The 144,179-nt window shown below is 35.3% G+C and overlaps 1 protein-coding gene across 7 annotated transcripts; it reads right to left on the bottom strand.

The window, feature by feature from the left end:
• Window positions 1-42,916: 42,916 nt before the first annotated feature.
• SCN9A (sodium voltage-gated channel alpha subunit 9) lies at window positions 42,917-142,195 on the bottom strand (the record flags this gene model as incomplete). 7 transcript variants are annotated; one of them, XM_080689174.1, is made up of 26 exons in its annotated part: window positions 42,917-44,115; window positions 54,003-54,273; window positions 54,427-54,524; window positions 59,205-59,346; window positions 62,256-62,309; window positions 63,193-63,474; window positions 67,733-67,855; window positions 71,790-71,963; window positions 76,411-76,565; window positions 85,165-85,285; window positions 104,557-105,036; window positions 109,893-110,249; window positions 111,438-111,611; window positions 113,444-113,682; window positions 114,638-114,767; window positions 117,610-117,981; window positions 121,550-121,837; window positions 123,803-124,009; window positions 126,035-126,176; window positions 127,516-127,579; window positions 134,555-134,767; window positions 135,754-135,845; window positions 137,284-137,412; window positions 138,058-138,138; window positions 138,470-138,615; window positions 141,930-142,187. In XM_080689174.1, the coding sequence occupies 26 exons, from the start codon at window positions 142,185-142,187 to the stop codon at window positions 42,917-42,919; spliced, it is 5,991 nt and encodes a 1,996-aa protein (XP_080545300.1). The 7 variants fall into 7 exon arrangements, with proteins under 7 accessions (XP_080545300.1, XP_080545302.1, XP_080545299.1 ...); XM_080689176.1 differs by having other exon boundaries at window positions 117,643-117,981; XM_080689173.1 differs by lacking the exon at window positions 135,754-135,845 and adding an exon at window positions 135,543-135,634.
• Between the last annotated feature and the right edge of the window lie 1,984 nt (window positions 142,196-144,179).

Raw genomic sequence — 144,179 nt, 5'->3', positions numbered from 1 at the left:
GATGTGAGGCAGCAGACCGTGGTGGTGGTTGGGACCCGTTTGTTTTGTCAGTGCTGCTCACAGTGCCAGGCGTCGCCACCTCTCCCTAATGTATATGAAAACAACTCAGAGGAAGCAAGCAAGTGGAAAATAGAGTAACTTAAAGAAGATGCTGTCTTATTTATTTTAAACAAACTGAGTCTTCTATAATGATGCTGCACTGTGTTTTTCATTTATGCATCTTTGTCCCTGGGCAGTGCTGTCTGAGCCTCAAGTAAATGTTTGCTAAATGAATTAACCGAGGAATGAAAAGAAGTATTTGTAATGTATTTATGTACGGGAACTGTGTCTACTATGACCTTGAATAGTTCCTTTGAGGAGTCACCTTAAGTAGTGTTGAAGAATGATATATTAATATGTATGTATATATATATATGTATAATAATTGTCTAAGTAAATGAATGCTTCTGGGATAATTATTTGGAAACTTCTTATATTTTTTTTTTCTTTTTTTAGTATTCTACTAATCAGATCCACTTGGTACACGTTGGGCTGCTCATGAGAGATAACTCATTGTTCACCACTTTAATCAAATAGAGGTTTGGTTTGGTTTGGCTTGATTTGCCCCGTGATACTAATGTCGGAGATGAGATTTTACAGTCCATCTTGCAGACTCATAGTCCTTAAGGGCCTGTGTTTGTTTTTTTCTCAGCCATCCTTAGTCTATGACTTTCAGCCTCCTATTTGTTTGTTCTATTTGTAGCACTGGGAATTGAACTCAGGTCCTCACACACACCAGGCAAGAGCTCCTCCATGAAGCCATAACCCTGCTCCCAATTCTTGTATTTGATGCCTCATAGTCTCAAGATGGCTGCCTCATCTCCAGCATCCTGACTACCTTCTAGGCAGAAGGACAGGAATAGCAAAAGGCATAAGACATAAGGTATATGCCGGCTAAATTAGTTTTTTCTCCAAGAACTTTCCCAGAAGACCACCTAGAGACTTACGTCTTATGCCTTCTAATTAGGAAAAAGGTCAGCTTCCTCCTAAAGCAAATGAAGAATAATTGTATATTCAACTGAGCTTATTGTCACTCCCAGGTAAGCTGGGACCAAAGGGGTAGCTGCCCCTGTGCATTCTCCCTTACCATATAGTTTGGGTTACTTGTAAAATCCTAAAGCTTTCAGCATGATCAGATAGCCTACGTGATTTATATTCTAAAACCACGAAAAGCTTTTCATTTTACATCCAAGCTTTCTATGCAAACATTATTTTATACTTTTGCAATAGAATATCACTTGGGCAACAGATGGATTTATAAGTATACTGTAGTCAAAAAAATGCAAAGAGAAAAACTGTCGACAGATTTCAGAATGAAAAAGAGAAAACAGTTCCAGGCCCTGTGTCTCCTCATCTTCACCCCCAAAGTAAAGTTGTCTAAGGTCATTTCTTTCTGAAAAGAATATGACTATGGAAGAATAAGTGGATGTTGGATTAAAGCTCCAACCCTCAGAGTCTCTGAAATGATTAAAGTGCTGTCTAGCTAATTTAGGAAAAGAGGTCCTTATTAGTTCCTGTTTGCTCTGCCCATTTTCTTGATGAAATCAGCTAGACTGAGGAGCATGTGTCTTCTCTGGTCAGTGGGAGACTCTGTGCTCTCCCTATGGGTTGTGAGTGCCTCTTTAGATCAGAAGCTGCTCTTCACATTGAGACAAGAAATGACCCTGACATCTTTGAAAAGACCTGGAACAAAATAATTTCTCTATTCAAAAACTATACTCTATGCTTGTGTATGGTTTCTAGACAGGCTGGAATAAAGATTCTCTAAAGTTAGAGGAAAATATGGTGCTCTTCTTAGTTTCTATAAAATTCAATTTTTTCACTGGGCGTGGTGGCGCACGCTTGTAATCCCCGTGCTTGGGAGGCGGAGACAGGAGGTGGAGATCAGATCAGTAGATTTGAAGCCAGCCTTGCTGGCTTAAGAGACATTTGTCTACAAATTAAAAAATATAAAATAGGTCTGGGAGTGTAGCATGGAGAGAAGGGTTTCCAGGAACCCCAGTACCACCGAAAAAAAAATTCAAAATTTTCTTGGAAGTTCTTGGAGTTCTGTGTTATGAAGCTAAGTCAAAATAATCTTGAAATAACCTATTCAAAAACAATTGCAAGCTGGACATGATGACAAATGCTTGTAATCCTAGTGCTTGGGAGGTTGAGACAGGAGAACCTCAGGTTTGGAGCCAGCTTCAGCAATTTAACGAAGCTTTTTGTAACTTAATGAGAACTTGTTTAAAAATAAAAAATAAAATAGGGCTGGGGTGTAGCTTAGAGATAGAATACCTCTGGATTCAATTCCTAGGAATACACACACACCACACACACACACACACACGCGCGCACTCGCACGCACACACACACACACACGCACGCACTCGCACGCACACACACACACACACACACACACTCACACACAATAGCATATTACATTAGTCTCTACTTCACTAAAAAGCCATATGGAACATAATATTTATTTCACTCTCTTAAAGGAATAGAGAGGGGAAAATTCTTTGCAGAAAATCAGATTACGTTCAGCCTAACTGGAAACATCAAAATTAACAGATATTTAGTAGCTGGAAGGTATGAATTTTACAAATCACAAACTCTAGGGAGACAAAATTGTAACTTTCTTCATTTTTCTATAAATTAATTTAATATCTAACTTAATGTTCCATTTTTACCTTAAGGCAGAAAATTTAATTATTTTTGAGCTCACTCAATCACTTCAGTGCTTTTCAGTTATTTTAGGTTTAATACTTTAAATGTGAGATTTTAATTTTGGGCATTATATTAGAATAACACTAGCTTGAGCAACAAATATACCCCAATGTATGAGTGACTTAAAACAACAAAATTTTATTTCTTATTTATGCAGTTGAGGTGACCATCTGTGTATGAACATTCATCATGCAGGATGCTCTGTCTTGAGGTTCCTCTTGCCTATACATAGTTTGGTATTCAGAGCCAGCTGAAGGACGATAAAGATATGGAGAATTAAGCTTATCTCTTCAGCCCAAATGTGGCATGTGTGATTGGATATTTTAATAATGAGCTAGTCACATAGCCCCATTGAGATTCAATGGAGGTCTGGATGTGATGGTGCACACCGGTAGTCCCAGTACTTGGAAGGATGATGAGGCAGGAGGATTGCAGGTTGTATGCCGGCACAAGCTAACTTGGCAATACCTTGCTTCAGAATGAAATAAAATAGGACTGGGAGTGTCACTCGGAGGAAGAATGCCCCTGGGTTCAACCCCAGTACCTTCACATACATGATGCAATGAAGAGTGGGAGGTGTGATCCCTAGCTCCACAGCCACTTCTTAGATTTATATATAAATTTATAGTTTACATAATTTCTATAATTTTATATATGTATGTATACACATATATATGCCATGATATAGATTATGATACATGTGTGTATATATCATATTTTTGTAAATTATCATTTTTGAGATCAAATTAGAGAACTGAGAAGAGTTTGTGTTTTCGTAAGGTGGCCCTTCCTTTTGTTAATGGCTTCACTGATTAAGTTTTGCACCTTGATACTGGATCATCTTTATTTTTCTCTGTTCACAGAGACCAGAGAAACTTTAGATTTTCAAAATTTTAGCTAGTAGTAGCCAAGATTTTACACTTTACATTTTAGCTAAAATATTTGAAACTGCAGCAGTTGCAATGCTATGGAGATAAGCCTTTGAAGGGTAGTTCCTGAACCCACTCTGACTCTCACGTTCAGCTGATGTCTTGAGTCACACTTGTGTAGTTTAGGCAGGATATAAGAAGGGGCAAGAGGGAAGGTGCAGAGCCTGTATGAGAGAAGTCAGTTTCTCATAAATCCATAGCAGACATCTCCCTGTGTCTTAAATGGCCAAAATTATTATACAATGCAAGGAAGGAGGTTAGAAAAATATAGCTTGCACATTGGATTCACTGATGTTCCAAACAAAATTCACTCCTCTTACTAAAGAGGAAGGAGAGAAAGATAATATGATTGACAAGTAACAATGTCTACCTTGAATTTCAGGGGGTTCTGAGATAAAACCCAAGTAAGCTATGAGTGACACTCTGGAATAATGGAGAAATAGACTAGAAATCAATAGCAAACATAGACAAGTGGTCTGAGAAATGACCTTTCCTACCTGGAGTGGGTTTATGACTTGGGCCCTTGAGTGTGTAGGAAGTGATGTGGACGAAGCCACTCTCAGTCCTTAGTAGTAATGGGTGGAGGAATGCTTTTTTAGAGTGGTCTATTTCTTAAAGGTGTTATCAAGAGGTAATGGTACTTAAGTGATGCCACAACCCAGTCCATGTATTTAGCTAATTGTAAACAATACACAAAAAGAGCAAAGCAGATGTTTTGCCAGACAAACTAGCCTAATTCAACTAAGGTGTATGGTGGCCAACACCCATGAGGTCTTCTTTAGCTCTGATCACTATTAGGGTGTGGAGTATCTGTTGTTATTTTACACTGTATCTGTTATGTGGATTCAACTTGTGATAAGATGGAGGGAGGGAAAGAAAAAGAGGGGAGGGAGAGAGGAAGAGAGGAACAATTGTTGCTGGTAATGAGTTCTTAGACAATCCAGAAATTCCTTTAAAATGGCTGTGCAAATTAATGGTTAATGAATCAGGGTGTTTGAATTCTACTATTCCATATTTTTCAGCCTTGGAAGTGGGAATGTGGAGAAAAGTTGTTTGGATTTTGGATTCTGTTTTGAACTTGCTGAATTAAGTACAAAGAAGGCGATGTACTTAGACTAGGCAAGAGTACCTTACGAAAGAAGCTTTCGTTTTTTTCCTAGCTGCATCCTTTCCTTAAACACAAACATCTTAGAACTTTGCACCTTTGAAATAATACAGGAATTATACAGATTGAAGATAAAGCGAAGTTCATATTTTGTGCTTTTTGGCATTTTCCCTTTTTTTTTTAAATTGGTTTTCTAAGTGGGACCACAGAATGTGAGGCTCTGAGTCATTACCTGTTGCTTTTGATTACCCTAAGGCAGCACTAAACATCTGACACAGCTGGACTAGCTTCTTTTCTGGGTCCTCATATCATCTTTTCAGTCATTCTCCATATAATATTACTCAGAGACTCTGTTCTAGATCCATGAATAAATTTTTAACCAGATCAAGAAGAACAGAGTTTGCTTTCCCGCTGTTATTTTGGCAAATTTTTCAATCTTGCTTAGTTGCTTACAGATATGAGAAATCTTTTGGCTATTTCCTGCCTCTGTGAACATACACAGGCTGTTTTCTTTCTGAGAGGGAATTTATCTTTCCTCATCCCCAACCTTGGACTCACAATCCTACCCTCAGTCTTTTCCCAAGAGTGAAAGGATGCTGATGTTCTAAGAGTCATTGGTGATATGGAGGATGCTGAGGACCAGTTTTTTTGTTTGTTTGTTTTGTTTTTTATTCTTGGGTACTAGGGATTGAAACCAGGAGAATTCTACCTCTGATATACATATTCAGTCCTTTGAAACATGGTCTCATGAAATTGCTGAGGCTGGCCTTGAACATGTGATACAATCCTCTCCTTTCAGTTTCCCAACTACTGGGATTATAGGCATGTGCCACCATGCCTTACAGATCAGTACTTTTAAATAACCTTTTCTGATCCCTCTGTTCCCACAGGAGTGGAAATATTACTGCTTGTTGGGATCTTTCTGTGGTCTACAAAGCCTGATTTGCTAATATAATACTTGATTGACCATACCTGCTTACCTATCACTAATCTCAACCTAATTGGTTAACTTTGAAAATTAATACTGTGGATTATCACCTTTAAATTTCTACCACCTAAAGGAGAGACTGACTGGAGCATAGTATATACTCAATAACAATTTTTTGCAATAAAAAGGTGATTATTGATAAGGATAAAGACTACCCCCTTCTACTTTAAAGGCAAAATGTTACTAGACATGGTGGCACACTCCTGTAATCTCAGTATCTGGGGAGGTGGAAGCAGGAGAATCCTATGTATTAGGCTAGTTGGGGCAAATTAGAGATACCATATCTAAAAAAACAAAAAAAGAAAGAAAAAAAAAGACTGGGAATGTATTTCATTGGTATAGTACTTCTGGGTTCAAGGTTCAATCCCAATTACTACAAATACATGCAAGAATGAATTTGTTAAATAGGAAATATTAGTGATGGTATATCTGATGAAAAGATGCTTATCTTTGTAAGATTCCCAAAATTTCACTGAAAATATAATTTAAAATTTGTCTTTATACTTCATTTTTTCCAGAATAATTCAATTTTTAAAAATAAATGTCACCTGTACTTCAAAAATCTAGTTGCATCTAGCAACTCAAAGGAAGCTAAAGCTGGAGGACTGCAAGTTCAAAGCCAGCCATTGCAATTTACCCCAACTCTATCTCAAAATAAAACCAGGAAGGATTGGGGCCATATTTCAGTGGTAGAGCCCCAGTAGCACAGGGGGGAAATTCCAATTGCCAGTCATTGGCTTAATTAAAAAATTATAATCAGGTTATTATAGAAAATTTATTTTGTCTATCCTCTACATATTTTATTAAATATTTTGTATCAATTAACTATTACTCTATTTTTAGAAAATAGAGATTGGTAGTCTATTTTATTTTATTTTATTGGTGGTACTGGGGTTCCTGGAAGCCCTTCTACCTCCAGGCTACACTCCCAGACCCATTTTTATATTTTTATTTGGAAACAAGGTCTCTTAAGCCAGCGCGGCTGGCTTCAAACCTGCGCGATCCTCCTGTTTCTGCCTCCCAAGCGCGGGGATTACAAGCGTGCGCCACCACGCCTGGCAGTCTGTTTTATATATCCTCTAAATTATAGAAGTGATTTCTAGACTTTTACACATATGACAATAGTTTCCTCAAACTTTCACTTTGGGTTTATTACTTATTGTTATAATAGCTCTGAGATAGATTTTAAACATATTTCACCACCCTACCCCATATCATTTTTTCTACTGGTATTGGGGATTGAACACAGGGACATCTACCTCTGAGCTTCACTCTAGGTCCTTTTTATTTTTATTTTTTGAAACAAGGTTTCCTCACACTGCTGACGATCTCACTAAGATGCTGAGGTTGTTCTTGAACCTGTGATCCTCTTGTCTCAGTCTCCCAAGTACTGGGATTACAGGTGTGGAGGTCTGGGCTACCACTCCCGGCCCAAGAAGGAGAAAGAGTGTATGTGACTCTTCCAAGATCACACAGATAGGCTGCTGCCCCTTTTTCTTCTCTTTGCTTTGGCAACATCTTATGCCATTTGTAGGCAGAGTCCTTTGAACCTGGCTTTAGAAGTGCTGTATTTGAACAAGACACGGAGTTCCAACTCAGCAGAGCTCCCTCTGCTGACGGTCTGAGTAGAGGGAATTTTAAGGCAGTATTTTCTGAACTGGGTAATCTGGACCAAACCATGTCTGTATGTTCCTTTGGCCTGATTTCATTTCCTGCTCTGAACTTGTCATTTAAGGGAAGACCTAGAAAAGTTAGATAAATAAAAAATCATCATGACTAAAATGAACAATAAAATTAAGTTGTTTTCTGTAGCTATGACTGGACTGTGAAAAATTCTAAATGTATTAGACTTAGTAAAAATTTAAATGTTGTCTTCATTGTGACGTTATACGTGCTGAGATAGTCTCTTTTCGCACTTGAAGCTGATGAGAATGGTGGGTTAATGGCGGGCAAGTGCTGACCATAACTTACATGTGCACGGATATGCTTAATATTTTACAAAGCACGATACAACTAATTATCAGATTCTCTAGAACCCCAGCTTCTTTCCAGCGCACGTGAGGTATGTGGAGCAGTCACTGACCTACTTCCATGTCTCTGCTAAAATGCGGCCCAAGAGGCCTAACTGGTTGTAGAGTTCTGCATGCAACTTTTCTGCAACTCATGGCATTGCAGTCTTCTACTAAACAAGTGCAGGGCTACATGGATGTGAGGCAAAAAATGTGAACGAAGGATATCTAATTCTAACTCAGACTTGCCCACAGGATCTGTTGTCATGAAGGCTCTTACTTGTGATGTTGAAAGTGAAGCTTATAATTTCCGAGACGGGCTCAGACTGTGAACTGAGTGATGAAAAGATCTTTGGAAAAAGCCAAGCTCTGGTACTATTGTAAATAACAATTAATCTCCAGATGATATTTATTTTGAGGATGAAAATCTTAGAAGTGATTAGCTGACTAGCTGAACAGCTGCAGATATCTTCCGATTTGAAAGCAGTGCCCTCTTTAAAGAGGACAGACTTGGAACTCAATCGCAGACACGGTTTGCACCTATAAGAAACATCTCTGTCAGCAGGCTTAATCAGGTAGAAAAAATTTGCCTCTAATTTCAGTAGTTAGGCACATTATGAATCAACCATTCATAGGATTCAGAGGCTGAATGAAACCCCAATTTTGTTACTGCCCCACATAGTTAACGTGGTAAAAGAAGATAATATTTGACTTTAATGTTATTTTAAAAATTCTAGAACATCTTCAGACATATAATCTTTCTTTAGTAATATAAGGCAATTTTTAAATGTAGTATATTATGGTTTTTACATTTTAAGATTGAACTTTAATGAATTATTGGCTTTATTTGACAAGCAAATAACATTTTATATGTTTTTTCTGAGTGTTTAAAACATATAAATGCATTCATTTTAAACATAAACTTATTTTAGAGAACAAAGCATGGAAAATACTATATATAAGAAATATCACATATTGAGAATATTCTGTCTTTAATGCTGGCTCCTTAGCACTCAGAGGGGGAAAAAATTAAGAGGATACAGGAATAATAATGTCTCTCTTATAGGATTGTTTCAAACTTTAGTAAGAAAATATATGTCAGAAACTGGGCATATGAAGGGTAGTCAATAACATTTACTTCTATGTCTTTTGCTGCCCTTAGAGAAAGATGAGAATTTTGATGTCTAGTAAACCAGAGAAAGACTTTGTTTAGCCAAGTAGATCTTCAGATTCAAGTAAGTTATAAATATCTCATTGATTTTTTTCTTTAAATTTCTTCCTATATTTATGAATTAGATCCAGAAAAGGTGGAGGAAGGTGGCAGAAGTGCTCCTTATCACAAAAGAAGTTCACTTTCAGTATATGCTTTCCAATAGTCCATGGACTGGCTGAATTTTCAAAGATCTATACTTCCGTGGACTTTGCCATCTGCTGCGTATTAACCTTGCCTAATAGCATTTGTTAGAGGACTACCCATTCCTCCATCTTCTAGAAGGAAGAATAAAATTCAATTTTTTACAATATTGAAGGTCTGTAGAATACGTGATATGGACTATATTACAACTGTATGGTCAGCATTGAGGGCTGGAAATAGAAAATGCATTGGCGGTGAAGTAACAGCAGGACTGCTCCTTGATGGTCTGAGACATTTTGAGTGAAATGGAATTTGGGTAAAGAAGGAGAAATGGGGACATCATCGCAAAAAAAAATAGAGGAAAAAATATTCCAGAAAGCAGAAATAGGCCAGTTTATCCAGAGCTAAGGGTTTGTGCATTATGATGATTAATCACAGGAGCAGTTGCCAAGCATTCATCATCAAAACATTCTCTAGGAGAATTCATCAGCTTTTATTGCCTATTAATTTCTGTTGATGCATTTATTTAGCATCTTCAATGACAGAGAACACACTTGTTTATTTTTAAATGAAGGTGAAAAGATAAGGTTCATTAGATTAAAAAACTTCTGTATGATATAAAAAAAACTAAGTACTATCAGGGCCCCAAGCAAATTACTGGTGTTTAGTTTTTTATTTAGTAGGAGTTTGCAGTGTGTCCTTGAAATTTCTAAATATATAGCTTGACATTTTTACTTAGTAAATATTGATTGATAATGTTTTGTCATTTCATATTTATTATTTATCAAGAAATTATAAAACAAGGCAATGCGGTGTTGTGGCACATATTCTGAATTTGAAATGAAAGTAACTGTTATAGTCCACTTTTACCATCAAATATTCTTTTCTTGCATGACCTTGAATATGTTTCACATCTGTGAATGTGTGCAAGCATGCACAAAAGAAGTAAGACTGAATATAAGTGCATTTGAATCTTGTCAACATCTTAAAAGTATATATCAGGTTTTCAAAAGAAAACACAATTCTCTTTTATTTTTATCCTTTTAAAGAACCGCTTTCATTAAGGATAAGATTTTCACCACCCATGTCATTTTTTTTCTTCAGATAGCAAGAGAATTTTTCTAGGGCAGCAAACAGTTTTTAGCCTAGTTAAATCTTAACATCAAACCCAACCTCCTCAAAAAAAATTAATGAGTTAAAGGAAGACTTTGAAAGGTTGTCTTCTTCTCTCTGCTCCTGGTGAGGGCTTACAAGTCATCTTGCTTCTGGATAATTTAACATTGATCATAGCACAAAGCTTTTCAGTTAAAAAGTATGCCATAGATGCAATGACACTTGACCTAAGTGGCCTTTTATGAAAGGTCGTAATGCATGTGTGCCTCACCCCTGGAACTATCTAAAGGATGCCACCCTGAGGGAGAGTCCACTACCTTCTGGAGAAGTAGCACAGCTAAGGGATGTTTCTCCACTTAGGAGCACAATTGGAAAATCCCTCTGGTAGTGGTACCATCCCCTCTCAACTCCCTAGCAGGTAGAATGAGCACCAACTCTCTGAGCCAAAGTGTATTAGAGAGGTCATTCACAGGCAAAACTTAACACAGAACATGGTTTAAGCATTTCTGATGCTTCTCTGTCAAAAGAAGATAGGTTATCTCACAACTTCTACAAGAAAGCCTAGGGAGGTTTCTGTATATTCCTAGTTTCTTATAGATAAGATACTCTCTTAGACATTTTTCATAACTCTGAGTCCTATTTGGGCATGTAATTCTAGCTACACATAAATAAATAACATCAGTACTAATAGTACATACACTTTTTGTTGTGAGGTAATTTTCCCCAAATGCCTATTGTTATACATTTTTAATTCCCTCCGAAAAAAATCAAAACTTTACAAAGTGCCTAACTATAGAGTAAGTCCTTTTATTCTTTTTTTTTCACTTGACAAGAATGGAATGTATACAACCTATCATTAAACTGTGAGACTATAAGAGACCCTCTCTCTGTTCTCCAAACCAGATTTGAGTTTCCATTTTATAGTATAATTTTATTTTATATGTAACGGCCAGGCATGGTGGCATATGCCTGTAATTCCAGTACTTGTGAGACTTAGACAAAAGGATCCAAAGTTTGAGACTTAGTGAGACTTTCAGCAACCTAATGAGACACTGTTTTAAAATAAAAATTAAAAAAGGCTGTCAATATATTCAGAGGTAGAATGTCCCTGGGTTTAATCTCTAGTAAACCACCCACAGTTAATAGTATATTGTATAGGCCAAAATAAAATTATGATTATAAAACTACAATTCATAAGGAATTTTCATTACATAATCATTTGCAGTTTAGCTACTGTAGAGTGTCAAAATCACACACACACACACACACACACACACGCACACATGCACACACAAAAAATACAAGCACATCTGGACTGAAATTCTAGCTCTGCCAATTAGTAGTAGTGTAACTTTCAGAATTTTCTTAGGTTCTCTGAGACTTTGCTCTCATACATTAAATAGTAATGCAATCTGAAGATCACACAGTTGTTTAATAAAAATAAGATAGCTGGGCGTGGTGGCGCACGCTTGTAATCCCTGCACTTGGGAGGCTGAGTCAGGAGGATTGCACAGGTTTGAAGCCAGCCTCAGCTACCTAGTGAGGCTATCATCAACTTAATGAGACCCTGGGAATATAGCCCAGAGGTAGAAAGCCTCTGGGTTCCACCCCCAGTACCACCACCAACAATAAATAAATAAATAAATAAATAAATAAATAAATAAATAAGACAATGTGCTTGACACATCAAAGATGTTAAAAATACTGCTCTTCATCCATCTCTTCCTTAATTAAGTTGAAAGTATAGGATAGGAATTTAATAAATGCTTTATTGATAAGGGGGAACAACTCATGATTTTATTTTAGGGGTTCTATTTTTTCTCTATTTTTTTGGTGGTACTGGGGTTCTTGGAAACCCTTCTACCTCGAGCTACACTCCTAGACCTATTTTTATATTTTATTTATTTGTAAACACGGTCTCTTTAAGCCAGCACGGCTGGCTTCAAACCTGCGCGATCCTCCTGTCTCTGCCTTCCAAATGCGGGGATTACAAGCTTGTGCCACCACGCCTGGCTATTTTTCTCATTTTAAAAACTTTCTTAAACCATCTTCTTGTTGACTATGATTACCGCCTATGTGCTGATAATTCTCCAAGTTTTATTTCTAGTCCAAATCCTGTGCTCCAGACCCCTATTACCTCTATGCTGCCCAGTTACCTCCGCATATATGTTTCTGTTGAGTTAACATTAAACTCAAGAGTCTCAAACCTAAGTTTAGCATCTAAGCCATTGCATGCCTTCCTACCTTAAAAAAAAAATTATACCAAGTGATTGGATTCTCTTGTTTTGTTTACTATCATGGGTTCCCGATTGAGGTACTCAAATTCCATCACTTAATTTACCACTACTACTTCTTTCAGTTTCACCTGTAATTCTCCATTTTTACTGCCATTACTCTCTTCCAGACCCCTGCCATCTGTGGCCTGGGTTTTTTCAAACAATTTTCAAGTGGACTCTCTGCCTCTAGTCATACTTTTCTCCAGTTTGTTGCTTATATTACAGCCAGAAAAATAATTTTTCCATATAAATATATTATCAGTGTCTCTCCTCTGCCATAAGGAACTTTGTTTACACTGACTGGGGTGAACTCCCTAAACACTCAAGGATGGAGGCATTTGTTGTATTGTTGCAGCCAGCATCTTTCAACAATGTGTGTGTGTGTGTGTGTGTGTGTGTGTGTGTGTGTGTGTGTATCCCTCTTTGGGAATTTTCCAAAATTGAAAAAAATCTATGGGTCCATGGTGACATGATTTTGGAGGGCACCTTACATCTAATGCCTACATGATTCTGGAGGGCACCTTACATATAATGCCTGTTCCCAATGTGAATATAAAATTTCTGCCCCCTATCCCAATCGGGAACAACCCTAAAGGTCCATCTCAACTTCAAAGCTCCCACGAAACTGGCTGAAATTTTCACTGTGACCATATTATAGCTCTGTTTCTGCCTCTGAACATAAAGGAAGTTGAGCATTTGACACTCTGTGCTGCCCCAGAGGTATTGATCTTAATTTTATGCAGATAGAATACACTTTCTGCATAAAACTTCAACCCCAGAGTTTGGTTCCAGGGAATCCAACTTTTATTGTAAAACTCTGAACTGATTAGCATTTCAGTGCCATATTGTATCACTTCTTCCTTTTGCAGTCTTTCCTCCATCCAAACTGACCTAGTTTCTATTTTTCAAATGTACAGTGCTCTGTACTTGTTCCTTGGTGCTTGGCCTTTTGTCTGAGTATTCCCCTCATTCTTCTGGTTTCTGCTTAAGTGTTCCTCCTTTTAGATAGTAACAGGTTCTAGTAAGTACATCTCTCTTGTTCTCTCTGGCACTTCCTTTCTTACCGCACTCCAATTGCACCTGGTACTGAACATGTGTGTTCCATAGTGTTGACTGTCTGTGGGCTTCGTGAGGGAGGGAACTGTTCAGCACCATACCCAAGTGCGTTTCTCAGTATTTGTCTAATGCTAATCTCTCAAAAACCATTCAGTAGCAAGGCAGGTTGGTGCATGCTTGTAATCTCAGCATTTGGGAGGCTGATACAGGAGGATGCAAGTTTGCAGAGGCCCTTCGCAACTCAGCAAAACCCTATTTCAAAATAAAGAATAAAAAATAGGGTTGGGGGTGTAGCTTGGAGGTGGAATGGCCCTGGGTTCCATTCCCAGTACCACAAAAATCAACAAAACAACAACAACAACAACAAAAATGCACTAAAAGAAAGAATGAACAAATGCATGAATGAACTGATAAGATTTTTTTTTTGATTGGTTAGAAGTAACATATTCATAGAAGAGGACTTTATATGTTTATTTAAGAATGTATTTTGGATGATAACTTTAATTTTTATTAAATATACTCCTATGTATCTGTATGTATGTTAATTAGGCATTAAAACAAACCTCAGAATGCATAAACCCTCATAAGGATTTCTCTAAATGCCAATTCAATTTAGACTAAGAAATTATTACTAATTATATTATTTATATTTAAGAATTATTTTATGAAAACCTGACTCCAAAAATTATTAGAACTTAGAATTATACTGTCTTCCTGCTCTCCTTCTGCTGTGCCTAACAATATACTTCCTGAGAAAAGAAAGCTAAGAATCAATAAAATTTTGTTAACTTTACAAAGCAGTGGAGATAAATGAAATAGGCCAAAAAAATGTTTGAAGTATTAAGTCTCCAGCCATCTGGTACAAAATGGGAAAGAATGAGGAAATTTGACATAAATGCCAACCATTCTCCACATTGACTATTGTAGTTGGGTACCCTGGAAGCAGGGCAGGATCTTGTACTTCATATGAGTTAGTGTTTGAGGCAGCAGATATTCCCTGGGGAAGAGGAACAAAACTTCCTATGTATTTACTGATAAGGAGGTCTCACCTGTTAACCTAAGGCAATTTTTCAGTAAGCAGGAAGATGTGAGGTGGCCTACCTCTTTTTTTTTTTTTGCGGGTCTAGGGATGGAACCCAGGGATATTCAACCTCTGAGCTACACTCCCTGCCCTATTTTTATTCTTTATTTTGAAACAGGGTCTCACTGAGTTGCAGAGGGCCTAAGTAGCTGAGGCTGTCTGCGAACCACGATCCTCCGGTCTCAGCCTCCCGAATGCTGGGATTACAAGTGTGCGCCACCACACTGGGCTTGGCCTACCTCTACATTGATAGTCAGAGAGGATCTGCACACTGTCTTGATGTAAGAGATTTGGATGGGGACCAACATCTATTACACATTGTGTCCATGACTCTGTTTCTTGAGAGAACTATAGCTTAGCCATGCTAATTGCTGCCACCCTTATTTAGACTTTCTATTAATCAAGGTTCTCCAAAGAAACACTATCTATATATCATCCATCTACCTATCTAGCTCTCTGTCATATCTATCTATCTATCTATCTATCTATCTATCTATCTATCTAACTATCTAGTCTATCATCTATTGATTCATTAAGATGAATTAGCTCATGGAATTCTGAAGGGTGAGAAGTCCCACAGTATGCTACCTATAAGCTGGTGACCTAGGAAAGGTGGTGACATAATTCATTATCAGTCTGAAGGGCTGGAAATCAAAGCATAGTGTTGTTATACAGCCTGTCCAAAGACTTCTTGCGCTGCTGAATGATGTGCAGAGCCAAGTGATGAGCTGTGTTTCTCTGTGGGGCGGGTCAGCTCACAATGCACCACACAACTTTCTTTCCTTCCCAACTCTCTTCCTAATCCCTCCTCACTTGCTGTTCTGTGATTTTCTAAGACTTTTTTTGGTCAATCATCCCTAAGACTAGAGCTCAGTCTCTTAACTACTTCTTGATGAAATAACTATGAAATATTGTAATATCAATCACCTGTCAACATGTCCTAACTTTAGCTTAATACGTTTTTTGAGCTTTGTTGTTTTTAAGAAAACATTATTAAAAACAAGAGAAAACTAAAAAAAAGCTTAAATTCAAAGTAGCACAGTGATTTTCTTAGACTAGTTATGCTATTAGGTCTGCCTGCCTTCCTTCCTTTCATTTCTACTACTGAGTATTGAACCCATGTCCTCATCCTGTCCTTTTTAAATCTTATTGTGAGATAGGCACCAAATTGCTCAGACTAGCCTCAGACATGCATTTATCCTGCATCACTTTCCTTTTTTCTTTTTTCATAATGGGGAGGAGTACTAGAGATACTAAAGATTGAGCCCAGAGGCATTTTGCCTCTGAGCCACACCACCAGTCCTATTTTATTTTATTTTATTTTATTTTATTTTATTTTATTTTATTTTATTTTATTTTATTTTGAAACAGGGTATCATTAAGTTTCAGAGATTCTTGCTAAGTTGCTGAGGCTGGCTTCAAACTTCTGATCCTTCTGTCTCAGCTCCCCAAATACTGGGACCAACAGGAGTGCACCATCACACTTGACTCTCATTTCACTTCTTAATACATCTAAAAGGAAATCTAAAGCCCTTATCAAGTCCTACTGGGGTCATGTGATCTGGACCAGGCTCCTTTAGATCTCACTTATCACCACCCTTCATACCAGCCTTTTTTTCTTCACGTAGGGTGAACTTATCTTCATCTGAAAATATTCACCACACTATCTTTTGTCTGGACTGTGTTCACCCTACATCTTTCAATGACTTACTTTTTCTGGTCATTCCAGTCTTATGTTAGAAGAGTGAAACTCTTCCGCAAAGAGTTCGCTTAGCAAATGATGCCAGGTTAGCTCTCTCCTGCCTTGTTGTCCACCTTTGTCCCCACTTCCAGCACCCTGACTTCCTTTTGTCCTGGAGCTTACCACTAGCCAACAATATATATTAGTTTACTTGTTTAGCTTAAAAATATTGGCTGCGTCTTCTGCTCTCTTGCCTAGCATACACACACTAGAATGCAAGTCCCAGGCAGGCAGCCTCACTTGTGTTTGTTGTTCATCTGGAACAATGCCCAGTTTACACTAGACTCTGAACATAGACTCTTTGTAACTATGGAAAATTAGTTCTAGAACTTCTATGAACACCAAAATCTTCAGATACTCAAGCCCTTGCATAAAATGGCATTGGATTTGTATTTAACTTATATATATATATTTATTTACTTATTTTAGATCATCCTAGATTATTTATAATACTTAATAAAATGCTATATAAATAGTTGTAATATTTTTATAGCTTAAGGAATAATGACAAGAAAAAAAGTGCAGATGCAAATCTTTCCTTAGAATGCTTTTGTTCAGTAGTTGATTGATCTGATGGATGCAGAACTCATGAATATGGAGGGCCAACTGGATACTGTGCTTGTCTCTGTTGTTTATGGTGATGCTAATATTTTGAGAACTTTAAATTTAGAAATGTTATATTCAGAGTTGGATGTGGTAGCACAATCCATTAGTCCCAGTACTTGGGAGGCTAAGACATGTGGATTGCAGGTTCAAGGTAAGTACTTGGAACTTTGTGTGATCTTGTTTCAAAAAAAAAAAAAATAGGGCTGGTGGCATATCTCAGAAGTACAGTGGTTTGGGGTTCAATCCCCAGTAACCCCTCACAAACACACCAAAAATGTTATATTCTGAAATCTTAGGCAGTTTTAACTTGGATATAATGAAATGGAAGAAAAATAAGCTAGTGAAATATTTCTTCAAGAAAAGAACTCCATAGAAGAACTAACTAAATGTTTCAAGGTAGAAACCATTTTTAGTGTTTTGTTTTTGCCATTGAATTAATAGCAAAATTAAAGTTTAAAAAATAAATCAATATTTAAGTACTTATTTTGATCAGTTGGGTAAAGAGGAAGAACTAGCTGTTCACTGCTTGAACCTCTCATTGATATCCTTTTAAAAACCATGTTATAATCTTTCTAGAATTTCAAAATACATTAGTCTTCACTCTTTGTGACTAATATTTTCTATATTTAATAAAATTCTTCAAGTTGAGGTAATTCTAGTTTATTTTTCTTGGAGGCAAGTACTTGAAATTATTTGTTTGTAGAATAAGACTGGGTTTCCCTAAAATGACTCCATTAAGTTAATTGCTTCACTGTGATCTAAAAGATCTTTATTCCTCACTGTTGTTATCAGGTATTTGGCATCTTCAGATAGTAAATCAAGAGATACTGACAACTAAGGCTGAATGATGGTCTTTTCCTAGTCCTGGAATCTTTATATAAAACTGGGGCTCTCTAACTACCAGCTGGCAAAGAAATCAGAGAGACTGCTATCCCCAGGAAGTACTTTCTCAATGATAGTAATTTAAGTTAGTAATATTAGGAGCTTTGAAGGCTACTTGAGATTTCATTTAGTTCTAAACTTAATAGCTCCCTATCCTCTCAACATACAGATAAGCACATGTACACAACTACATACTATTTATATGCTTTTTCAAAGTATAAAGAAGCAGCTTTGTATATGTCAATTTCATTGCCCTGGATATTCACTATGAGACCTGGGCATTCGCCATAAGAACATTTTTTCTTAGAATAAAGGATTTATACTCTAAAATCATCCCCATAGAACTTTTATTATTTCACAACATAATTTTTCTGTGGTAGAAAGTGCTCAATTAAAAAATCAGCAAAATTACTAGTCTCTGCATTGATTCAATACCTGCAGATGGAGTTAAAAATTCTTTAATATGCCCTTCACACCAATATCACCACTTCCTGGTTATGTTTAAAATGGGCCGGAGTGCTTCAATGTCTGCCAACAGCAATATCTAGGTTAAATGTGATCCTGGGGCTTGTGAAGTGCTTCACTCAAGTTTTTGTCTGGAGTCTCCAATGCTGTCTTTACACTGGAGAAAAAATGTGTAAGATAAGGGATACTCTTTTGTGTGCACAGGATGAAGCCCTTAAATGTCATTACTCAGAAGGTGTTATGTTAAGATGGCTTACTTGTTCTTCATTTTTTATTTATTTTAGTGTAGTCTGACTGTACAGAACTTCACTTTGCAAAACTCAAAATCTTAAATTTTCTCTTATTCCATGGCTAGTTGGTAGAAAGAGAAGGGCAGATAAGGGTTCATTTTCTTACCTAAACTTTGGACCACCATAAAAATGAGCAATACTGCCAGGCATGGTAGAACACATCTTTAATCCCAGCACTTGAGAAGCTGAGGCAGAAAGATCATAGGTTCAAGGCCAGACTCAACAACTGAATGAGGCCCTCAACAACTTAGATCCTGTTTCAAAATAAAAGTAATAAAAATAAAGAAATAGAGATGAGGGTGTAACTCAGAGGTAGAATGCCCCTGAGTTCAAACCCCAGTATCACCAAAAAAAAAAAAAAACTACTTGATCTTATTATATAGTTCCTTTGATCCAAGAAGTAAAATAATTTTGTACATATTAAATCGTTCTTCAAAAAAGATTAAACATATTTCTTAGAAAACTGAGAATGGATCCTCCATATGATTCAGCGATGGCACTCATAAGTATCTTTCCAAAAGGATTAAAATAAAAATATTAGAGTAATACATGCATATCCATGTTTATAACAACACAGTTTACCATAGCCAAATTATGAAGCCACCCTAGGTGTCCATCAACAGATAAATGGCTTCCAAAATTATGGGATATATGCCAAATTAAATTCTATTCATCATCAAGAAGAATAAAAATATGAGACTATAATATCCCAATGAAGTATTAATAATAAATTATGTTCCAAATATCTAATAATGGATCCAAAGATTTCAATCAACTAGTTGAGTGACGCCTGTTCTCCAAAGTACCATTATTGCCTGAAGTGAGACTGATTTACTGGCTTCTCGTGTTTATAAAAAGTAATCAAGCAAGTACTTATTGTTGTTTGACTTGGTTCCACCTAAAACAAAACAAATAAAAAAAGTGATGATTATTCTTGTCTCTACTTCTTTATGTTCTAGTGATCTTTATTTATTTTTCTCTAGGTTTATTATATTCAGTAGTAAAGTTTAATATCTGGTCATTAGTTCTGAATATCATGTATAGTCAGAATTATTATTTTCAAATTTTTTAAATTTTTTATTTTTTATTTTTGGTGGTACTGGAGTTCTTGGAAACCCTTCTACCTCCGGGCTACACTCCCAGACCTACTTTATACTTTTTTAAAATTTGGAAACAGGGTCTCTTAAGCCAGCGAGGTTTACTTGGAACCTGCGCAATCCTCCTGTCTCCGCCTCCCAAGTGCAGGGATTACAAGCGTGCTCCACCACGCCTAGCCAGAATTATTTTTAAAATGTAAATATTGACTAAATCTCTTCCTCTAAATATATCTTCCCTCAACCTTTTCCCCCTAAACACAAAAAATGATGTAAACCTTCCTGCTCAGGATAGAGTAATTAGAATCTCTTTACAGATACATCTTTATCTATGTAATTCTTTAGGATAATAGAAGCAGCGGAAGGGAATGCAAACACAGGAAACACATTCTATAGATATATTTGTTATAATTTGATATAGAATGCCCCGTTGAAGAGCTCATAAATTGGTGTTTGGAGTTGATGTAATTGAGTTTCAAGGCTGTAATCCTAGCAATGGGTGGTGGCCTGGGCTAGTAGGGTGTGGCTGGAGAAGGTGGATCCCTGGGGGTGAGGTTCTGAGGATTATATATGGTTCCCCTCTCTTGCTTAATCTTGTTTCTGGCCTCCATGATGTGAGGAACATAATGTATTTACAGTCCCTCTCTCTGCCTCTCACTGCTATGCATCGAGATCCCCAGCCTCACATGGACTGAACTCCATACCATAAGAAAATAAATATTCTTCTAAGTTACATGGTCAATCTTTAAGATTATGGCTGTAATAATGCTGGCTGGAACATTATTGTGGTTAAAATTCTCATAATTCGTTTGTGTCTTATTTGTTCTCAACCTTAAGGTCTTTATCCTTTTTCTAGAGAAAGATCAATTATTAAATATTTTAGGACTTATGAACTTATTCAGATACTCTATAAAACACAGAGAGAAGTGTTTCTAGGTCCTTTGCATTTGTTTAGAGGTGCCTGATAAGTAACTGGATAACATCTTACACTGTGCCTATGTTCCCTTGTACACTTATGTCTAACTCAAATATCACTTGATTTAGAAAATTCTGGGCAATAGAAATCTTTATTAGGCAAGGCATTGCTATAGTTTGCTAATTTATCTCTTCTCAACTTCCCTTTAAAACACCACTTCCCTCACAAAAAGTTCCTATTCAGTGTGAGCCAATTAGAGCCACTAATAACTTGACTTCAAAAAAATACCTAAGTAGAGAGTGAGGACCAAATCCTAAAGATATCTTCACTTGGAAACTGCTGCTCTGTGCATTCACAGTTGACCCAATTGTGCTTCCTACCCCAAAGCTCATCCATGTACCATGGGGACAATCTACTTCAAGGCTAAAGCCAAAGTATTTACCTTAGAATATCCTTATTCCTTCTGCTTTTTTTTTTTTTTTTTTTGGTGGTGGTGGTACTGGGGTTCCTGGAAGCCCTTCTACCTCCAGCTACACTCCCATGAGCTACACTCCCAGACCTATTTCTATACTTTTTTATGTGGAAACAGGGTCTCTCTAAGCCAGCATGGCTGGCTTTGAACCTGCGCCATTCTCCTGTCTCTGCCTCCCAAGCACGGGGATTACAAGCATGCGCCACCACGCCTGGCCTTCTGCTTTATTTTAACCTTATCATAGAATTTACTCATCAGAACAAACCTTGAGGTATAGAAACTCACAGTTTTATGCATCGGACTGTAATGTATATGGATTCTTCTAGTTGTTCTTTATTTGAATACCTAGTTATTGTTTCAAGGAGAGACAAGATTTACTTTGGGCAAATTACCTTTCCCCATTTTTGTACAGCAAGATGTTGTGCTTTCTGATGGTCAAAGGAAAAGAACAAATGACTCAAATTAGTCTAATTACTTTTCCCCAAGACTGAGAACTTGAGTAGATTGAACATAAGGCTAAAACAAATAGTCAGAACCTGTTTAGGGGATGATGCTCTGGTGAGCTGCTACTTGGATATTTACATCGTCATTATTATTTTTTTCCTGGGAATTCTTTTTTAGCTTTTTCATTAATTTGAGCTACACAATATCCTTATGATATATTATTTTCTGACTATTCTCCCCAGAGATGATTTCTGTTGCTTTGTTACTGAGGAATTCTAGATGAACTATATTTTTTAATGTAATTCTGTATTCCTTATGGAATTTAGTCAGAATAGTTATTTATGAAGATGTCCTTTTTGGGTAAATTTTGATAGCTTCAAATATGGTTTCACATGCAATAAATGTCTGGATGCCTTTAAATAACATGTTCTTATGTTGATTAGGATGGGTATATAGAATAACAAATGATAAATCTCCATATTGAACGAAATTTTAATTTCACAGTCTAATAAAAGTCTTATTAGACATAACTCCAAATTGACAAAATATTAAAAGTTGAACAAGGTAAATCTACAATACAAATATATCACATGGAAATCATATGATTCACTGCCAGATGACAAAGGGATGATGACGGGTTTTGTGATGGCAGAGGCAGGTGCAACACCTGGGTGCTGAAGCAATCTGAAAAATCATTGTATAGTCCTGGAGGAGTGTGGATTAAACTGATTCATGAAGAACAGGGTGTCCAGTGAGTATCACCCAGCTCTCCATAGCACGCCAAACGACAAAAGGAAGACAGTTAAAGGGTGCATAATCTAAGTACTGACCTGACGACTGACTCGTTGATACTTCTACATCCTCCAACTCAACCCTCACATTAGCCTTCTGACTTTCTCTTATCCCTGGTCATTTGACTTGGCAGCTCCTTTGATCAAATATCAGAGCTTTTGGCGTTCCCACTTTTCTTGCAAATTGAGAATTGCCTCCTTCCTTTGATATTGATTTTGGAGTTTCTCCTTGGTAATGCCCTTCTAATTGGCTCCTTTCCTGACATAAAGCTGCATTTTTGAGTAGCACCTTCTGGCTACACACCAAGCTTCTCTCCTTTACAATCCCCAAAGGTTGTACTCAGATAACTGGGAGAACTTGGACGGTCAGGGGAAAAGATAGTCAAGAGTGAGAAAGCACCAGCATGATGTCAGGAGCCAAGGGCAGATGCAGAAATATGTGGGACATATTCTTTTATGTTCTGCAGCAACTCAGGCTGTTTGATAGAAATGAATGAAGGAATTTGGGGGAATTAAAATAATAAAACTAATAGAGGTTGGTTTATAAGAGCATAGCACCAGAATAATCTCTAGATTTTATCCTGTTTATAGCAGGAACACACTGAATCCACTTAACTAGATATATAACATTCATATAAACATTGGGATTTAGAAAGATTATGCTTAGGAAGATTATGCCCAATAGGTTGAAAACAGGAAGCCAATATCCTACATATATAGAGATGAAAACCTTGGCAAGGATGGTGATAATGAATATAGAAATAAATGGCTATAAGAGGCTGAGATAGGAGGATTGCAGGTTTGAGGCCAGCAATGCAATATCTTAGTGAGACCCTGTTTCAAAATAAAATAGGGCTAGGGTTATAGCTAAGATTTCAATTCCTAGTAATAAAAAATGTAAAAACCTATAGGTAAATGATTAATGCTGAGAGACACAATGTTATTGAGATGGTAAGATGGTTTTATTGTGCAATGCTTACACACAGTTATCAATGGTTGCTTTGTAGATTTCATATAGTTATGATAATAACAAAAATGGCTCATACTATTTTATCTAGATCACTTGTCAGAATAGTTTGATTGTTTAAAATTCTTTTATATGGTCCTTTCTAAGATGCCTTTTACTTCCTTCTCTTGTCTAATTGGCATGGTTTGAACTGCTAGTCTTGTGTTGAAAAGAAATAGCCAATGTGGGCATCTTTGTGTTATTACAGATCTTGAAATAAAATTGCCATATAACTCTTAGAGAAAAAGCTTTCAAACTTTCCCCTTTAAATATGGTATTAGCTGTGGGATTGTTTTAAATTGCCGTGGTTCTGTAGAAACGCATTTCTTTTGTACCTAATTATATAGTTGAATCATGAAAGGGTGCTGAATTTGGTCAAATGTTTTTCTGCATCAGTGAAAGTGATCATGTGTTTTTTTTTTCCTTCATTCTCTTAAGGTTATGTATCAGGTTTACTGACTTGTATATGTTGGACCATCCTAGGATCCCACTATATCACGGCAAATGATCTTTTTGATGTGCTATGGTAGTTAAATTGGCTCTGATTGTAGATGATTTAATTATTTATATAGAAAAACTTAAAGGTTCCACTAAAAATCTGTTAGACTAGTAAATGATTTCAATAAAGTTGCAGGATATAAATCCAGCATATAAAAATCAGAAAGATCTCTACAATGAAAATTAAAATACTGATGAAAAATTGAAGATGTAAATAAATTTTTAAAATGCCTTGTTCACAGATTAGAAAAATTAGTGTTAAAATTTTCATAGTACCTAAAGGAAACTACTGATGTAATGTAATCCCTATCACTAGACCAATTATATTATTTACTAAAATAGAGAAAAAGATCCTAAACCCTAAAATTCAAATGGAACTACAAATTATCTCAAATTGTCAAAGCAATCTTAAAACAAAAACAAAAACAAAAAAAACCACAAAAAATAAAACAAAACAAAAATAAGCTGGAGGCCGTAGTAGTAGTCCAGAGGTATAATAACCAGAATAGGATGGTGCTGTCAAATACATATGTATTATATATGTATACACACACACACACACACACACACACACACACACACACACACATATATATATATATATATATATATATATATATATATATATATTATGCATAGCAAACTACCTGAAAAATAAATCAAGAAAACAATTTTATTTCAACAGCTAAACAAAAATCAAGAAAATATATTTAACCAAGTACATTCAAATATATTTAAGCAATACATTCTGTAGTGTGTGTGTGTGTGTGTGTGTGTGTGTGTGTGTGTGTGTGTGTACCAACAGAACAGAATGGAGTGTTCAGAAATAAAATCATGAATTTACAAGTAACTGAATTTTGATACAAGTGGTGAGTATATACACTGGGCAAAGGATAATTTCTTCAATAGATGGTATTGGGAAAAATGTTTATCTCTCATTATATACAAAACTTAACTAAAAAAACTTTAAAAGCATAAATATTCCAGGAGTGGTGGTGCATGCCTGTAACTTCAGTATATGGGAGGCAGAGACAAAAAGGTCATAAGTTCAAAGCCAGTCTCAGCTGTTTAGCGATACCTTCAGCAACTGAGGTGGGATTCTGTTTCAAACAAACAAACAAGCAAACACACACACACACACACACACACACACACACAACTAAACAACAACAAAAAAGACCGTGGGGTGTAGCTCAGAGAGAGCAAACCCTGGTTTCAACCCCCACTAGTCCTCCCCCACAAAAGACTAACTGTAACAGTTGAAACTATGAAAACTGCCGGAAGAAAACCTAGAGGAAACAACTCATGACTTTGATCTGGGCAAGGATTGTTTTTTTTTGATAGACCTTAAAGCACAGGCAACAAAAAAATAGACAAATGAAATTATATCACATTAAAATGCTTCTGTGCATCAAATGAACAATTAATAGAGCAAAAAGTCAAGCTATGGAATAGGAAAATACTTGCCAATTATCCACATGAAAATGGGTTAATATTCAGAACTCAAATCAATAGAATAAATGAGTAAATAGTCTATAAATACATAAATAAAAAATGAAAGCATCCAAATAGGCATTTCTCAAAAAAGACACACACACATAACCAACTGGTAGATAAAAACATAGTTAATGTCACTAAACATCAGGGAAATGTAAATTAGAACCATAGTGAATCACCTCACCAGACTGAGAATGATTTATAAAAAGATAAATGACAATGTTGGTGAGGATGTGGAAAAAAATCCATGTACAGGTCTGGTGATGATGTAAATCAGTACAGCCTTTGTGAAAAATAGTACGGAGTTTCCTTTAAAATTTAAAAGTACAACTATCATATGATCCAGTAATTCTACCATTTTGGGGACTGAACAAAGAAAATGAAATCAGAGTGTAGAAGAGACCTGAACTTGCATATTCATGGCAGCACTATTCATATTAGCCAAGATATGGAATTAACCTAAGTGTCTATCAACTGATGAATGGATAAGATGTGGTATCTACACAAAATGGTATATTCAGCCATAAAAAAGTGAAATCCTGTCATTTTTGAGAACATGGATGAACATGGAGAGTATTATGTTAAATGATATAAGATCTCACTCGTATGTGAAATCTAAAAAGTCGATCTCATTAAAGTAGAGGTGAAGTATTAGTTTTTCATAGGCTGGAGTGGTTAGGGGGATATGAAAATATTGGTCTAAGTAAATATAATTACTATTACATAGGAAGGATAAATTCCAACAGATCTAGTGCACAGAAAGTCGACAAAAATTAATTAATTATAAAGAAGTGTATTGTTGAAAAATATAAAGAGAGTGGATGTTATATGCTCTCACCACAAAATAACTATGTGAGATAATGCACTTGTTAATTAGCATTAATTATTCTGCATTAAGTTGTACAGAATAAAAATACACAATGCTGTTGATTAAAAATACTCTTTTCCTGGGATATGCAGACATAGAAGCATCAGTAGTCTATTAGTAGAGTTATTCATATTCTAAATTATTTCCTGAAGTTTTCTTCAGACACAAATATTTTTTCCAATTTAAATATAGTAGCCGGGCGTGGTGGCGCACGCTTGTAATCCCCGCACTTGGGAGGCTGAGACAGGAGGATCACATGGGTTCAAAGCCAGCCTCAGCTACTTAGTGAGACCCTGTTTCCAAATAATATATAAAAAAATGTCTGGGAGTATAGCCCGGAGGTAGAAAGCCTCTGGGTTCTACCCCCAGTACCATCAAAAAATTAAAAAAAAACAATTTAAATATAGTTTATGAATTTATTGTGGGGCTGGCCTCTTTGAAGCATGACATTCTTTTAATGGCTAACAGTACATAGCTTTCAAGTATCCTGAGGAATATGATAAGAATCCATGTAGGGAGGTATTTAACCAGTTGCTTTGTAGTTTGGATAGAAGTTCTTCAAGACCCATTGATTCAGGCAAGGAAAACACACGAGTCTCTGAAGTGAGCCTAAGAAAATAAGATATTTCTCATGTTACTGATACATTCAGAAAGACGGATGCTATATATTGTGTGTTCCTATTGTTCCTGAGTGAGAAACGTGTGTCAAATTGCCTTGCACAATACAGACAGGTCTGGGTTTGTGCCTCCCTGTCCTGCTTTACTACCTCCATGCAGCGGCACATGGAAAAGCTATGGACTTGGGGACACTGCTGAATCTAGTATCATAAAACTGTATTTGTGTTTGTTTGTAAATGAACTAGAAAATGTCTCTTTTTATTGCTGACAAAAGAAACTCACTTTATTTTTAAGTATTCAGACATGAATTAAGTTTATGAACAGCATACAATTAAGAAAGCATACTGAATACTTCTATATAGAGATATTTTTATGTAACTTATATGGTCCTGGACATTTTAATGAATTTGTACCTACACAAAATTATAAGAGTTTTAAAGAGTTGATAACTGTTAAAAATAAGTGGAAGGCCGGGTGTGGTGGCGCACGCTTGTAATCCTTGCGCTTCGGAGGCTGAGACAGGAGGATCCTGCAGGTTCGAAGCCAGCCTTGCTGGCTTAAGAGACCCTGTTTCCAAATAAAAATATAAAATAGGTCTGGGAGTGTAGCCTGGAGGTAGAACGGTTTCCAGGAACCCCAGTACCACAAAAAAAGTGGAAATATTTTCAAATCTTCCTTCTCCTCTCTGATGGAAAACATTTTCAAATACATATATACACACTCACTCTCTAATTCTTTTTTTTTTTTTTTTTTTTGCAGGCTTGGGGATGGAACCCAGGGACCTTCTACCTCTGGGATACACCCCAAGCCCTATTTTTTATTCTTTATTTTGAAACTGGGTCTCACTGAGTTGCAGAAAGCCTCACTAAATAGCTGAGGTTGTCCACGAACCACGATCCTCCGGTCTCAGCCTCCTGAATGCTGGGTTTACAAGCGTGCGCCACCATGCCCGGCTCATTCTCTAATTCTAATTGTGGTCACTGCTGTAATACAGGAACATGTTTGTGAGACTCCTAATCCCAGAACTTTGAATCTCATGTGTACGTGCCCTCAGGATCAGAGGGCTAGTTTAGCAAAGGTCTGTAATTCTGGTTTCTGTACATATTTTATTTTGGAGTGTCTTCTCTGACAGAGTTGACATTTGGAAGCAGGACCAACTGATGGTTTTGTTTTTATTATTGCTAAGAAGCAGCCCAGAAAATTCTGATTCAATTTCCTCTTGGCCCTCATAAAATAAATAACATAGTCTCCATACAAAGCACTGGGGAGTGGAATTTTAAAATTAGGACCAAAGGTTTTACTGCTGAGAAATACATAGAAATTGATGATGGTTATGATTAAGATAGATAGGGTAGAAACAAAGAAAGAGATCTAGAAAATGAAACAAATATAGCACTGAGCTTGCAGCGGACACTTTTAAGTAAATGTTCTTAAATTAATGTTTAATGCCAAGACATAAAAACACAAAACATAAATATCAAATTTGTTTATTTACATAGAAAAAGTGGGACAAAGAGCATCAAATTATAATTTCTTCAATCTCAAGTGAATATAACTATTTTCTTTTGGGGTCTCTTTGCATTCAAATTTCTACAAAGGACATGCTACTTTTGCAATTATAGTAATAATTTTAGATACTAAGGAAACAAATGTATTTTTCCATTTTTTCAAATATGTCAAGGAATACAAACCCCTTTGAAGTTACTAATGTGATTTTTCGGCCTGGTAAAGATTGCCCAGGATAGGTCTGTGGTTAGTGACTAGTAAATGTATACTGTGATCTGGTGCATGATTGCTCTCACTTTATACCAAACCAGTAACAAGTGGTACACGGCTTAGAAACTGGACATGGATACCAACAAGTCAGAGGATGCAGCCCCACCACTTCCCTCTTTCCTTCCTAAGGCCCATCTGAGGAGAGTCACCGATGAGTAGAATGAGCAACCTGTAAAGTAGCAGGAGCCCAGAGGTGTGAACTCACTGTGTTATGTTTTCAGATGCTAAGAAACAATTCAAGACTTACCTACTATCATATGGGGCATTCTTTGACATCTATAAGCATATACTTACTAGATCCATTTCTTATTATCCCTGCAGGTGGCCTTTAATACAGATCTCTGCCTCCCCAGTGCTGGGATTACAAGGATGCACCACCACGCCCAGCAGCTAACTTCATTTTGGATTCTGAAAATTCTTTATTTTATTGGCCAGAAGATGGAGCCATTACATAAAGAATTTTTAAAACTTGCAGGCCCAAATTGAAGTACAATTTCTTTTAACTAAATTATTATTATAAAACATCTTATGGAAGAGGTGTAATTCATATTCTTGCTTTTAACTTCAGATGTGCAGAGAAGTAATAAGTATTAGGTAATTGGCGTTCAGTGAGTACTGAGTATACACATGGAGGGTTTTTTGCTTTTGTTTTCAGGACAAATTCTATGACACACCGCTGTACATATTTACACCACAGAATTATAATCACATTTGTGACCTTGTACCAAGAGAAAACTTTATAGTATTTGAGCTGCTAGTCTTTAATATTCTTATTTGGGGTTCTCAAAACAAAGGTAATCTAGTGCTATATTTTGAAACTAGGAGGCACTCTATTTTATTTAATCTCCAGTGTATTATCTAAAACACCACACCACTGTAATCATATCCACTAAAATAATTCCTCTTTTCATTTTCAGCTTTTCTAATTGTTTTCTAGGTTCCTTTATTTACTACTTATAATAATTTATAATCATCTAGAATAGAAACAAGTAGAGAGGTTAAAAATCATATTTAACATGGTGAGATCACTCACTTGGTAAGTCTGAGAGATAAAGCCCCAAAGGAGCTCCCCATAGAGACACAGTCTACTGAGTCTCCATATAGCAGGCCACCTTCACCTTCCACTGCCCATGCCATGCTTTCAACAAACTAGAACAATGAAGGAATGCCTGATTTTTGGACAGGTTAGTTTTAGGAGAAAACACAGAGTTGTTTGTAAAGAATATGTCATGCCTGTAATTAATTCTATTACTTGGGAGGCTGAGATAGGAGAATTATAGGTTCAAGATCAGCTTCAATAACTTAGTGAGACCCTTTTTTAAATTAAAAAAAAAGTAAAAAGAGATGGTGGTGGGTGGGGAAAAGGCCCTGGGTTCAATCCCTAGTACCAAAGAATAAAAACAAACAAACAAACAAAAATAATTTAGCACCTATGAATTAAAAAGCAGAGCAATTTCTACTGGTTATCAAACAGGTACATTTTACAATCACCTTTACTTACTATTCATTTCAATGTCTGCTTCCCTTGGTGACTAGGATGTTAATGTTGTAAGGGAATATAAGAAATGAAAGAGGACCCAGTAAAAAGAGAAGACACAGGAGTAGAGAGAGGGCTTCCAGGGTTTTGTTGGTGTGTTACACTCTGATTAATTTTCTGATTTTAGTATTATCATTTCAACTAGTTATATACTCCATAGATAATGGATTCCAGAAATAAAATTTGTATCACCTGTGAGCCATCCAGAATTTTCATAAGATAGCCAGGATCAACTATTTAAGAAGCAGTTTGGTGATACTTAAGAGAACTTTTTGTTTTCTTTGTTGTTGTGTTTTTGTTGTTGTTAGTGGTGGTGGATTTTTTTTTTTAAACTACCATTCCCAGATATAAATTACAGGCATGGTCCCTGGAATCAGAGATACCTGGTTTTGAGCTGTTTTCAACCTTTTCATGATGTATATTCTTGGACAAGTTGTCCAAGGTTATTTTCTCATCTTTGATAGGTGACTAACAAGTTAGTTTTGCAGGGTTGTGTTGAGATGAGAGAGGTGGAGTGTGAAATGCTTTTCATAATTGACTTTAGCAGTGTGCTGGCCCCAGCTGGTGAGGGCGATGGTGTGCAGCTTCCACCAACACTTGGAATTGGCCATGGTCTGAGTATTTTCACTACAGAGATTGGCAAACAGGTATGTAGAAAAAGGAGCTTTTTTTCTTCGAGAGAGCTGGATACTAAACATTGAGTACCATGCCACTGACTATCTGCTTGTGGGGTGATTGTAGAACTTAATTTGGTTTGTTTTACGGAGCAAACAAAAATAGCAGATTATAGCCCAAACGGGTCATATGAGTTGAAGGGCTCCAGGAAAGTCCTTCTTTGAGATCTTTCTCCCTATTAGATATATTCCTTATGTATTTCTAGGCTCTCTGAAATTCATAGACTGATAGAAAAGTTAACAGGAAACTGGGAGCAGATACTGACCTTTCTATAAGATCAGTTCTTTAGAGCTTTCCTGTTAAGCAAAAATGATTGAGTCTAGGCCTCTGAAAAAACTACCTAATTATTTGCTGTGCATATATTGGACATCAGGCCATCTAGTGATAGAAATATCTAAACAAATAATATCTGTACTTTATGGGGCTACGTTTATCAACAGGGACAAGACAGGCAAATATGTAGATCAAATCACATTACTTTTTAGATAATAGTAAAGGGTGAGATGAAGACAAAAACTCAACGTGGTAGGGACTAGGGGAGTGGGTTAGATTAAACAAGCTGACAGGGAAGGCCTCCAGGGAGAAGATATTTGAGCTGAAACCTAAAAACAGGCAGCTGTATTTGGAATCAGAGGAGTATTTTAGGTGGAGGAAAACAAGAGAAAGCCCTTAAGGCAAGAATGGGCTTTCTGGGTCCAAGAACATGAAGGTAAGTAGAGCTAAAGGTATTTTTAAGAAGAAAGTGACTTTAAGAAGAATAATGTGACATGGCGCAGTACAGTTAAGCAGTTCAGATTGGGCAAGGTCCTTTGAGTGCTAAGAAGCCTGCCTTTCAGTCAAACGCAGTAAAGAGTTCCAAAGAACCATAAAAAGAATTGAAGAAATGGGGATAGTGGCTTAATCCAAAAGTGAATTAAAAATTATTGGTGTACTTATAATTGTACAAAATAATGAGATTCATATATACACAGAACATTATTTGGCCTGTTTTCTTCTCTGTATTTCTTTTCCCCTCACTGCTCCCCAGAGTCCCTTTCCCCACTCTACTGGCCTCGTCTATTGTCAAGAGGTCCCATTTCCCTCCTTTTTTTCTCTAGCTAAAAAGAACACTCTGGTTGCTCTATGGAGAATAGAATATAGAAATCAAAAGTGGAGTAAAAAGGTCAGTTAAGCGGCTACCACAAGAGGAAATAGTAGCTTGGACGACACTGAAGGTGGCGGAGGTGAAGGCAAAAGAGTAGTTTGAGAAAATATTTTATAGGATGAAGCAACAGTACTCATTATTGGAGAAAACATTTATGTAAGGGAAGAAAACAAAAATGTGCTGAGATTTTTAAGACATTCTCACTAATTTGTATGGGGAGGAAGAAAGAGAGAGGAGGTTGAATATACAGAGGAAAATATACCAAGTGCTATGTACATGTATGTTTGTATCACTTTAATCTCAAAGTGATGTAAGTTATATTGCACTACTAAAAGTATAAAAATAGAATACTAATTAAAAATTTAGGAACATTTTAAATATTATGTTCATTTTTTGTCTGGCATGTCATAAAACGAATGAGCTCTCTATGTAAAAAAAAATACTCTATGTATTCCAAGTTGAATAAAAATACTGCTCATATTGCATTCTTTATTTCAGACCATTTCTCTTAGTTATTAATGATTGACTAATTTAGGATATATATAAGTTCTCAGATGGTTTTAGGTTATTAATAAAACGTAATTACCACACAGTAGGGATATAATATTTCGAGCCAGGCATGCTGGCGCACACTTGTAATCCCAGCATTCCGTAAGCTGAGACTAGAGGATTGCAGTTCGCAGACACCCTCAGCTACTTTGTGAGGCCCTTTGCAATTCAATGAGACCCTAAAAAATAGGGCTGATGGTGTAGCCATCAATGCCCCTGGGCTCCATTCCCAATACCACAGAAAAGAAAAAAATTATTTCTAGTAGATGACCAAATAATTACTCTCATAAAAAAGAATTAAAGTGGCCGGGCATGGTGGTGTACTCTTGTAATCTCCACACTTGGGAGGTGGAGACAGGAGGATCGCGCAGGCTCGCTGGCTTAAGAGACCCTGTCACCAAATAAAAGGTCTGGGAGTGTAGCCAGGGTTCCATCCCCAGTACCACCAGAAAAAAAAAAAAAAAGGAATTAAAGTGTTATCTTAATTTACAAACTTCAATCTCAGTATAATGAGTCTGAGTCTTAAGTTTTTCCATTTTCTTTCTAATTTTTAAGCCTTTTAAAGTGTTTCTAAAAAGCATTTTCTTTTTTAAGAAAAAAAGGAGAAATAATTTAATTTGGAATCCAAAGTTTTACTAGAATAGCCTTAATTTTTATAACTCCTAAGGTGAAGTTACAGGAAATTCCTAGACAAGACATCATTTAATCTCCATTTGGTGCCTAGCAATTAGATGTTCAGATATCCTGGGGGGAAAAAAACATGATAGAAAGTGTCTGTGGGTGAAAGTTAATAAATATTCTCTTGAATGCAAAGCTAAGCTTTCAAGAAAAAAGGAAATTTCGAGAACTAAAAGTGAATGGGAAGTGAGCTAGAGAGTGGGTTGACATCATAGTCATAGCTAGCTCGAATGTGGCTGATCTCACTAAACTCACGCTGTGCACTGCTACTGCTGTTTAGTGTTTGAGTTATAATAAATATACACTGTGATGGGAAATTGTGCATTTTGGGTATACATGCTTGTGTTTCCAGGTAATGACTGCAGACTATACACAGAATAAAGTATACATTAATTCCATTATCTGAGAATTCTCCTTTATGTCCCTCAATAACCACATTCCAAATCACCACTCTTCTGACATCTATAACATTAAATAAGTTTTGCCATTTATTAAGTGTATACATTACTTCACACAATATGCAATCTTCAGCCCTCCTCCTCCTCCTTCTTTTCCTCCTTCTCCTTCTTCTTTTTCTTCCTCTTTGCAGTACTGCAGCTGGAACTCAGGGGAATTCTACCTCTGAGCTACATCTTCAGCCCTATTTTTTGTTCTTTACTTTTTGAAACAGGGTCTCACTAAGTTGTAGAGGCCCTCATTAAGTAGCTGAGGCTGGACTCGAACCTTCAATCCTGTCTCAGCCACCCAAGTACTGGAATTACAAGGGTATACCACCATGCCCTGGTTTTGTTCATCATTATGTTTGTGAGACTTTCCACATTGTTGCGTGTATCATTAAGTCGTCTTTTTTCTTGTTTTGTTTTGTCTTACCTATACTCTAATACTTATTCTTTGTCATTTTAATGAAGATTTTGGTTGTTCCCTGTTTGAGGCTCTTGCAAGTAAAGCATCTATGAATATTTACTTAGAGGTTTTTGATGTGTGATATACACACACAAGAATAGAATTATTTCTGCTCATAGACTATGTATATGTATTTAGCATTAGAAGATACTAATAAATACATTTCTGAAGCAGTTTAAACATTTTCTCACTTGCAATATATGAAGTTCATTTTGCTTAATTTCCTTGAAAATACTTGTTATTGTCAGTTTTTTTAATCTAGCAATTCTCATGGTGGTGGTATATATCTCAGGTTTATTTTAATTTGCATTTCTCTGGTGAATGACTACAAAAAAAGAAAAGACAACTACTGACTTCTCAATGCACTGATAGCATTTATGTATTAGGTACTGTTGTAAGCACTAAGAAAAAGTAGCAGTGAACTAGATATTTATGATAAACAGAGATGTGCTCAGGAGAAATACTCAGCCTATCATGTGAAGGACATGTGTGGGATTTTGTCAAAATAAAAATGGAGTCACTTCTGTCAGCTCTGACTACTTAAATCCTGGGGCGATAAAGGAAGAATTCTCACACACAATTGTATGATAATAACTATCACAGTAACTCTGGCAGACCACAGCCTTACACATAAGCCACAACAGCTTCTACAAGAATCTGCCTTGTTCAACCTTAGACCAGCAGCACTCATGTTATTAATCCTTGAACTCCAGTATTATTGGTTGGTTTTTGTTTGTTTGTTTGTTTGTTTTTTGGTGGTACTGGGGCTCCTGGAAACCCTTCTACCTCCGGGCTACATTCCCAGACCTATTTTATATTTTTATTTGGAAACAGGGTCTCTTAAGCCAGCGTGGCTGCCTTCGAACCTGAGTGATCCTCCTGCCTCTGCCTCCCAAGCGCAGCGATTACAAGTGTGCACCACCATGCCCGTCAGTATTATTGCTTTAAAATAGCTTATATAGTCATCCTCATTTCATCTGTAAAAAAAACCCCTTTGCCTCAGCTTCTTTGAATGCACTGAGAGTTTACTGCACCACTTGTATTCCCATTGTATTGCTGTCCAATATTTATTACCAAATACATATTGTTATTCTTTGGAAAATCTTTCTCAGACTATTACTTGGTTTGATAGGAACATCCGTCTGTTTTAGTTTCAAAGACCCTAAAAACTGAAGGACAGTTTTTGAGGACAAGTACAACAAATTAAGGTATATAAAAAAAGGCAAGATACAAAATAAAAGGAAGAGAGGTATTTAAGGCGTGGATCATAGAGGGAAGTCAATTCCTATTGTAGAAGCCATCCAGTCTATAGTATTTTACTATACCAGCCCAAACTGACTAAAACAGAAGGAAGTAAAAAAGGTAACACTCTGGAGAGAGCTAATAGTAAGTGATAATCTGTCCTTTGTGCCTCAGAAGTCTCAGATCTTGTAGAAGATTGTAGTACGGTAAGGTGAGTTATTCAAAGGGTTAAGGGCCGTGTATACCCCTCCTTGAATGCATTAGACATAGAAATACTTTTTTGTTCCACATAAAACATTTTGAAACACATTTGCTGTAGACAGATCCCTTCGGCCTACATTTTAAAGACATAAGGGGGTCAAGTGCACTTCATATTCTCATTGACCTGGAGAAAACTTCACTTAAAATTACCCATTTTCTTTGGCTTCTGATTACAAATGGACAGATTAGGTGTCTTGATGCCAAGAATAGGGCGTACTGAATGGTTGACTTTCAGTGCAGTGTCTGAGAAGAAAATCTACCATCATCTCCTTTCTGTTCTTTCTCTCTTTTTCTTTCTCCTTCTCTCTCTCTCTCTCTCTCTCTCTCTCTCTCTCTCTCTCTCTCTCTCTCTCTCTCTCTCTCTCTTTTCTCTTTCTTGTATTAGGGATTGAACCCTGGAACATCTACTTCCCAGCTACATTCTTAGTACTTTTTTTTTTTTTTTGTAACAGGTTCTCAATAAGTTTATTTAAGGATCTCACTAATTTGCTGAGACTGGACTCAAAGCTGCAAACCTTCTGCTTCCAAGCATGGGAACTGTAATCATGTAACATGATACCTGGCACCCCCTTAAATTTCTACAAGGACAAAGACTTGTCTTTACTTTGCACATAAATCATTTGTGAGGTCAGAGTGCCAGTCTCCTTGAGCACACTGGTTTCCCTCTCTCCCATTAGCATACGTATTGAAAGACAATGAAATGTATTTATGTTCTCATTCATTGTAATAAATTATCACACATTTAGCAGCATACAATAATAAAACTGCATTTACTCAAATTTATCAATTTTTCTTTTGTGAGCCTGAGTATAGTTATCCATACTTTTCTGTATGAAGACACATGTCCCTTCCCTCCACACCTCACTGTTTCTAATTTTTTTAAATAAAATTGATAAGTAACACTGAGGTGCAATTCAGAGGTAAAATACCCTTGGGTAAAATCCTCCCCCTCCCCTTCCCCCTACATACACCAGATAGAATAGATATGTATGTATGTATGTGTATATATATATATATATATATATATATTTTTTTTTTTTTTTTTTTTTTATTTATCTTTTTTGTGGTACTGGGGGTGGTACTCACAGGGCTTTTCTATCTCTCGGCTATACTCCCAGTCCTATTCTATATTTTATTTGGAAACAGGGTCTCACTAGGTTACTGAGAGCCTCACTAAGTAGCTGAGGCTGGCTTCGAACCTGTGCTATCCTCGTGTTTCAGCCTCTCAAGCGCGGGGATTATAAGTATGCGCCACCAGAGATTCTTTAGCAACTGAAGGGTCAGCCATAAGAAAAGAAATGTTTTTCTTTTTCTTGAAATAGGACAAAGGAAATTTGGTTTAAATTATTTGGAAAACATAATTTAATGGGGGGTCTCTTAATATTAGCTACAAATATTTTCTCATAGCTTCTAAACTTTGTAAATCAATGAAAATAGAAACAAATCACGATGGTGGAGATGGTAGAGAAAAATTTTCTTTCTTTTTGTGTTTGTTTTTATTTTTGTTTTTGATACAATAGATTGAACCCAGGGCATTCTACTTCTGAGCTATCCTCCCAGCTCTTTTTAATTTTATTTTGAAAAGGGGTCTTGGTAAGTTGCTGAGGGTTTCACTAAATTTCTAAGGCTTGCCCTAAATTTGCAATCCTCCTGTCTCAGTCTCCAACACATTAGGATTACAGGTATGTGCTACTGTGCCCAGCAGAGAAGAATTATATTTTCATAAAAAGTATATGACAGAAATAACCTGAATATATTTGGTTTTATATAAATAAAACCCAAACCAGGACATCCCATCAAATATTACATTTGGGACAAGAATAATTGTTTTTCACTGCTAGGTTTTCAAAATTGCAAACCAGCTTTTCTGTGTACTTATTGTCCATTGTTTTATTTCAAGTTTTTATAAAAATACTAAATAAGATTCAAGCTTAAGCATGTGATGTGTACCTTACAAATACACCATGAATTTCTTAAAATTTGCTTTCTCAGACAGATCAATTGTTAATGCAGGAATAGCTCTCAGAATAATCGAGAACAGAGCTAAGTATAGCATGTTTGCTGTCTTGCTTGTTTATAGCTATCAATTATTCATATTTCCTCTCCTGTGTTCGTCAGATGCTTTTGCAGCAAAGGCCCCTTCTGCTATGGCTAGAATGCGATCTCCCCCTCCCTGGAGAGAGATTACTGTGGACCCTGCAGCTCATTTTGCTTAAGTCATGGCACAGTGTTATCCATAGCATAAATGAACTTGGCTTTTCTACTGAAGAAATTTTTGTGCATGCCAATCAGTTGAGAGGAATTCTGATATTATTAGATGGCTATAATTCTATTTTTCAGAGTGATTATCACAACTATCCATCCCTTGGAATATTATGTATATTTTATATGCCATTACAAAAAGAAACAGGTTGAAATAATAGCTCAATATAGCAGCAACTATTTCTAGTATAAATTACTTAAAGACCATTAATAGTACTGGATGCTCACAGCTAAAATAAAATGGAAGACTGTATTAATTATGTAGCTAAATATGAAAGCAAATATCTGTAATTTTTCTTAGAATAAGTGAAACTTTCATAAACATGCATGTTTCCTGATTTTAGCACATAGTTTAAATTTACAAATCTTAAACATACATAAATTTTGAAATACTTTGGTGCAAACATTACTAAATGTTTACTGTACCATTAGGATGTATAAGATTCTTCTAGCTACTTTATTTATACATATCTTATGAAACAGAGGAAATACCATTACCATTTAACACTGACATAGATTCATTGTTCTCCTATATAATCCAGGTAGCCTGAGCACTTACATTTTTGCTAGCAAATGTGCTGCTACACTACCACTTCTACTGATAGTAACACTTGATTCTATGTTGTTGGACATTGTTCTAATGGGTTTATGTGGATTGACTTATTTAAACATTATAATCCTATAATGAAGTAGTATGCTTACCCACATTTGACACATGAGAAAGCTGAGGTGAAACAATATATTCAGGAAACACAGGAAATCCTAGTCTAATTGGCATTCAAATATAGCTCTGCTTGTAAGAATGCAAACTCTCAGCTATTATGTTTGATACACAGCCTCTCAGTGCTTTTACAACAATACATACATACATACACACAAACACAAATAATTGTATGGCTAAATGTGGACACACACACACACACACACACACACATATTTGTGCTTCTCGCATCAATATTTCTCCTCTTGCACAAACCCTATTATGGATTTTAATGAATTACTTAAAAAAAAATATATATATATATATATTGGTGGTACTGGGGTTCTTGGAAACCCTCTACCTCCGGGCTACACTCTCAGACCTATTTTATATTTTATTTGGAAACAGGGTCTCTTAAGCCAGCACAGCTGGCTTCGAACCTGCCCGATCCTCCTGTCTCCGCCTCCCAAGCGTGGAGATTGCAAACGTGAGCCACCACGCCCGGCAAAATTATATGTTTTTACCCACGAATATTTCTTATGGAGAACATTTGAAGCTGTCAGTGTTTCAAACAAACAAAGTAAATAAATAAATAAAAATAATAAAGACAGAAAAAAGGTATCATTTGTTATTAGAGATGTTCTGAATTTACCCTTATAAGGGGCATTCTCATGGATACAGAAAATACATGCAGATATGATTTTATTTTTTATTACCTTTATTTTTAGATTCAATTACAATGTACAAGTCTCAAGTATCACTACAATATAATTTATGACAAACTCAAACATTTTGAGCATTCATAGATCTGTGAAATTTATAAAGAATTCTATGTAAACAGCCTTGTTATATTCATGGCTATTCATTTATTTTCATGAAGCAATTCTTGATTTTAGTCCTCAAGAATATAACATAATGAACCATATATATTTAAAAAATTGGTGGTCTTTATACATAGACTCTAAACCCAGTCCAGTCATTTGGCTATTCTAATTTAACTGGCTCTCTTCCTTATTTCCATCAACATTTCTTTGAAATTGCGATTAAGGACTGCTTTGTTTACATATGCATTTTATGTTCAGCCTTTTGAATAAAGCTATCAAAATTCTATGAAACCATGCTAAACATTTTGGGTAGAGATTTTCAACAATTAATGTTTAGAAACATCCCACAATTCATATATACCTTTTGCGAACTATGTAACTGATATAAAAGGCAAAACAAATTCCCCCCATTCATCCAGATTGTATGTAGGAATTCAAATCGGTTTGCTTCTGTTTTACTCTCATTTCAGTTTTGTAGTGTAACGCCATTCCACATCATTAGGTGAAATAGGTTCAATTAGGATGACAGTACCTTCAGAAGGTGGCATTTTATAATCAGTACAAAGACGAACTTATATGAAAGAAGCCTAATTTTACTTCAGGCTTTACTTAATGAGCTTTTAGTGCCAAGTGTTGTTTTCAATTGATAAAATGTCACAAGTAGTCATTTCTTGGACAAGCACATATATATAAAGACTAACCATATCTTAAAAAATTATATTTCAGCATGAAATAGGTTCAGCATGAAATAGAAAAAAGACCAATATCATCATTATTTTTTTTTACTTAAAACACTCAGAAAAAATTGTATTGAGCACGCAGTTGCCAATATTTTTATTTTACATAAAAATCAGGATATGTAAAAACATTAATAGTAAATCACAGATAATCCTGTCCATCAAATGTCTTTTCATACTGTATCATATAAAAATTCACAATGCTGTTATATTTATATGGGGTTAAAATAATGAGGATGAACTGCGTCTGAATTTAAGGTGATATTGATTTCTTAATTGGATGCATAAACAATTTTACAAATGTAATATTTTTATGTTTCCTTCACTAAACTATAAACACCTATTTTCAACAGGCTTAGCAGGTATGTGATGCAACATCTACGTAGTTTAGTAGAATACTGCATGGTTCCTTTTATATTAAGTTAAAAATCATTCAAATAATTTAAAACAAATGTTTAAACATAGACTTAAAGAATCTTTGGTGCTAGGTTTAATTTCATAGGTACCTTAGGACAAATGTGTAGAAGTGATAATCCCCTGTGTGGATGTCATACAATATATCACAATTTAAAAACATTCTAGAACCCAAGTCCTGTGGAAATGTCTAATTTTGTTTCTGTTTCTCTTAGTCTCTCCTCTCCATTTCTCATTCTCTTTTCATATCTTTTTATCTCTCTCAATATGATTAAGCCTCCCTTTTTTAACTGGACAGAACAACAAAAATATGTTTGAATGACATAGAAATGTAATTTCTGTTATTTTTAAATTTAAAAAGTTAATAGATGGATAATGTCATATGTTTGTTTCAATTTTTTCCTAAAAAAACCTTCTAAATATAACTACTTTCTATCAATGTAGCTCAGTTTTTGCCTGTGCATGGATAACTTGATAAGAGAAAGATTTTGTTTTGTTACACTCATGAGAAAAATGCATCACGAGTGTTTTTTCCTTAAGTTATTATTAACAAGGGCTTTAAAACAAAACTAGACTTTTGATCCTTGGTAAGATGATTACCACTAAAGCAAAATAAATATGGGCTTTTAAAATTAAAAGCTCAGGTGACTTAACTGATAAATGCAAAACATACTTTCTGCCATAGAATATTAAAGAAAAGTGGTATACTATAGATACAGTGACATTTTACAGATAATAGAGGTCCAAAATGATTGCTTTAACAGTGTGGTAAACTATGTTGGAAAGAAAGCATGTCAACAGGAAGTGTTGAGCGCTATTTCACTCATAGGAAACACCTGGCAAGCAGGTGTTAAAATCCTGCTGTATATTATAACTAGAAAGCTTGCCAAATACATTTAGGATCCTATACAAGTGATACAGTAAATACTGTGCCCAATGATTAAGTGCTCAAACATATACTCCGGTATCAAATAGATAATTGCGTATCAGGAAGCATTTCATTGAAGGGCAGCCTCAAATTTGCTTAGAGCTAAAAGATGACTAAACAAAAATACACAATAAAGAAGATAAATGTTATAAAAGAGATTGAGTTGAGCTACTATTATTATTGAGCATCACAGTCCAGTGCTAAATTGTATAAAAATAGTGAATAGAGATTTGTCAATTGCTTTTCCCCCCAATTAGCTTCTTTGTCTTTATTCACTTTTTTTTTTTAAACTTTGGTACTGGGGATTGAACCTAGGGGCATTTTGGCATGCTACCTCCAAGCTACCCCCATGGCCCTATTTTAGTTTTTATTCTGAAACAGGGTCTTGCTAAGTTTCTGAAGGCCTCACTAAATGGCTGAGGCTGGTCTTGAACGTGTAGTTCTCCTGTCTCAGCCTATCAAGTTCTGAGATGACAGGCATGCGCCACCATTCTTGACTTCATCTTTATTCTTTTGAGGGCTGTGATTTTTACTTAAAATAATTCTTCAAATTCTGTGGTATGAATAAGGTGGGATATAAAAGAGACAGGCTAACCATGCATGGTGACATGGAAGCTGAGGCAGGAGAATCTCTTGAGCCCAGAAGTTTGAGGATGGTCTGCACAGCATAGCAAGACTCCATCTCAAAACAAAACAAAACAAAAAGACAGGCTATGAAACACAACACTCTAAAGGTAAGCCTGTGGGCCAAGATGAATGTGACTCCAAGGTAACTGACAATTCTATGTTGAAATAAAGATCCTACACATATTTTAATCCCATGGCATTTTGTAGGCACATTTAGTTTCTGATGCAATGCAGAATAAATTTAAGCACCTCAAAATATAGAATGACCTCTGTACAATGGATAAAAGATTCTAGCTCTCTAATAATCTGTTTCAATTAAACATTCATTATTAATGTCCATTACTTTGATCAGAAATTTCATTGCAAAATACTTTTATTGACTTTCAAATAACAGATATTTTCCTATTTTTGTCTGTGTGTGTGTGTGTGTGTGTGTGTGTGTGTGTGTGTCCTGAGTGTTTGTACTCACAAGGGAAACATGAATAATTGCAATCAAATGAAAAGATAAGAAAGCAGATGTGAAAATTTTCTACATGGTCATCTGATTTATTAAAAATTTGAATCACCTTTATCTGCTGTAATCAATAATCCTTATGCAGTTACTAATACAATTCTGTAAAATCATTTACCAATGCAAAAATAGCCATCGGCTAATGCTGCCCACCTATCTTAGCAAAGCAGAACTAGTGACCGCACTGCCTTTCTGAATATATTGATAAAGAGTTTGGCATACACCTCCTTAAAAGAGTCTTTAACACAAATAAATCACCTTCACAGGCTGTAAACAATATATCAAAAATGAAGCTCTATTTTTTGCTTTCCTTGCCATCTTTCCCTTTGTCTTCTTTTTCTGTTTTGTCTGTTTCATATTTCTCTTTTTCAGGCTTGGTTACACTATCATATGAAGGTGGGGAGATGGTAGATGGGGTTGCATCTGTTTTTTCTGGACTTGAGTTCTCATTAACATTAACATTATCAAAAACTATATCTTCTTTATTGGGCAAATTGTCATCTCTGTCTCCATCTTTTATGTATATGCTGGATATATTTTTGACATTTTGCCTTAAGCGATATCGTCTGTAAGCACGCTGAATGACAGTAGCAGATACATCCTCTTGTTTTCTTTTTAGTGTAGTTGTGATGGGTTCATAGGATACCTTAGAAGGATTTGCAGACATGAACCTTTCTTCCATCTGTGAACGAAGAGAATCCATCTCACCACTTTCACCCAAAACTCGCTTTGTGAAAGCAAATAAAATATCAAGGCAGTGGATCCGGTCTCCACTGACCATGGGCAGGTCCATGGCGATGAGCTGGACTTTGTTTGGCTTTGCAATGAGAAGAGGAGGATCCAGGGCAGCTGCAAAATCAGAGAGCTTGCTATATTCTATAAACTGGGTGGCATCGGGATCAAACTTCTCCCAAACCTCGTAGAACATCTCAAAGTCATCCTCACTCAGGGGCTCGGTACTTTCTTCTGTGGCGACACTGAAGTTCTCCAGGATGACAGCAATGTACATGTTCACCACAACCAGAAAGGAGATGATGATGTAACTGACAAAATAGAATATCCCGACAGATGGGTTCCCACAGTCTCCTTCAACTGAACTTCCTGGATGAACCTTTTTGGGGTCACAGTCGGGTGGGGCGCTGTTGAGAATAGGCGCTAGCAATCCATCCCAGCCAGCAGAGGTGGTGATTTGGAACAGGCAGATCATGCTGTTGCCGAAGGTTTCGAAGTTGAACATATCGTTAATTCCAGCTTCCTTTTTAACATAGGCAAAATTGGACATCCCGAAGATGGCGTAGATGAACATGACCAGGAAGAGCAGGAGGCCGATGTTGAACAACGCAGGAAGGGACATCATCAGCGCGAAGAGCAGCGTGCGGATCCCCTTGGCTCCCTTGATCAGACGCAGGATCCGGCCAATCCTGGCCAGACGGATCACTCGGAACAGGGTAGGGGACACAAAGTATTTCTCTATCAGCTCGGCCAGAAACATTCCTATATGAGGAAGGAAAAGGAAAAGAAAATAGTTTTATCTGTGATCTTAGTGAATTCTGACAGCGAGACCTGTTTCAAAATAAAGAATAAAAAATAGGGACTGGGAGGTAGAATGATCCTAGGTTCCATCCCCAGTACCTCAAAAAAAAAAAAAAAAAAAAAAAAAGAATGAATTCTGAGCTGCTAATTTATATTGACAAAATTTCGTTGAACAATTCTAATGGAAAATGAACAGAATTTCCATTATGATGTTTCCCCTCCTTTATTAAGTTCATGGACCCCTTTTTCCCTCCACAATATATTTTTAATTATAAGGATTTTATTTACTCATGTAGAAAAGTCATTCAATATAGCAAAATGCTAAAAAGAAAATCTAAATCTCCTGACATAAAACCAATCATAACTAATTAATATTTAATATTTTGTTCAGCATCACTGCATTTATGCCAATATACACATGTATAATAATTGATATTGTAGCTTTTCTTTGTAACTTGTTTTATTACTTCATCATATGTCATGCAGATAGTTCTATAGAGATGACAAGACATATAGTTTAAAATGTTCTGTCACAATAACGACATATAAAAATGCACTTGTGCTATTTTTTTTGGCTGACATGAATACCTAAATAGGCATGTTTTCCTAATTGCATGAGGATATTACTTAATAATGTATTAATAGAAGTTGTGTTAAACAGTATATATAAAATTTGGTTATATATTGTCAAACCTCTCTCCATAAAGACTATAATGTTTCTAACAGCAGTAATGGCAGTAATGAGAGCAGTTGTACCCCATACCCACTAGTTTTAGGCACTACAGTTCTTTACCATTTTTAATCAGAAAATCTTTATTATATTCAAAAGCATCTACTATTGTGGTTTATTTGCATTTTTAAAAATAATCATTACTTTGTCTTGCCTTTTGGCTATTTTGTGTCCTTATTGGTTATTTTAAACTTTTGCTCAGTGTCCCTTTTTTTTTTTTTTTTTTTTGAGGGTCTGGGGATGGAATCTAGGGCCATTCGACTGCCAAGCTACACCCCCTGCCCTATTTTTCATTCTTTATTTTGAAAGTGGGTCTCCCTAAGTTGCAGAGGGCCTCACTAAGTAGCTGAGGCTATCCACGAACAGTGATCCTCCAGTCTCAGCCTCCCGAATGCTGGGATTACAAGCATGCGCCACCATACCCGGCTATTCAGTGTCTATTTTTATTAGAATGCTTATTATATTTTACTGACTTATATAAAAATGATTTTTTCTATTGGGAATATTTTTTTGACTCAAGTGTTGGCTAAAATTAGTATTTTTTACTTGTCTTTCAATTTGTTTTTTGAGTGTTAAGTTTCCTTAAATTAAATATTTTGATTTTTATACTAATGTACCATTATGATTTTTTTTATAGAGTCAGGTTTATGTTAGGGACAAAAAAAGACTATTCAAATTCATGATTAAAAATCTGTTGTCAGGACTGGGAATGTAATTTAGTGGTAGGGCTATTGGCTAGCATGATTACAAGGTCCTAAGTTTGATACCTTTTCTACTTGACTTCTTTTTAAATATACATGGTGTTTTCATTGAGAAAACTAGTAATTCTCTATATGCTAAAGTTTAATTTTGGACTATTTCTTTGAATCCATCAATTTTTTATTTTGAAAAACTGTTATACTTGCCAGTGATGTCATAATAGGCTCAATATTGAGTATTATGAAGCCATGCATCCCTTCATTTTTCTTCTAGATAAATTTAAAAATTATTGAGACATATTTTAGTTTATCACACCCATCATGTGAAAAATTTATTGATATTTTCATCAAATTTATAAATTATTAAAATGGTCATAATTTCAGTGAGACTCTTATTATTATCCAAATATAGGATAAACCTTTCAATTCTTGCAACCTATTTACTTTTTTTTTTTTTTTTTTAGTACTGGGGATGGAACCAAGGGGCATTCTACTTGCGAGCTACAGCCCCAGTCCTAATTTTTTATTCTTTTAGTTTCTTGAAACAGGGCCTCTCTGAGTTGTGAAGGACCTTGCTGAGTAGCTCAGGCTGTCCAAGAAAGGCGATCCTCCGGTCTCTACCTTCTGAATGCTGGGATTACAGGTGTGTGCCACCACCCCCAGCTCTATTTACTTTTTTTCATAGAAATCTTATATATTCTATGTTAAAGTTATTACTAGATATTATAACTTTATTTTTATTGCAATTATAGATAAGATTTTTCAAGTATATTTTCTATTTTTTATATATTCAACAATTATTAATATTGGGACATGTAACTATAAATTTAATCTTTCTGAATTCTAATTGGATTTATTTTAGTTGAGTATCTTTCATTTTAAAAGAATGTTATAATATGGTGAAGATAAAGATTATTTGCTCCCTGATATTAACATATATACACTTTCATTTTTTCTAATGGCCAGCACTGTTAAAAAGAATAGAGATATAGAAACATGCTTTTTTATATTTATTGGAACTACTTTCATTGTTGTTTTTCTTATTATTAGTGTGGAATTCTACCTATATTTTAATTTGTTTTTTTAATCTTTAGTGTTACTTCTGGAAAAAAAATACATTTTTTTTTTGTGGTACTGGGGTTCCTGAAAGCCCTTTTACCTCTGGATTACATTCCCAGACCTATTTTATACGTTGTATTTGGAAACAGGCTCTCTTAAGCCAGTGCGGCTAGCTTTGAACCTGCAGATCCTCCTGTCTCTGCCTCCCAAGTGTGGGGATTACAAGTGTGAGCCACCACACCCGGCCCGAAATAATATTCTTTTAAAAAATTTACTTTAAATGCCTTTCCTACATTTTGTAGCATTCAGAATTGTGTTATGATATATGACTTTTAACCTTTCTAGGTTTGTTTGATCATCTATGAGTTTCATTTGTAATAAATGTTCTACACAATTCTTCCCATTTAAAATATATAATACTAAAAGTAAAATGTATAATACTAAAAGATGGCAACTGAGAAAAATAGCACATACCAGTCCTGTTGACACCCAATCTCCATTGCTTTAAAAACAGCATTTTTACAAAAGCCAGAAAACACCATAACTTTTTTACATCATAAGTAAAGGGCAATAGAAAAAAAAAAAAAGGCAGAAGACTAATCAGAGAGCAGCAAAGAAACCCGCCTGCCTTGCAGCTGCGGGCGCTGTGGCGGCGCCATCTTGCCTTACTGCACCCGACTCCAGGAAGTCACAGGAAAATAACCAAGTACTTAAAGTAAGTGGCTGCAGATCATTGGAATTGTAAGCCATCAGTTCCTCCTGCGCAAACACCAGCTACAACTTGCAACTGTGGCAGCTGAGCTCACCACACCCTCTAGATATCCTGAACTGTGCTAAAAAACACCATAAGTGAACCCGCTTTCCCCACGGGGGAACACCCAGTGTGGTGCCCCCAGGGACTTGCCCAGCCACAATACACTCCCTGCGACTGAGACTTTGCAGTTCAACCAGGCAAAGGTTGGGGGGGAGACTCAGAGAAACTCAGGCTCTGCATCAGTGGAAAGTGTGGAGGGAGACCTATGCTTAACACTAGATCCAACTAGTAGGATCTCTGGGATCACCACAAACCACCCAATCATGTTGAATGGGAAGAAGTCAGACCAGACCAGCCCTAGCTATGGAGAACAGACACTCTTACATTGGTCTCAGAGGCAACCACCACCCATGGAGGCAGGGAGAGATCAAGGCTCCACATCTATGGAAAATGTTGAGGGTGACCTATGATTAACACTAGATCCAACCCCATTGATCCCGGCCATCTTCATAAACTGAGAAAGACTCAGAGACCCAGGCTTGCAGCAGGAAAGGTGCTGGTGGCACTCAGTGTCTGCACAGAGAGAGACTTCAGATATCCAGTCTGCTGAATATTTATATATTTGGAGGGTTGCATTTTGGGTTTTTTGTTTTTTGTTTTTTGTTTTTTGGTGTGAGTGTGTATGCTTTTTTATTTGCTCTCTTTCCAACCCCTCTCCTAAGCTTCTTCCTTTGTATATACCTACTCTCTTCTCTCCATCTCTCCATCTCTTTTCTTCTTTTTTCTTCTTTTCTCTCTTCTTTGTTTTGTATTAATCAACTTTATATCACTATACTAAATAATCTACATTGGTTACTAGAATACTACTATGTATTCACTATCTCTAATTTCTACCATATACTACCTTACCAAACTCATACTCTCATTCTATTCATTCCTATCTAGGGCTTTATCCTATTCTTGCATTTACAACTTCACTTCCCTCCTCACTTAACCTTCACTGTTGAATACAACACAACTTGTCCTTGGATATATAAGCTGACACCTACAGACTGAGAGAAATCCATCAAAAGTGAAAAATACAAACTTCTGAAATCACAACTCTACATTAACAGAACCTGACAACACAGAATTGCAGAGGTCTCCAGAAGGTCAAATCAAGAATGTAATTGTAGAAAAATACAGGACTTCCAAAAAGAATTTAGAAAGAGGCTGAAAGAAATAAAGGATACAATCAGTGAAGTGAAGGCATCATATAAACAATAGATTAGACCACATGGAGAATAGAATACTACTCCTAGAAGATAATTACAGTAAAAATGAACACATAGTATATAATTTAGAAAATAATCTGACAACATGAATTGGATATTGAAGAAATATGGGCCCATTTTCAAAAAGCTAACCTAAGAATAATTGGCATAGAATAGGGAAAAGAAGGTGAAACCAAAGGGATCAACAATCTCTTCAAAGAAGTAATAACACAAAATTTATAGAACCCCCTTTAGACAAGATCAGAGAAAAGGTTTGCCATGCCACATAATATTCAAACTGAACAATGTAGAAGCCAAAGAAAGAAATAATTTTAACAAAAATGAAAGACCAAATGACATTCAGAAGCAAATCAATTAGAATCAATCCAGACTTCCCAAACCAAATCATAATATCTAGAAGTGCCCGGAGTAACAAATTCCAAACTCTGAAAGAAAACAACTTGCAGCCAAAAATTTTCAACCCAGAAAAACTATCTTTGAGATGAGATGCAGAAATAAAAATCTTCCATGGCAAACAGAAGCTGAAGGAATTTATGTCTTCCAAACCAGCCCTAGAGAAAATACTCAGATTAATTGCAAAGAAGAAATAAGTATTAAATGCTAGAACCAGAGAAATAAGAATTTCCATCAAGCAAACAATGAAGCAAAGAACAAATACTACCTCAAATCGAAGTCAAAATTTAATGTTAGGAATTAAAAATCATTTCTCAAAAATCACAATGAACATAAATGGCCTCAACTCTCCCCAAAAAAGACATAAGGTGGCAAAATAGATTAAACACCACAATTAATCTATCTGCTGCTTGCAAGAAACACACCTTACAAGTAAAGTTAGTAACAAACTAAAGTTAATTATCTTGCAAGAGCAAGATTATCCATGACAATGGAACTCAAAGACAAGCAGGAGTAGCTACTATGATATCAGACTTCAAGCCCAAGCTTATTAGAAGAGACAATGAAGGTCACTTTTTTACTGGTAAAAGGAACAATCCAGCAAGAGGAAACAATGATAGTCAACATTTATGCCCCAAACATATATGTGTAGCTACTTTCATAAAACAAACTCTTTGTGACATTAAGTTACACATAAGTCCCAATACTATAAGACTAGGATATTTCAACACCCCTTTCACACCATTAGACTTATTTTCTAGAAAAAGGATCAGTAAAGATGACTGAGACCTAAAGAACACCATCATAATAATGGACCTATTAGACACATATAGAATATTCCACCCGACTATAGCAGAATTCACACTTTTCTCAGCTGCTCACGGAATCTTCTCTAAAATAGATCACATCCTGGGCCACAAAGTAAGTACTAACAAATTAAAAAAAAAAGTGACATACTTCCCTGTATCTTTTCAGACCATAATGGAATGAAACTAGAGATAAACTATAATAAAAGCCAGAGAAACCACATAAACCTGAACACCATACTGCTGTGTGAAGAATGGGTCATAGCAGAAGTAAGAAGTAAAATAAAGGAATTTCTACAAACAAATGAAAATAGAGATACAACATATCAAAACCTCTGGGACACTTTGAAGGCAATATTAAGAGAAAAATTTGTAGCACTGAGTGCTCACATAAGAAAAACAGAAAATCAACAAATAAATAACCTAGTGACAAACATCAAAGCCTTTGAAAATGAAACAATCTAACCCCAAAGCCAGTAGTAGAAAGGAAATAATTAAAATCAGAGAAGAAATCAATGAAGTAGAGAATTAAAAAAATACAGAAAATCAACAAAACCAAAAGCTGGTTTCTTAAAAAAAATAACACTATAGATAAACCATTTGCCAACTTAACCAAAACAAGAGAGAATCAACTCAAATTATAAAGATAAGAAATGAAAAAAGGAGATATTACCACTAACAGTGTAGATATCCAGAGTTATCAAAAATACTTTGAAATGTTATACTGCAATAAAATAGAAAATCTGGAAGAAATCTACAACTTTCTAGATAAATACAACTCCCTAAACTGAGTCAAAAGATAGAAAATTTAAACCAACCAATAGCAATCAAAGAGATTGAAACAGCAATAAAGAGGCTACCATCAAAGTAAAGCCTAGGGCCAAATGATTTCCCAAGTGAATTTTATAGAAGAGTTAATCCCAATACTCCTCAATCTTTTTCATAGAATAGAAAGAAACAGGACTCTCCCAAATTCATTCAATGAAGCTAACATACCATTAATACCAAATCCAAATAACTATAGCTCAAGAAAGGAAAACTACAGGCCTATATCTTTTTTTTATGGTACTGGGGTGAAACCCAGGGGCTTTCTACCTCCAGGCTATACTCCCAGACCTATTTTTTATATTTTATTTGGAAACAGGGTCTCACTAAGTTGCTGAGAGCCTCACTAAGTGAATGAGGCTGGCTTTGAACCTGTGCGATCCTCCTGTCTCAGCCTCCCAAGCGTGGGGATTACAAGGGTGCACCACCACATCCAGCCCTTTATCTTAATGAACTTGGATGCAAAACTGCTAAGCAAAATACTAGCAACATGTATTCAAAACCATATCAAGAAAATCATACACCATGACCAGGTAGGATTCATCCAACGGATGCAAAGCTGGTTCAACAAAGAAAATCAACCCATGTAATACATCACATAAACAGAACTAAAGACAAAAATCACATGATCATTTCAATAGATGCTGAAAAGGCATCTGACAAAATTCAAAATTCATTTATGCTAAAAGCACTGCAGAGACTCAGGATAGAAGCAACATACCTCAACATCATAAAGACAGTCTACAATAGGCCCACAGCCAAAATCATATTAAATAAAGAAAAACTTCAAGAATTTTCCCTAAAAACAGGAAGAACAAAAGGATGTCCATTATCACCACTTCTTTCCAATATAGTACTTGAAACTCTATCCAGAGAAATAAGGCAAGGAAAGGAAATAAAGGGAGTACAAATATGAAAAGAAGAATTTAACTTTCACTATTTGCAGGTAACATGATACTATACTTAGAAGACCATACAAACTCAACCAAAAGGCATTTATATAACGGATCAACAAATTCAGCATGTTGTCTGGATACAAAAATCAATCTTAAGAAATCAGAAGCTATGCCAGGCGTGGTGGTGCATGCTTGTAATCCTCACGCTTGGGAGGCAGAGGCAGGAGGATTGCGCAGTTTCGAAGCCAGCCCACGCTGGCTTAAGAGACCCTATTTACAAAATAAAATAGGTCTGGGAGTGTAGCCTGGAGGTAGAAGGGCTTCCAGGAACCCCAGTACCACCAAAAAATAAAAAATTAAAAAAAATCAAAAGCTTTTCTGCATACCAATCATAAATTTACTAAAAAAAAAAAATCCAGAAAACACTCCACTCAGGATATTTCACACAAAAAAGTAAAATACCTAGGAATAAACTTAACCAAGGAAGTAAAATATCTCTACAGAGAAAATTATAAACCATCAAAACAATTGAAGAAGACCTTAGAAGATGGAAAGATTTTCCATGTTCATGGATAGGCAGAATAAAGATCATCAAAATGTCCATATTTCCAGAAGTGATCTACAGATTCAATGCAATATCCATTAAATTATCAAGGTCAATACTTACAGACATAGAAAAATCAGCCCTTAAATTCATTTAGAACAACAAAAAACCCCAGAGTAGTCAAAGTATTTCTCAGCAGTAAAAATCATGCAGGAAGAATCACAGTACCTGACTTTAAACTACCACAAAGCCATTGTAATAAAAACAGCATGGTACTGGCACAAAAACATATACATAGACCAATGGAACAGAATAGAAGACCCAGAAACAAATCCACTCACAGCCAATTGATATTTTCCAAAGGGGCCAAAAACATACACTGGAAAATAGATAGCCTCTTCAACAAATGGTACTGGCAAAACTGGTTAACCATTTGCAGAAAAATGAAAGTAAAGCCCATTTTTTCACCTTGCACCAGAGTCAATTCAAGATGGATCAAAGACTCTGAAATTATACCAGAGACCTTGAGGCTCTTTGAAGAGCACTTAGGTTCAGCACTGCAACACACAGGCACAGGTAAAAACTTTCTCAACATAACCCCAAAGGCACAAGAAACTAAAAGGAGGATCAGACGTGGGGTTGCATTAAACTGAAAAAGCTTCTGTACAGTAAAGGAAACTATCAAGAACCTCATCCGTGAGCCAGCAGCATGAGATTTTTTCCCACCTACTCCTCAGGTAGAGGACTAATATCTAGAATATACAGAGAACTCAGGAAACTCAGCACTATGAAAACAAATAATCTAACCAAAAATGGGCAAGTGAACTAAATAGACACTTCATGAAAGAAGAAGTTCAAATGGCAAATAAATGCATAAAAACATCATTAGCAATTAGAAAGTTGCAAATCAAAACTACCCTGTGATTTCACCTAACTCCAACCAGAATGGCAATCATTTAAAACACAGACAACAAAAAATGCTGGTGAGGATGTGGAGAATTGGGAACTCTAACACATTATTGGTGGGATTGCAAATTAGTGCATTCACTTTGGAAAACAGTATGGAGGAGCCTCAGAAGGATGGGAAAAACCTTACTATATGATCTAGCAATACCACTTCTGGTTATCCACCCAAATGAATGGAAACCAAACTACTAAAATAATGCATGCATATCTATGTTCACAGGTGTACAATTCACCATTGACAAACTATGGAAACAGCCAAGATGTCCATCAATAGATGAATGGATTACAAAACTTTGGGATATGTACATGGTGAAGTTTTACCCAGCCATAAAGAAAAACACATTATGTCATTTATAGGGAAATGGATGGAACTGGAGAACAATTTGGTAAGTGAGATTAGTATAAAATAATATATTGTAATTCACAGATATTACTTTCACTGCTTTTTTATAGACTGGCCAAGTACTATGCCTTAAGAAATGGTGATGACATTTCCTGATATTGTAAATTCAGGAAGAATTTTCTTAGTCACAGAAATTCTGGAAATTCATATTATTAATCAAAAGATAGGTTTAATACATGCTAAAACTGAAAGTAATTTCAGATCCTTCATTGAAGACACATTTTTTATGAAACAGGTTAGCCAGCTTAGTAAATGGCAAACCTAGAAATAAAATATCAACAGATCACATCTTTTCTAACAGATAGAACCATTGGGCCTTCAGGCCTATAGTGTAAACCCAGGAATTCTGAAGCAGAGGTTTTGTTTTGCTGCTAAGATTACTTCATTGTTTCATTATACTAATTTACTTCAATGTAAATTTACACTGAAGGATTCAGACACATCTCTGAACACATGTACAGTTTATTCAAAATTAAAATTTGATTAATAAATGACCTTACCTACAATGGAGAGGATCACAACCACAAAATCGAAAATGTTCCATCCTACAGTGAAGTAGTAATGTCTGAGGGAGATTAGTTTCAGCACACATTCTCCAGTGAAAAGGATGATAAATACCATATTTATCCAATACAAAACGTAAGTCATTTTTTCACTCTGTCCCTCCTTCTCTACCATCATGGTTACCATGTTCAGGCAGATTAGGACCATAATGGTGATATCAAACACTTGATTTGTCACTAGGTCAAATATACATCCTTGGAATTTGTTCTGCAAAAACAAGAGTAATATGGAATATAAACTTTTCAAGTATGATTTGTAAATTAAAATAGGTGTTCCAAACAAATTAAAAATAATTTAAAAATTAGCATGCTAATATTTTATAATTGTGAACGTATATATGTGTGTATGCAATTTTTTTACCCCTGGTCGAGGAATTGGCTTTTGAGGTTTCTTGGATCCTAGCTTTTTCATTGCATTATAGTATTTCTTCTGTTCTTCTGTCATAAAGATGTCTTGACCTCCAAGGTAAAGAAATAAAAAACAAATCTAGTTAAAACAAGAAGCATTTTATAGTTTCCTCTACTCATTGCTAAAACAGGTTAAAATAGAACATAAAAATAAAATTCATTTATGACATGCATGATAGTTATAATCTGCTTTAGAGAATCACCTATGTATGGGTACATGAGTCCCATAATATATGAAATATATACCTTAAATGCAATGGTGTTTGACTTGATTACCTTTCTACATACTAGCCTTTAATAATTTAGACTCTGCCGATATTTCATCTGCTCTCTGTCTTACTAAAATTTTATTGCTAAATACAAATATATTCACAAGATGAATAAGAATTAATAGTGGTATCTCCTTTGATGATCTGCTAAGATTTTGGACTCTTAAAAGGAGTAGGGACCAAAAACAATAACTAAAATGGTATTTGTTTTACATTAATTTGTATTTATTTTAGTATTCCACTATTCTTTTAACAGAAAAATGAGCATACAATAACAAGGTAATATATGATTATTTATATCTGTATTCAAATCTATATATGTGAATGCATTTCAAAAGACTCTGGCTTTTCCCCTTTAAAAACTGAATTGCAACATAAATACTTTCTAGATAACAACATTACATATGCTAAGATTCTACATGTTAAACAAGTTTCCAATAACAAATTGGTAAGAACTAAAGAACTTTACAATAATTTTATAAAATAATATATAATCATTAAGACCTTATACAAAAAGGTGGCTTCTAAATGTTTTAACTCCTTTCTACACTGGATAAGCCTAAATATCATGAAGAGGAAGTAGAAGCTTTGGTTATTCCTTTAGGCTTGCTAATTTCTTAAAACTTTTCTGTAATTTTTAAAGATATATTGCATATTCCACATTGGTCTGTAATATCTCCCATTTAAGCCACAGCATAAATTAAAATAATCCATGTAATTAGGAATTCATCTTTGACAATTCAGAATTCCCAAAACCCTTACTTAATTTGAAGGTTACTGGTATTGAAGATGACCTGGTTACAGTTTTCCTTAAGTTCTCCTGGATTAACTTATTTTCAGCTACTTGTTATACTGCATTGCTGATTAAGCAATTATCTAATGATAACCAGACTCCATTTCTTAGAGTGCTTTAGTTCACCTTTCCTCTAGTAAATATGTAATCTTCATGTAATTTTAGGATTCATCTTCTCTAGTGATGGTAGGCATGAGTGAGAGCTAGGTGGGAGAAATGTTTGCAATCAGCTTGCTATTAGTGTGCTGCGCTCTGTCAAAGCCATACTTCATGTTAGTCAAGACAATAGTTTTAGTGTTATCGTTGCTCAAATTCCATCTCTCTTATCTTCGTATGGGCATTAAATCTCTTTACATACAAATCACCTCTTCAATATAAAGTAACTACATCATTCATCTGTTAAAAGGACCAATCGGATCAGTCATGCCAAACACTTAGCATAATGCTGTACAGGACCAGCACTGAAAAATTTTTGTAACTGCAAGTTGAAAATCACTAGTCCAAAAAGCCAACACTACAAAGCCTCTAAATCTGAAACTTTTAAAGCATTAACATGACACCACCATGGAAATTCCACACTTCATGTCATTAATGGGTAGTAGTCAAAATGTAGTGCACTAAAAAACATTGTATAAAATTATTAGCAGTCTATTTGAATATATTCAAATATTGCAAATATGAAAAAAATCTGAAATTCAAAACATTTATAGTCCTAAGCATTTTGGAGAAAGGATACTCAGCCTGTTGTGGAATAGTTGCGATTAACCTTCATAATAAGGTTTTAATAAGTGTATATCACTTCCTAATAATATTACTGTTACTAAAATGGGTTGTTGTTGCTTACAGTTTACTCATGGTGCCCGGGTATGTACTATGTATTTTTGTAAATTAATCACACAATTCTTTTTCATAACTGGAACCAATTAATAATATAATTTTTAGCAGTATGCTTTATGGTACGCTATTACAATCCAATTATCACATGAATTTGTTAAAGATGAAGATTGTATAATGTGGATGTCAGACAAGATGGTGCATGGGTGTAAATCTCAGTCTTGGGATGCTGAGAAAGGAAGATATCAGGTTTGAGGCCAGCTTCAGCAATTCAGTGAGGCCATCAGCAACTTAGCAAAACACTGTTTCAAAATAAAAGTAAAATAGGGCTTGGGGTATAGCTCAGAGGTAGAATATTCCTGGGTTCAATCTTCGGTACAAGAAAAAAAAAAGATAAAGAAAAAGAAAAATGAAGCAATGAATTGTGAGTAGAGCCAGAAACTTAACTCAAAGTTTTTGTTTGTTTGTTTGTTTGTTTGTTTTTGGTGGTACTGGGGTTTCTGGAAGCCCTTCTACCTCCGGGCTACACTCCCAGACCTATTTTATATTTTTTTTCATTTGGAAACAGGATCTCTTAAGCCAGTGCAGCTGGCTTCGAACCTGTGCGATCCTCCTGTCTCCGCCTCCCAAGCGCGGGGATTACAAGCGTGCGCCACCATGCCCGGCTTAACTCAAAGTTTTGAAGTTCAAAAATACTGAGGCAATCATTTCATTGTTAAAAATCCATAGGTTTTGACATTAAACAAACCACTTACTCTGCTTGTGAATAGTTAATCATGTGCACTAATGACAGTTCAATGTGTGTACCTGTCTTCTGAGATGTTAAGCCAATCTCTGAAATACTTCCCACCTGTAATTCTACCCTCATCCTCTAGAGGTCTCCTTTCCTGTCAGTGATCCACAGCCAGGGAAACCCAGTTAATTGTCAAGAAATCCAAGACAAGTTTTTATGGTCTTACAAATCATAATACTATAGAACCTGCCCTCTACAATGTATAGTTTAATATACTCCGTGTTCTCAGTTGAAACATAAGGCTAATGTGTATAATGTTAAAAAAAACAGGGTCTAGACCAAGGTTGGTCTCTCCTCAATATATCACTGCTAGATTAATTTGTATTAAAGCCCAGTTTCATAGTCTCTGTAAGAAGGAACTCCAGAATTATATTTATGATGAAGCAATGGTCTAGCTGGCTAGTCATCATATTATATACATATAATGTAACCTCTAGGAGGTTAGCCTGGGATACCATGTCTTTTAGATTACACATGTGAGGTACTTTGTGTGGGATTGCATGTATCATAGAATCCTAAAAATCAATGTCTTGCTCAAATGTTATCACTTAATCAAACATCATTAAGACATATCACCATTAAGACATATCAGCTCCTACTGAAATAAGTTCACACAACTTCTTATATCTGCTTTCAAGAAGGCTCAATTATCTTTTTATGATTTAGTTTCTCAAATCTAAACTCTTTACAAACTGGATGGGTTGCCATTCCTCCTGAATTACTTTCTCCTTCATCAGCACTATGCATATGTGCACACATTTCTGTGTCTTTTCATATGGTTTATCCATCTTTATAGCTTCCAGGTGCTAAATGTCTTCTTATCTATCTTCCCATGCCTGCTCAAATGTCACATGTTGCAGAAAACTTCCTATAGATGTACTTTGACTCTGACTTCCCAGTTACATTTCTTTGCTGTTGTTAATTTCTCCTTTATTTATAACTGTCTCATATGACAGTATTTGGAGATACAGCATAGGAGAAGATCTAATGAATAGACTAAATATTCAAGGTACACGGGATATAGTAATAATTCTGTTTAAACTTTATCAATCACTAGATATATTATCTTAGATTCTTTAAACTTTATGTTATCCCCCATTTCTAAATCATTGTCTATAATCATACCATTATGATTGATATTATGGGATGAGTAGTGCTCCCCTCAAAGATATGTTGACCTAGCCCTCAGTACCTCAGAATGTTCACCTCATTTGAAAATAGCTTTTACAGTTGTAACTAAATGAATATGAGGTCCTGGGAGTATAGGGTGGGTCCTGGACCCAGTAGATCCTGTGTTCTTATTAGAAGAGTAGAACACCTTGGAGAAAGAACTGCATGTCACCACAGAGAGACTGCAGTTATACTTCCATAAACCAAGGACTGCCTGGTGTATTAGAATAGGAGATGTAAGAAGGGATACTCTCAGAGGTGTTGCAAGAAGCATGACCTTGCAATACTTTGACTTTGGACATCTAACTTACAGATCTACAAATAGCTGCTATTTTGAGCCATCCGTCTGTGGTATTTTTGTATGTCATCTCTAAGAAACTAGTACAGTCAATGTGAGGATTAATGCAATAAAAGTTTTCAGAAGAATGTCTGGCTTAGAATATTCAGCAAATATTAATTTTAATTGTTCATGCTATCAGATACTCTCAAGCTCAAGAGCTATGTCTTATGTTATTTCCACCCAAGTGCTAGCCTACTACATACCAAAAAGAATATGGCCCAGAAGAAAATAGCTAAATAACTAAAATTAAGTGTGTTTTGAAAAAAATTAGTAAATTTAATTTTTTTATTCTCTATAGGGAACATCACATGAAATAAAATAGTTGATATGTTGCTTAAAATAGTTATGATAGAATTTTATTTTCTGCACAAAAATGAATAAGATTAAGCACATATGTATTTGTATCCTTGCTCAATCACTTTAAAGATAAGTAAAATGCTAAAGAAATGAATTGACATAAAATTAAATTTTACATTACATTTTTGAAAAATAATTATTAATGTCACTTCAGTACAATTAATACTTAAAATACTTATCTTTTTTTTCTGTTGGTTGAAATTATCTATGATGACACCAATGAACAAGTTCAAAGTAAAGAATGACCCAAAGATGATAAAGATGACAAAATACATATACATGTAGAGGTTAGATTCATATATGGGCTGCTTGTTTACCTATAAAATTAATAAAAGCAGAATGTTGACATTAACAGTCGTCTTTTCATTTTCATATGGTTCAACAAGGTTATTCTAAAAGTATTCTTTTAGGTAAAATCAGTATATCAGAAGCTATAGCACTGCTGAGGCTTAACATAGTCATCCTTTTTTGTTGTTGGTTTTGGGTTTTTTTTTTGGTGTGCGTGCTTTTATTGGTACATTATAGTCTCACAGCATAATGTTAATCATTTTGACAATTACATACATGCACACAGCACTTGGTAGGTATCACTCTTGGAAGAAAGTTTATTCAGAACCAAAAGCATAGTCAACAGTATACAGAAGACATTACAACACCACCACCTAAACATCCAACAATTATGAGACAATACAAAATGTCCTAACTTATAGATAAAAGACATTGAAAAAGGGATAGAAGCAAAAACACAAACAAGGGAATCCATAATTTCTTCAGATAAATAATTTCAGAGAATTTTTCCAAAGATAGAAAAAGACTTGGACATCCAGTTAATACAGGATAGAAGGAGGACCTCCCCATGCCACTTAATAATCAAAATGACTAACAAAGAGGTCAAGGAAAGAATCTTTAAAGCAGTGAGAACAAAAGAATGGGTAACATTCAGGGGCAAAATAATAAAATCACTCCAGACTTCATAACCCAAGTTATGAATGCCTGGAGGAACTGATATGAAGTACTACAGACCCTGAATGGAAACAACTTCCAATTAAGACTGCTATAGCCAGCAAACATATCATTCAAAATTGATGGACAAAGAAAAACTTTCCAAGGTAAGCAGAAACTTCAAAAATTCATGACTACCAAGCCAGCACTAGAGAAAATACTTAAAGAAATAAATCGTAAAGAAGAAAACAGAAGCAAATTCCAGAAGTAGAGATGTGGCAAATTCCACCAGGTGGGCAACTAAGCAAAGGAGGAATAACACTATATCAATCAGAATATAGAACACAAAATGACAGGAAACAAAAATTATATTTCAATAATAACACTGAACATCAAAGGGCTTAACTCTCTAATGAAAAAGTATAGATTGGCAATGTTGATTTAAAAATGTAATCCGACTATATGCTGTTTGCAAGAAATTCATCTTACAGCCACACCTATCCATAGGATAAAGGTGAAAAGGCTGAAAAAGGTATATCATGCAAATAAAGACCAAAAGCAAGCAGGGCTGGTAACACTGATATCTAATAAAACAAACTTTAAGCTAAAACACATCAGATGAAACAAAGTAGAACACTTATTATTAATAAAAGGAACAATCCAGCAAAAGGATATAATGATAATAAACATTTATATTTCAAATATGCGTGCACCCATATTTGTAAGACAAACTTTCAGGATATCAGATCTCAAATGGACCAAATACAATAATATTGGGAGACTTCAGCACACCACTCATGCACTAGATTGATCATCAAGACAAAAGATGAGTAATGTCTCTTCAGAACTAAATAACACTATAAACCAAATGAACCTAATAGATATATATAGCATATTTCAACCAGCAACAGCTGAATACACATTCTTCTCAGCTGCCTGTAAAACCTCCTCCAAAACAGACCACATCCTGGTCCACAGAACAAGCACCAGCAAATTCAAAAGTTGTAATATAATTCCCTGAATCTTCTCAGATCACAATGAAATGAAAGTGGAAATCAGCAACAGGAAGACCAAAATAAATTACATAAATACATGGAGATTTAATGATAGACTCTTGAATGAGGAATAGATCAGAATATAAATAAGGGGCAAAATTTAAAAATTCCTGGAATTAAACAAAAATAGAGACACAACACACCAAAATATATGGGACATTCTGAAAGTTGTGTTAAGTGGAAAATTTATAGCACTGAGTGCTCACATAAGAAAAACAGAAAGTCACCAAATAAACAACCTAATGACACACCTCAAGGACATACAAAAAACAGTAACAGTCTAATCCCAAAGCCAGCAGAAGCTAGGAAATAATTAAAATCATAGCAGAAATAAATGAAATAGAGAATAAAAAATGCAAAGAGCTGGGCGTAATCCCAGCATTTGGAGGCTGAGACCAGAGGATTGCGGTTCACAGACAGCCTCAGCTACTTAGTGAGGCCCTTTGCAACTTAGTGAGATCCAGATTCAAAATAAAGAATAAAAAATAGGGCAGGGGGTGTAGCTTGGAGGTCGAATGCCCCTGGGTTCCATCCCCAGACCCGCAAAACAAACAAACAAAAAATTACAATGGATCAACAAATCAAAAAGCTGTTTCTTTGAAAAGATTAACATTCATTCTTAAAATACATCAAATATTAAACAAGTACTTAATAGATGCATACTATGTGTAATGTTCAAATGATTGCAAAGAACCTCTCTCTATATTGTACTAGTTCTCAGATTAGGAAGACAAATTTAGCAACAAAATGCCCTGAAGATGTTTTTACTTCCCCAAAAACCTGCAAAAGAGATATCACACTTCTGTAAATTTTATTTTTTCCATTTGGTTATAAAAATATCTTCACAGAACTTTGTGACAATATGAACTATCCAGTAACCTATATATTCTCAGCAAAGAACTTATTTCACATGTACTCTTCCAAAGTACCATGAAAATATAAAAACTTGAACTTTCTTGGTGGATCCTCACAGCCTTATGAGGTAGAGATTGGAGTATTTAATTTTTATAGGAGAAGAAACTAATACTCAGAGAGGTAAATTAACTTGTTCAATGGCAATTGTGACACTTGGACAGTGTGGTAGAGTTAGGATTTGAGTCTGTTTCTGGTAATTCTCCATTGTATTTGTACATACCATGGAGTCTGTGGAGCTAGAATTTGAAAACCATAGAACTAAAATAAGTGATTTAAAAATTATTATATTAAGTGTTATGTCTTTCAGTACTTACATCAACAGAATCAACTGCTGCATACATAATATCCATCCATCCCTTAAATGTTGCCTGTAAATATATTTATAGATTTGAATATGAAGTTTATACTCCAAAATTACATAAATATAATTTTGTCTACTCAATCTTAATGTTAAGCAATCTTAATGTTAAGCAATATGAAATTAGTAAGTTTTGTTGTATTTCATAATATGAATTTAATATAAAGATGCTATGTTGAAAAAAGAAGAGAGATTCCTAAGTCAAATTCTAAATTTTAGTCTTAAGTATTTCCAAATTGTTATGATTGCTTGAGAATTTTTCATATGAACTTTTATTTTTCTGAGAGTACAAGAGAACTTTATTGTTAAGGCAGAAAACAATTTTTCTTCATTCTTTAAGGATTCTCTGTGTCAATAGGAAGTTCCTCTTATTCGAATATAGAATAAAACTGGAAATTCAAAAATGACTATTTGTTTATTGATTTTTTTTTGTGTATTGTACTGGAGACTGAACCCTGGGTCATTCTACTTCTAAGGCATACCTCCTAGCTCTATTTTTATTTTTTATTTTGAAACAGGTTCTTCCTAAGTTGCAGAAGGTGTCACTAAGTTGCCTAGGCTGGCTACAAATCTATGATTCTTCTATCTCAGCCTCTCAAGTTATTGGGATTACAGTTATGTACCACCATACCAGTCTATTTATTTTTGTACCAATATTAAGATAGGCAATGATGGAAGTCCAAATAACTTCAAATAGTCAAACTAAATTGAGTTTAAATGCAAAACCGTACGTTTCTTAACCATGTTTAGAGATACATGTTCCATAAAAGATCAACTCTACTTTAGAAACCAGAGTACTTTAATTTATAGTTATTGGATTCTTTAAATCATTTCTTATATCCTTCATTCAATATCTACTAAAATACCAAGTGTTCATGAAAGGGGTCACTTACAACTTGAAGTAGTGACAAGTAACCAAGTCCAACATTATCGAAGTTGACTTTCAGGTTTTTCCATCGCACAGTGGTACTGCCATTCATGAGGGCAAAACACTCAGAACGATTTTCAACTTGAGTTACAGAAAAGCGTTCCCCATCTGTGGTGTTAACACACTCATAGAACTTGCCAGCAAACAAATTCACTCCCATGATGCTAAATATTAGCCAGAATATGAGACAGACAAGAAGCACATTCATGATGGAAGGAATCGCTCCTATAAGTGCATTCACAACCACCTGGTGTACAAGAAAAGGAAAGAATGATTAGGATGTGTAAGAAAAAAAAGACTGAGTAGGCAATATCAATTTAAGATTAAACAAAGTAAAAAAATTTAAAGGCATTTTTAAATATTTAAAACCTCGAATCAAACAACCAACAAGTACATATTAAATGCCCACCATATGTTTAATAATCGCCAAGCAAAACACATTGAAACATGAGTTCTGTGATTACTGGGTTTATAGACTACATAATTTACACAGTAAAACTATTAGCAAAAGCACAAGACAAAACGGTGAAAATATTACAATTTAAGTAAATAAAAAAATAATAGACACTTGACAGTGTTAAGGTGAAATCATAAAAACCTATACACTTTAAAAATGAAAAAAATGATAAAAACAAATCATATGTACATTTAAAATGAATAATCCTAGAATTTCTCAGCAATAAGTGTCCTCCATGTAATAAAAAGTCTAAAATGTTTCAGGTGGAGTCAAGTTTGGGAGTCTTTTAGTGCTTTGAACTCTATAGATTTAGATAGTTCTGCCAAATGAGAATTCCGTATTTTATTTTATATTTTATTTTATTTTTGCAGTACTAAAAATGGAACCCATGGACATTTTAACTCCATGTTACACCTTCAGCGCTATATTTTTAGCCCTTTCTTTCCTTCCTTTCTTTCTTTCTTTCTTTCTTTCTTTCTTTCTTTCTTTCTTTCTTTCTTTCTTTCTTTCTTTCTTTCTTTCTTTTTGGTGCTACTGGGGTTCCTGGAAACCCTTCTACCTCCAGGCTACACTCCCAGACCTATTTTATACTTTTTTTTTTTTTTTTTTTTTTGAAACAGGGTCTCTTAACCCAGCGAGGCTGGCTTCGAACCTGTGCGATCTCCTGTCTCTGCCTCCCAAGCATGGGGATTACAAGCGTGTGCCACCATGCCTGGCTTTAGTCTTTTCCTTTTTGAAACAGGGATTCACTGATTTGTGAAGGGCCTCACTAATGCTGGGATTACAAGCGTGCACCACCATGCCCAGCGAGAATTCCTTATTTTAGAATTCCTTATTTTAACTCTAACAATACTTTCCATGTAAACCCTTGGCCAAATACAAATAGGCTTCTCTCAGTTGAAACAAAAATGAGGCATCATTCATCTTAATACTTTCTTTATTTCTGCCATTCAGCATTTCCTCTGTGAGTGATCATGGGTGCCCTTTCCTCAACTGTCCTTCATGGCATCTCTTTTTCATTTTTTACTCTCCAGATTTTCTTTATTACTCTAGCTTCCAAATATACCTGACTTATTATTCTTCAACTCTAGTCCCCCTGGAGTACAAGTATGTTAAAGGTTAATTTGTTAGATTTTAGCAGTGTGGTCCCTCATTTTTTCATCATATTAAGCAGGATCTCAAGACAGTTCCAAATAGGACATGCCGTGGGTCTCTATCTAGGAGATTGTCTACAATAGAGATTGGCAAACATATTCTTAAAGATTTTTAGGCTACATAGGTTAGTTGATCTCTGTTGCAACTATTCAACTTTGCCATTGTAATTATAGATTATACATAAACAAATGGACATGGATATGTTTCAATAAGACTTCCTTTATTAAAATGGTCAATTATCCATGTGTGGCTCTGGTTTCTTGACTCCTGTGACCAGAGCAATGATTATTACTCTAGAGTCTGGACCTGATAAAGGCTCCATGGGAACATGAGATAGCATGAAAAGCATTATGCTTGTGCTTTCTTTCTGGAGAGATAACATGTTTTCATCAGATCTTTATAGTACAAAAGACTTCCAAAGATGTTTAGAAGAACAAGACTAGAGATGAAGTGCAAGTGGACAGTCTTCAGCCTATTTCTTCATCTTCATTTCTCGCTCTCCCTCCACTATGCTTATTAACAAAGCACACCAATCCTTCCAATGCCCCCAAACACCTTAAACACTCAACTCTGTGCCTCTCAACCATACAGAATCTGTTCCTTGAATGCCTACCTGCCTGTGGATTTGGGCTTACTCTTTTAGTCATGGCTCCAATGGCAGCAATCTTTCTTTATCATATTCCTTTGTCGTCTCCTCCTCCTCCTCCTCCTCCTCCTCCTCCTCCTCTTCCTCTTCCTCTTCCTCTTCCTCTTCCTCTTCCTCTTCCTCTTCCTCTTCCTCTTCCTCTTCCTCTTCTTCTTCTTCTTCTTCTTCTTCTTCTTCTTCTTCTTCTTCTTCTTCTTGTGGTACTGGGGTTCCTGGAAACCCTTATACTTCCGGGCTACAAACAGGGTCTCTTAAGCCAGCCAGGGAGACTGGCTTTAAACCAGCGCGATCCTCCTGTCTCCACCTCCCAAGCACGGGGATTACAAGCGTGCACCACCACGCCCGGCGTTGTGTGCTTATTCTTTTATAGAAGGTTCCACAGGATACTATTCCTTTCTGTTTATCTGTGACAGTTGGCTGTACTAACTCTTATGGGAATTGGATCTCTTTGCCACTCTGTACTCTTTATACTGCAATAGCTGACATATATTTGGTGTTAAGAAAATGTCATAATGGGATGAATGGAGAGAGGCACCTGTCCCTGTGATGAGAAGCTAATTGGGAAAATCAGTCGGCTTAACAAGCCTCAGAAACTCTAAGGAAACTTATTGCAAAATATATCAAATGCATTATTTTGTTTTCCAAAATAAGCCTACTATGTGAGGAAATATTTTCATTCACATGGCTAGCAAATGTAAATAAACGTTTACTCCTCCCAATTATTAATATGCTTTCTTCAATACAGTTAACCTGTATTATGCATAAAAATCAAGTGTAAAAAGCATAAACTTAAAGACTGACTTAATTGCAAAAGGAACTGGTTTTGCACAGATGAGCATCTTCTCTGTTTATGAAAATGTGGCATGCCATTCCTCAACTCCAAGGAATCCTCAAAAGTTCAGGGTAAAATGTAATATCCTATTAATGCTCAAAAAAATTAAGCTGATGCCAGAACCATATTTCAGAATAAAATATGCAATTTTTGATTCCTTTATGAAAAAGAGTATTTGAATTTTGCTTATGAATTTTTTTACATAATCATGATCTCTCTTCGGCTAGCTGGCTGAAAGATCTATCATGTTCATACAAGGCTGGTTAAAGCTCAGAAAGCTCAGAGTTCTAAGAAGAGTTTTTTTTTTGTTTTTTTGTTTTTTTTTTTTACTTTGGTTTGGGCTGGGGCTCGAGAGATTTTATTTTTAATATATTGTCAGACAATTCTGATCATTAATTAGTGACCACACTTTGAGAATCTATGAGTTAGACTAATCCCCAAGTAAACTTGCTAAGAGACTGTAGAAAGACAGGTGTTCAGGGGAATGAGTAAGTAAAATACAATATAATGAGGGTTCTAGGTATGTGATGATAGAGGTATGTGATGATAGAGGTATAGATGATAGATAGTTATGCCTGGTAGTGAATAGAAAGGGAAAATTCAAATCAAGTTTAAAGATAGATAGGCGTTTGCTCCCTTGCCAGTGATGAGCTGGGATTGAGGCAGCAGGGATCAGCAATCCAGGCTAATAGAACAACAGAGGATGAGGAATCAGGATCAATCTGAAGAGAAAAAAATCTACCACGTCGTATCCAAATGAGGACATGGACTCTGATTATACCTAACTTGACTATTGTCTTCCATGTATATTATAAAGAAGTTGTTGACTTAATACAGCCCTTAAATCCAGATAGGTTACAGTTGTTATTTATCTCACCTTGTCTCTGCTAAATGTGGAGTCTCGTGCCAAGGAAGTAAGTTCTCAAAGCTTTAGCTATTATTTTTAAATGCAATTTTGATATAATTCACTAACTTTGAACTATTAAGAAGGAAATTAAATATCATGGATAATGTTACTTTATTTCCGTATTCTTCTTATGCTTCCTACCAAGGGTAGATCTTTGGACAATATTTAAACACGTGATATAGGTATATCCTTGACTGATATTTGAGCGGTCACTAACAGTGATCTTTCAACTTGAATTTCTAGCATAGGGAAGACTTCCATTTACAAAGAAAAAAGTCACTTATGTGGATCATCCAATTGTCTATTATATAAAGGAATGACTACTGTATTGATTTATTCCTTTGTAAAAACAGTGTGTACTCTTATTATATATAAACAGCCCATATATATGTATGCATATATACATGTGTAAATATAAACAGCCATAATTACTATAAACCATTTTATACTTTAAATATCCAATTTAAAAATTAAAAACTTTATATTAAGGAGCTTAATATTTTCTTACCCTCATTCCTTCAAATCTAGATAAGGCTCTTAGGGGTCTTAAAGCTCTCAGTGTCCGAAGGGATTTAATGGGGCCAAGATCTGAGTAGCCAAGAGTGTTTGCAACTAATGTAACCAAAGAAACCTATAAAAAATAACATCTCATTAGCTGTATCAATGAAATGACAAGGCAGGAAAAGAAAAAAGTTCAAATCCCACTCAGAGAAGTACAACAGGAACAATATAATTTTCTACATAGCTATCTAGTCATTGGTTATTTATTATTTTATTATACCTAAATAGAAATAATACACATGATTTTCATCTTTTGTAACCAATGGTTATGTACTTGCTTATTAAATTATGTGAAAATAGTTCACATAATGTGAAAAGTGAACTAGATCAACTATCAAAATATTTGAAATAAAACTCCCTGCATAACAGCAGGTATGGTTCTGAAGCTGACATAAAAGAGAGGTATTAACTAAAACAGATCTAAGCCCAAATAGCAGCCCTATTCAAACGCAGCCTGAAGACTCGTGATTTTGAGATGGGGAACATTTACAGATGAAATCGTTTCTGCTCTTTGATTTCTCATAATGGACACCAACAAATTTATCTTGTAATAATTTATAGAAGAAATTATCAGTTATATTGAACAGAATAAAAACAGATGGAGTAATTAGATTCTCCATAAACATAAATACATAAGAGCTTTTCATGTCACACCAGTCACAATGACCATAACTGGTATCCAACAGGACTTTGTGTTCTTCTCATAGATTATTTCAGAAGAAAGAGCATGGTCAGAAAAGAAAGCAATACTCATGAGTTCCTCAATGACTTTAGCTTTGAATCTGTAAGTGCATCCAGTCTCTGAAAAAGTTCCTTAAGTATTCATGTATGCTAGGTGTAGTGGTACATGCCGGCAATCTTGGGATGCTAAGACAGGAGGGTTGGAGATTCAAGACCAGCCTCAGAAACTTAGTGAGACCTTGTCTCAAAATTAAAAAAAAAATAGGGCTAGGGGTGTTGCTCAGACATAGAATGCCCCTGGGTTCGATACCCGGTTCTAGAAACAAAACATACAAAAATTATTTATTGTATACTCATTAGCAGGAGATAATGCCTAAGAACAGCACTTGGAATATCTCCATTATTAATTACAGTAAGGATTACTTTAAGATGTTCAGAGACAACTTTCTTATATTTAACTATTTTAAGGAATAAAAAGAAATTCACTGTTGCTGCTACTCAGAAAGTAAACAGATATGCAAACTAGGGGATGTTAAAGTGCTTTCATGTTTTTTGTTTTTTGGTGGTACTGGGGTTTCTGGAAACCCTGCTGCCTCCAGGCTACACTCGCAGACACCTATTTTTAATAGATTTTTTATTTGGAAATAGGTTCTCTTAAGCCAGAGAGGTTGGCTTCGAACCTGCGCGGTCCTCCTGTCTCCGCCTCCCAAGCATGGGTGTTACAAGTGTGCGCCACCATTCCTGGCGCAAGTACTTTCATTTTTACGTGGTTACTTTGGAATATCTCTCCAATGTAAAAATATGTTTATTTTCTTAAAAATGATGGAACTAATTGTTCCTCTTATCACTGCTATATTCAGTCAATTTGAGTCTATTATTTGTTAAGTACACTTAAAATGAATATATTCTAATTTTAGTAGGAAAAATAAGCTTTAAAATATTTGTTATAATGTGAACAGTCCCTAAGGAAGTAGTAGACCTGTTCTCTAAACCACTGTTAATTGAGCTTTACAGTATGGAATATATAAATATTTCTGAGAAAACTGCTGTGTGTATAATTTGTAACTGAGAATATTTATATGCATCTCAATATATGTATCCATCTGTCTAGGTAGCTGTGCATACCTTTGTATATTCACAAGTTTGTACTCATACTGATGAGTGATGCTCAATCACATAATTTTCAAATAATCAGAAAACAGCAGAGCCCCTCCTCTGCACAGCAAGTCAAATCAGTGACTACGAAACCTGCACAAGCATTATATGAATCTGTAAGGCTTGTTACAGCAGTTTGGTAGGTTCTGGCCCCAAGGCTTCTGATTCTGTACGTCTTTGGGGGCTTCTGAGATTTTTACCTCTTGAATGAGTTATCACAAGTGCCAATGCTTTTGATTCAGAGATCACACTTTGAAAACAACTGCTATAAATTATTTTTTCATATTTTGAGAAAAAAATTTCAGGCTGGGAACAGTGGCATGCACCTATAGTCCAAGCTACTTAAGAGATCAGTAGACAGAGGACAGAGAATGGCAAGGTTGAGGCTAGCCTGGGTAACATGGAAACATACCGATAATCTGCATTGTAACAATATAATAATAATAGTACTACTACTACTAATAGTGATAATGATAATAATAATAATAAACAACTACCTCTATGTTAGCAAAAATATTGTGGTGGGCTTTCTGTCTGTATTTTGCACTAAAAAGCATATGTATGTGTACATGTATATATTTGTTTACAAAACATTACATAACACTTCAAATAGAAGTTATATATTTCAGTGCTGTATATCATGTGGTTCTAAACATTCTTGTTATACACATTGAGAATTATCAGTTCAGATTTTCAAATATAGAAAAAAATTTCTTATGAAGAGCCCTATATCTTACTTTAAAATAAATCCAACTTTTCTTACAAACTTTTATTTCTTATGATGAATATTAAAAATGTATAATTTTGATATTTTGAAAGTTTTAAAATAGACCAAAACATATTTAAAGGTTAAGGGAAAATTACCTACATTACTTCTTTTATTTTGTTAGCCTTAAAAAAAGCACTATTCTTTATTACAAAAGGATTCATCTTATTTTTCTTTCTCTAAGTGGTAACTAGATAACCTATATGTAAAAAGTAAAAAAATTAAACAGTATGAAATCTTTAATATAAAGTATCTAAAATAGAATTATCATAGAGGAGAATTCTATATGTAGTATAATAAATACACTGAGAAAAATATGCATGTAGTTTATATAGAAAACAAAAATGATAGTGAATTTAACATATTGTACAATAAAAAATACTTTACTGATAATCTCAGTACTTGAGAAGCTGAGATAGGAGGATCCTAGTGGCCAGTCTCAGCTAAGTTAGTGAAACTCTGTTTCAAAGTAAAGCATAAAAAATAGGACTGGGGATATAGCTGGTGTGTGTGTGTGGGGGGTGGGTAGAATGTTCCTGGGTTTATACCCCAGTTCCACAAACATACAGAAAAATTACTGAGCCTTATGCAATGGTGGGTAAATTGAACTTTTGAGTAATTATGACTAGTTTTAGTTTAACTTTGCAGTTGGAATTTGCTATTTATAGTAATTGTTATAATTTTCTTATGTATGAATGATGCTGTATTTATCTTTTTTGAATGATGATCAGACTCTTGGTTAAATGTGAAAGCACTTGTTGTAATATAAAATTTGCTTGTTGCCTTCTAATTATTCCAGGAATCAGGTGGGAAACAATTCTTTAAAACCTGTGGAATAATACTGGATGTTTCTTCTCTAACCATAAGGGCTAAATTCTGAAAATCTAAGGGAATTACTAAGAGACTAAAGAACATATTGTGAGAAAAATAAGACTGGGAGATCAAGATCATGAACTATGAAAGCCTTTTCAAAAATATAAAATACTTTCAATGGCATATTATTAAACTGCATAATTAAAATAATACTATGCTAAATAAAAATGAATGAATGAATTCCCCCTTCCATAACTACCCCCAACAAACCTAGTTTTTACTTTTTTTTAATCTTAATAGTGATATTCATATATGTATTTTTAAAAAAATATCACTTTCTCTGGTTATCAAAAATGCACATAAATGTCACAATGGTACAGAATTTATAATCAATAAAAGATTTATGTTCTAGTTTTTACAGATAGGATGAGTTTAGGGTACAAATATTAACTAAAAATATAAACCTTTGGCCTAAAAGTACATGAAGGTAACAAACATTAAAATACCTTAATATATTATATTGGTGAAGACATTTTACAACACATAGTAAGAATAAATTGTCTTTGAAAATTTACTCCAAAGTACCTACATCAACAATTAAGAAATCCAGCCAACACCAGGCATTGGTGAAATAGGTTTTATAGCCATAGGCTACCCATTTTAGAAGCATTTCCAGAATGAAGATGTAGGTGAATATCTTATCAGCATACTCCAGGATAATCTTAATGGTCTTTTTCTTTTCAATATATATATCCTCAAAAGCCTGTGAAAATAATACTCAATTTCAATTCATGCACAGATTAAAATTTATGGTTCCTAACACAATCAGGAAGTGCAGTTCTGAGAGTGAGTCACTGAAACATGATGCTGCTGTGGGCCAGCTGTCTTTCTTCTAGTTCATAGCTATTGCATTGCACTCTGTTCCAGTCTTCTCACTGGTTGCTTCAAGAGGGAGAGGGAGAGAGAGAGAGAGAGAGAGAGAGAGAGAGAGAGAGAGAGAGAGAGAGAGAGAGAGAGCAGGCAAAATAATGAAATCACTTATAATCTTCTGAAAGAACCATGATCTCTGACGCCTGTAGAGATTTCTGTCTTCATCTGACTCTCTTTTTCCTCCCCATTCAAATTGAATGAGTCTTGATAACTTCAGACACCAGCCCGGGCTCAGCTCATCTTACGAACTTTTCATAGGTGTGAACTTATGGCACCTCTCTTTGGGCTCTTCCTTGCTTGGGTACCGCAGTGCCTACCACTATGTTAAGAACACAGCAGGAGGAAAGGATAGGCTTGCTAAATTAATGATTGCAGATGCTTAGTAGGGCTACAGAACACAGAGGATTCCCCCCTTAATTCTGTATTCATATTTTATCATTCATCAAAAGCTGTCACTACAGATCATGGTTAAGTTCACTCCATGAATGTGACACTTATTATTCACTAAGAGCTTTTAGTAAGTGACAGAATGATATTTTGGGCATAGCTCTAAGTCCCTTGGGAAATAACCTGAATGGACTTAAGAACTGAGCTCACTGAGACACTGAAGGTGATTGCTAATCTAAATAGGTCTAATTTATTAGAATTTTATCTTGGATGTTGAAGTACCACACACCTCATTGGAAGATATAAAAGCTAAAAGACCTTGTACTGCCTGTTTACAGTTGTGGGCATATGCCATTCTCTTTACTTTTCCCTCCAAGGAGTTTTGCTATTAATCTGTTAAAGACAATCCCTAGTATGGTTTTTAAACTATTGGTATCAACATTGAAGAAAACAGAGAGAATAGACAGATTTGCAAAAATGCACAAAGAAGGTGCCAGCAGCTGGTGGAGATCCTGAAAATTAGTGAACTGAAATGCAGGGAAAGGCCTCTACCCCTGGGGACCTTCCTGCCCCTTTCTCTAAGTTCTGAAGGAATCGGCAAGCAACCTACACAGATATTCTGGCAATGACCTGTCAGTAATATGCAATGACAAAAGAGGGGCCTGGTCACAAGGAGAAGGAGGTCTGTTCCTAGGTGAGGCATGGGCTCATAGCAGGGCTAGCAGTGAGTGTTCAAGGTAAGAACCTCATGCCCTGCCTGAGCATACCTCACTCTGGCTGGTCCCAAAGCCTGGCACAGGACTCTGCTGAGACACAGGTCCTTGCTTCCAGGGAGCAAAGAGGCAAAGATGTCACTGTGATCTCTGGGTGATTTGAAGCTGAGATTTCACTGGTTCTCTTTTAATTTGAAGTGGTCTCTTTTTGAGTAAAAGATAAGGTAGTTTTGAAGTTAGACTTCAATATATATATCAATATATATTTGAAGTTAGACTTCAATATATATTATAACTCAGTCAGCTACTAGATTTGGGACACTAAGAAACGTGTTAAACTTTGTATTCAGCTTCCTCTTTGGTAAAAAGAAAGAAAATACCATCATTTCACAGGGTTAAATGAGAAAATTTACACAAATAATTTGAAATACAATAAATGGGCACTAATAGATAGATGTTAGTTTTTATTTATTTTTATAGACAGGTGTTTTTAAAATCTAGTGCAACTGGAAAACTCCCTAAGTAACCACCAAAAAAAAAACAACAAAAAAAAACCACTTCTTTTTGAAATACTTTTTTCTTCCTTCTCTGATTCATTTGCATTCCAGTTTGGAGGATTCCTTCCCAGAAAATGTGATCTCTTTTTTAGACATTTGTGAATAAGTATTGTGCTAAACTTTTCTTTAATGTTTTAAATCTCCTCTCTGAGAAAAATCTGTTACATATATGTCTCAGCCTGGGATAAACTTTTTAGTTGTTCGAAATACAAGATGTTAGAGACAGTATTAAGATTCTTACTTACACAGTGCCAGATAAGTAAAATAGTGTTTTATTTTCTCTTTTTTGAGAGATGAGACTTGTTTGGAAAGGCTGTCCACTGTGGGTCCTTGATGGAAACTGGACCTTCCTGCTACATAAGCCCAGACTGAACGGTCCTTTGTGCTTTTCATTCAGGCAATTGCTTGGGGTTTAAGGCAAGTAGCCTTGAGGCATGAGTTAGTGTCTATCTTTGAGATCAAGAGCTGTGTTGCTTAGTGCTTTGTAAAAAAGGATGGTTTCTTAGCTGGGCATGGTAGCACACACTTATAATCCCAGAATTTGGGAGGCTGAGACAGGAGGATCAGGGTTCAAGGACAGTCTCAGCTACTTAGTGAGGCCCTTTGCAACTTAGTGAGATGCTGTTTCATAATAAAGAATAAAAAATAAGGTTGGTGTGTGGGGGTGTAGTTCAGAGGTCGAATGCCCCTGGGTTCCATCCCCTTTACCGCAAATAAAAATAAAATAAAATAAAATAAAATAAAATAAAATGATGTTTTCTTTAAGCTTGAAGTGTTCCTTGCCTGTAATGTTAACCATGTAGGTGTTCAGAAGTTATGCAGGCCCATACCATGCCCTTATCGGCTTGGGGACTGGAGAACCAATGTTAACTAGTTGAAGGTCATGCTACCTTCTGAGACCTAAGCAATGAAATCTTCATCTCTAAGCTAGATATCTCATATCCTCTGCCAGCACTCATGAAACTAGAACAGTTAGCATATTAGTCCATGAATGCAGGAATATCAAATCCCAGATCCATGAAGTCTGTGTATGAGGCAATTTATAAATTTCTTGAGTATCCTCTTTTTAGTATAACGGAACATCTAGTAGCCCATCTAGCAGGATCTGGACTCCTAATTTCTTCTAATGGCTCCTTTGTGTCAGGGTCACAGGAAAGAAAAACAATCAAGGAAAGGCCCAGGGAGATCATAGCTCTCCTAGATCCCTTTCAATTCTTGTACAATGTGCTTGTATAAGAATAAGAATGAGCCGGGCATGGTGGCGCACGCAGGCTTGTAATCCCCATATATGGGAGGTAGAGACAGGAGGATTACTCAGGTTCGAAGGCAGCCATGCTGGCTTAAGAGACCGTGTTTCCAAATAAAAAATATAAAATAGGTCTGGAAGTATAGCCCGGAGGTAGAAGGGTTCCATCCCCAGTACTACTAAAAAAAGAAAAGAAAGAATAAGAATGAGAATTATTGTCCTCTTCTTGCCTTAAAATTATCATCAGTTTTCCTTTATAAAAATATATCAGCTGTTTCAAAAGCTGACACTACCTTCTTCCCAGTGTTTCTGGCCACCTGCACTTGCTCCTCCCCACTCCGTTCTCTACAGAGGAGTCACTTGTAGTCTCCTGAATGTCTCAGCCTACTTTGTTTCCTGGTATGGCTCAGCTCTGGAATGTCTCTCCAAATCTTATGTATTGGAAACATCATCACCAATGTAACCAGGTGGACAGGTGGGAGTTTCTAAAAAGATTAAATTATGAGGGCTCTGATCCCATAGGGTGATTAACCCATTTGATGGATTCATAATTTGAATGGGATACTGTTGGTAACAGTAAACAGGTGGGGCATGGCTGGAGCAAGTAGATCACTGGAGGTATGCCCTGTGAAGGTATTTTTTTTTTGTCTCTGGACCATCCTCCGGCCTCTCTCTCTCTCTCTCTCTCTCTCCCTCTCTCTCTCTCTCCCTCTCCTTCTCTCTTCTGCCTGGCTGCTGTGAGTTGAGCATCTTTCCTCTTCATGCCCTTCTGCCTTGATGTTTTTCCTCAACTCAGGCCCAGAACAATGAAGTCTGCCAACCATAGACTTCAACCTCTGAAACCTTGAGCCCAAATAAACTTTCCCTTTTCTAAGATGTCTGATATTTTTATCACAGCACCTCAAAGGTGAATACCACATTCTTACTATTGTACACTTGTTCCCCTCGGCCTGCTTTGCTTAGCTGCAAAATGCTTATTCTTTCTAGATCATGGAAAACATTCTAAAATCTACCAATCTGAATTCACTAGTAGATAGTTGTTCTCACTTCTACAGAGCCTTATGTGTACCCCTCATTTGTGAATGCATCCCAGTTATGGAGATACTCTTTGTATTTTTCTCTTCCCCATTATTCTCTCAGCTCCATGAGAATGGTACCTATATTCCTTTCCATCTTTGCATTCGGCATAGCAATAGTAATGTAAAGGGTTCTAGGTAGTAAACTATTCATTGAGCTCAACCAAAGTGTTATCCTTGGTAACTATAGCATTGGTTCTCAAGTGAAACAACCTTCATTGATATTTTATATTCTGGCCTATTTATTAGGAAATATTGACTTTGCCAACTTATTGACCTAACTAAATGTGAGATCACTTACCAGAGCTCCACTACTGAGCAGGATCATGAGAACAATGAAGCTTTCAAACCAACTGTGTTCAACTATCCTGTAGCAGGTTTTCCTGATGTTCCACCAAAATTTTCCTTTCCCAGACTCTATGTTAACTTGGCAGCATGGGAATCTGCGTACACAACCTGGCAAGAAAGACATGCATAAAAGCTCTTGATATTCAGAATAAATAAAATGCTTAGAATACACGATTTAACAAAAAACCTTTCTGTGATACTCCTGAAACCAAGTGAGTTTTAATACTTATGCCACTAATTTCCATTTCAAGTTGGATGCCACCTTCTCTCACCTTCTAATGTCCATGGTTTGTCTTTCATTTGTTATTTTTAACTTAGAATGTATTATGGTTCTTTGTAATTACCTGATTTATATTCAATATCACCTGTACTGCTTAAGATATTTTTATTGAATGAATGATTGAATGATGATGAACTAAACTCTGCAGGCAAAATGCATTCCAGGCCTTCTTTGCTGATGAATATTTTTGTGTGCAACCTGAGACCATTCCACTCTTCTCTTAAATATTTTTGAGAAAAATCATACAAAACAACATTTTGAAAATTACTGAAAGGTGATAAAAGTAAGCTCACTTAAAGATGTGAATAAAACTATTTTAAGTATCATAAATTAAACAGAAATCTTACTTTGAATTCATAGATATATAATTTATTGCTATAAAAAATGAATGTTTTTATTTGAAAATGTTGAGGGTTAGCCCTAGGGAATTTATTATTTTGGGTTCTGGATAAGGAGAAATAAATGTTATTTTAGACAACTAAAATAACAAATATGTAAAGAGTACATTAGGTTCTTTGGTAGCATGAAAGAAGTCTAATTAACCTGGCTTGTTTTTGAAAAGAGGACATAAGAGGCTTCTGGGAAGAAGTGGGACCTAAACTGAATCAAGGTGTCAAAAAAAAAAAAAAGAAAAGAAAAAGAAAGAAAGAAAGAAAGAAAGAAAGAAAGAAAGAAAGAAGAAAAAGCACTCGGAGCAGGGCAGGTGCATGCCTGTAATACTAGTATTTGGGAGGCTGAAACAGAAGGATAACAAGTTGGAGGCCAACTCAGCAACTTATGGAGACTCTGTCTTAAGATAAAAAGTGCTGGGGGGTGGAGCTCAGTGGAAGGGCATCCCTGTGTTCAATCCTCAATACCAAAAAAAAAAAAAAAAAAGAAAGAAAAGAAAAGAAAAAGAAACAAAAGAGTCTGGGGGGACTGCCAGGAAAAAAGTACAGCAAAAGATGTCATGTATAGGAATTATAATTAGTTCATAATTATGACGAAAGCAAGACATCCATAGATGAGGATAGAGAAATTGGCCAGATTATATAAAACATTTACTCCATTTTAAGGAGTTTGGTTTGTAGCCTATGAAAGTTGAGGAGTAAATGAAGAGTTGAAAGCAATGAGTGCTATAGGCATATTGAATTAAATAAATATCCCTAATAATGTGTGGAGACAGGTTGAAAGAGGATCAGAGAAAAAGGCATGGATGAAGAAAGACCTGGAACAAGGAACCCATACGGGATTATGGTACAGTATCCTCAAGAGGCATAGATTATGACAATTTTAGTTAGGAACGAAAGCAGCAACAAATTCAATATGTATCTGTCAGGTAAAACCAGCAGGATGTGATTAATGATGTCCCTATAAAATGAAGGCCATAAAAATAGGTGCTGAATTGGGAGATGATAAATTTGAGGTGGTTGTGAAATTTTTGAGCACAGATATCCTATAGATATTTAGAAACGTGGATCTAAGGCTTAGGGAAAATCTGATTAGAATATTATATGGAAAATTCACTAGTATGTATGTGTCAGCTAAGATCAGGACAATTCTTTCAGGTCACATATATAAAGTATAAAGAGAAAAAAAGGTTGAGTCTGAAACATTCTGGAACAGGATTAAGAGGCAGAATCCAATAGCATGCTAAAGCTGGCTCATAGTGGCTTATGGTAACTCACTATTAAATTGTCAGGAATTTGCCTGTCTGTTAAATGCAGCCATTATTAAAAATTAAATTAGGTAAACATATAATTTAATATAATTCCTTTTAAAAGCAATAAATGCTAAAACTCATCCCTTCCTAATTATTGTACCATATTTCATTTTTAGCTATGCTCTTGAAAAAAATCTACATCTATTCTAACTGGATAGTGAAATATGCTATACTATCTGGCTACTGAGAATCATTTTTTAATTCCATGTTCAGCAAAGTCACAGCAGTATCAGAAATGAGAGGAACCTCTACACTACAAAAAACATCAAATGATGTAAATCAGAACTTCTTGAGTTTATAGAGTAGATATAGAAAAATGATTAGGAACTGTTAATAAAATAAAGAGCTAAAGTATCTTGTATTCATGACCATTATACTGTGAACAGCACAAGTAAGAGAAAATGTTTTATTATTCAAAGCCTATTATCTAATTAGCAAAAATTACTCACATATTGATATATGAATGAAGTCTGACACATAGTTTTCATTTCACTTTCATTGTACTGATTGATATAAGTGAAATATCAACCAATGTTTATGTTAAAACTATACTTTTTCATCAATGTTTAGGGCATCTAAAAGTACAAAAACGTGGCAAACTTCAACAAAGGGCTCTGCAAAGAAACAGTTACATATACGGGAGGTACAATAAAGGAAGTTGTGCATAATTTTATTTGCAAATTGTGTGCCACACATTTTAATATTAGCAACATGAATGATAAAATGATTTGCATATACATATTATTTTTTCCTTTGGAGAACCAGTTGTTACATATTTACCTGCATACTCCTAGAACAAGTAGAAGAAGAGAAAACTTTGAAGGAGGAAGAGAGAGTAAAGTGGTAAGAGATGTACACAGAGAATTAAAAGCCCTTGTAAAGCAGAAGTCAGGGAGTAAGAAATTTTATGGCAGAGAGGGAAACAAAATCATAACAAAATCATGAACATGAGAGGCCCAGAATGATAATGAATAAAATGTATGCCACTGTCAACATGATTTTTATTGTAATGAACTAATGGGAATATATTAAAAATAAAAATAAAAATGTAAAAATATACTCAAAATTTAGGGATTACATTGAAAAATTTTAAGACAATAAAAAGAATTTCCAGAATTGCTATAAAGAAAAGGAAGAATTAAATAGAGTCAGTATAATTAGTTCCCTTAATAAAATGTTCTATGAAGAGTTATTTTAGATGAAGATATGAAATTCAAGAGGAGTGCTGATTAGGACTTTTTTTAATGTCTTTTTCAGAAGTTTTCTTTTTGGAAAATTTGAAAAAATTAATTTCCTTTTCTATAAAATGGTATTTTGGCTTAAAAACAATTGCTCCTTTTAAAGTAATTATAAGCTGGTAATGTGGTAATTATTACTGGTAATTACAAGCTGTATGTCCTGAACCGACAAAGCAAGCATTCTCTCTATGAGCTACACTTATTGGACGGTTTTGTCATGACTTCTTTTCTGTTTCTGAAGTAAATGTAGTGCACTGATCCAGGTGATATAAGGAATTTCCAAGCTCTTTGTTTTCTAGCTCTACAAAAATGAAGTAAGCTATGTCTCCCCCTGCCTAGAATCTCTGGTGTTTTTGCTATATGTAATTTATGTGTTCCTCTCTTTTTTCTCTAGAACACTCAAGTTTTCAGAAAGCCAAAAATTGGCTATGCTCTGTACTTCTCTACATGGCTTAATATGCATGTGTAGCTGATTTTTAAGAGACTAAATACCCAGAAAAGGGGCTTTACTATCATATAAACACTTAGCCACAATCAGAGAGGCCACATATCTGTAAATTGTAGAGTTTACAAAAAGATCAGATAGAAAAGAAAAGAAAAGAGAAGCCCTAGGTGAATGGAAAATATACACAGAGCTTTATTTATCCATTGGTAAGGACAGATAAAATGACCTTACACCTGAAAGGTTCATTATCATTGTACTTAAAATAATTACCTTTTACTTCAAATATTATTTCTTAAGAAAAACATTTGATTAAATGATATGGTGGCATAATAAAAAAGTAGGGCCAAGAATGAACTCTCAGATAATCTCTTTTGGGACAAAATAAAAACACCAGATTGAGTGAAAAATTTGAGATAGACTATTCTTAATAGAAAACTTCTTGACACTTGATAATTTCTTTTTCTTCTCTTGTGGAACTAGAGATTGAAATCAGGGGCATTCTACCTCTAAGTTACACCCCCTGACCTATTATATTTTTTCATTTGTTGTTTTGAATCAGGGTCTAAGTTGCTGAGGGCCGTGTTGCTCAGGCTGATCTCAAACCTGCGATCCTCCTGGCTCAACCTCCCAAGTACTGGGATTGCAGGCATGTGCCAGCACTCCTGGCTAGACTTCAGACTTTATACAGACTTGAAAGCAAAGACCACTTGCAGAAGAGAATCTACTTTCTCCAAGTAAAAATTATTTGAGAAGGAAGTTTTTCATTTGATTAAGAAGATTTTACTTTCTAGAATTTATGTTTGCAGTTTTAAAATTAAGACAAATGCTGTGTTTTGAGGGAAAAACACAGCATTCTAATTAGAAAAGTAGTAAACATTCATTCTGAGAGGAAGGTTCATAAATATTGCCCTCAGGGTTTATCACACCTCAGAGAGTTTCTCTCTTATTTTGAGGTAGGAGTGCTCAATCGCTGTCTGGTCTTTATGCTAAGGTCATCCCAAGAGAATTTCCAGCCTAGCTGGTTAGCAACATTATCATACCTTCTCTTTAAAGGACTATTAATTAAATGTAAACATAACAGAGAACCTCTGAAACATTCTAATGAGTCCCAGTGGGAAAATTCTATGTCTTTTGAGTGTTTTCATTAATTTGCTCTCATAATACGTTACATAAAGTCTGTGCTGGGTTTCATCATGTTAAACCAATGATCTTAAATAAAAAAAAAAGGAACCTACTGACTTCTTCAAAGACAGACTACCCATTAATAAAAATATAACAGCATGATCAGTAACAAGCTTCTTCCCCCACTTTCTTTAAAATATCTATCCTCAAACACAAATGTTTTTTCATATTTTCCTTTAAAAAGAAAGAAAATAAAAGATAGAAAGGAGTTATTTATTAACAGAAATGCATTGAAGAAAAAGAATAATCTTTCTTTAACTGAGATTATGATTATTATAATTAACTGTATAATTCAAAAGGAGTACAACATGAAACCAGGCAGAGTCAGAGTCAACTCATAATCACAATTATATAGGCTGCCAAGATATGCAAAGTTAAGGATAGGGAAGAACAGTGCAAGCCCCTAGCAAGGAGTTCGAAGTGTTGAGTTACAAAGCCATGGAACAGAGCTAAGGAAAGACAGGGCATAAAAGGGAAGAGGAAAGGAAAATAAAAGGAGCAAGATTCGATGCAATCAATAAACCGCATTAGCAAGGTGATGGTGACAAAGCTGGACAGAATCGATGAATGAGAGGCTATCATTTTAGCATTCAGCTTCAGCAAAAGCACAATATTCTCATTTAACTGTCTCTCATACTTCCGTTGATTTTCTACTGCCTTTCTGGTAACAAAAATCTCTGGAGGTTAAATGATGCTCTGGACTGGGTGTGGTTATATTTCAGTTCTGTAGACCAGTAGTAAATTCCTGAGAGTCACTTCCAGTGCAAATCAGCAAATTCCCAATTTTCCATCCTTATAAACCCAAATTTCTTAAAGTTTTCACATGGCCGCAACATAGTTCCACTTTCTGAGGCCCTAATTACTGAGTCACCTTTGACTCTTTCCTTTCTTTTGCACCCCATATTCAATCTATCAGCAAATCTTCTTGCGCTTTAGCTTTAAAATACACTCAGAAAGCCTCACATTCTTACCATCCCCACTCTACCACGCTCCCACTACCTTAGCTCCTGTCAGCTCTTACCGGGATTAGTGCAGGGGCCTCCAAGAAATCTCCCATCTTCTGTCCTTGCTATCTTTAGGTGTCATGTTATGAAACTTTTTAGTCATATCCTTATAACATCCTCCAACGCTCTTAGGATCCTGCCCCTATTACATTTTTGAACTCAACCCTTAACACCTTTCCCATCTCTCAATCTGTTCCGTATCCGCCGGCCCCTTGGTTTCCTCCAAGTGCTATGAATACTTCCACCTTAATATGGCCCCCTTGTTATTCTGCCTACAACACTTTCCCTTCATTTGTTCACATAGACTGACTTCAACTTTCTACGGTTTTCTGATCAAATGACACCTTTATAGAAAGGTTTGAGCCACAATATTTATATGAGAGTATCCATCATTTATTTTTTCCTTATCCATATTTTCATGTTTATTTAAGCAAGGGAAATTGTTTTAATTACAGGTCTATCTTCCTCCAGTGCTAGAGACTGGACACGGAGTACAAAAGGTGTTTAGTAACTATATATTTATTGGAAGTAGGAATTGTAAGTAATAAGTGGTTGAAAGGCTGAGCAAATTGTTTGCTCTGTACAACTTATCCGGCTGAGCCTTTTAATTTAATTTTAATTAATTAATTTATTTTGATACTGGAGGTTGAACCTAGAGACATTCTACTTCTGACCTACATCCTCAGTCTTATTTTATTTTTTATTTTGAAACAGAGTCTCACTAAGTTGCTGAGGGACTTCCCTAATTTGCTGAATCTGGCTATGAACCCATGTTTCTCCTGTATTAGCCTCCCAAGTACTGGGATTACAGGTGTGTGCCTCCCATACCCAGATCAGGCTGAGCTTTAGTCTGTTAGATCCAGTGATTCTCCGGAGAAACACATCAAAATGATGAGATTCTGAGTTGTGATCAATGGTCCACGCCAAGGTTCATTTGAAAATATGTTTTCATCAATTTTGGAATTATAAATAATCTTAAAGAAATAAAAAATATACTCTAATTGATGTTTTATAAAATTAAAAATATTCTTGGTAAAGGTCTATCCCAGTAAGATGGTACCTACAGTAAGAAATGAGTAGTATAGTAGTAATACCTTCTGTTGAGAGCTTAAAGTTTTTCTGAAGCTATTTTCCGTTTTGAATCCTTGATTTGTTTGATGACCTGACTTCTTTCTAGTTATACTAAAATTATATGTAAAGGTAATTAATATGGATAAGAATAATCTTTGTATTGTCTGTACTTTATAAGGCAAGTAATCAATATATTGAGAAATAAGCCATATATATGGATAAATTCATAAATGCCCTTAACACAAACAATTCTTAAGGAAACTCCATGGGCTTTGCCTATGGGGCGAATTTCAGCAAACACAAAACTTGTATCGATGGGGTGTGATACTTCTGTGTTTCTTGTATAATATAAAATTTGGTATATACTTAATGAAAAGCCATTCACTCTTTATAGACTGTAGATATCTTCACTTTTCACTCACATTGCTTAATCCATGGGTATTTTAGAAGACCTCTTAAGAAAAACACAGGGCCAGTCATGTGCACCCTTGTAATCCCAGTACTTGGAGGGCTGAGACAGGAGGATCGCAGGTTCTCAGACAGCCTCAGCTACTTAGTGAGGCTCTCTGAAACTTGGTCAGACCTTGTTTAAAATAAAGAATAAAAAAACAGGGCTGGAGGTGTAGTTTGGAGGTAGAATGCCCCTACGTTCCATCCCCAGTACCTCAAGAACAGAAAAGAATAAAAGAAAAATTTGGGGACTGAAGGCAAATCAATAATTTCTACCAAAATAATGATAGCAAAAGTCAGCCCGTTAATAAATAATGAGTTATTAGCATCAATTATCACAACATTTTCAAAAGATAGTTAGCGAAATACTTGAAAACCAGTATGGACTGACTGTAAAGTACAAAGGAAGCTAGGTATTGTGCTAGTTAATTAGTAAACATTATTTCATTTGAACCAACCAACATCTCTGTATACAAATGTTATTAACCCCATTCTACAGATGAGATAGCTGAAGTACAAGATTTTTAAATTTCCTCATGGCCTCAAAAATGGCTAATATTAGTCTAACTAAAACCCATGTTTATCAGGCTCAAATCTTGTGCTCTATATTATTATATTGCAATCCTGCTCTAGATTTTTGTTTTTTACTTAGATAAAACAACACTTATTCAGATAATACTGAGCACTTTCCTGGGTCAAGGGCAAAGTTACTACCTTAGAATAAAGCCCTTGGAAAATTTCAACAGTAGTAAGAAGTTCAGTATGGTAGAAAGTAAAAGGATTAAGAGAGAATAATAAAGTTTATTTTTTTGTTTGTTTTTTGCTGTACTGCAGTTGGAACCCAGGAGAATTCTACCTCTGAGGTACACCCCCAGCCCTATTTTTTATTTTTTATTTTTGAAACAGGGTCTCACTGAGTTGCAAAGGGCCTCACTAAGTAGCTGAGGCTGTCTGTGAACCACAATCCTCCTGTCTCGGCCTTCCCAATGCTAGGATTACAAGCGTGTGCCACCATGCCTGGCTTCATTAATTCATATTCTAGTGATCTGCAGTGCTGGGAATGTGAACTGAGGACCCACAATGAAATGAATGTCTCTACAGTAGCAGGGAATTATACAATATCATTCACTGTCAGATGGAATTATTGTGAAGAGGGTATCATCAATGTGGAAAGTGAAATTTAGAGAGCCCCGAAGACTTGCCCTTCATCATAGAGCCATGGATGAGCAGCATAGGATGGAATCTTCTGTTTGGGAATTAACCCCCAGTTAGTATTATATCTTAAGACAAAACTCAAAACACTAAAAATTGTTCATGTTTCCATTTATCTCTTACCGTCTGTAAAGCACGCTTCTGGCTCATCTGCATTCACAGGTTCAGCCTCTGCTTCCTCTCCTTCTCCTGGCAGAGGGTTGTCAACAGTGCTGCACTCAGAGGAACTCCATCGGTTCAATCTCTAAAAGGGAATTCACCACCCCCACCAGAGAGATTATTCAGGAGTCATTCAAGTCCTGCATTTAAGCCTCATTTAATAATAAACCATGCAAAGTGTTATGAAAAAAGTTTAACAATATGATGACCATAAAAATGTAGAACTACATATTGAGGTCAAGCAACCTTATGATGCATCTATACTTGATCCTTCTATCTACACATCCTGTAAAATAAATTTTATTTTTAGGATGCTAAGTATTTTGACAAATTAGCATAAGGTACTATTTTGATGTTAACTAAAACTTTTGCAAGATATTGGCCATATTTTTCTTACTTTATATTTAACATAAACATATTCATAACAATTATTATTTTAGGGCAGCCAAAACCTTAATAGCAGTAGTATACAAGCGACAAATTGTCAGTGTTAGATAGGCAAAAGGTTAGATATGAGTGTTGAAAGAAAAATGTGTAAAACAATTAAGATTTAAAAATAGCGTGCAATAAAATCCAAATGTATGTTTCTCTTTGATTTAAAAGTACATAGCAGGATAATATAGATAGAAGGTCTTCAAAAAAGACCCCAATATCAAATATTGTATTCAAATCAAAATGAGAAAGACCATACCAACACCACCTATCTTGGTTTAAATTTTAGAATATAGTAGAAGAGATCATAAAGTATCATATATAATGTAAAGAGAATGGCTACTAAAGGGAACAACACCACATGCAAGCTCTGAAACAAAGAGTCAAAGAAATTAAACATGGTAGACTTACACATGGGAGCAACGGATTCATTATCATTATGATCACAGAGCTGATCATAACAGAGACAAGTCCTCCCAAACTTTATGATCAGATATGATGTCCACACACACACACGAATACACAGAGATTTTTAGAGAAAATACATACAGTAATTGTAGCAAAACTGTCAGATCTCCCTAATATTGTTTTATAAAAGAATAAAGCAGCATATCAATAAAAGTGTTTGTTTTACATTTTATTTACTAAATGACATGTGAATTCAGAAAACTACAAGTTACTACAACATGTGCTTTTCATATTAAGATTACAACATTATTTTATTGTAGCATAGTTTAAGCAAATCCAAGTGCTAATATAAGAAAATGCTTACTTTCATTCAGATTATATTTCAATTCAGTAATTTATATTAGTATCATAGAGTCGATCTAAATTATTAATTTTTAGAGAATTATATAGAAGTCAAAAGTATTATTTATAAGATTCACATTAAATTCTCAGTGCTATTATATAGTATATAGCATCAGAATGAATGACATTGATGGGGAGAGGAAGATATAGGAGGAGGACTTAGTGAAATTTATTAAATAATGTTATATGCCTGATATGCCAAAAGAAGCAAACTATTTTGTATAATTAATATGTACCAACAAAAATTTAAAATATGACACTGATAATGTATTGTACCTAAGAAATAGTTTACCTAAATGTCTTTTATAACTGGAATAAAAAATTGTAAACACAATATTAAGTTAATATTTCTAAGCTATATTTGCATAGATGTATTATTATACCTACCAGGTTGAGAAATATTTTAATAGTATTATTTATAAACAACATCAGTATAAAATTTAATTTAAAATGGCTTTTTAAAACTGATTGAATTCATCTAAAATTACTTTAAATTTAGAAAGAAAAAAATCAATTATAACTAAATATTCTATAAGACTGAAGGTTTTAAAAATATACATTATTCCAGGAAACAATATTTGGGAAATTTATAATTACTAGTATTTCATATTTGGCCAATTGCCACAAAATTCTATTTTAAGCACCACATCAAAGAGTTGTCACTTATTTGATGAGTTCAAATCATACTTACTCAGATACAAGCAAATTGTAACCAAGGAAATAAAAGACAAGAACCTGGTTTCTATGAAGCTGAGACTAAGCCCTACAACTCTAAAAATAAGAGAATTACTGGCCTAGATTTTGCAATGAAGCAGTGGGAAAAATTGCTGATAGAGAGAGTACAAAGGACCTCCTGGATATTAACCAAAATATCAACAATAGAAATAGTTAAAGTGGTTTTCTCTCAGCTGGCAACAACATTTAGGTAAAACATTTTTTATTTACAGAGTGAATTCTGACAGGCTAAATTAATGAAAGCATCTTTGACCTTGTTATTTGGTTTTCTCACTGTTTGACAAAGATTTATACTGAGTTAGATTATAAGCAAGTAAAATGATGATGAATTTATATAGCATAGTTTGCCATTAATATATTTTTTTCAATATACATCTTTTACAGCAAATTTTTGTCAGTTAAATTCAGAGTTTGGCTGAATATTTTCAGCATGAAGCTATTCAGTATTATTCCTCATTGCAAAAAATTATCAAAATAATTAACATGAATTATAATGATTGTATATCACAATCTAAGTTATTATTGATTAATAAATTTTTAGATATTTAATGTTTTCCTGAAAACGCATCAAATAGTCACATAATCACTTAGTAATTTAGATGAACTTAAATATATATTTATATATATCATCTAATATATGATATATCTATATCTACCTATATCTATCTATCCATCTATCTATCTCTTCTCTCTCATATATATATATATGATGCATGCTATGGCAATATAGTTTAGTTTTAATCTATTCAATTTTTAAAAATCTATACTTGTTAAAGTATAAGTTCTCTTAATAGTATCCTAAAATGCCTTTAAATATAAGGGATAATATCTATAACCAAAATTTGTTTGTTATAACATGCATCTCTATTGCAATTTATTTATTTATTTATTTTACTATACAGAAGAGACATGGAGAAAAAGCCTATTATATCATTTTATACTTAATTTATATCATTTTTGTACTTAATTTTGTGATATTTTCATACCTATAAATGTCCTCACTTTTTGTTTAGTTCATAGTTTTGAAAGTGGAAGAATGAATATACTATATTAAAGTGAAGTGAAATAAAAATTTAATATGGAGAAATTCCATTCTGATATTATAGAATGAGCATTGTGTTATTTTTACATGTGTTTTATTTTAATCAAGTTAAATTCTCTTTTCTATATAATTTGTATGTTAACAAGATTTTTTCATATTTGGCAGCTATATATGTAAATGAAATAAAAACAAGTGTAAAGATAGAATCAAGAAGGAGGGTTCACTACTATAAGGGATAGTGTGTGCGCCATAATTATATTCTTTGTTATTTATTGTATAATGTGATTTTCTCTATATTCTCTATTATTTTCATTTTCTTTATATGAAAACAATGTATATGATTAAAAATTTTAAAGTTTTTTATTTTTAATTTTTGTGTTGAACCCAAGGGCAATCTAACTCTGAGCTATACCCCAATCCTATTTTTTATTCTTTATTTTGAAACAGGGTCTCACTGAGTTGCAGAGGGCCTCACTAAGTAGCTGAGGCTGGCAGCAAACCTTCGATCCTTCTGTCTCAGCCTTCCAAATGCTGGGATTACAAGAGTGTGCTACCATGCTTGGCATTGATTAAAAACTTTAAATGTATAGTAGTATATAGTGAAAATTAAAAGTCTCCTTCACTATATCTTTGATTCAACTGTTTTTAAGGTAATCATTAAAAAATGTGTGTGTCTGTGTGTGCATGTGTATACATACATACATATATTTGCATATATGTATGTGTATATATAATATAATTTGAGTTTGGAATTTCCCAAAAAAAACTCATGTACTGTGTATAGCACAACTGGAGGATTTAGGTCATTGGGGATATGGCCTTGGAGATTATATATGTCTGTAGCCTCTTTCTGTCTGTCTCTCGGCTTCCTGAACACCAGGAAGTGAAAAGGGCTTTTCCTCCTTGTCTCAAAGCACTGATTCTTGACTTGGAGCCCGATGACCACAGACTGACCTCTGAAATCATGAGCCCAAAATACACTTTTCTTCATGTATGTTTTGCTTGTCAGGTATTTTGGTAAAACCAATGAAAAAGCTATTTATATATCTTTCAATATTCTTCAATGGCATCCATAAAATTCAGTATATCAGCATCAATCCTAATCTTGACTGTCAACCGATTTTACTTTACTTTTGCTGTACTAGTAAAAGTACAGAGACTCACATATTATAGACAAGTGCTTTACCACTGAGCTACATCCCCAGCCCCTTAACTGTTGACTTAGGTGGTGATCTAAGAAGAACCTTTCTGTTATTAAAAATGATCAAATTAAAGCTTTTATTATTCTTTTAAGTTGCCTTGAAGGTGTGTTTCCTACATCATTACACGTGAGTAGAGACGTTGTTAAATATGTGTCATATTAGAAAATTCCCTCAGTTGGTCACTTGCAAATATGTTAATTTTAAGATATATTTAAGGCCATTTTTTGAGATAGGCATAAGCATAGCAAAGCTATTTCATGTTAGTTTTGATTGTGTTAATGCTAGTTGGTCATTTTTTTAATCCAAGAGGTATGAAAGGAAGATTACTTAATGACAATCTGCCACTCAAAAACAAAAAACAAAATGTATAGGCACACAGTCGAAAACACAGAACTCGACAAAAACCTTTCTCAAAGAGGAAAGCTGACATGTAAAATATCCAAAGATGGCACATTTGAAGTACATAATAAAGAACTGTTTGCTTCACACTAGAAAAGAAAGATATTATTTAAGGAGCAGAACCTAGAATAATTATTTGATTTGTGTATCAAAACAAAGTTGCATAAAGGACAGAAAGAAGGTTGGGAGAAGCAAATCAGAACAAAGGGAGTGTATAAAAGAATAAAAAAATATGATAAACATTAGATATAAGCTAAGTTCCAATATGGGTACATAAGCAGGAAAGACATTTTTATTAGGTTCAATTTGATATCGCTGCTCCTTTAATTTAAACCGCCTGATTTTACAATCTGTGGTTATAATGATATTTCTGTCTCATTAAGAAGTAAAATAGGAAAGATCATCATAAAATATCAAGGGACTTTTAGAGAACAATTCTACATTCTACTCGTGTAAGAGTCCAATGGTTTCCATGTTTACAATTCTATTACATTTCAAAAATTCTTTTCTGGTGTAAAATCAAAGTAGTCTTTCTCTACATTCCAATTGCTAAGTTTTTGGTTTTCATTTTTAGAGAAATGAAAAAATAATATATTATTTTCAAATTGAAAGTCATCTATGATATCATCAGTTGTGTTTTCTGTCTTGCCTATAATATTTCTGGACCCTCAATTTTTACCTAGTCTCTCTGAAATTCCTCAGGGTTGTTTTTAAAATGTGATGCCCCACATTAAAAGCTACTCCAGATATTCTTGTATGTGTACTGTGTGTGGCTCTGGAGATTGAACTCAGGGATTCTACCTCTAAGCTAGATCGCCTGTCCTGTTTTGTTTTTTATTTTTAAACAAGGTTTTGCTAAGTGGCTGATTGCCTTGCAAAATTTCTGAGGCTGGTATTGAATTTTCAGTCCTCCTTTTTCAGTATCCCAAGTGCTGGAATTATAGGCATGGGCTATCATGTCCCATTACTAAGAAAAATATTTTTTTATCAATGGAAAATATGATAGTATTTTTCTGTTATCTGAATTTTTATGTTGCATTAACTTAACAGAAATTTTTTAGTTTATTTACAACCTGCAATAAAAGGTTGTCTCACATTATAATTAAGAACAACTAAAATTCCTGCTCTTTTTCAAACAAAGGGGAAGAAAACAGATTTTTTTTCTTCCCTAGTGTTCTTTGTTTATTGCTACCAGAGAAACCTTGTTAGGCTCTTGGAGAACAGCTGCTCATTCAGCTGGAAATACACTTTACATTTCTCTCTCAAGGTCAATATAGCATATAGTATTAGGAATGGAGAAATAATGAGGTCAAATATCAGGCACCACTAGGGAAATTAAAAATAAAGCCAATAGTTTCATTAAGAGAAATAATTTTTCCCAGAATCGTTTACCTATAATACTTTCTTTTTTAAATTAAAATCAGAGCAGAAATGAATGAAGTAGAGAATTTAAAAATACAGAAAATCAACAAAAGCAAAAGCTGGTTTTTCTAAAAAATAAACAAGATAGATAAATCACTAGCCAACTTAAAAACCAAAAGAAAGACAGTCAATCCAAATTATGAAAATAAAAGATGAAAAAGGAGACAGTAGCCTGACAGTCTAGAAATCCAGAGGATTATAAAAAACTACCTAGAATACTTTCTATACAATATCTGTACAATAAAATGACAACTGATAGAATTAAAGATAGAACCTTGATCACACAAACAAAAACAACAACATTTGGCTAGATAAAATTATTGGACTGGCTGCCTGGCGTGTTGGCGCAGCTTGTAACCCCCACGCTTGGGAGGAGGAGACAGGAGGATCGCACCGGTTGGAAGCCCGCCGCGAGGGCTTAAGAGACCCTGTTTCCAAAAATAAAAAAAAAGTATAAAATAGGTCTGGGAGTGTAGTCCGGAGGTAGAAGGGCTTCCAGGAACCCCAGTACCACCTAGAACCTATAATTTTATCTTGGAGCCTTTTTTTAAGGAAAAAGGGTGGGACATTAACCGACAAGATCTTGGGATGTAAAGCTTCCATCAGTACTCAATGGATTTTTGCAGTTGGACAAGATGGCACATGCTTGTAATCTTAGTACTTGGGAGTCTGAGACCTGAGGATCGCGGTTCACAGACAGCCTCAGCTACTTAGTGAGACCCTTTGCAGTTTAGTGAGAAGTTGTTTTAAAATAAAGAATAAAAATTAGGGCTGGGTGTATAGCTTGGAGGTAGATGTCCCTGGCTTCCATCCCCATTACTGAAAAGAAAATAAAACCAAGGCTTTGTGCCATATCACCAAACTGCTATGGTATTTGCAGAGAGGAGATATTTAAATACTTGAATACAGTGTGTGAAATTAAAACTGTTTTACAAACTTTGAAGACAAACATGTAAACACTGCTACTACCAAGGCCAGTTGGACAACTGCAACAAGTGGGTAAAAATGGATTGGAATCTCAGTAAACCTGAAGGCAAAATCTGAGGTTCAAGTATAGATTTAAGATTCAAGCTCATGAAACATTATTTATTTATTGTGATGCTGGGGATTGAACTTAAGGGCATTCTACCTGCAAGCTGCAGCCTCAGACTTATTTCATTTTTTAAAATTTGAAAATAGGGTCTTGCTAAATTGCTGAACCTGAGATCCTCCTGTCTCGGCCTCTCAAGTACTGAGATTATAGGTGTGGTCACCATACTATGCCTTGTTTATAATTTTAAAATAAACTGAAAAGAAAAAAAACCAAACAGCCTGCATGCTTAAATTGTTTTGTTATCCTTTATAATTACCCATAAGGGAGAAAGGCAAGAAAGATAAATTCCAATGAATGGACCAATTATTAAATTGTTAAGCATGTGGATTTCTAATACTAAAATGAATGCAAAACACACACTTCCCATGACTAGCACATGCCTCTCCTGATCCTTATTTAAGTCAGCTTCTCGCCAAAGTGCCATATTTCATCTTATTCTTTATAACATGAATATTCAGTTTTTATTTTATTAAGAGAATGAATTTTTGTTAAAGTGCATTTCACCTTTACCAACAGTAGTGTGGTTAAAAAAGTAACAATTATTTATGATACATATACACACACACACACACATATATATATATATATATATATATATATATATGTGTGTGTGTGTGTGTGTGTGTGTGTGTGTGTGTGTGTGTATGTGTGTATGTATATACAGATGCATATAAGTATACTTCTGAAAAAGTTTTCCTAAATGTGATGTTTTTACCTACATGAATCTAGATAATATTGTATACATATGCATCTTTATTTAGGCTCTCACTGAAGAAAATTTAACATGTTGTGGGTTAATAGTTTTCTTCAAACAGGCCGGCTCTATTTTACCACCAATGTGAAATATGATAATATGTCATTTCTAAAGAGCACCTTTAAAATTAACTTCAAGTAAACTGAACACTAATTTTTCCATTGTAAATTGGTAGCATCATTACCTCTAGAGTGTATCAATTTCAGGATTAAGTTTTGCTTTCATTATTGACAATGGAAAACAAATAATACAAACATTTCAACAATGACAGAGAAATTCAAAATAGGAACTGGATTATAAAAAAGGCAAGATTTTTACTAACATGTATTTCTACTCATTAAGAACTGTTCAACAAGGCATGTAATAATTGAAACAAAATATTAATGTATATTTGAGTAATATATCATTTCAAACATTTTAGTATTAGTTTTTAGTATTAGATAAAGGAATATTAGTGTTCATTTCAGAATATGCATATATATATATATATATATATGTATTTAAACCTCCTAGCTACTAGAGGCTACTCTGATTACATGTATTATGAGAAGCTTATTCTCATCTGTGAATACTGTTGCTTCTGAAATCAAGGTAAACATTTCAAATACTTATTACTCATGGATAGATTGAGCCTATTAGTTTTTAATTGAGGCAACTTATATATGAGCACATAAAGTAAAATGAGTTAGAAAAAATGAAGTCCTAGTGCTCAACTTAAAATCATTTCAAAATGTCCTCAACGTTTAGACCACAAACTGAATAATCTGGATCTGTTCCCAAATTTCTAGAAGTATACTTGGAAAACAGTTGAATCATAAGAGTCTCAATTTATTTATCTGTAAATCCAGGACTAGAACTACAATGACTCTTTCTTGCTCTGATTTTATATTTATAGCTGAAAAAAATTCTACCATAAAATTTGCTTTTAGCAGAGTTCTAGTCAAATTTCAATTAATAAAGCTTTCTCAATAAAACATTCTTTCAATGGCTTGTTATATTTTTATCTTACTTTTATAATCCATCCAGTAAAAATCTATAGATCATGCATTTGAAATCACCTAAGAACATCAGAGATATGTTAAGAAGATCATTAAGGGAATCACAAAAAATGATGGAACTGCCCCGGTGACATGCTGTGATGCCAATTCACTTATGAAACAATTCTTTATGTTTTACTTTCTTGCAATGGGTCAGGCAAAAAACTTTTGTGGCTGAACAGCATGCAAGACACTGAAAAAAATATTATATGTATGATTTTTTTTGGGGGGTAACCTGTATAAAAGTGGTCACATATGCCTCTGCCTGGTTAAAGCATAGAACTGCTTCCTGGATTGATCCAATTTGATCTTAACCCTGTGAGAATCAGAAGGTTAGGCATTGAAGTATAGAAAGGCATCACGGTAAAAAGGTTCACTCAATTGTGGCTTAAAATACTTAACATGTACCCACGAGTGGTTATAATTAAGGAGAAGACATTCAATATAAAAACAAACAAAACCAATAAAGTTTGGTCAGATAAGAAGACTGGATTGGTTATATATTTCTTAGCCAGACCCTTCATTATCTGTTTAAAAATACAAGCTCTATAACCCATGTTAAATAATATATCTGAAACACAGTAATACGGTCTGTCATTATAGACTCAACGAATCAACCAAATAGTTATATAATTCTGTTATTCAGGAGATAATTCAAATAAAACTATGCATTATTGCAATCTCTTACATTCTGTTTGCTCTTTGATACAATCGACATTTTAAAATAAATAATATACAGTGTGTGATGAAGTGAAAATAAGTATATATAGTTTGAAAAAGCATATTCTAAAATTAGAATTTATTGATTTACTTAAATTATATTTTATTAATTTTAACATTTCTAGAAGCATTGACATTTTCAAACTTATTAAAATATAATGAGATATACTGATTTGAATATTTAAGACCAATATTTTTTGTGTTTTGTCAAATTAACAAATTATTGTTATTTCTAACAATAGTGATAGAAAGATTTTCAAAGAATTTGGAACCAACTGCTAAAAGGAAATGTTCTAAATAAAATTCTATGAGAGAATGATTATTTTTGTAAAGAATTTAAAAGATGGAACTGAAGACCGGCTTCCTCCCAAAAAACAATTGCAACTAATATCTAAGTCTCTGGAAGTCAACAAATTTTTGGAAGTAGATTATTGTATTTTCTAAAGTTCAATGATAAAAAAAAAATCTAAGCAGCTCTTTTGGTGAAGGAAGACTGCCCTTTGAGGAAAAGACTTTAATAAAAACTCCCCAAAGAGATATATCTGACCCTGTACTTAAAGACAAAAAATATAAAAAATAAATATAAAACATTTAACTCTCATGACTAAAAACATTTTTTTAATCAAATCAGTAAAAGGCATGTATATCTTAACAAGAAAGCACCCTTATGTTATCTAGAGGTGATGGCTTTTGAACTTGAACACTGAGTAGGTAAATGAGGGAATGGATGAATGAACGAGGGAATCCGGTGACCATGAGTGCTTGTTCTTCTGTCTCAGATTTCCTTCTGCACAACCATTTCTGGCCAGAGAGTTTATCTCCACACTTGAGGGTCTGGCTCAAGTGCCGCCTCTTTTCATGTGCCCTCAGGCTGATACAGCCTCTTCTCACAGTATCGGTAGACTGGCTCATTATCCTGTTCTGGAATGTGCATTGCTCTGCTTTGTGATGGAAACATTTGCAACTATTAAATCATAAACATCTTGATGTTGACCATCAGTCACTATTTATCTTTCAAGTATGTGAAGTTTTACTGTGGCTTTTGGGAAGCCAAATAATATAAAAGGGCAAAATATTTTATGAATATAACTTAGGAGAGAAAACTATGCCTATCATAATGCTGGACATATAGTTATGAAAATGTTAATGTGCCAGGTATGGTGGTGCACATCTTTATTCCCAGTATTGGGGAGGATGAGCAGGAGCATCTTTTATTTTCAAGGCCAACCTTAGCAGCATAGTGAGGCCTTCCAAAACTTACAGAAACCTTGTTTCAAAATAAAATATAAAATAGGCCGGAGGAAGTAGCTCTAGGGTAGAATGCCCCTGGGCTAAATTCTCAATACTGGAAAAAAAAAGAAAAAAAAGAATGCATTCTTTATCATATATAAATATAAGAAATGAGGGAAATTTTGTACTTTGTAACCTAGTATTTATACAATTGAGTAATAAATATTAATTCCATAGAATAATATTCATACTTTACATTTTATTTACCTTTACATTATACTGATCTAAATAAAATTTCTACTTTCTGTAGATCAAATATGGTTGCATATTTGCAGGATTTGTTGTTCAACCTAATATATTATTATTTTTGAATGTTTTTATTTAATAAATAAAAACCAACTTTACTTTCTTGGTACTTTATATTGTATGGTTTCAAAATACAGCATAATACACATTCATGTTTTCCCATAAAGTGTTCAGTATCTGCATTTGTCTGAACATAAGATTATCTTTTTAAAATTATTTTTTTTTATTGGTGCATTGTGGTCATATATCTTAATGAGGTACAAGATGGTAGAGGCATACATGCATATATCACACATTTAGCCCTTCTCCAATTCCCACCCCATTCCCTCCTTCTCCTGCTTAGTGATTGACTTTGATGTGTTTGTGAATAAACATCATGTACATAGGGTATTTCCCTCTTCCCCTCTCCCTTTTGCCTCAGTTAGGTCACTTTATTTACACATCTATAGTTTATCCTTTTTCATCTAGAGTTCTTCCTCTGACCCATATTTTCCCTAGCTTCCACATAATAGGGAAAACATTTGATTTTTTACTTTTTGTGACTAATTCCACTCAGCATATGTTCTCCATTTCCATTCATTTGCCTGCCAATGACATAATATTTTGACGTTTTAAAACAAGAATAATTATAATAATATTTCATTAAGAAATATCAATAACTAGGAGTAGTAAACTAGAGAATTATATCAAATCCTATTAATATCTTTCACTATATCTTAAAAAGATACACTGATTTTATTAAAAAAAATAAGTCCAAATTTTATTTGAGGTACTACTGTGTTTTATTTTTGCCAGGGTCTCTTGTTGTGAGGCATAGCCATGTCTTACCATGTCTTACCATGTGTTCTTGCCAGTAAGGCATAAACCAAAGTCAGCCAAACTAAAGCTAACTTTGGCTTTCTTGAGGCAAGAGTTAGAAGCTGTGTGTGTGTGTGTGTGTGTGTGTGTGTGTGTGTGTGTGTGTGTGTGCATGTCTGTGTGTCTGTGTGATTGGGGTTTGAACTCAGGGGCATTCTAACTCTGAGCTATTTCCTCAGTCCTGTTTCAGCAATTTGTGGAGGGCCTCACTGCTGAGGCTGGCATCACCACATTCAGCTTTTAAAGCCTCCCTTCTGCCTTATTTTCTTCTCTTTCCTACCTGGAAATTGAACATGAAGTTATATTGTATTAAGCTGGGTGTGGTGAAGCACACCTGTAATTCCAGGATTTGGGAGGTTGAGACAAGAAGATTGTAGGTTTGAGGCCAGCCTCAGCATGTAGGAAGTCCTCAGCATCTTAGTAAGAGCCTATTTTAAAATAAAATAAAATAAAAGGATCAGGGAGTGTAGCCCCGAGGTAGAATGCCCCTGGGTTTTTATCTCCAGTCCCACATAGAGACATAAAAACATTTATATTGTATCAGTCATTTCTGATCTTAGGTACAGATGTAGAAGAAAGCCACACATGAAGACTGACAGAGTGAAAAACAGAGCCCTGGACATGGACATCAGGTTGACTGTGGATGTGTGGACCTTGTTAGTATGAAAGCAGGGTGCTATGTCTAGTTATGGGAAGTATGTAGGTTTTCATTCTATATAACTAAGAGGAATCCTAACTTACACGTGGCCCAAAACATCACTGTAATAAAAAGAAACTGCCTATGTGGGGATTTTTTATGTACCCTTAAGTAAAGCAGATTTATTAAAATAATTAGGGTCTGGAGAGGCAGTATAGCCTTTCATATAGCTTAACTGTGAAAAATGATAAAACAACAAATCAATTTTAAGAAACAGATTTTCAGTGGCTGAGACAGGAAGGTCACAGGTTCAAAGCCAGCCTTGGCAGCTTAGTGAGGCCCTGTTTAAAAAAAAAAAAAAATTGGACTGGGGGTGTAGGTCAAAGGTAGAGAGCCTCTGAGTTCAATCTCCAGTAACAAGAAAAAAATAAAAAATAAATACATTTTTCTAAAAAATAAGATTTGAAAGAAAGCAATGTCATTTTCTATAAGAGAAATGATGTCACACTAGTTTAATGTTTTTATACAATAGTGCAATGGGTCATGTAGAGAAAGGGAAGACTTTAAAATCAGTGATGATTCTGAGTTATATAGTTTCAGCAGTGAAGTACGAAGAATGTGATAAGCCTTCATACTATTAAAAAGCTAGTAATTACCTCAGCCAAGCTTTTCCCAGAGAAGAATGTGTCAGGTAGTAACCATAGTTTTACTGCCTGATTCAAGGGTTGAAGCTTGGTCCAAAGGATTTTGCCATGTTTATCAATAATTTTTATGAAAATATAGAGGTTCATTTTTATAATGTGCTACTATAATTTATAAAAATAAATACACAAGCACACACATACACATGTATACTCACAAAAATACCATAAAATTTAAAGTATACAGGTAATATTCAATGAATGGAAAGAAAAGAAGTATGTAGTCTTGAGAAATACACTCTAGAAGTTAAAATCAATTCAATATAAAGACGGAAATAAGATAATATTGAGGAGACAAATTTAAACACCCAAAATATAAAGATAACTAATGATTACTGAGATAGACTATAATCTAAAAAAATCCTACAACTTGGAAGGCTGAGACAGGAGGGTTGCAGGTATGAGGGCAGCCTGGGCAATGTAGGGAGACACTGGTTCCTCAAAGAAAACCCCACATGAGGCAGGGCCAGGCATGGGGGCGATAGAGCTGCAAAGATTGTCAGTGACCACCAGGAGCTAGGAAGCCAGGAAAAAGCAGGGAGGATTCTTCCTTGGAGCCCCCAGAAAGAGTGTAGCCCAGGTAATACCTTGATTTTAGACTTAACACCTCCCAAACAGTCAGAGAATAAATTTCTGTAGTTTTTTTTTGTTGTTTGTTTGTTTGTTTGTTTGTTTGTTTGTTGGTGGTACTGGAAGTGGAACTCAGAGGCTTTCTACCTCTGGGCTAGACTCCCAGACCTATTTTATACTTTATTTGGAAACAGGGTCTCACTAATTTGCTGAGAGCCTCACTCAGTAGCTGAGGCTGGCTTCAAACCTGTGCGATCCTCCTGTCTCAGCCTCCCAAGCACAGGGATTACAAGCGTGTGCCACCACATCTGGCTCATTTCTGTAGTTTTAAGTCAACAAATTTGTTTCCTAAGCACCAAGAACCTAAAACAGCTAATGACCTCATGTATTCATACCCCAAGCTCTTCTATTTTATCTGGTAACTGAAGCTAGATATTAAATTATTGTAGCTGAGTGAGATCTGGGTTTCTTCCTTCTTTGCAGCTGAGCACAGTGCTCGGAGCATAGTAGGAGGCAATTAATATTTATTGAATGAACGAGTGCACTTTATGCTTCATTTGAGGCTCATAAAGAGGAAGCTCTTCTTTGCTAATGGTAAAAATCTGTGCAGGGTGTTAATGTCTGCAGTGTGCTGAGGCCTGCACAGCATCTCAGGAAGAGGCTGGCTGAGACAAGCTATCAATTCAGGGCTCACATTCTGGGAGGTAATGACAGGAGATGTATTCTCATGGGTACACTTAAAATGAAAGCATGTTTTTCCCAACTCTGAAACAGACTATCTTCAGAGAGATGTGGGGATTCTATTGCCTCTAGTTTCTTCAGAACTGATTAAGATATTTTACTAAACCCTTTGCTTGAACTCATTTCTCTCTTTTTTTTGTGTTTGGATTAAACCCAGGGGCGTTCTATCTCTGATCTTCCCAGTTACAACCCATGCCCTCCTCCCTTTATTTTTCTGGTACTGGAGAATGAACTCAAAGCCATTCTGCTGCTGAGCTACACCCCTAGACCTTTTTTGTTTGTTTATTTGTTTTAAAACCGGATCTCCCTAAGTTTCTAAAGCTGGCCATGAACCTGTGATTCTCCCATCTCAGTCTCCCAAGTACAAAGATTGTACCACTATGCTCAGCTTTGAACTTGTTACTCTGGTCATTCGTTGGTTAGATGTCTTACTGTAAAATATTTTCACTTGCTTCTGCAGTACATATTTAACTATCTACCTAACAAGAAAACCTGCCTATGTGATCTGCCATTAGAAGAGGAATGAAATGTCTCCATAAAATGCCTTGTGAATATGGGATCATAGGACATGCACACAGGAGTTGTAGCAGGTAAGAGGGGAGGAGGAGAAGGAGGAGGAGTTGCCAAAAGCCAGTGATGGTTTCCCACTCTGTTAAAAATGCAGGTCCTTAAATAGGTTACTGGTGAAATAGAGAAAAGCTAAAGTAAAGGAAACTGTATCTTAAAAATCTGAATCCAAACCAGGGATGAAGATAAGTCCATTTTTCATGACAACCACAATTGGCCTCTGAGAAAACTGTTTTTGAGATATAGTTTCCTTTACTTTAGCTGTTATCTGTATCCCCAGTAACCTATTTAGAACCTGCATTTTGAACAGAGGGAAAAAAACATCACTGGCTTTTGACAACTCCTCCTCCTCCTCCTCTTCCTCCTCCTCCTCCTCCTCCTCCTCCTCCTCCTCCTCCTCCTCCTCCTCCCTTCTTACCCACTACAATTCCCGTGTGCATGGCATATGATCCCATTTTCACAGGGCATTTTATGGAGACATTTCATTCCTCTTCTAATGGCAACGCACAGGTAGGCAGGTTTTCTTGCTAGGTAGATAGTTAAATATATACTGCAGAATCAAGTGAAAATATTTTACAATAAAACATCTAACCAACGAATGACCAGAGTAAGAAGTTCAAAGCTGAGCATGGTGGTACAATCTTTGTACTTGGGAGGCTGAGATGGGAGAATCACAGGTTCATGGCCAGCTTTAGCAACTTAGGGAGATCCGGTTTGAAAACAAACAAACAAAAAGGACTAGGGGTGTAGCTCAGAAGTAGAATGGCTCTGAGTTCATTCCTCAGTACCAGAAAAAAAAAGGGGAGGGGCTATGCATTGTAACTGGGAGGATCAGAGGTAGAACGCCTCTGATTCAACCCCTATAAAAAATTAGCTCATATATTTGATATTATATACTTTAAGGTAGGCCCAAGCTCTCATATATTATAATGAGGAGATCACAGAAATACAGTAACAACAGTAGCATAAGAATGTGTATATACGATATGTTGTTCCTGAGAAATAAACTAATGATAAACAAGATTAGAATATTAGCATTGACTGGTGTTTAGACAATTCAGTTCATAGGGAACTAAACTTCATACTGTTTAGAAATGGTTCATGGGATGGGTGTCAAGAGTAACTTTATGGATGGTTAAAATCATCTATTTTAGGCCTGACATGGTGGTACATGCTTCAAATACCAGTACTTGGGAGGCCAAGACGGAAAGATCATAGAGCAGATCTACAGCCAGCCTCAGCAACTTAACCAAAAGGCCCTCTGTAACTTAGTGAGAACCTGTTTCAAAATAAGAAAAATAAAGTATGGCTAGGGGTATAGCTCAGAGGTAGGATGCTCCTGGGTTCAATCCCTAGTGCCATAAAAAAAAGAGAGAAAGAGGAAGGAAGGGCGAGAGGGAAAGAGAAAGGAAGAAAAAAGGAAGAAGGATCTATTTTAGACCAGCAAGGTGTGCAAGCCTATAGTGGGAAGTTTTGGAGGCTGAGATAGGAGATTTTCATGATCAAGGATCACAAGATCAAAGCCAGCCTGGGCAATTTAGTTAAGACCCTGTCACAAAATTAAAAATAAATAAATAAAAGGGAATGGGGATGTAGCTCAGAGATTTGATCCCCAGAACCATACACAAAACAAATAAGCAAATAAATAAATAATCTACTTCAGTTACCAAATTTTATATAAATAAAATCAATATAATAGTTATCTAGCCAGTACATCACAAACCTCTTCTTCATGTCACAGAATGTGTAAGTTCTTCAAAGGCTGGCTCTGTAGGACAGGGGAGCCAACCTGAGTATGAAGACCAATAGGAATGTCTATTTTGCCTTTCAAACAGACAGAGGGGAAAGAAGGTTGAAATGGCATGGAACTGTGAATCACAAGAATATGGGCTGGTCCTGAGCTGGTTTTACAAGTGCAGATAAAGTTACTTCCTCTTACTGAGTCTATCACTCATGAAACGATATGCTAACTAAAAAGAAGAATATACTTTCCTTAAAATATTATAACTCAATATTCTAAGAACAAGGATTTTTAGAATAAGTTAAGGTGATTCATGTTAGGTATATTTCTGGCTTTGAGCAATAAGAAAATCATCAGGCAAACAAACAAACAAACAAACAAACAAACAAACACTTTCTCCTAAATGGTAAGAAGTAACTTCAGAAGTCTTCAATTGACTTCACCCAACTTCTGAACTGCTCAAACCTAGAATCCCAGGCTTAGTAATCGTCTGAAAAGCAATTGGGTTTCTATGACTTTAATCTTTTTTAACAGAAAAATGGATATATATTTGATATCCCTTTTAGTTTCCCTTTTCATATAAGACTAAACTTATATACTTGCTGCTGTAAAGGTTTATATGGAATCTTATTTTCTACCTTTTATGGTGTGTATATGGTACTTAGGGATTAAACCCAAGAGGATTCTATCTCCTAGCTTCACTCCCAGACCTTTTTATTTTTTTATTTTGAAATAGGATCTCACTAATGAAGCTGGCCTTGAACCTGGGATCCTCCTGTCTCATCCTCTCAAGTACTGGCATTATAGGAGTGCATCTACCTTTAATATTAAATGAGCACATTTTGGGGAGTATAACTTCTTCCTTGTAAATGATTTAAAATATAGAATTGAAAGTATTTTATTTATTTAGCATCTTGGAAAGAATTTCCTTGTACATATACAAAGAATTTTATATGTATATATACATATATATAATTTATTAACCATTTATTAACTTAAATTCTGAGCAATTTGGATATATGGATATATGTGCATATATATGTATATATACATGTTTATTTATTTATATGGCTGTGTATTAGTAATAATTATTTCATATACCCTTTTTCCAAATCCACTATAAATTCACAGAGAGAAGGTCTTAATAGGGTTAAAATGATGGAAGATATTTTTTAAAACATCTGTCAAATAATTTCTAAAATGATTTTAAAAAGAAATTATTTTTAAAGAGTATCTTAAAAATTTAAAGCAATAAGCAATTTTATAAAAATAATTTATAATATTTACTTTTGGTTATTACATTTCATAGAAATAAAACATAGTCCAGTACAAACCTTTGCTCACTTAGAAATCTTGAGGTTAAGGTGGAGAAGGCACACTCATAAAAACCTTTTAAAGATGTTTCTATTCTCAGTGAATTAACAATATTATTTGATGCATATCATAACTTCTGAAAAATTTCACATGAAGGACTAAGTAACAAATCCAGGAAGTGGAATAAAATTATGTAGGATTAAAATGAGAAAGATCCCATCCAATTTGGGCAGAGATTAGAAAGGATGCAATGGGCCCCACCTTTGAGCACTTTAGGTGTTGTTCTGAATACTTTATATGTTATTGTAAACTGTGATTTAGGTACCAATAATTTTGCAGATGAAAAATTTGAGGACCACATCTTCAAGGCTGTATATAGGTTTTTGACTACAGAAGGAAATCACAAGCCTCACAGACAGTAAGTGTTTATGGCCTAACAGGAATTCTGTTTGGTACAGTGATGGATCTTCAGGTGAGCATAAGGAGACACAGCTAGCCAAAACTGGCGTGAAGACTTTACATACACCACTCATGAGACTTTGGGTATATGGAGACATCATGAGGTGACATGATTAGGATCAAATCTGAGTGGATTAGAGTAGTTGGAACACGGAAGCAGAGGGACCAGTTGGGGCTCCCTTTAGGATGGCGAGACAGGTAGTGAGTGCAAAGGTGCCATGGATGAAGAGGAGGGCTGGATTCAGCAGGCGCTGTGGAAGGAGGCGGTGTGACTTTATAGGTGGTGATGAACATGACATGAAGGGTGAGAAGACTCAAGGATACCTGGTGCTCTCAAATATAGCTAAGTAAGATTAGAGCAATTACTAAGAATCAGTAAGAAAACTACCAGAGGAACCTTCAGTCAGCTGTTGTTTTAAGTCACACACACACACACACACACACACACACACACACACACACACACACTCCTCCATTCTATATGCAAAGCTAGAAAGAATTGCAGCCTGCAGACATCTGAGATTTAGATTCACTTCATACTAGTTCATAATGTGAAGCAAGACAGACACCACAATCACAATCTTACCTCTTTGCTGTAGTCACTATCTGAGTCGCTGCTGCTGAGTTCCTCAGTGTTCATATTTTCCAAATCTGATTCCCCGGGTGCTATTGGCACCGTGACTGTGAGGCTTGGGTTATTTATAAATGACTGACCATCACTTTCTTCCATCAAATTTTTGTCCATGCTGCTTCCCATACCGCTGGTTTTATCTTTGTCCTTATGAAAATTGAAATCTTTGCTCATTTCAGCCAGTGTCCGGTTAGAGATGTAGTTTTCCTTTTTGCCATTTAGGTCTTCCGCTCGTCTTATCTCCCTGGAAACCTTTGGCTTCTTAAAAAGTGCTTTCACAATCAATTCATGTAAGGTCTGTTTCATATAACTTATCCCCTTTTTAATTCTGGCTACTGCAATTTGGAGGTTGTTGGCATCAGTGTCTTCATCAATGGCTGTAAGATTGTCAGAACTAAATGAACTCAATAGCAAAGCCAGAAATAGGTTCAGGACCTGTATCAGGGTTGAGACGGGTACAGAGAAACAAAAAAGAGGGAGGAAATTTTAAAAAGGTAGTAAGTACACTTTTCTGAAATATAGGCTACAGTCCAAATCAGCAATGAAGATGCCTGCATCTCTTCACACGAAGATCAGATATGTGAGGAGGACAGGGCAAGCTCCTTACTATCCTCTCTGTATTTCTGCTCCTGAGAAGTCTTGGGGAGCAGACACTCAGGCGAACCTAAGAGTCATTACACTTTAGGGGGTATAGACTGGACCTGGTCATTATCAATATGTCATTTCCATTTCCAATTTCATTTCTGTAGTGGAAGACTAGTGGTCAGGTTCCCTTTAATAAGCCTAAAAAGTTCTCCTAACATTCACCTATAATAACTATTTACTACCTATGAGAAGCAACTAGAACAAGGAAATTGGACTATTGTCTATGGTGATAAGGTCTTCCAGACCAAAATTTCTGCTCACTATTACCAACTGTTTGTTCATTCCAACAAATGGAAGATAGTCCTTACAGAGGTCCTATAATAAAATATTTTGTCCAAGTATTGTGCCAGCTTGCAACTTAATATAGCTTTTGAAGCCTAAAAGAAGATCTTCCCATTGGACTGGGTTCATAAGACTACACCACTTATTGTTTGGTCTTCTTGTCTAGCATTTTGTTCATAGAAGGGCTACAAAAGAACTCACTATAATTCCTCCCATAAAGCAAATCACTGTTCATAAGAAAAACCATTTCTGATTTTCCTCTCCGAAATAGGTGTCCAAGTGAACTAAATATTGTTATTGAAAAAGAAAAGGATTTCCAGAAGGCAGCAAGTATATAAATTATATGTAAACACTGTTTTACATAGAGAACAAAAAAGTAATTTAATATCATTCGATTTAGTTTTATTTATGGCCAAAATCTTCTACCTTTTATTCCTTTTTTTTTGTACTTGGGATTGAACCCAGTATTCTACCTTCAAGATACACCTCCAGCTGGTTTAATCTTTTATTTTGAAACAGAGGCTCATGTGGTTGCTGAGAGTCTTCGCTATGTTGCTGATGCTGTCTTCAAACCTGTAATCCTCCTGTCTCAACCTCTGAAGTACTGGGATTACAGGTGTACACCACCGCACCCAGCCAAAAATCATCTACCCTATATGTAAACTAAAAATTTTTGGTGTCAACAAAAATTATGGTGCTTGAGACCTAGATATTATAGAACACAATTTTGATGTTCATTAATGAATTCTAAAATGGTTTATGTTAGTTCTTATGTTTTCATTTCACTATGAAATATATGTTTGAGTAGGCTTGTGTTTCAAGAGGAACGCTGATGAGGAGGCCAAGGTCTATTACACAGTGCGTCTCTTCACCAATGCTCATATTTGTATACTTGCTTTCTATAATGCACTTATGTTGTGCCACTTCTTTCAATATATTTCAATAATTTTTCTTTCCTTTAAAATCTTAAAACACTTGCCGGGCATGGTGGTGCATGCTTGCAATCCCCGTGCTTGGGAGGTGGAGACAGGAGGATTTCCAAAAATAAAGTATAAAATAGGTCTGGGAGTATAGCCCGGAGGTAGAAGGGCTTCCAGGAACCCCAGTACCACCAAAAATAAAAATAAAAAATAAAATAAAATCATAAAACACTTATATTTAATTGTTATCTGCACATGTAACTCAATTGAAGTTTAGTTTTTATCCCATGCATTACTACATTGGACAAAAAATAGTCATAAAATATTTGATTCAGAGTCTCATTTTGATTAATGCCCTTCATCAGTTTCCTGAAATATATTTAAGCTGACTAAAATCTACTTTTCTAAATGTTTCTCTAGTATTTGTTCTTATCTCCTTGTGGCACTGGGGATTGAACCCAGGGCCTCACACATGCTAGAGCTGAAGCACAATGAGCTACACTTACAGTTTTTAACCATTGCAAATAACCCGTGGTAAACTCACCTCAATATAAGTGAAAGAAATCTTTTAAAAGTTAGGTCAATTCAGGATATACCTTGATTGTGGAGGACTATATCAGAAAAAAATACTTGAAAAATTCTCACATTCTAATTTTGTATTATTGGTAGTTCTTTAATTATTCACATGTTGTTTATCAACCTTGATGACTTATAATTCTGTTTTGCATATTATCATGAAATAATAACTAATGAATGACAATATGTGTCAGTCATCACTAATTAGGTATTAAATACTAATTCATCCATCTGGTTTTTTCCTTCCTTCCTTCCTTCCTTCCTTCCTTCCTTCCTTCCTTCCTTCCTTCCTTCCTTCCTTCTTCCCTTTTTTCCTCCCTTTCTCCCTTCCGTCTTTTCCTTCTTTTGCTATACTGGGGATTGAGCCCAGAGCCATTATACCTCAAGCTATATTCCCAGTCCCTTTTTATTATTTTGGTTTAAAACAGTGCTCCCTATCTTCTTGAGAGTCTTTCTAAATTGCTGAGGCTGGTCTGTCTCAAACTTGCAATCTTCCTATCTTAGCCGCTCTACTGGGGCCACAGGTGTGCTCCACTACGCCCAGATTAGATTGCCTTTCAAAGAAAACATTACCCTCATGTCAGTGTTCATGCTTAAATATTGTTATATATTCTTCAAAGACCCACTTTGAAAGCTTTCCTTGAGTCACAATCTATAATTTCCTTTTCTTTTCTGTCAAAAGCATTATCTTTTAACCACATATTTGACACTTAATTACCTCTTCTTGTCTGATATCCTGTGTACCATTTTTCTCAATCCTAATACATAATAAGCATATTGAGGACAAATATTAGCTCACAGGTATTTTTTTCTGTTATATTTTCCTACATGATACATAAATGATGCCTAAACATGTCTCTTTTCACTGAGAAGCTACTAAATATATTGAATAAATAATAAGATGAGAACCCCCCAAATTCCTGCCCTTTGCAAATGCTTGACTACGTAATAAATATTTAAATTACTTATTATTGGCTTTAGTGTGGCATATCAGAAATGCATTTCACTATCTCAGTATTAATGTCAAAAATTTGTAAGAAAAATTACACAAATTTTGGTATTGGAGTATATAAAATGTACACTCAGAAGAACCAAAGAAAATATGTATTTTATTTTATATTGAAGAAGTTTATAAACATTTACAAAACTAGAAAATGTATTTATAACTACAGCTTAAAATAAGCAAGAATTGCAGAATGGAAATTCATTATGTATTTTTTTTGAGGAATAAGGGTCTAGAATTTGATGATTCATGCTATATTTTTGATAAACTTTCATTTAGTACGTGAATTGACAAATACAGATTTCTGGCTGATTTCTAAATCAACTTTTACATGGGAAATGTAAAGGCAAAAATAACTTAGCAGCCAGGGTGGTGGTGCACACTTGTAATCCCCACGCTTGGGAGGCGGAGACAGGAGGATCACACAGGTTCGAAGCCAGCCGCGCTGGCTTAGGAGACCCTGTTTCCAAATTTTAAAAAAAGTATAAAAATAACTCTGGGAGTGTAGCCTGGAGGTAGAAGGGTTCCATCGCCAGTAGCACCAAAAAAAAAAAAAAAACTTAGCAATTTTCATCTTTTATAGTAGGAAAGGAAGGTACCACACAGTTGGTACTGTTACCTGCCTGGGATACCTGCTGAGTGATTTGATCTCAAAGGAACCACTGCTAATGTGGTTGATTTGAAAATTGAGGCTATTGCATCTTGGAAGAGCATCTTACACAATTTTTTCTTTTTTTTTTTATAAGCTTGAACAATTTTATCAACCGTATAAGGAAGAAAGGAACAGAAAACAGATTCAAGCTAAGAAAACACTAATTGGAAAGACAGGAAGGTTCCTGTGTAAAACTGATAGTATAGATCAGTACTTGATACATTTTTTGGTAAAGGGAAAATACATATTTAAGCTTTGTAGGACACAGTCTCTCTATGGTACTCTTCACCTATGTCAGTACAGTATAAAACAGCATACCAGTATAGTATAAAAACAGCCATAGGTAAAATATAAAGTGATCAAACATGCCCAGGTGCCAATAAAACTATTTATGAGCATTGAAATTAAATCTTATATAACATACATATGAGTAAAATAATATTCTTCTTTTGACTTTTTAGTTATTTAAAAATGTAAAAATTCTCCTAGTGCCATACTAAAACAATCCTTAGATTGGATTTGGCCTGTAAATCATAGTTTGATCATCTTTGCTATAGATGTTAATCTTTGTAACTCTAAGTCAGTATAGTCTGTGTTTTCATTTGCTTTGGTCCTCATTTTTGTTACTACTAAATGAAGTGTGTATTATTTGATAGTTTATCTTCTTATCTGAAAAATTCATATGTATTCATATTTGTTAAGAGACTTAAATACTTTTGATACTGGGATTACATTTGCATTACACCACTATCAAAATGAGAGAATATAGTAGAAACTCTAAATAACCTAAGTAGGGGTGAACATGGGTTATTTGTTTGTTTGTTTGTTTTGTGGTACTGGGGATGGAACCCAGGGTCTTTGTACCTCCGAGCTACATCCCCAGTTCTATTTTTTAGTCTTTTTTATTTTTGAAACAGGGTCTCACTGAGTTGTGAAGGGCCTAAGTAGCTGAGGCTGTCCAGAACCACGATTCTCCAGTCTTCACTCCCCCAATGCTGGGACTACAAGAGTGTGCCACCACACCAAGCAAAACGTGGGTTATTTGGCCAGGAAAATTATGACAAATTTTGTTTTCTGTTCTTTCTTGAATTTATTATATTTCTATAGTTAATAATTTTAGGTTCAGTTCATTTTAAAATGATAAAATTAACAGACAGCATCATCATAAATCCATTCCATGGAGAATTTTAAATATGGGAACATCTGTACATACCACAAGGTTTCCGATCACCATGACCATCATGTAAACAATGAGGCACATGGGCTGGCCCGCGACCTCCATGCAGTCCCACATGGTCTCGATCCACTCTCCACACAGCACGCGGAACACGATCAGGAAGGAGTGGAAGAAGTCGTGCATGTGCCAGCGTGGGAGTTTACAGTTTACATTGATCTTGCAGACACACTCTTTGTAGCTCTTGCCGAAGAGCTGCATGCCCACCACGGCAAAAATGAAGACGATGATGGCCAGCACCAAGGTGAGGTTTCCAAGCGCCCCCACCGAGTTGCCGATGATCTTGATCAGCATGTTGAGTGTGGGCCAGGACTTGGCCAGCTTGAAGACTCGGAGCTAGAAGCGAATATAAAGCTTACCATTAATAATGATAAAAAAATTCAATATTTTCAATCTTAATTTTAGTATCAATTTTAAGGCAGGATTTAATCCAATAATATTACCGCTAATGTCTGGTTAAAATCAATGATTCCTACTTTTCATTTTTATGTATTTTCCATATTGCTGTTATTTTGCTATACTTGCTAGTAATCATCCAAAACCTATAGGGTGAGGAATGTGTGTAATTTTCATTATAGATTAAGAAAGAAGCTTCTTATCATGGTTGTAGATATTGAAAGTGGTAATTTATATTTCATTTCATTTTATGATACTTTTATAATTTTATGTGACACTGGGATAAAACCTGGAGTGCGTACCACAAGGTTTCCGATCACCGTGACCATCATGTAAACAGTGAGGCACATGGTCTGGCCCACGACCTCCATGCAGTCCCACATGGTCTCAATCCACTCTCCACACAGCACATGGAACAAGATCAGGAAGGAGTGGAAGAAGTCGTTCATGTGCCAGCGTGGGAGTTTACAGTTTACATTGATCTTGCAGACACACTCTTTGTAGCTCTTGCCGGCATGTTATGGATAAAATGCTTTAAAATATTTGTTTATTTTTATATTTTCATTATTATACAATTGTTTTTGGGTTAATGAACATGTTATGGTTGAAATCTACAAACCATAAATGTTTAATTTTATTTATTTATTGCAATATTGGGTATAGAACCCAAGATTGTAATCACTGAGCCATAGCCCCAGCCATTTTTATTTTTCATTTTGAAACAAGGTCTTGCTAACTTACTAGAGGTCTTGCTAAATTTCTGAGGCTGGCCTCTAATCTGTGATTTTCCTATCTCAGTCTCCTAAGTACTAGGGTTATAGATGTGTGCCACCTCAAACCAGATAAATCATAAACTTGTTTCTGTAAAATAAGTTATTTCCCTACTAGACTAAAAGTTTTACTATGATAGTAGAATATGCTTCAAATTAGAATATCACAGATCTCTAATATCTTAAACTATTCATGTGGTTTTAGCTTTTAAAGTGCATTTGTTAATGGATGGACTTCTTTTTACTAAATATCAAGGCCTATCTTGTTTTATGGTTCAAGTTCCCAAATTTTACCTAATAATGGAGAGCCAAAAAACATCTCACTTTAGATTAAAATGATGATTTAGTTTATACTCACCAGTCTGAATGATCGCAGAACTGATAATCCTTCTACATCTGATAGAAAAAGTTCTACTAAGCTTAAAGTAACAATAAGGCTATCAAAAATATTCCATCCGACTTGGAAATATTCATATGGATCCATGGCAATAAGTTTTAAAACCATTTCAGCTGCAAAAATTCCAGTAAAGACCTAAGTGAGAAATACATATTTTTCTGTTATTATTAGAGAGCATAAAATCAACATGGTGATGATAATGGCTATTTGCTTAGCAATTACTGTGTTCCAGACCATGTCCTAGATACTTTACAAATATTATCTCACTTAACCTTATAAGTAGCTATTACTATAGCTCTCATATAAGTATCAAAGGGTTAAGAATCTCTGTCAATTTTTATCATCATGACAGCATTTTTGAAGACCATACCAAATTTTAGAGTGGCAAAAAAATGACAATGAACACAGTCATTCTTTGTAAAAACTTATGTGGAGGCACAAGCTGTGTGGAAGAAAATGAAAAGGAAGCATGAATTGATACTAAAATTTTGAGCCAGGATTTCCTCTTGCCTGACTACTCTTAGAGTAATAAAGAACATTTAGATTCACTCTTTAAAGATTTATCAGTAGAAAAAGAAAACATTTGACAGACCCAGTGACAGCCAAAGTCAGACATTCAAAATTTTGACTTAAAGTGAATTGCAAAAAGTACTTAGTTCCTGAAACTGGTATCAAAAGACTGGCTTCAAAAGGTCATAGTGATGCCAGGCATGGTGGCGCACCCTTGTAATCCCCATATTTGAGAGGCCGAGTTTGAATGCTGGTTTGAAGGCAGCCTCCCTGGCTTAAGAGACCCTGTTTCCAAATAAAATAGGTCTGGGAGTGTGGCCCGGAGATAGAAGGGTTTCCAGGAACCTCAGTAACACCAAAAAAAAAAAAAAAAAAAAAAAAGAGGTCATAGTGAAAATCTTGCTTATGAATCACTCAGGTATACTGTGACTCAAAGAATCTGATCAAAGAAATTTCAAAGGGAAGGGTTTATAAATGCATGAAGCAAAGCCGGGCGTGGTGGCGCACGCTTGTAATCCCTGCGCTTGGGAGGCGGAGACAGGAGGATCACGCAGGTTCGAAAGCAGCCGCTCTGGCTTAAGAGACCCTGTTTCCAAATATAAAAAAGTATAAAAATAGGTCTGGGAGTGTAGCTCGGAGGTAGAAGGGCTTCCAGGAACCCCAGTACCACCAAAATAAATAAATAAATAAAATAAAAATAAATAAATAAAATAAATAAAATAAGTAAATAAATGCATGAAACAATATGAAAAATAATTTAGCACAAGAAATCAGCGGGGAGTACACAAACTTGTTTTGTGTGGGAATAATAAGATGCATGGTGACAGCTTTGAGTTCACAGTGATGCAGGACATTTAGGGAGAAGGTACTGATCTAGACTTCTGTCTAGACCTCTATCAACAGCTAGAATCTAGAACAAAGATGTATGTTTAACTCAGAGAGTTAAAATGTTTAAGTTTGAAATATTTGCTTGAGATCATATAATTAATAAGAGACAGAATCAGGGTTTAAATGCAGGTCTTTGGGATTCAAAAATTCCAGACACTTCACAACTATTATGCCCCAAACAATGCATAATTAGTTTTCCTAAAAATATCTGGAATGTGCACCTACAAAAATATTGTGATGTCATTACTAAATGTGTCAAAAAGTGTCAAGATTTTGAGATGCTGACAGATATTCTGGCAGACAAAAAGCATTATCAAATCCCCAAACAATGACATATATGGAAATAACATTATTATTCATATAACTCAAAAGTACTGCAAATATTATTTAAAAATTACATGTTTTTAAATAAAACTTGACTTTGCACAATGATTTATAAGGGGTAAATTCTAGGTATTCATAACTACCCATCTGCAAATCCATTGACTTGGAAAAAAATAAAAGAAGGAAATGACAATGTTAACAAGCAAAGACAGCAACTGTGACCCATATCACATGCTGAGACTCACCAAATTTCCTATCGTGAGCACATTTTTAAATTCATCAGTCATTGGGTGGTGCTCCATAGCCATAAATAATGTGTTTAAAACAATGCAAATGGTAATTGTGAGATCTACAAAGGGATCCATTACAACAAAATGAATAAACTTTTTGAATTTTATCCAATATGGAGAGCAATTCCAGATTAAAAATGTGTGTGCAAATCTGTACCACCAAGGCGGACATTTTTGTCTAGATTCTTCAAGTTCTGGAAGAAAAAAAAAAACATCAGAGAACATAAAATCAGTCATGTGTATATTTTCTTCCTTACCAGACACAAACCAGCAATGCTCTCTCACATTCAAACAGGGCTTGTGATTTAGACTTTGCACTACAGGGCTTTTTCTATGAAGTCATAGCATATTATTTAAGTTTTTGTACTCCGCATTCATGAATTAAGCATAATTGAGTGGAAGGCAATGAAATTAATGACTGAGAGCAGGTGTGTGGGCATCTCTCAGATAAAGTACATTCACGTGTAATAGGGAACAGGAGAGCTGGTGTTTTTTTAAAGGACAAATATTTATTTCCCCCAATATGTGTACTTATTCCTGTTTTTATTGCCCTAAAATAGTAAAGCAATTCTCTTCTATTCAGACAAATTTTTTGCTTATATGTAAGTGAAAACAATTTAAGAAGGAACTTCCAAAATAGGTCATCCCATTAGCCCTTTTGCTTTTCACCATACGTTTACAGGGTACATAAAAACCATGGTCCACAATGGGCAAGTTTGGAGTAAAGTGTTAGCTGGTGACTGGGTGGAACCTGGAGCATATTGTGACGGGAGATAGTGGGAGCAGAACATTTTTTTAAAGTTGTCACCTTTTGACCCTCTTTGCTTTTTCGAAGACAGAAATTCAGAGACTAGAGTTCCTGAGATTACAGAATGTGCGAGTCACATAGCTCTGGGGTGATCCAGCTTTACCACTGTAATTTGAAGGATCAATTTTCTTAATGACTATTTTTAATTACCAAGAGCAACCTATTTCTCAAGCATACAAAAATGATTCCATCAGTCTCCCTTGGTTATCTTTGCTATTGTTAAAAGCCATTTCAGATTCTTTGAGTTCTTCCTAGGAACTTTCTGTGCTCCTTTCAATGTGATCAGACCTTATATTATTTTAGTAAAGCATCTGTGTGGTGAAGAGCATCTTATCACATACCTTCCACAGTGTTGGTGAGTATGCTTGCTCTGCTCATTGCTCTTTGTCTAAGATGGGGATCATTCAGCATATCCTCAGAAAGGAAGTAAGAACTGGAACGTCGTTTTTTGTGTATTTGACTGGTTGTACCCTGAAAAACAACGTAATTAGAGTCGTAAGAACAGAACTCTACTATGAATAAACTAAAATCTTGCTTAGGTATCTCTAATGAATAAATAGGAGAGACTAGATTGCTGGGGTCAAATTATGGCTCTCCTCTGGTGATGTATCATAGAAGAGTTACTTAAGTCTCTGTTTCATCTTAGGTAAAATGAAGGTAATATGAAAGCTGAAGAAAATATAACAAGTTTAAAATGGCAACTCCCTGCATTTATTACAGGATCACTGCCATCTCCATCTATTCAGATGTTTGCCAAGAAAGTCTTACAGGAAAATAGCTAGATAAATGTTGTAACTCTGTGTGTGTGTGTGTGTGTGTGTGTGTGTGTGTGTGTGTGTGTGCGTGTGTGTGTGTGTGAAAAGGGGCAGGGCCTCAGTAATCTCTGATAAGCTTCTGTAATTATTTTTGTTGAGGTGGCAAGGTGAATGAAAACTGAGGACCATTTCTTACTGTCAAGAAAGACACCTCATGAATGAAGCTGAGTATATAATGATAAATAACTTTGCTGGAAATGAACTGTAGCAATATGGAGAACATGAGCTCCATCAAAGGAGGTGAACACTGTTCATTTCTAAGAATTGTTGTTGCCATGCAGGTATTTGAGATCAGGAATATCGGACTGATTTGCTTTCAAGTGAAAATATCTTATTTTTTTTTAAGCATAGCAGCTAACTCAAAATGCCTCATGATTCGGTGCAGGGCAAAAATACCCACATATACACATACACCCACAGACAACCATACAACTATTTCTTTCATCTGTCTGCATTATGTGGTATATGGCATATATTTTACAAACATATTTGCAGTTCATAAATTATGAGGTTCTGCAGTATAAAGTTATATAGTTGTATGGAATAAATTATATATGTATATATAGCCAAACATAGATATACAGGTATAATATATATATATGTATATGTGTATATGTGTATATGTATGTGTATATGCACAGACACATACACACATAGCTGCAGGCAACTTTTTACACACATTATACTATAACCACATTTTCTGTGTTATAGTCTAATTTTATGATATTTCAAAAGCAGGGAAATTTTTACCCAAGTCAAATTTGTTTGATTAAACAAATACTTATATAGACATGTCTCAAGTATAGAGATTATATTATTTGTCATGCAATGTTTTCATCTAAACTGTTATATTATGGCATAGTTGAATGCTCATTACATTTATAATTCGTCTTACATTTGTAGTTACAGCTTTAGGATTTATTGTGGTATTGTTTCACTTATGGTACAAATAAACTCTTAAATGAAAATAGATTATTGTATACAGTGGTGCACGACTATAATCCCAGTACTTGGGAGGCTGAGATAGGAGGATCACAGGTTCGAGGCCATTGCAATATAACTCAGAAAGACCTCAATTAAAAAAAGAAAAAGAAAAAAAGAAAAGGGCTGGGAGTGTAGCTCAGTGATAGAGCACTCCTGGATTCAATACCCAGTATCATATACACAGACACACATACACACAAAACCAAACACTTCATTTAAAAATGTGAAATAATCTACAAGCCTGATATAATTGACATTCTATTTTATGAATTATACACGTCATTGAAAAATAAAGCATAACAATAGCCTGATTTCAGAGAAGTTTAACATGCTCACTTGGTAAGGTAAAACACTTTGACAGAAAGGCAGAAGCTGTATCATGCAAGCACAGGGGCAGCACATGGCCCAGGGGCACATGCATTCATTCAAAATAAAACACGTGTGGCCATAGCTCTGATGGCAATACTGTACTGTCTGCAAATATGAATATATCAACATATGTCACATGTTGGGACCCTGCTGTGTTAGTCAAAGCCCTTGCTGACACTTGGTAAGGCAGTCTATCACAGTGAGTGAATTAAAGAGGTGTGCTGGAAACTCCAGGAACCAAAGCCAGGCTGAATTTGATGCTCTTCTTTAACCACTCATGAACTCTTAAGCTCTTACAATTTCTTTGCTTTTTCCTAGTTGTATTTTTCTTGGTTTTATGATTGTTTGCATTTCTGTATCCTTTTTCGTTATTTTGTATGCATTTATAGATTCTAGACAATAGGTGTTTTAAAAATGAGAACATCATTGTTTCATTTATGCAGCAGAATTCAACATAGCCAGTCTACATTATTTGCAAGATAAGCTCATTTGAAAGTCAGTTGGGGCACTGTGGTGAAGAGGACAGCTTAAAGATGGGGCCTCTGTTTAATCTTCAGAGCAATTCATCACCTGGGTGAATGGAAAAAAACTGCTCTATTTCTATGTGCCTTGATTTCCCCACCAACAGTGGTAGTAATAGATCACCGCATAGAGTTGTTATGAATCCTAAATATTCTTGTTATTGTTATTATCATTAACAACTCAATACCCATTGTAATAAGGTATATACTAATTTATAACCTGAAAAAGACAGTGGTGGGTGGCCAATAATCCAAATTTCTTCTCAGAAATGTGTCTTATTATCAGCTAATAAGATTAGCATTCTCAATGCCTTTTTGTCTTTCTCTATATATTCTGTACAAATTATTTTCTAAAGGAGTGATTTATTTGTGTAATTTATAATTCATTATGAGATCACAAGATAAATACCTTTTTATTTTCAAAAATGGGGTATGAGCTTTTCTGAATTAGATGCCCACACGCACAGTATGAGGATTACATTCATGGGTAACAGGTGTGTTTCTATAGAGAGTGTTGCAAAATGCAGAGCCATTCATGGAGCCAGAGAGCAGGCCCCTCTAGCAGACACTGACTGACGCAGGAATAGGACCCAGCCATGCCTGAGCTATGGAAAATGTCCTTACGCTCTCGTCAGAAGTTGCCTTATCTATTATCACCTCTGGCAGAAGCTGTCCATTGGGGAGCATGAGGGCCGAGGGTCCGTCAACCAGGGAAACCACACCATTGCAGTCCACAGCACTGTGCATCTTCCCGTTCACCGGCAGCACTGGGGGGGACCTACTGGCTTGGCTGATGTTACTGCTGCGCCGCTCCCGGGGTCTGTGCGGCACGAACAGTGAGTCCCGTCTGCTCTCATTGTCTCCAAAAATACTGTGCTCATCATCAGCAAATTCGGTCTCAGATCCTACATCTTTTCCTCGACCCTTGAAACTGAAAAGACTTGTTCTGCTGCTGCGTCTTGCAGAAAACAAGGAGCCACGAATACTCAGCGGTGACTGCAGAAAACATAAGAGAAGACAAGTATCTGCTGGAGCTCTGAGACAGTGGCACCTGCCAGGAATAGACCCCCAGCCCCAGGCTTGAGGGCGGTAGGCCACTCTGTCCTGGTTTCAAAGAAAGATGGTCAAAAGCCAAGCGATTCAGCAAGAAGACAAACTCTCCTAAATAAAGGATATAATAGTTTGAACAATTTGTTCTTCAGGACTAGGTAAATTATTTTTACAGCTCTCTACTATTATACCTTAGAAGGACCTCTCTGTTTTTATGTACTTATTTTGCTATGTAGATATGTCACTGTAAAAATTTAGTATTGAAGCCAGGCATGGTGGCAAATTCCTATCATCCTAGTACTAAGAAGGCTGGAACAGGAAGATGGCAGGGCTGAGGCCAGCCTCAGCAACTTAGCAAAATCCTCAGCAACTTAGTGAGACCTCTGTAGAATGCCCCTGGATTCAATCCCTACTCCCACAAACACATAAATTTAGTAATGATACCTGTCATTTAGCTTTTCATGTATCAATCTCTAAGTTCCACAAGAAAGTGAAACTTTCTTAAAGTCAGAGACCATTGAATTTATAATGTCATAAAACATTATTACTTGGAAAAAAGGTATCCATTAACAAAGAAGGAGGAAAAATCACACCAATCTGACTCATGTCCACGGTAAATGTTTCCACAAACCAAAACTAAGTGAAAATTCTTTTTTTTTTTTTTTTGTGGTACTGGGGGTGGAACCCAGGGGCTTTTCTACCTCCAGGCTATGCTCCCAGACTTATTTTATACTTTATTTGGAAACAGGGTCTCACAAAATTGCTGAGAGCCTCACTAAGCAGCTGAGGCTGGCTTCGAACCTGTGCGATCCTCCTGTCTCAGCCTCCCAGGTGCTGGGATTACAAGCTTGTGACACCACGCCTGGCTAAGTGCAAATTCTTTGGAAGTATTAAGTCTGACATACACTAGTGCTTGCTATGTGAAGTCGGAAGTGACAGACATTGTGAACAGTGGGAAGTGAGGATGATAGGTCTTTACCTTAAAACCAGCTTGGAATTCCCTCATTGTATTTGTTTTTATTGATAGCTTTACAGGTTCAAGTTCTGTCTCATCTAGATAGTGGAATCTTTCTTTTTTCTTTTTACTTTTTTTTTCTTTTGGTGGTACTGAGGTACCTCCAGGCTACACTCCCAGACCTATTTTTTTATGTTTTTGAAATAGGGTCTCTTAAGCCAGTGCAGCTGGCTACGAACCTGTGCGATCCTCCTGTCTCCGCCTCCCAAGTGCGGGGATTACAAGTGTGCGTCACCACGCCTGGTGATAATGGAATCTTTTAAAACAGAGATTACAGCATAGAAGCTGGACATTTTAAATAAAAGCAAAGAAGGAGGAGGATAAAATGTAAGTGGGTGAAGAACTGGAGAGCAGGCTGGGAGAAGTGGGAGGGCAGAGAAGTGTTTGCCAAACAAGATGTACCTGAGCTAGTGAGTGAAGACTCCTTAGTGGTGTTATCACAGGAGGAAACAAAGTAGAGAATGACTTTTGTCAGAGAAAACCATCTGCGTGAAGTATAAAAGGCCTAAAAGTACAGAGCCTGCCAAGGAGAGTGAGCCCTCCCTTGGTAGACAGAGGACAGGGACAGAGCAAGGTGGAAGATAAAGCTCAAGCCAGACTGTGGGATGGATAAGATGTAAGTCCTGTTCTATAGTCAGTGGATATTTGGCAGAGGATCCTTCTCCTCCCCCTCCTCCTTCTCCTCCTTCTCCTCCTCCTCCTCCCCCCCCCCCCCCCGTTTTGGTCCTGAGGATGTAACCGAGGGGCATTCTGAGCTACACCTCCAGTCCTTCAGCCCTTTTTATTTTGAAACAGGGGGTCACTAAGTTATTGTGGGCCTTGCTAAGTTGCTGCAGCTATTGTCAAACCTGCAAGTCCTCCCTTCTCAGTATCCCAAGTACTGAGATCAGAGATGGACATCACCATGCCTGCCTTTTTTTTTTAAAGCTGGTAATAGGGACAGCTAGATTTTCTTTCCTTCTTCTTTTTTTTTTTTTTTTCCTGTATTGAGGATGAAACCCAGAAGCTGTCTACCTCTGAGCTACACCTCCAGCCCTATTTTTTATGCTTTATTTTGAAACAGGGTCTCACTGAGTTGTAAAGAGCCTCACTAAGTATCTGAGGCTGTCCTTGAATCGTGATCCTGCTGTCTCAGCCTCCCAAATGCTGGGATTAAAAGTGTGTGCCACCATGCCTGGCTTACCTAGATTTTCATTTTATAAAAAGGTTTAAGAGGTTGTGGGATAAAGCAAAGACTTAAAAAGTATAATAGCAATGATTCACCTTGAGTGTTTGTATAGAACTGTAGAAAAGGGGATTGAAATATGGAGGTTTCAGTGAGAAAAGGAAGAAAGGGAAAGAGAAATACACATAAGCAGAATTAATAGATTATTAAACTACAAGGTAGTAGTACAGATGATGCCAGTGAGGACGTCAAAGGCATCTATGAAGTTCCAAGTTGGGCACCTGCTATCCTGATTTTAAATACTATTCCTTATGGTGGTGAAAGAAGAAGTTTTTTTTTTTGTTTTTTTTTTAACAGAGGAGGCATTAGAATTTATAGACAGTCAGACATGATGGCCTATGACTGTAATCTTAGTACTTTGGAGGCTGAGATTGGAGGATTGAAGGTTCAAAGCCAAATCCAGCTACTTAATAAGACTGCCAGTAACTTAGTAAAACCAATAAAATAGGACTGGGAGTTGTAGCTCTGAGGTAGAACGCCTCAGGTTCAATTCTCAGCCCTACACACACACACACACACACACACAGAATTTACAGACTAAATATAAGTATGAACATTAACTAAAATAGTTTCTTTTTTCTATAATGGTTCACAGAATATCTTATTTTATATAATTTGATTTATTTTTTTGCACACGTGTAGTCTTAACTGTTAGAAAGACTGAGGAGGGCATCTTGGGCAATTTATTGAGGCCCTGTTTCTAAATAAATAGACGATAGACAGACAGATAAACAGGGCTGGGGATAAACCTCAGAGGTAAAGTACCCCTCGGTTCAACCCCGGTGCTGAAAAAGAAAATTTTATTATTAGGAAAGATAAGACAATTACTAAACTATCAGCTCCTTCAAAAAATAAGCAACTTTAGCTGGGCGTGGAGGCGCACACTTGTAATCCCCATGCTTGGGAGGCGGAGACAGGAGGATCCCGCAGGTTCCTGCGCTGGCTTAAGAGACCCTGTTTCCAAATAAAAAAAGTATAAAATAGGTCTGGGAGTTTAGCCCGGAGGTAGAAGAGTTTCCAGGAACCCAGTACCACTAAATAAATACATACATACATACATACATACATACATACATACATAAACAAACAACTTTAATTGAAAACAGCATATGTCTATCTTCTTTCCATAAATGTCCAGCAAAAGATAGTGTTTGAGCCAAAACACACTAACAAAGTCACTCTTGTCCCTTTCCTTATGCCTAGAACAAATACCCCAGAACGAATCCCATGCTTTATGGCCCCCGCTCTGACATGCCCTCTGGCAGTTGAGGTACCTGGTTAGGGGTGGACAGTCTCTTCTCCCGTGCCCGCCTCTGCCCCTCAACACCCAGGTGGAAACTCTTCCTTCTGATGCTCTCCTCCGATTCTGACTTGGATAACTTCTCGTCATCACCTTTCTCCTCCCCACTGGAGAGTTTCTTTTGGTTCTTTTTCTTTCTTCGGTTTCTTCTTTCTTTGGCACTTTTTGAACTCAGTCTGGATGTTTCAGAAGAACTCTCTGATAGACCCATGAGTCTGCTTCGTCCAATACTTGTGTACTCAGCTGCTGCTGCTGCTATTGCCTGTTGGGCCAAGACATTACACAGAAGTAAAGAATTTCCAACTACCAGGAATCTTACTACAGAAGATATAGCCCATCCCTGTAATTGCACTGTGCATGTAACCCATATTCCTTGTACATTATCACCAGAAACCTTACAAAAACATATACTTGCTTTTTCTCTTACATTGTAATAAAGCTCCAAATAATTTGAAATCCATTAGATATTACTTATTTGATTGAAGCAAGACAAACTTAAATATTATATGTTGAAGTTTTACTAGGTAGTTTGGGGATATAAAACTTCCCCAAACCATGCATTAAGATAAGTAAATATAATCAATAAAACTAGTACTCTACAGTTTAATGAGACTGAGTTATTTGAAAATGAAGTGAATTATTAGAAAATAATAGCAGGCCAATATTAAGATCCATAATTATTTTATTTTCTAATTTTATTTGTTGCATTGTAATTATGCACCATATTGGGGTATAAAGGGGTAGAAACATACATGCACCATGCACACAACTCTTACTTTTCTCTGGGCCCCATCACCCTCCTTCTACATGTCTTTGAGATAAATTTGAACTAGTAATTTTATATCCATACATAGCATTATTTCACCTGTTATAGCCGCTCTTTATATTTTCCCCTCCTTGCTTTCCTAAACTTCCTCAATCGCTACCTTGGAGTCTTTACTCTTCTACTTGATGTTACTCTTATTTCCAAATTTCTCTATAGCTTTCATTTATAAGAGAAAACATATTTTTATTTCTTGAGACTGGCTAATATCACTTAGCATAATATTCTCAAGTTATATCCATTTTTCTGAAAATGACTAAAATTCTATTTTGTGTACATCCCATAGTTTTATTATCTATTTATCTGTTTATGGACACCTAGGCTGGTTTCATAACTGGGCTATCGTAAATTGTGCTTCTGTAAAGATGGATATGCAAATATCTCTATAATATTCTAATTTCAATTCCTTTGGAAAGATGCCCAGGAGCACTATCACTGGGTCATGTAGGGTTCCATTTCTAATCTTCTGAGAAACCTCCAGAAGAGGTCCCAACAACAATATATGAGAGTTTCTATTTCCCTACATTCTCACCAGCATTTATTATTGTTTGTGTTCTTGATGATTGCCATTTTAACTGGGTTTAAAGAGAATCTCAGTATAGTCTTATTTTGCACTTCCTTGATTCCTAAAGATGTTCTCGTATTCATTGGACATTTATATCATTCTTTTGAGAGTGTGTATTTAGTTCAGTAGCCCATTTTTTTAAATTGGGCTATTTGTTTTTTTTAGTGTTATGTTTTTTAAGGTCTTTGTATATTATAGATATTAGTCCTTTATCAGAGGGGTAGGTGGCAAAGATCTTCTTACATTCTGTAGCCTCTCTGTGTAGACTCTTGATAGTTACTTTAGCTGCACAGAAGCTTTTTTATTTAATGCCATTCCATTCATTTTTGTTCTAATTTCCAGAGCTTTGGAGGTCTTACTGAGGAAGTTTATAGTAGTACCTGTATGTTGGAGTGTTGGTCCTGTGCCCTCTTCTAGCAATTTAAAAGTTTCTGGTCTAATTTCTAGGCCTTTGATCCACTATGAGCGGATGAAGTCAGGTATTGTGATGCCTCCATCATGGTTCTTAATTGCTTTAGAATTGTTTTTGATATTTTGGGTCATTTGTTTTTTCATATAAATTTTCTAATTGATTTTTCTAGATCTATAAATATATATGTATATATGTGTATGCATATATACATGTGTGTATATATACAAATATATGTGTGTATATATACAAATATATGTGTGTATATATACAAATACACACACACACACACACACACACACACACACACACACACACATACAGGTATTTCAAAATCTACCTGGGGTGAGTAAAACTCAGACTACAGGATCTTTGATATTACCTTTTGCGTTTCTACTTTTAGGAAGAGTTATAAACCAAATAACAATACCTCAGCTTCTTCTTGCTCCTTTTTGAGTTGCTCTAACATCTGCTGAAATTCTAATTCTTTCTGTTTAGCTTCTTCGATGTTTGCCTGGTTCTGTTCTTCATAAGCCATGGCAACAACAGCCAGGATCAAGTTTATGAGATAAAAAGAGCCCAGGAAAATGACCACAACAAAGAAGATCATGTAAGTTTTGCCAGCAGCACGTAGTGTCTAGGGAAAGATGGAAGTTGTTATTTTAATAAAACAATGTTTTTTTAGTAAGTTATTGAAATGTGAGTGTTATATTAGGTTTGGTAATTTTGTATAATCTCATTATAAAAATATAAAGTAATAAAATTATATATTTATGGCAAACGATCAGTATTCAGGTAGACATTTTCAGTACCAAAGATATGGTAATCTAATAGACCTGTACTATAGCTAGGTATGGTTCTTGATTAACTATAATGACATAGTAATCCCATATTTTCCCCATAGCTTGAAAATTATTATAAAACTAGCTCCTATGCTCATTTAAAAATTTTAAGAGCAAGTATAGCCCTTAGGTCTTATAGGTAAGGGTACTATTAATAGCCTATCTTATCTTTATTAAACATGAAGTATCAATAACAGTGCTTAATGTTAACACAAGCTTTATATAATTAATTTATGTGTGTATCTCATAGATATATATTTTAGTTAAAAACCTTGATAAAGTTATTAGTTATAACTTTAAAATATAATATACCTTTATTATACATTGCATTTTAATATTAACTTTAAATAGTACAAACAGATATTAAATAAAAACTGTCTCTTTCTCAAACTCCTGATGTCATCAGTAGGTTTTTACTAATTTCTTCTCTTGCATGAATTCCTAGTGGTAGAAATGTTAGTTAAAGGAGTATGCAAATTTTAATTTTCATAGAAATTTCCCTGTTACTTTCCCAGGGAAAACCATCAATGAGTGAGAAAGCCTATGTGCCTACCTCAGTCAGCATATGACTCTCTTTTGATCTCCTTTTAAGAAAAAAGTTTGATTTTTGTCGTTAAGAGGTCAAAAATCATATTTTTGTATTGCTTTTTTTAACTTTGAAAAAGATGATCTCTTTTTTATTTTTTAAAAATTTATTTATTTATCTTTTGGCGGTACTGGGGGTGGAACCCAGGGGCTTTCAACCTCCGGGTTATCATCCCAGACCTATTTTATATTTTTATTTGGAAACAGGATCTCACTAAGTTGCTGAGAGCCTCACTAAGTAGCCGAGGCTGGCTTTGAACCTGTGCAATCTTCCTGTCTTAGCCTCCCAAGCACGGGGATTACAAATGTGAGCCACCATGCCTGACTGACCTCTTTTTTTATAGGTAAGAAATTAGATCTGGGTGTGGTGGTGTTTGGAAGACCAAGTTAAGAAGACAGTTGGAGTATAGGACCTAAACCTAGCAACATAACAAGACTGTATCCCCCTAAAAAATAAATTATTTATATTACCTTTTTTACCCTTTGTGAAGTACATTTTATATAATTAACATATTCATTTATAACATTCTCAAAACTTATGTGATTATAAAGCAGTTCAAAAGAACCTGTGGCAAGTCTGAGAAAATAGATTCATTGCTATTTATAATACAAAACAATCTGAATTTCAGTTTCTTTTTTTTTTTTTTTGTGAGTGAGTTCTGAGAAAATACAAATGCACACACAAAGCCCATGGCTCCAAGTGGTTTATACTGAAGATAGAGAAGACAAACATGTGAATGAACAATTATGATACCAAAGAAAGACTGATGCTGTGAACTGAAGACTGTGCAAAGGGCCTGTGGAGTCTAGAGGAGCAAAGGTTAGAAAAGTGAGTTGAGTCTTTACTTATAAACAGGGAGCTGAAAAGTTAAACGTGGTGGGAAACTTGAGCAGAGAAGAGCCACATGTACTCCAGGACACCCAAAGCATGGAAGGAAAGCAGTGCATGAGTGATTTCAGAAGGTGTTCTGCTATTTTCCTAGAACCCTATGGGAAAATGTACTGATAAAGGAGAAATATCTAGAGATGAAATATACTCATAAAGAATAAAAAATTATGATTCAAGAATAATCCCCTATCATAGGTTTGGGGTTAAAATGTTTCTAATTCTAGTAACATGCAGTAGATTTCCTCTATTATCAATGGAATAAACCCCCCTCACATTGTATGATTTGTATACAATATACACCAAATTTTTATGCCATCAAAAAGTATATGTTTCTCTGAACATTCACCTGTTGGTAAAGGTTTTCCCAGTAATCCTGGGTCATCAGCCGGAACAAGGCTAAGAAGGCCCAACTAAAAGTGTCAAAGCTGGTGTAGCCATAATCAGGGTTTCTGCCAGCCTTCCTGCACGTGTATCCTTCTGGACACTGACTGCACATGGAAAAGAACATTACAAGTTAGAGTGTCTTCAGGAGATGAGCTAAAAAGCTCTATGAAAAAGTACAAACCCAAGCTTCCTTTACATATGGGAATGATACTGAGTGGTCATTATGATTTATGATCAGGAAGAACTGTGTTTAAATTCCACACTAGCCGGGCTTGTAATCCCCGTGCTTGGGAGGCAGAGACAGGAGGATCACGCAGGTTCGAAGCCAGCCACGCTGGCTTAAGAGACCCTGTTTCCAAATAAAAAAGTATAAAATATAGGTCTGGGAGTGTAGCACGGAGGTAGAAGGGTTTGCAGGAACCCCAGTACCACCAAAAAATAAAATAAAAAATAAGTAAATCCCATGCTACTATCTACTTCTTGATTACTTTGTCAAACTACAGTTCTTTCTATGAAAACAGAATAACAATACTCAAAAGGACAAGACTAATATTTTTTGTTGTTGTTTTATGGTAGGTGGGATTGAAACCAGGTACATTCTACCTTCAAGCTACACTCTTACCTCTTTTTTATCTTATTTTATATTTTGTTCTGAATCAGAGTCATGGAAGATTGCTAACTTAGGTAGAGTCTCCCTAAGTTGCTGTGGCTGGTCTCAAACTTGTAATCCTCCTGTCTCAGCTTCCCAAATACTGAGATTACAGATATGTGTCACCATGCCAAGTTTGGTATTAAATTTAAAAAAGATATAGTGCTTTGGGGGGCAGCAACATTTTCTTGTTTACTTTTCTGTTCTTGGTGTACACAGAGTCTAATGAAGAGCTATCTAGATAAGAGGAGGATCAAGAACAAATGCCCTGTTACAAAATAAAGTTGGTATTATGGCACCAAGAGAAAGATGGGTATTTGTATAAATATGAGGCTCTTAAAATATTCTTAAACAATTCCATGGGTTCTCTTGTGGAGAGTGGCCAAAACACTAAACTCAGTTACCCATGATTAATATTTAATTGGAGAATGAATGGAACTTTGAGAAAGAAAAAAAAATGGTTTTGTTACTCCTCTTTCCAGAAACAAGAAAGGCCTGAAAATATAAAATATTCACCCGTCTTTGGATGGGATTCTCTAGAAGTAATTTTGCTATCTTTATAATATTTATATAACTTTTATCTAATTTTAATGCAAGCACTACATCAAAGTCCTGCTTTCAAGAATATGGATTAAATATAAAATTTACTGTGATTTACTGTGATTTAGAGTGAATAAAATAATTCTATGATATACATGAAAACAATATAGAATCAAAGGTTCTAGTCAGCAAACTGCTCCTGGTTTTCCTCCTTTTGTAGCATTTACACTAAAAACAAAACAAATAGTACATACCCTGAATCTGTGCTGAAACCACAAAGGAGAGCATCTTTGGATCCCTCCAAGTAATAAAAATATTCTGTTTAGGAAGAATTTGAATAGAATGTTACAGAGTGTAAGCTTTGAGCGAAACAGCAGGTAAGTTAATCAATATAGACATAAACACACACACCCAGGCCTGATCTCAAGCAGTGAGCATGCATTTACTTATTACATTCTCATACACGTTCCTCAAATGACATATTGATAACCTATTAAGGACCAGGCAGTAAGTACGATGATAGATATGGTAAACAAGATCACTAGTTTGATGGAGCTTCTTTTGTACCTAGGTGAGGGTGGAAATTGGGAGTGAAGACTGACAGTTCACAAGTAAATATAATATACATGCATAGACATATGCATGTAAACATACATATCTCACATGGTTGTGATAAATACTCTACAGAAAAATGACCTAAGACCATATGATAAACTGTGGTCCCTGAAGGCCTGTTTCAGGAGATGTCATCTGAACAAGAACTTATATGTGACAAAAGGAATTAGCAAAGCAGTACTATCCTGAATAAAATTTGTTGACTGAAATTGTTTTATTATTTGCTCACCAGTCCTACTAAGCTCCACGGGTTGAGGTGATGGAAGTGAAACAGATGCATAGTTTCCACTTCACACCTTTTCTAGTGCCCCTGGAGCCAAATACCAGGGGTGAGGGTCTCCACTCCTTTCCGTCATTCCCTAGGAAGGTTGACTACTCCCCCAGGGGCAGATTTAACCTTGCATTGAAAATGTATAAAGGACTAAATCAGTTTTATTAAGGCTCCCACATATCTATTATTATTTTTTTGTGTGTGTGGTACTGGGGTTCCTGGAAGCCCTTCTACCTCCGGGCTACACTCCCAGACCTATTTTATATTTTTATTTGCAAACAGGGTATCCTAAGTCAGCGCGGCTGGCTTCGAACCTGCGCGATCCTCCTGTTCTGCCTCCCAAGTGTGGTTTTATAAGCGTGAGCCACCACACCTGGCCATATCTATTATTTTAAATAAGCATCTCACTTCCTATTTGGTTCAAGTGAAAGGAAAAAATGTAAGTATTAAATGCATTATTAGACTTTCAGAGTAACAATGAAATTAAGGCTTTGAAATCAGGTATCCCTTTTTATCAGTAAACATATTTTTACTTTAAAAATAATAAACATTTTAAATTCATTTATGGAATTCATCATCATCATATCATCTCAATATATGCATAAAGAACACTGGACAAAAGAGCGCCTGAAAAAAACCAAGTGTTGAATTTTATCAAGGGTACTTTATACATATATTGAGATGATATTAATATCATGAATTATATCAATTAACTTTAACACTTAGTTTTTACACACAAGAATCTATAGATATCAGTGAAATTCTGCTAAAATATTCTTTGCCAAAATTGTTGACCCACTGCTAAAATTTATTTGTAAATAAAAGTAAGTTTGCTACTTTCTATTTAAAATTTTTTTTACTTATTCTAAAAATCATAATAATCAGATTAGTATAATATCTTGAATTTAAGTTTCACTCCTACCCCTTCCTATGGAAGGGAATTATCTGAGCCTTTAAGTCTTAACTGCTGCCTCTGTAACATGCAATTAAGAATGCATACTTTGTGTAGTTCTTGAATAGTGTCAGCAGGGTGTTGTATTTTGAACGATAGCACTGATGCACACACACTATACTAGCTGTTCAAAGAAAGGGATTATTATTATTAAACTGCAACCAGATAAGACTGACTGACTTCATCATCGCCACTTTGTTTTAGACTTTTCAGTGAGAAAGGATTACTTTATAATTACCCTTTAAGCGAATGGTGAATGTTCACCCATCACTGGGGAGCTGCACTATAGGAAGGGGATCTAGAGCAGTGGGTGCCAGCATATTGCCAGGCTGCCTTGTTTAACTCAGTGCGAAAATGACAGTAGATGGCAATGCTAGTAGCCCACTCATGTTTTGAAGAATACTTTACGATAACGTCTAAGCGGGTAGATATTAATTTGTACAAAAACTGGCCTCAAGAGAATTTAATTTGAATATCTAAAGAAAAGGGAAAAATTGAATGCAAAAAGAAATGAAATATTGTACATTAGAAAGAGCAGGATGATTCTGAAAGATAAAGCTTGAATCATGATTCAATTTCACTTATAGGTATATACCGAGAATTGAAAACATGCCCACAAGAAACTTATGCATGATTCTTCCTAGCCAAAAAATAGAACAAGTCTATCAACTGGTAAATGTATAAGTGAGAAATGATATATCCACAAAATGGAAAGATTATTTATCAATAAAAAGAAGTGAGTATGGATACATGCTGCAACACAGATGGACTTTGAAACATGCTAGGTGAAAGATGCCAGATCCCAGGAGTCACATATTATTTTATTTCATTTACATTAAATATACAGACTAAATAAATCTATTGAGACAGAAAGCATATTAGTGTTTTCCAGTGTTTAGGAGGGAAAAGGGAATGAAATGTGAATACTAATTAGTAATAGGTTCTTTGGATGAAGATCAAAATATTCTAAATTAGATAGTGATGATCATTTCACAAGAATATAGTAAAAATTGCACATTTAAAAAGAGGGCATTGTATGACATGTGAATTTTTTTTCAATATTTATTTTGGAAAGAAAGTATAATATAATGTAAAGGTTATGGATAGAGGTCATATAAATCCCAACTTTTCACTAAAATACATATGGGAAAACCATAGGGAATTATGAATTGCTATAATGAAGATCTAAAATTGGCATTCACTCTAGGGCAAAAGCTATTAATTTCAAGATCAGTAGAGCAAAATGTTAAAACATAATTCCATAGTTATGTCTATCTGCTCTCACTCAGAAAGCTAGTTTGTGGCAATTGCACATGGCTTGGAATTTGGGAGGTAGAGGGCATGTTTCCCAACCAAAGAGCAATAATATGACTCTGAGAACGCTAGTGCAGAAGTTGTAATAGAGTATCTGCAAATGTTATCTCGTAGTGCTTTAGTATCTGCTGTCCCCCCAAGCAAAGATTAGATGGAGACAGGAGACAGGAGACAGGAAAGTCTCTGGTATCAGTGAAGACAAGCAATGTGGTTTTCAAAAACATTTTTAAATGTCAAGCATTCAGAGAATAGAAGTAAAAATAAAATTCACTTTAGCCCAATAGAACCATACTTTATAGATGCATATTAGTTACTGAAATTAGCTACAAACTATACATGAACCTCAATTTTCACCTCAAATGTTAAAAAGGGTGTTTGATGAGCATCAAAGTAGACCATAAGTAACATTGAAGGAAATCTATAAATTGTACATTTTAAACAGAAGGCTGGATAAAGAGCTCATTTATTTTTCAATGGATATTATGAACACCATCAAATTAATTAAATACAAAATACATTATTTGGCAGATTTTTATGCTAAGCCTAAAATGCTAAAGTTGTTTAGATATGCAATTTAACTGGAGTCATTTTGCCTATGATAACCTATTTAAGAAAGAGTGCTGTACATCTGATTTGGAGAAACAAAAGTGGCATTTAAAATTTTATAACTCTACTAATAAGTGTAGACTCCTGCAAAGAGTAGCCTGGTTGCCTGGTCCTTTCTGAGACTTTTCCTTTCCGAAAACTATTTCCATTCTTAAAAGCTCTTTACTCCCTGACTCATCCTGGAGTAGTAAAATGGTAAAAACATGAAAAAATGCTCAAGCAACTGTTCTAAAATTGTTAAAATTGTTTACGGCCAGTGTTTGGCTTATTAAACCCATAAACCTGGTAAGACAATAAGAACCTCAAGTGGTACATTCCTGACATTTACTGCCTCATTGGGATACTTATAGGTGAATTTCTTTCAATTGCCACTTTTAATGTATATTTTTCTGGTTGTATTATAACTTTCTCATACAGGAAAGGTCAAAGCTATAACAGTAGCTAAAAGGCTACAGAAATTGTGTTTCTTTGAGGCACCCCTCGAGAACTCTCCAGTGATAGAGGTATTCATTTTACTGCAAAAGATACAAAATAGGCAAATAAGGTATTATAAACAAGAGGACCCTGGGTGAAGCTATCAGAATCAGTTGAATTATCTTGTCCCAAAGTATTTTCATTGACCTTGGTGGCAGTGAGATCTACCTTTAGTGCGTTCACCTCTTCTAAAACAGTCAAGGGAACACGTATTTCCTTAATAATAGATCTGTATGTATTTGATGCTCTTATCAATTCTGACAAGGAGTTTAATGCTTTATGCCAAAGTATATTACCTCAAGGGAAAAAAGGCCTCCATGACTCATCAGTAGATGACAACCAGGCCATTCACAAGCTAGCACCTAGAGGTTGGGCTTTTGGAATCAACCATGGAAAAGACTGCCCAGAATCCTTAGAAAATCTCCTCACCATCTCTGATGCAGGAAAACTCCAGGGCTTCAGGCCTAGAATTCATATGCGTCAGCTTGAGAGGGCCCTCCAGACTTGTGGGACTCTATGTTTTTGGAGACCTGAAGGTAAAACTGACCGAAAAGGTTTCCTCTCAGAAACACGCAGATTTCTAGATGTGAAAAGTATCCTCTTCTCCTTTGTCATCATGAGAACTCTTTCTACCTTTCTCTGTATTTTATATAGCAAGTGTAAAGTCCTCAAAATGGGCATGTTTTTGGTAAAATGTTCTTTCTCTCACTTGGCATAAATATGAATAAGGTTATGATTTTAAATTAACCTCAGATATTAACTATTATGAATGACTATTGCGAAAACTATAGCTGCTTAGAAAACTTACTTAAATTTTTTTTTACCAAAGTTATTTTAAATAATGGTGGTGTATGCCTGTAATCTAAGTATGAGGAAGGATGGGATAGGAGGATCAGAGGCTCAAGGCCAACCTCAGCAACTTAGCAAGACCGTCAGCAACTTAGTGACCCAGTTTCAAAATTTAAAAATAATAATATTTGAGGAAAAGAAAAAAGGACTGGGGATGTAGCTCAGAGGTAGAATGATCCTGGGTTCAATCCCTAGTACCAAAAAAAAAGGGGGGGTATTTTGGGTTATCTATTGACTGAATAAGGAGCTGAAATCTCCTGTTATATTTTGATAAATGTACCTAGTGTGGTAGGAACTTGTTTGCAAGATCACAAACATTCAGCTGACCAAATATTGAAGATTATACATTCCACACTGAGAACAAACAGGTCTGTTATGAAGACTACACAGAGAGGTATCAATATATCTCCCAAAATTAAGAGGCTAATCAAAGGGACAAGTTTTTAAATTTGGCCTAAACCTGACTGGATACATAGGAAATTGTACCCCTAACTTGGTATGAGAAGAAACCATAACCTAAACTAAGACTATATCCTTACAATTGCAGCCAATCACAGTAGCTGCACTTTAGCCAATCACAGACTGCCAACTTATCAGATCGTGCTCATATAAAGCAAATGACAATCTATAAACCAAGCTCTTTCTGTATGTTACTCCCTTTCTCGGACTACAAGTACTGCCTACCTATTTTGCTGGATGGAGCTCTCTAGACCATTTCTGCTCTCAAATGCTGCTTAATTCATGAACAATGCTTTGCTCAAATAAACAGTTCTAATTTAATTTATCTCATGTTTTCTTTCAATAAAGGTTAAATATTCAAATTATGAACTCAGGATGGGATCCAGACTCAGAATAAAGAGATAATAATGATACTACTGAAAACAGTTAAATTTAAGTAAATGTTACAAATTGACTCACAAAAAAATGAATACATAAGATTATTTTCACAGCACTCAAATTCAGAAATAAAAATCCTTGGAAATTAAAAATAAAATTCAAGGTCATATTTATAAGGAACAAAAACTAGAAAAGTATAAAGATAAATAAAGAAAAATGCTTTATACCTAACCAAATGATGAAAGTAAGGGAATAAGATTAAATATTTTACTTGTAAACCTTTAATTCTCTTGTTTTAGGCTTCTATTTTTTCTTGCTTTCTTTATTTAAAGTCTTTTACTATTTTGGCTAGATTTTATTTTATTTCTTCCCTCAGTTAGTGGGGAAAATAACACACTAAAGCAAAATAATGTGCACTACTTTTTAACTATTTGAGAATTTTAATCTTTGTTTCTTGATCACCTTTTGGCAAAGGCATGTAAATTTGAAAGTTTTCTTGACTTTTCATCTCAATTCTCCTTCCAGTTAGCTATTAAATTTTATTTGTTCATGTGGACAGCATCATATAGACACATTGCAGGTGTTAGGAAGTACAACCACCATCTCATTTTCACCCGATATTTATCCACAGCTCCTGTGAAAGACACTGTGCCAGGGGACAAATGTTTAGAGAACATGCGGCTCTGGCTTTGTGTAAGACAGTCTATATTACACTTCTTCGGTAGGTAGACTTTTGAGACCAGGATTATCTCCTGTTGTATCTACAAAATTAGTTCTACTCAATTAAACTATATTATATATCAGAAAAAGCTGTGAAACTTATTACTTATAAAGACAGCACTGGTGAAGATGAGTAATGTATTTTGGTTGATATAACCTATGAAAATATTATCAAGAGATAATACTACTCATAGTTACTATTATCATTATGATGTTATTAAATATAAGTTGTCAATTATAAATATAATTATAAAATATATCAATCAAATAATAAATAAATCACATTATATAATAAGCACTAATATATTTTATATTATAAAACTATAACTTATGAAGTACATATCATTTAGTTAAATATTATGGTTAATATTATTAATTCATAGCCACATTTATTTATTTATAGCAACTTGATAATTTTTTATTTTACAAAAACATTAAGTCATGGGATAATCCCCTATTTCTATTGCCACAACTACTAGAAAGCTGAATACCAGGCATATGTATAAAAACTATTGATAACATAATAAAAATTCACATTGTAGAACTTTCTCTATGTTTGAAAAGCTTTGAAATAACTAAAAGCAATATGCCATTGTTAAAAGAGAGCAATGCTTTTAGCATTATTTTAGCCTCTTAACTACGGAGATATTCTTACTTTTCATGTCTTCTTCACTTTCAATTCGATTCATGATGCTCTCAAATGTTTCATTATCTTCTAGTGGATGCCGAAAACATTTATGCTTCAAGTTGCCCATGAACAGCTGCAGTCCAATTAGTGCAAACACGCTCAGACAGAACACAGTCAGGATCATGACGTCAGAGAGTTTCTTCACCGACTGGATCAGGGCCCCCACGATGGTCTTCAGGCCTGAATATGGAGGAAAAAAATGTGTCCATAATGGCATAAAAACTCTAAATGAAAAAAGCAAAACACTAGCTTTCCTAGAAATACATGCGTCAAGTCAGTGACCTTAAGTAGTCTAATAAAAGCCTACTGGCTAAGAAAGGTTAATTGGTCGATTTACGACTTATATACCTGTTTCTAATACATTATAGCAAATGCTTAATAATAGTAAAATATTCCCAAAGAATATTCAAGTTTTCAAATGAATAGTTTGGTTGTTCAAACTATCTCATACTCACTATGATAAACACAATTTTTATAATTTAAAATTTGATAAATATTTGTCAAACAAACCATCTCTCTATAATGACACCAAAACAAATAAACTGCATTGCAGCACAGAGACAAAACCTGAATGGTTAATTTTCGATAAAGAAATGATTTGTTGAGAGAATTACACAACAATATGCCATGCAATACCCCCATGCTGTTATTTCCTACTTATTTTCTTAACTATATGAAAAGTGATTAAAGTTAATTGAAATTTTCCTTCCTGGATAAGCAAATGGAAAAATGTACCCTTAGACAGAAAGGAAAATTTCAAGTGGAGATGTGAGCCAAATGGTCATTTTTCATTCTCCAAGACTCATGCAATTGATTAAACTCAAAGGCTGACTTTTAACAAAGATTGTGAAAAAACCAGAAGGGATCAAATTTAATTGAAATGATGTCAGAAAAATTTATTTCATCTTTCCTTCAAAAGATCAAAGTCAGCCCTCGTGTTTAACCCCACTCTCACCTGGAATGACTGAAATTGTTTTCAGTGCTCGGAGAACTCTGAATGTTCTCAACGCTGAGACATTGCCCAGGTCCACAAACTCTGTCACATATCTGTAATGAGGGAGTTTATACACAAACACGGTGACAACACACACGCAAACAAACAAAGAACAACTCCCAAACAGCTGGAGTTGTGAGCAGCCTAATGCTCCACACCAGTTTCTTCTTACCTGGGATTACAGAAATAGTTTTCAAAGCTCTCAAGACTCTGAAAGTGCGAAGAGCTGAAACATTGCCTAGGTTTACAAATTCTGTTAAATACCTGTAGAATCAAATCAGAGTTATTCAGAATTTAGATACAGTCTGTGATACTTACCTGTGCCTTTAGTCAAGGAAAGTTTCTATGTTTGGAATGCTTTCTAAAATTTATAATGCTACAAGATTTTTTTCTATCATAACTGATTTGCTTTGGCCTGATTCATTTGATGCAAACAAGATACAAATATTATATTATTAATGTGGTTTCATACATGTGCATGCTTAAATAATTAAGTGCTTTAATGATTACCCCTCAACATTATGGTGATGTATATTTGTAACTTTCTATAAAACATTAAAAATAGTGTAAATGAAAAATAGTGTAAATGAAAGTAACCCCCCAACATGCATGCATGCATACGCACACACTGCATACTGCTTTATTTCATTCATGTGAAACATCCAGCAAAAGGTATCCATAAAAAAAGGCATAGGTCAGTGGTTTCCAAGAGGCTGAGAGTGAAAGGTTGGAAATGACTCCCTATGAGTACAGGGCTCCTCGCCTGGGTCATGAAAAGTTCTCACATTGGTCACAATGATTACATGATTCAGTGAATATACTAGAAACCACTGATTAGCATACTTTAAAGGATGAGTTTTATGATTGTAACTTGTATCTTTTGAAAAAGAAAATCTATAAGAAGAATAACCTATCTTAGCATAATGTTTATTTATTAGCAGAAGGAACTGCAGCATCCTGTGTGATCTTTAAACCCAGGAAGGTAGTCCTGGGTAAGGGGATCAGAATTTAGAAATCTTAAGAGCCTTTTAAATTTCTAGTCTGAAGGTCTACAATGATTATGGCTTGCTTTCATAATTTGAAATAATAAAAGAGAAGTGTATCTTTTGAATTTAATGAATAATGATAAATAAATATATCTGACAATATATTTTGGGAAAAGTAACAATGTGAAGAAATTAAAATTATATTTTAATGTAACATTTTTTCTTGAAAATAAAGTGTGGATGCATATGCAATGCATTAATATTTGTTAGGTTTAGTAAACAGTGACAGGTCCTATAAAATATTCACTTTTTTACTTTAATACATGTATTAGCCCTTGAATAGTACAGGTTAATATAAAGAGCACTACACTTATCATTAAAGATCTGAGGGCTTTTGTGTATGTACTTCTTATGCCTTTTAGAGTTTTTAAATAAGACCTGTGAAAACTGGTGAACCTAATTGGCACAGCATATATGATCCACCAAGAACTGAGCATAGAGGAAGATGGTCAGTCTTGATGTCATACACTTTTGAGTGGAAAATACACTTTCTGAAAAAAGGGAATATCTGTTTATCAATGACCAGCTTTCATACAGCATTGATTTTCCTTTAGATGCAACCATTACATGCAGGAACAATCAGACCCTAATGATTGTTCTTACTGGAAGACTGGGCTATCTGAGATATGCCCTTTCTAAGAACTAAGAGTACTTACGCAAAAATAATGACAATAAAATCCAGCCAGTTCCATGGGTCACGAAGGAAAGTGAATTCTCCTACACAGAAACCTCTTGCAAGGATTTTTACAAGTGATTCGAAAGTATATATTCCAGTAAAAGTGTACCTAAACACAAGAACCCATTGGGATATTAGCTGTGAAAAGAAGATAGCTTTTAAAAATATTTGTAACTGCTTTCTCTGATTAACCAAAGGAAAGCATCTATTGGCTTGTGCTGTTGGCTTATAGATTCATTCTAACTGTTAAAGTACAATAATAATTTCCAGAAAAATCTTAAAAAGCATATATCAAAATACTTCCAGAAAGAAGTACTTAAAATAACTAAGAACATAGGTTTTATATCTCCCCAGAAAATTCCTTAAGTGATTATATCAAGTATACACCCAAGAATAGAGATGTAACATGTTTAAGAACAAGGAAGGTATCTGATGATTTCATTCTTCTAAAAACATTGTAGCATCTAATTATTCTAAACTTCTCCTAGTTGACTATTACCATGGAAGAGAAAAAAATAACTCAAAGGAAAAGGAAAACACCTATAACACCTATATAACATGGGAAGGTGAACATCATAATATATATATATTATTATATATTATAATATATATAATATATTATTATAATATATAATATATATTATATATATATATATATATAGCTAGCTTCTGGCAAGAAAGGAAAAGAATGAAAACAATACCATTAAATGTATTAAATTTGTAACTATAGTAACACGTATTAATATGTACTTACTCTACATTTTTGGTCCATTCTGGAGGGCTACTCAGGGTCATAAATATGCAGTTTGTCAGAATAGTGCACATGATAAGCATGCTGAATAAGGTAGCTTAGAATCAAGGAATATAATCAGAGACCATGACAGCAACTTTGAACATTTGATGATGACATTTGTTGATCTACTACAAACATTTCCTTAGAAAACAAGGTAAAGGAGCTTACAGATTATTTTATTTTTGACTTTTTAAAAAAGACAGTAAGAAATAAAATATATCCTAGAATGCTAATAATGCCTTTGTTCCAGTTTCCTCTGAGACCTATCCCAATTTATATTGAAACTGATAATAAAAACTAAGGTCATCTAATATATAAAAGAACTAAAATCTATTGCTGAACACAGTAGCAAAAACTACCTTTTAAATTTCACTTCAAGTAAGCTTTTTGGAAAGGATATGAGTGTACTAAAATCTTAATAGATATTCTTCTCAAAAGACTGAAAGGAGACAACATGTATAAAGCAGGAGTGGCATTGAAACGGAAGATTGCTTTCCCTTTGTTCAATACTATAAATGTCTGCAGGAGGAAACAGAAAATGGTATGAAACTGACAATCTGAAATTTCAACCTAGGAAAATGGCATCAGCAGTTTACTTCTCATGTAGTACCGTTGTATTAAAGAAACGAAACAAAACAAAAATACTGGCATCAGACTCAGGCAATGTGGTTCTACCAACATCAAGGCAATTATCAGAATCGCCTGAACTCCAAGTCAATAAATGCTGAATTGAGTTCTGTATACACAGGCATTGCATGTATAGCCCATAATTTTTGTAATCCATTCACCTATTAATGGACACTGAGACTGGTTCCATAATTTAGTTATGTGAGTTGTGCTGCTATAACCTTGGGTATGCATGTATCACTATAATATTCTGACTACAATTCCTTTGGAAAGGAATGGTATGGTTGGATCACATAGTGGCTTCTTTCCCAGTCTTCAGAAGCACCACCACACTAATCTCCAGAGTGACTACATGAATTAGTGACTGCATTAATTTGTATGCAGTGGAATTCTACTCAGCCATAAAGAACAGAGTTATGTCATTTGTAGGAAAATGAATGGATCTAGAAAGTATTATGTTGAGTGATACTAGCCAGTCACACAAACTGATGGGCCATATGTTTTTTTCTCATATGTAGAAACTAGAAAGAAGTTGGGATATAAGAAGGACTCCAGATAGAGGAAGAGGAACCGCAGTGGAGCGAGGGAGGGGTCCAGTGCAGGGAGGTGGGGCAAAGAGGGAGACTTGATCAAGGAAACACTTTCATCGGCACTATGTGAATATATGAAATTATCAATATCAATCTCAAAGTCATGAAGGGGAGGGGGAGGCGAGGGAGTAGGGTGGGAGCCAGGGGCGGGGGAGGCTCACCACGCACTGCATGCTTGTATGTTCCTACCACCCTGAACTTCTTTGTGAGACTACCGTGCACCAATAAAAGTATATTTAAAAAGTATCGCTTAGACTTTCCAAAATACCATGTCTCCTCTATTTTTCATATTTCTTCTTATTTCCAGTGTAAAATACAGCACCTTTTCCTTTCATTACGCTGCAGGGTAAGCAAACCAGGTAGAAACTAGCATCTTTGATTTTAGCATCGGAACTTGAGAGTGATAATACATGCTGATCCTCATTAGTGCCAATGAGTGTTTATGGTAAAATATTTTTATAAATTTAATGAGTGTCAGGGTTAGAAACATCCTTCAACCACTCAGTTCAATTTCTTCATTTTAGTTGTAATACTAGTATCTGATAAAATTAAAACCGCACAAACTTAAAACCTTGCTTGCTAATGTTCATGATAATTTTCTAACGTAATAGGAGCAAAAATAAGCATTCCCAAAATATCATAACCATTTTATAACGAGTAACATTCTCCATTACCTTGGTATTTAAGAAATGAAAAACAGACAATAGTAACAAACACAAAACACTCAAACAACCTAAGGCATTGGCTTGGAAATAAGAAAATACTAAGTTTAAATTCCTGTCATGTTTTTCTACGATTGGCAGGCAAATTGAGTTTATATACACATAGGAGTTAATTAGGACAAATGGGTATGCCTATGAAATTCAAGGCATCAGTGAATCATAGCCATAAGAAAGTGAGACCTTGTTTCAAATTAAGAATAAAATATAAGCCTGAGGTATGCTCGAAGGTACTGGGTTCGATCCCCAGCACCGTGAAAAAAGACAGAACAAATTAAGATATTGACTTAGCTTTTTGCTCTTTTTGCTCAAACTGAATTTTATATACATTTATGAGTGGGCTTCTAATAATAAACATTTTTCACTAATTGTGGGGTACAAGAATATCGGTTTTTACTTGCATATGGCCGTGTGGAAGCAAACCAGAACCTATTGTTTTCAGATGCCCCTCTATTTTCCTATTCTCTTTCACTACACCAGTTATTTCTATATATAATTTTACATCAAATGCACATGTATGTTGAAAATTAGTTTAAGCACTATTGCACACTATTTTGGGAGTACAATAAAATTTTTAAAAATATTAATAAGTTGTTCTTTCCAAACTTTGGTCCTCCATTCTTTCTACAAATGTGTGGAGAGAACAATGATAGATAGCAATGAATGGAGTCTGAGCGCACATGAGCGTCACAGCATTGTCCTGCAGTCTTGGCAAGATCAAGGTACATCGAACTCAAAATTCCAAACAATAAAAAAGAATGAATTTGGCTTTTTAAAATTTAAATAATCAATTTCACATGTATTAAAAATAACTTTTAAGAATTTTTTAATTTATGTACCATAGGGGTTAATTTTAAGGAGAAAAAATTGGTATTGCTATGAAATTCGAGGCATCAGCGAACTATATCTATAAAGACAACAAAATGCTCAACTTTTTCTTTTCTTTTTCTTTTTTAATTTTTTTTATTTTGATGTTACTGGGAATGGAACCCAGGAACATTCTACCTTGGAGCTATACCAACAGCCATATTCATTTATTTTGAAACAGGGTCTCACTAAATTGCAGAGGGCCTAAGTTGCTGAGGCTGGCTGTCAATTTATGATCCTTCTCTTTCTGCCTTCCAAGTACTGGGATTACAAACTTGCACCACCATGCCCTGCTGTGCTCAATATTTTTTTTCCCCCAGAGGTACTGGTGGATGGAACCCAGGTGTGTTCTACCTCCAGGCTATACTCCCAGTCCTATTTTTTATTCTTTACTTTGAAACAGGATCTCACTGAGTTGCAAAGGGCCTTACTAAGTAAGTATCTGAGGCTGTCCGTGAACTGCAATCCTCCTCTCTCAGCCTCCCAAATACCAGCCATCACGCCTAGCTTTTATGCTCAACATTTTTTAATTTAATTTTTATAAGTGGAACATATTGAGAGTGGTGTACATTTACATTGTGCTTCATGCCCTTCCCCTCCCTTCCCCCGCCCCAATAGAGAGTGTCCAATTTAATCATGTTGTATTTATGCTATTACACATATTCGTATATAGCTCCTCCATTTTACAACCTCAGCTTTCTTTCTCTCCTATCCTTCTGTTCAAGCTTTGCTGAGATTTCCCCTCCATCATCTGGAATCCCTCTGGTATTACCACTACTCCCTAGCCTGAACATATTAAAGAAAACATTTTAATGGATTAAAGAAATTAAATTAGGATGGCAATGTCACAATCACTGTTAATGAAAAGTTTTTAAAAAGCTCATATACTGAGCATCTTAACATGTACACTTAATATTTTTTGATGATATGGTTGTTCATGAAATTCAACTTAATCTCAATGTAAACTAATTTTTGTAAAGAAGCAAGCCAACTGAAATCCCACCAGCAGCCACTGAGGTCTGGTACTCACTTTTTTGTCTGCATAGAATGGGTCCAGGTCCTCCAGAGGCTGGGACACCAGACCAGGAGGAATGTCTCCATAGATGAAGGGCAGTTGCTTGCCAGCTTCCAAGTCACTGCTGGGCTTCGGACCGTCCTCCTCGTCATCTTTCTTTTCTTCTTTAGGTTCCCTTGTTTTGCCTTCAGCAATGCGTTGTTCGATGAGGGCAAGAGACTGTTTGGTGAAGCGGACAAAGCTCTGAGGTCCTGGGGGAGGCAATGTTGCCATCTTTTCATCCTGTATGTCTTACTTTCCCTTCAGCTCCTTACATAGGAGGCCTAAACAGAAACACAGAAACAGAGACTTAAGTATTCTGCTACCTGGGAAGGCACATTAGGTAATAACAGCAGCTGGAGGTGTAACTTAGCAGTAGCGTCCTTTCCTGGTGAACACCAAGCTTTGGGTTTGATCCCCAGCTCTGCAAAGTGAACAACACATCACACATTAAACATAAGAGGTAATCTGGTCATAAAATTGTTATTAAATAAAGTGACTACTCTATGCCTGGCCATGTGCAGGACTTATTTCCTATAACTTCCAATAATCTTCATTTAAAAATTGGAACCTAATACATCACAGCTCTAAAGCTTTAAAATGACTTTTTTAAAGATTTTTTTCTAAATTCTCTAGCTCTTCATCTGTATTCATCTTTGGAGCATTTCAACTCAGTGTGGCTCTTTTAAGTCATTATAGAGCCAGGGGTGATGGTGCATGCTTTTAAATTTTTTTTTGGTGTATTATATTCATATATCATAATGGGGTAAAAAATACTTATGTGGACATACATGTACACATCATCCATTTAGCCCCTACCCAATTCCCACCCCATTCCCTCCCTATCCCTCCTTCCCTTGCTTGGCTTAGTGATTGACTTTGATATATTTAAGTACATTGTGTGTTTTAGAGAGTTCCCCCCCCATCCTCTCATTTAGGTTGTCTTGTTTGCTCCTCTATAGGATTTCCTTTTTCACTAGTTTTCCTCCTATGATCCATTTCTCCTTAGCTTTCACATATTAGGGAAAGCATTCAATTTCTCATTTTTTGTGACTGACTAATCTCACTTAGCATAATGTCCTCTAGTTCCATCCATTTCCCTGAAAATGATGTAATTGTGTTTTTCTTTATGGCTGAGTAAAATTCCATTGTGTACATATCCCACAGTTTTGTAATCCATTCATCTTTTGATGGACATCTTGCCTGGTTCAATAGTTTGGCTATGGTGAATTGTGCAGCTATGAACATAGATACGCATGCATTAGTTTGGTAGTTTGGTTTCTTTTCTTTTGGATAGATACCCAGAAGGGGTATTGCTGGATCAAATGGCAGATTTGTTCCCATTCTTCTGAGGATTCTCCATACTGTTTTCCAAAGTGGTTGTGCATAATTTTAATCCCAGTACTTGGAATGCTGAGATAGGAGGATCGCAGGTCGCAGCCAATCTCATCTAGTAAGGCCCTTAGCAACTTAGTAAGACCCTGTTTTATTTATTTATTTCTTAATTACTTTTTTTAATTGAAAGTAAATGTTATACATTTAATCTGTATTTGATGCTCTCTCCCCCTCCTTTTTACCTTCCCCCTCCCGACAATTAATACCCAGGCTAACCTTGCTATATTCATACTTTTACACCTATTTGGAAGTAGCCCCTCATCAATCAAGTTCAGCCTCCTTACTCTCTTAGCTTTCCATTCAAATTTTGCTAAGATTTCCCTTCCATTATCTGGAGTCCCTCTGGTATCCCCAGTGCTCACAAGTTTGGGCATATTAGAGGAAACATGTGTAAGACCCTGTTTTAAAATAAAAAATGAAAAGTATGGCTAGGGGTTTAACTCGAAGGTAGAATGCCCTGGATTCAATCCCCAGTACTGCAAAACAGAAAAAGTCTTTATGACATTGTTTTTGGTAGCAATACTCTTTATGTTTTCCTTATATCTCATAAGCAAAATCTCATCCTCTGCTTCTCCTTCTTTTTCGGGAGGCTCATTTTTGTAAAATGAGGTGGCGAAAGATTATCTTACTTTAATTAACACACTTATATTTTATTTCAACTAAATTGATTTTCCTCCTAAAATTAGACATTTATCTTTCTATCTTGAATTAAAAACAATTTTAGGACATGTCTTGGGAAGAACAACAAAAGAAAAGATATTTAGAAAAATTTCTGTGATAGATTCAATATAGAAAATGAAAAGCCCCTACAATATTTCAATGATGACTGCC

This window comes from Muscardinus avellanarius (genome assembly GCF_963383645.1).
Source record: "Muscardinus avellanarius genome assembly, chromosome: 2".
Taxonomy (NCBI): domain Eukaryota; kingdom Metazoa; phylum Chordata; class Mammalia; order Rodentia; family Gliridae; genus Muscardinus; species Muscardinus avellanarius.
This window is presented reverse-complemented; position numbering and strand designations above follow the sequence as displayed.